General features: G+C 49.5%; 1 protein-coding gene across 3 annotated transcripts; it reads left to right on the forward strand.

The window, feature by feature from the left end:
- The first annotated feature begins 14,370 nt into the window (after positions 1 to 14,370).
- On the forward strand, positions 14,371 to 107,351 carry NAB1 (NGFI-A binding protein 1). Of its 3 annotated transcripts, none has more exons than XM_063932761.1 (7): positions 14,371 to 14,739; positions 50,367 to 51,194; positions 60,539 to 60,672; positions 74,577 to 74,628; positions 93,931 to 94,050; positions 94,786 to 94,936; positions 106,690 to 107,351. In XM_063932761.1, the coding sequence occupies exons 2-7, from the start codon at positions 50,382 to 50,384 to the stop codon at positions 106,782 to 106,784; spliced, it is 1,365 nt and encodes a 454-aa protein (XP_063788831.1). In that variant the 5' UTR covers positions 14,371 to 14,739; positions 50,367 to 50,381; the 3' UTR covers positions 106,785 to 107,351. The 3 variants fall into 3 exon arrangements, with proteins under 3 accessions (XP_063788831.1, XP_063788833.1, XP_063788832.1); XM_063932763.1 differs by having other exon boundaries at positions 106,693 to 107,351; XM_063932762.1 differs by lacking the exon at positions 14,371 to 14,739 and adding an exon at positions 25,310 to 25,377.
- The last annotated feature ends 36,828 nt before the right edge of the window (positions 107,352 to 144,179 follow it).

Genomic DNA, 144,179 nt, shown 5'->3' on the forward strand with positions numbered 1-144,179 from the left:
TCTACCGAATGGGATCGCTTTGTAAGAAACCACCATTTTTCACAGGACCCTTGTGCAATGATGCACTGATACTTTTCCTGGTTTTAGGAGGTTCCTGACTAGCTCGGATAACTCCCTGGCCTTCTTCTCCGGGAGAAAACATCCTTTTCTGGACTGTGTCCAGAATCATTCCTAGGAACATTAGACGTGTCGTCGGAAAAAGCTGCGATTTTGGAATATTTAGAATCCACTCGTGCTGTCGTAGAACTACTTGAGATAGTGCTACTCCGACCGCCAACTGTTCTCTGGACCTTGCCCTTATCAGGAAAGCGTCCATATTTCTTTTAGGAAGAATCATCATTTCGGCCATTACCATGGTAAAGACCCGGGGTGCCGTGGACAATCCAATCGGCAGCGTCTGAACTGATAGTGACAGTTCTGTACCACGAACCTGAGATACCCTTGGTGAGAAGGGCAAAATTTGGACATGTAGGTAAGCGTCCCTGATATCCAGTGACACCATATCGTCCTGGTTCGCTATCACTGCTCTGAGTGACTCCATCTTGATTTGAACCCTTGTATGTAATTGTTCAAATCTTTTAGATCTCACCGAGCCGTTTGGCTTCAGTACCACAATATAGTGTGGAATAATACCCCTTCCCTTGTTGTAGGAGGGGTACTTTGATTATCACCTGCTGGGAATACAGCCTGTGAATTTTTTCCCAATACTGCCTCCCTGTCGGAGGGAGACGTTAGTAAAGCAGACTTCAGGAACTTGTGAGGGGAAGACGTCTCGAATTTCCAATGTACACCTGGGATACTACGTGTAGGATCCAGGAGTCCACTTGCGAGTGAGCCCACTGCGTGCTGAAACTCTTGAGATGACCCCCCACCGCACCTGAGTCCGCTTGTATGGCCCCAGCGTCATGCTGCGGACTTGGCAGAAGCTGTGGAGGACTTCTGTTCCTGGGAATGGGCTGCCTGCTGCAGTCTTCTTCCCTTTCCTCTAACCCTGGGCAGATATGACTGGCCTTTTGCCCGCCTGCCTTTATGGGTACGAAAGGACTGAGACTGAAAAGACTGTGTCCTTTTCTGCTGAGATGTGACTTGGGGTAACAAAAGTGGATTTTCCAGCTGTTGCCATGGCCACCAGGTCCGATGGACCGCCCCTTTATACGGCAATACTTCCATGTGCCGTCTGGAATCTGCATCACCTGACCACTGTCATGTCTATAAACATCGTCTGGCAGATATGGACATCACATCTACTCTTGATGCCAGAATGCAAATATCCCTCTGCGCATCTCGCATATATAGAAATGCATCCTTAAAATGCTCTATAGTCAATAAAATATTGTTCCTGTCAAGGGTATCAATATTTTCAGTCAGGAAATCCGACCAAGCCCCCCCAGCGCTGCACATCCAGGCTGAGGCGATTGCTGGTCGTAGTATAACACCAGTATGTGTGTATATACTTTTTAGGATATTTTTCAGCTTCCTATCAGCTGGCTCTTTGAGGGCGGCCGTATCTGGAGACGGTAACGCCACTTGTTTTTATAAGCGTGTGAGCGCCTTATCCACCCTAAGGTGTGTTTCCCAACTCGCCCTCACTTCTGGCGGGAAAGGGTATACCTCCAATAATTTTCTATCGGAGGAAACCCACGTATCATCACACACTTTAATTTATCTGATTCAGGAAAAACTACAAGTAGATTATTCCCACCCTACATAATACCCTTATTTGTGGTACTTGTAGTATCAGAAATATGTAACACCTCCTTCATTGCCCTTAACATGTAACGTGTGGCCCTAAAGGAAAATACGTTTGTTTCTTCACCGTCGACACTGAAGTCAGTGTCCGTGTCTGTGTCTGTGTCGACCAACTGAGGTAAATGGGCGTTTTTACAAGCCCCTGACGGTGTCTGAGACGCCTGGACAGGTACTAATTTGTTTGCCGGCCGTCTCATGTCGTCAACCGACCTTGCATCGTGTTGACATTATCACGTAATTCCTAAATAAGCCATCCATTCCGGTGTCGACTCCCTAGAGAGTGACATCACCAATACAGGCAATTTGCTCCGCCTCCTCACCAACATCGTCCTCCTACATGTCGACACACAGCACACACACAGGGAATGCTCTGATAGAGGACAGGACCCCACTAGCCCTTTGGGGAGACAGAGGGAGAGTTTGCCAGCACACACCAAAAACGCTATAATTATACAGGGACAACCCCTTATACAAGTGTTTTCCCTTATAGCATTTTCACATATGTAATCATATCGCCAAATAAGTGCCCCCCCTCTCTGTTTTAACCCTGTTTCTGTAGTGCAGTGCAGGGGAGAGCCTGGGAGCCTTCCTCACAGCAGAGCTGAGCAGGAAAATGGCGCCGTGTGCTGAGGAGAATAGGCCCCGCCCCCTAAAACGGCGGGCTCTTCTCCCGGAGTTTGTGAGATCTGGCAGGGGTTAAATACATCCATATAGCCTCAAGGGCTATATGTGATGTATTTTAGCCATAAAAAAGGTATAATACATTGCTGCCCAGGGCGCCCCCCCCAGCGCCCTGCACCCTCAGTGACCGCTGGTACGAAGTGTGCTGACAACAATGGCGCACAGCTGCAGTGCTGTGCGCTACCTTATGAAGACTGAAAGTCTTCTGCCGCCTGTTTCTGGACCTCTTCAACTTCGGCATCTGCAAGGGGGGTCGGCGGCACGGCTCCGGGACGAACCCCAGGGTGAGACCTGTGTTCCGACTCCCTCTGGAGCTAATGGTGTCCAGTAGCCTAAGAAGCAAATCCATCCTGCACGCAGGTGAGTTTACTTCTCTCCCCTAAGTCCCTCGTAGCAGTGAGCCTGTTGCCAGCAGGACTCACTGAAAATAAAAAACCTAACTTAAACTTTTATTCTAAGCAGCTCAGGAGAGCCACCTAGATTGCACCCTTCTCAGCCGGGCACAAAAATCTAACTGAGGCTTGGAGGAGGGTCATAGGGGGAGGAGCCAGTGCACACCACCTGATCCTAAAGCTTTTATTATTGTGCCGTCTCCTGCGGAGCCGCTAAACCCCATGGTCCTGACGGAGTCCCCAGCATCCACTTAGGACGTTAGAGAAATGGCATTTGGTTTCCCCAGCACCCTGAATGATAACAGTAACCAGATATAAATCCCACATAATAATAGAATTCAGAGATCTTCGTTACACATATTTGCGCAAATGTGTGGTTAAGCCCCAAAGCCGCATCAAGGTGTCTCTGTATATTTGGGGTCCCTAGCGCTATATCTAGGTGCAGGGTGTGGCACTCCAAAACACCAGCATAAGCCAGAAAGCCCAGCGTAGCATACCAGTGAAAAAAACTATAGTGTTAATATATTAGTATTTAGGAAGCCAAAGCTATAGAGAGGGTGATACAAACATGAAATGTAATTAAAATAGAGAAATAGTGTTAAAAAATTAATAAGTGAAAAGTGTTAATAGAATGAAAAGGTATGCCACACTAAATCCATCCAGCTCAGTGAGTCAAGAGGCACCACACCTCACACCTCCATTACCCCAATCTGGGTCTAATATTAACCAGCAAGGAGCCACGTGATAATGGCTCCTTACTACAATATGTCTAAGCTAAGAGCTACCTACCTTGGTGCAACCCCATAATGCTCCATGTGGCATGTCAGGGCCTGCACCTCCTGCTAATGCAGGAACCTCTCTGCCTCTCATAACAGACATATGTATTGGTAGATGCTCAATTAGCTTAGTGATATCATTCAGTGATATCATCCCTTAAAAGGTAGTACCTCCAGGGTTTTTCTAGAATCCAGATCCACGGACCAGGATCTCAGCCACAATATCCGGCGGGCCAGGACTGACGTAGTAGAAGCCTTGGCTGCTAGAATACCGGCATCAGAAGCCGCCTCTTTAATATAGTGAGAAGCTGTGACAATATATGACAAGCACTGTCTAGCATGGTCAGAAGAGATTTCAGCTTCCAACTCTTGGGCCCACGCTTCAATAGCTTCTGCAGCCCATGCCGCTGCAATAGTGGGCCTTTGCGCAGCACCGGTGAGGATGTAAATCGCTTTTAGACAACCCTCCACACGTTTATCCGTAGGCTCTTTCAGAGACGTGACGGTAGTGACCGGTAGAGCTGAGAAAACCACCATCCTTGCCCCATGCGAGTCCATTGGAGGAGGCGTCTCCCGATTTTTTGACAGCTTTGGCGCGAGGGGATAGCGAGCCAGCATCTTCTTGTGAGGCACAAACTTCTTCCCTGGATTTTCCCAGGATTCCTGAAGTATATCCACCAGGTGATCAGAATGAGGTAAAACTTGTTTAACCACCTTCTGACGCTTGAACCTATCTGGTTTCTTAGGAGGGACGGATGGCTCGGGATCATCCGTAATCTGTAGAATTAACTTAATAGCCTCCAAAAGATCAGGAACATCCACTTGTGAACTACCCTCCCCATCAGCAGTATCTGTGTCAGAATCTGTGGGGTCAGTGTAAGCGCCATCTTCATCAGACAAGGTGTCAGTGACAGCAGTGGATTGTGAGGAGGTAAGAGCTCGCTTAGAGGACCCCTTGGTCTTAGGCGAGCGAGGGTCAGACTTTTTAGTAGTCAAAGACTGGTTTAATTTCTTCAATTGAGCAGTCAAGTTATCTGCCCACGGCGGGCTAGCCGCGGGGACCACATACGGTTGAACCGGCATAGGAGGTCCCATAGGGGGCGTTAGTTTAGTAACTAGCGTATTCAGAAGTGTGGAGAAAGTAGCCCACGGTGGGTCATTATGGACCCCCGTTGCCACAGTCCTACTGGGGGGCAAAGAGCCCCCAGAACCAGAGCCCTCAGCTGCTATATTATCCTCATAGGGATCTGTGGCGTCAGCAACACCGGTAGTGTGTTCAGCCCCAGAACCGCTACCCTCAGAAGCAGACATGATATAACTTGCAATAACACAGTACAATTGTCAGCAGCACAATACCTCTTGCCCAAACCCCCGGCAAGTGTAGTCGGCACAAGTATGGATATAGGAGAGATATGGTGACTAAAATCGCAGAAAAAAATACAATTACAGTATATCTTGTGAATATCCTATATTACAGTGTTATAAACCTGACGCACCAAGCCCCCTCAGGTTATAGAATATAGGACTAGCAAGTTGAGTGAGAGACACAAAATGAAATTCACACAGCAAGCTAATGCACACACATTGAGTCACAGTTGTACAATGCAGAGGTTATTACAAACAATAATACTGCACTGGACTAGCTTATATATAGCTATGTAGTGAATAGATATAACACTGCACAGTAAAAAATAAGATTTTAATACCTACCGGTAAATCCTTTTCTCTTAGTCCGTAGAGGATGCTGGGGATGCTTCAAGAACCATGGGGTATAGACGGGATCCGCAGGAGACATGGGCACTTTAAGACTTTAAAAGGGGTGTGAACTGACTCCTCCCTCTATGCCCCTCCTCCAGACTCCAGTTATAGAAACTGTGCCCAGGGAGACGGACATTTCGAGGAAAAGGATTTATTTAATTTTTAAACTAAGGTGAGATACATACCAGCTCACACCTCAAACACGCCATGGCAGTCAACAACAACGCATGCAACGGCATGACTAACATCAGCCACAGACTGACTGAACTCAACACAAGATGTGCGTAACTATAACCAATAACTGCAGATACAGCCCGCACTGGGACGGGTGCCCAGCATCCTCTACGGACTAAGAGAAAAGGATTTACCGGTAGGTATTAAAATCCTATTTTATCATATGTCCTAGAGGATGCTGGGGATGCTTCAAGAAACATGGGGTTTATACCAAAGCTCTAGAACGGGCGGGAGAGTGTGGATGACTCTGCAGCACCGATTGACCAAACAAGAGGTCCTTCTCAGCCAGGGTATCAAACTTGTAAAACTTCGCAAAAGGGTTTGATCCCGACCAAGTAGCAGCTCGGCAAAGCTGTAATGCCGAGACCCTCGGGCAGCCGCCCAGGATGAGCTCACCTTTCTGGTAGAATGGGCCTTCACAGATTTCGGTAACGCCAATCCTGCCGTAGAATGAGCTTGCTGAATCGTATTACAGATCCAGCGTGCAATAGTCTGCTTGGAAGCAGGAGCACCAATCTTGTTGGGAGCCCACAAGACAAACAGAGCCTCAGTTTTCCTAATTTGAGCCATTCTGGCGACATAGATTTTCAAAGCTCTGACCACATCGAGAGACTTCGATTCCGCCAAGGCGTCAGTAGCCACTGGCACCACAATAGGCTGGTTTACGTGAAACGATGAAACCACTTTTGGCAGAAATTGCTGATGAGTTCTCAACTCCGCTCTATCAGCATGGAAGATTAAATAGGGGCTTTTGTGAGACAAAGCCGTCAATTCAGATACCCACCTTGCGGATGCCAAGGCCAACAACATGACTACTTTCCAAGTAAGGAATTTTAACTCAACCTTACGCAAAGGTTCAAACCAATGAGATTGCAGGAACTGCAACACCACATTAAGATCCCATGGTGCCACTGGGGGCACAAAGGGAGGTTGGATGTGTAGCACGCCTTTCACGAAGGTCTGAACTTCTGGAAGGGAGGCCAATTCTTTCTGAAAGAAAATTGATAAGGCCGAAATTTGTACTTTAATTGAGCCCAACTTTAGGCCCGCATCCACACCTGCTTGCAAAACATGGAGCAAACACCCCAGCTGAAATTCCTCCATAGGAGCCTTCTTGGATTCACACAAAGACACATATTTCCTCCAAATACGGTGGTAATGCTTTCTTTCTACTTCCTTTCTAGCCTGAAGTAGTGTGGGAATGACTTCACTGGGAATACTCTTTCGGGCTAGGATTTGGCGTTCAACCGCCATGCCATCAAACGCAGCCGCGGTAAGTCTTGATACACGCACGGCCCTTGCTGTAACAGGTCCTCTCCTAGATGAAGAGGCCAGGGATCTTCTATGAGTAATTCTTGAAGATCGGGATACCAGGTCCTCCTTGGCCAGTCTGGAACAATGAGTATCACCTGAACCCTTGTTCTTCTTATGATCCGTATCACCATTGGAATGAGTGGAAGTGGAGGGAACACATAGACCAACTGAAACACCCACGGTGTCACTAGCGCGTCCACCGCTATTGCTTGAGGGTCCCTCGACCTGGAACAATATCTCTGAAGTTTCTTGTTGAGGCGAGACGTCATCATGTCTATTTGAAGAATTCCCCAATGACTTGTCACTTCTGCAAAGACCTCTTGATGAAGACCCCACTCTCCTGGATAGAGATCGTGTCTGCTGCTGACAGAGCGCCTGCATGAGTTTCCGCCCAGCGAAGAACTTTTGTTGCCTCCGCCATCGCCGCTCTGCTCTTTGTTCCGCCCTGGCGGTTTATGTACGCCACTGCTGTTATGTTGTCTGACTGAATCAAGACGGGCAAACCGCGAAGAAGATATTCCACTTGCCGAAGGCTGTTGTAAATGGCCCTTAATTCCAGAATGTTTATGTGCAGACAAGCTTCCTGGCTTGACCATTTTCCCTGGAAATTTTTCCCCTGTGTGACTGCTCCCCAGCCTCGGAGACTTGCATCTGTGGTCACCAGGATCCAAACCTGAATCCCGAACCTGCGTCCCTCTAGGAGGTGAAAACGATGCAGCCACCACAGGAGAGAGATTCTGGTCCTGGAAGATAGGATTATTCTCCAGTGCATGTGCAGGTGAGACCCGGACCACTTGTCCAACAGGTCCCACTGAAACACTCTGGCATGGAACCTGCCAAACTGAATGGCCTTGTAGGCCGCTTCCATCTTCCCCAGCAACCGAGTGCATTGAAGGATCGACACTCTTGCCGGTTTCAGAATCTGTTTTACCATGTTCTGTATTTCCAGAGCCTTTTCCACTGGAAGAAAAACTCTGTAATTCTGTATCCAGAATCATACCCAAGAACGACAGCCGTGTTGTCGGAAGCAACTGTGATTTTGGCAAGTTTAGGAGCGAACCATGTTGTTGCAGAATTGTCAGGGAGTGCGTAACGTTTTTCAGTAATTGCTCCTTGGATCTCGCCTTTATCAGGAGATCGTCCAAGTACGGGATAATTGTGACTCCCTGCTTGCGCAGGAGAACCATCATTTCCGCCATCACCTTGGTGAAAATCCTCGGAGCCGTGGACAGACCAAACGGCAACGTCTGAAATTGGTAATGACAATCCTGAACAGCAAACCTCAGATAAGCTTGATGTGGAGGATATATGGGGACGTGTAAGTAGGCATCCTTTATGCCTTTATGTCGACCAACACCATAAAATCCCCCTCCTCCAGACTGGAGATCACTGCTCGGAGAGATTCCATCTTGAATTTTTATTTTTTTAGATAGAAATTTGAATGATTTTAGGTTCAGAATCGGTCTGACCGAGCCATCCGACTTCGGGACCACGAACAGGCTCGAATAAAAGCCTTCCCCCTGTTGTGACGGGGTGTACCGTGACAATGACCTGATTTTGACACAGCTTTAGTATTGCAGCGCATACTACCTCCCTTTCTGGAAGAGAAGCTGGCAAGGCCGATTTGAAAAATCGGTGAGGGGGCACGTCTTGAAACTCCAATTTGTATCCTTGGGCTACTATTTCTAATACCACAAAAACTAGAAACAAATAATTCCAGCGCGTCACCACCACCTAACTCATACAATTTGGGTCGTATGTGCTGAAATAAGCAGCTCTCAACTTGACAGTACTGGCCTGTCCACATACAAAACAGCACAAAGGATAATAATAGATTATCAGAGAGCGCATATAACTGTATAGCTCAGTTTTATTGCATATATATAAAAAATAAAATAAACACATGTACATATAAAAATAGAATAAACAATCAATTAAAAAGTTCCCCCCGCTGCAGCGGATTAGATATAAATAGACACTAGTGCTATGTCCAAATTTGTAGAGCTTGATGTGACTTTATTCTCAATTAGAAAGTCCCGAACAGTATACAGTCCGATTTAAGAACAATTATAGTGCCTGCTGCTTTAATTCAGCTATAAGCCTTCTCAACATGCTAATAGAGATCTCTTTGTATATCAAATAGCCGCCGGCTATCCACTGCCTTTAATTGATGCCGCTGAACGGCCAAGTGCTTTGAGTATTTATGCTCCGGTATCTGTGTCAAAAGGACTTTTTTCGTCCACTCTCACTGTGCTAATAGGCCATATTTGCAAGAATGTCCACTTTATACTCACAGCCAGGAGGATCCTCTGACGAAACTGCACATTGACATTTGCGGAGAAACGCGTAAGGACTGGGGTTTATTCTACATTGATGTCCCTCCCGCTACCAGCGGTCTACGGTCAAGCAATATCTCTTGGTGCTATTGTCCGTTTGGAAGCTGACTGGCTTTAGAGATCCTCCGATGTACTCCGCAATAAAGAAAGGCGCTTCCTCTCGACTGTGACTGAGACCGACAACGGGGGCCGTCCACGGATAACAAACGGATATACTCCTGGCTGTGAGTATAAAGTGGACATTCTTGCAAATATGGCCTATTAGCACAGTGAGAGTGGACGAAAAAAGTCCTTTTGACACAGATACCGGAGCATAAATACTCAAAGCACTTGGCCGTTCAGCGGCATCAATTAAAGGCAGTGGATAGCCGGCGGCTATTTGATATATAAAGAGATCTCTATTAGCATGTTGAGAATGCTTATAGCTGAATTAAAGCAGCAGGCACTATAATTGTTCTTAAATCGGACTGTATACTGTTCGGGACTTTCTAATTGAGAATAAAGTCACATCAAGCTCTACAAATTTGGACATAGCACTAGTGTCTATTTATATCTAATCCGCTGCAGCGGGGGGAACTTTTTAATTGATTGTTTATTCTATTTTTATATGTACATGTGTTTATTTTATTTTTTAATATATATGCAATAAAACTGAGCTATACAGTTATATGCGCTCTCTGATGATCTATTATTATCCTTTGTGCTATTTCTAATACCCAAGGATCCAGGGCCGAGCGAACCCAGACCTGACTGAAGAGTCGGAGACGTGCCCCCACCGGTGCGGACTCCCGCAGAGGAGCCCCAGCGTCATGCGGTGGATTTGGCAGAAGCCGGGGAGGACTTCTGTTCTTGGGAACTTGCCACAGCCTGTGACCTTTTTACCCTTCCTCTTCCTCTCGTAGCAAGGAAGGAAGACCCTCGTCCTTTTTTGTATTTATTGGGCCGAAAGGACTGCATCTGATAGTGGGGCGTTTTCTTTTGTTGTGCAGGAACAATGACTTACCCGCGGTAGCCGTAGATACCAGGTCAGCGAGGCCGTCACCAAACAAGACCCTACCGTTAAACGGCAGAGACTCCATAGTCTTCTTAGAGTCAGTATCAGCATTCCATTGATGAATCCACAATGCCCTCCTAGCCGAGACTGCCATGGCATTGGCCCTTGATCCCAAAAGGCCAATATCCCTCGCAGCTTCCTTTTAGATAGGCTGCAGCATCCCTGATATGACCCAGTGTCAAAAGCACGCTATCCCTGTCCAGGGAATCTATATCAGATGACAAGTTATCTGCCCACTTTTCTATAGCGCTACTCACCCATGCCGATGCAACGGCAGGCCTGAGCAGCATACCTGTAGTGACAAAAATGGATTTCAATGTATTTTCCTGCTTACAATCCGCAGGATCCTTCAGGGCTGCCGTGTCAGGAGTCGGAAGCGCCACCTTTTTGGACAGACGCGATAGAGCTTTGTCCACCGTGGGGGTTGACTCCCACTTTTCACTGTCCCCAGAGGGGAACGGATATGCTACCGGAATTCTCCTGGGAACCTGTAACTTCTTGTCAGGATTTTCCCGCCCTTTTAAAAAGAGTGTTCAGTTCATGAGAGGGAGGAAATGTCACCTCAGGTTTCTGTCCTTTAAACATGCAGACCCTAGTATCAGGAACAGCAGGGTCCTCCGTGATATGTAATACGTCTTATCGCCACAATCATGTACTGAATGCTCTTAGCCAGTTTAGGATTCAATCTGGCATCATTATAGTCGACACTGGAATCAGAATCCGTGTCGGTATCTTTATCAGCTATTTGGGTAAATGAACGCTTCTGAGACCCCAAGGGGTTCTGAACTTGTGACAATGCATCCTCCATGGATTTCCTCCATGTCTGGTTCTGAGACTCAGATTTATTTAATCTCTTAGTCAACCGAGCCACATTTGCATTCAAAACACTCAACATATTTACCCAATCAGCCGTCGGCGGTGCTGACACAGTCACTCCCTCAGTCTTTTCTGTCCCCACTCCAGCCTCCTCCTGGGAAGAGCACTCAGCCTCAGACATGTCGACACACGCATACCGACACCCACAACACACTGGGCTATAGGGGACAGACCCACAGCAAAGCCTGTTAGAGAAACACAGAGGGAGTTCTGCCAGCTCACAACCAGCGCCTATCCCGGTTCTGAAGCGTGTAATATACTGCCCAGACCTGTTAGCGCTTTTAATATCAATAAAATAGCACCAAATCAACTGTGCCCCCCCGTTTTGCACCCTGTTACTTGTACAGCAGTGTGGGAGGCCAGGCTCAGCGTCTCTGCAGCTGTAAAGAGGAAATGGCGCTGGTTAGAGCTGTGAGGGCTAAGCCACACCCCCTTAATGGCGCGCTTCAGTCCCGCTTATTTTTATATATTTATACTGGCGGAGGTCTGTATTTAGTGCCCAGGCGCTGTATACTTTTATGCCAGTCGCTATTGAGGTTTTATGCTACCCAGGGCGCCCCCCTGCGCCCTGCAGTGCCTCTGTGTATGTGGGAGCGTGGCGCGCAGCCGCTGTGCGGTACCTCAAAGCCTTCACTGAAATCTTCTGCCGTCACTGAAATTTTCTGATCTTCTGCTACTCACGCGGCTTCTGACTTCTGGCTCTGCAAGGGGGGTGACGGCGCGGCTCCGGGAACGAGCAGCTAGGCGTACCTAGCGATCAGATCCTCTGGAGCTAATGGTGTCCAGTAGCCTAAAAAGCAGAGCCTTGAAACTCACAGAAGTAGGTCTGCTTCTCTCCCCTCAGTCCCACGATGCAGGGAGCCTGTTGCCAGCAGGTCTCCCTGAAAATAATAAACCTAACAAAGTCTTTTTTTCTGAGAAACTCTGGAGAGCTCCTCAGTGTGCATTCAGTCTCACTGGGCACAGAATGTCAGAATCTAACTGGAGTCTGGAGGAGGGGCATAGAGGGAGGAGCCAGTTCACACCCCTTTTAAAGTCTTAAAGTGCCCATGTCTCCTGCGGATCCCGTCTATACCCCATGGTTCTTGAAGCATCCCCAGCATCCTCTAGGACGTATGAGAAAACTGGATGTATATCACAGGGCACTTGTACCAGAGAACTAAATGCACTTTTTCTTAACTATCACTGTCCAAATGACATGTAGAATACTTCAGTGTCTTGTAAAGTCACAGCACTGACATCCAGACGCTTTACAAAGGAGGATTTGCCCAAGCAGTCCCAGGAACAGTGTAGCTGAGAGAAATGGCGCCCAAACACTGATTGGGAGTGAGGGAGAGACAGATATGCAGCTCCAGGGCGGGAACATTTACCTTAAATGGCGCCATTGGGCTGGGGGAGGGGCCACAGGTCTAAGCCTTATCCCCTCTGCTGGCTTAACCACCTGGTACTGAGGGACGATATAAATAGGTGTATGAGAGAAAACCTGACCTGTACCCTTGCCCTGGTGGCCTAGTGGGGTTGCCTGTGTGTCCACCGCCAGCGGCCCGCCTCCCACCGGCCGCGCCGGATTGCGATACAGCGTGGGTCCGCGAACGGGACCCACTTACCACCTCCCAAAGCACGGCCACGCGATCCCGGAGAGCCCCAGCCGTGTGTGTCTAACTGGCAGAAAACTGGAGCCTCCTGCAACCAGGGCACGGGAGTGTACAGCGCCGCAGGGGAGAGCTGGAGCTGCAGCAGTGAATGTCTCCTGACATCTACACACCGCTGCTGCCCTTGTAGCCTTCGCTGTTTTTTTTCACAAAAAGCTCTTCTTAGGGCTGCCTGGAACAGCCCCTCTGTTATGTGCCTGCTATCTGCAGCGCCAACTACAAAACTGAGCACCTGTGCAGGCAGGCGGGGTTATAGAGGAGGCGGCGCTATGCATCTTGGAAACAGTCAAAGCTTTTGAGCCTGTTGGTGCCTCGGATCAAGATCCTACTCTACACCCCAATGTCTATCCTTGTGGAGCCCAGTGTACCCCGCAGCAGAAAAATCCGATCGCAGACGTTCGCAAGGCGCTTGATAGGAGGAAGCCATTTGTGGGTGGCAACTGACCGTTTACTGGGAGTGTCAGGAAAAATGCAGCCATGTCCAAGCGTATTCAGGGTGGGTGTGTGACGTCAGCTCCGGCCCCGATCAGCCTCTTCTCATCGCACTGGAGGAGTAAGTCCTGGGCTGCGCAGAGATCGCACAAAGTGGATATTAGCAGCTCAGCGTATACATAGGATCGCACACTTACACAGCGAATTTACACTCCCCCTTGGGTGGCGACTATCTGATCGCAGGGCAGCAAAATTAGCAGCCCAGCGATCAGATCTGAATGACCCCCACAGAATTTTCACCATTGGGCGAGAAATTAGGGACCTTACAAACATTTGCTATGGGGCCCACAGACGTCTAGTTACGCCTCTGACTCATAAGGGGTCATTTTGACCTGATCGCTCGCTAATTTTTGCAGCACTGCGATCAGATAGTCGCCGCCCATAGGGGAGTGTATTTTCGCTTTGCAAGTGTGCGATCGCATGTGCAACCGAGCGGTACAAAAAAGCTTTTTGCAGTTTCTGAGTAGGTCTGAACTTACTCAGCCGCTGCGATCACATCAGCCTGTCCGGGCCCGGAATTGACGTCAGACACCCACCCTGCTGACGCTTTGACACGCCTGCGTTTTTCCAACCACTCCCAGAAAACGGTAAGTTGCCACCAACAAACACCTTCTTCCTGTCAATCACATTACGATCGGCTGTGCGAATGGATTCTTCGTTAAATCCATCGCCCAGCCCCGATCCGCTTTATACCCGTACGACGCGCCTGCGCCTTGCGATGCATATGTATGCGCAGCTCTGACCTGATCGCAGTGCTGCAAAAAAAAATCTAGCGAGCGAGCAGGTCTGAATGACCCCCATAGAACATTGCTGCGCGCTACTTTCTGCAGATTGTATTATATTTTTCTGTAATGATTATTCCACAGAGATGAGGAGCCCTGAGTGTGTACACTCACCCACCACCCACAGTCTCCAGGAAAGCCCCTGTGACTTTCCACGCCCTGGGGGTGAGTTGACTTCCAGCTGAGCATGTGAGAAGATAATTGGATATATTATTATTAATCCCTTACACAGGGTCTCCTGATCCCAGCCTGTCCCCCCCTCCCCCACCTCTCTGTGGGACAATGTGGTGTTTGGTGCTCAGCGCACCAGCAGCCACCCACGCCCAGGCAGCAGCAGTAGCAGCCTCCCACGCCAGGAACTGCGTCACGGTCCTGAGTGGGAAGCAGAGAGAGAGGGAGATAGCTGTCAGTGTGGCAGGAGCGGACTCTCCCATGTCAGGCCGGAGGGGAGGGGGAGGAGAGGCGGTGGTGTGAGCCGGGGAGACTCCCCCTCCCAGCCCGGGGCCGCGCTGCTGCTGCTGCTACTGACTGATGGACTGAGAGGGAGGAGAGGAGGCGCCGCCCACTGCACGCACGGGGCTGCTGCTGCTGCTGCGGGACACCGGGACATCAGCCTCTGGCTCTCTCCTGAGGAGGCGGTGAGGTGAGGGGGACGTGACTGGCGCGGGGGGTACAGTGACAGGAGGAGGGGGGGTACAGTGACAGGAGGGGGGCAACACTACTGAAAGTTCACGCCAAGTGTGTGACAAACTAGTATTGTGATAGCATTGTATCTAGTAGAAGTGTAATGGGAGGTCACACACACACTGTCTCACTCTGACACACACTCCTAGCAGTTACTCACACACACTCTGTCTCAGTGTGACACACTTATAGCAGTTACATATATATATATATATACACACACACACACACACACATAGCAGTTACATACACTCTCTCTCGCTGTGACACTCACAGTTACAGGTTGATAGAAGATGTGCAGCAGCACTGGGGGGAATCTGGCAGATACTGATTTAATTCATCTCTGAAAGGTGTCGGTGCTGCTGCCTGTCACTGACTGCTGCCCCACACTCACACCCACACACACCCACACACTCTCTCACACACCCACACACTCTCTCACACACCCACACATATCCTCTCACATACACCCACTCCCACATATCCTCTCACATACACCCACTCCCACATATCCTCTCACATACACCCACTCCCACATATCCTCTCACATACACCCACTCCCACATATCCTCTCACATACACCCACTCCCACATATCCTCTCACATACACCCACTCCCACATATCCTCTCACATACACCCACTCCCACATATCCTCTCACATACACCCACTCCCACATATCCTCTCACATACACCCACTCTCTCATATCCTCTCACATACACCCACTCTCTCATATCCTCTCACATACACCCACTCCCACATATCCTCTCACATACACCCACTCTCTCATATCCTCTCACATACACCCACTCTCTCATATCCTCTCACATACACCCACTCCCACATATCCTCTCACATACACCCACTCCCACATATCCTCTCACATACACCCACTCCCACATATCCTCTCACATACACCCACTCTCTCATATCCTCTCACATACACCCACTCCCACATATCCTCTCACATACACCCACTCCCACATATCCTCTCACATACACCCACTCCCACATATCCTCTCACATACACCCACTCCCACATATCCTCTCACATACACCCACTCTCTCATATCCTCTCACATACACCCACTCCCACATATCCTCTCACATACACCCACTCCCACATATCCTCTCACATACACCCACTCCCACATATCCTCTCACATACACCTACTCCCACATATCCTCTCACATACACCCACTCTCTCATATCCTCTCACATACACCCACTCCCACATATCCTCTCACATACACCCACTCTCTCATATCCTCTCACATACACCCACTCCCACATATCCTCTCACATACACCCACTCCCACATATCCTCTCACATACACCCACTCCCACATATCCTCTCACATACACCCACTCCCACATATCCTCTCACATACACCCACTCTCTCATATCCTCTCACATACACCCACTCCCACATATCCTCTCACATACACCCACTCTCTCATATCCTCTCACATACACCCACTCCCACATATCCTCTCACATACACCCACTCTCTCATATCCTCTCACATACACCCACTCTCTCATATCCTCTCACATACACCCACTCCCACATATCCTCTCACATACACCCACTCCCACATATCCTCTCACATACACCCACTCCCACATATCCTCTCACATACACCCACTCTCTCATATCCTCTCACATACACCCACTCCCACATATCCTCTCACATACACCCACTCCCACATATCCTCTCACATACACCCACTCCCACATATCCTCTCACATACACCCACTCCCACATATCCTCTCACATACACCCACTCTCTCATATCCTCTCACATACACCCACTCCCACATATCCTCTCACATACACCCACTCCCACATATCCTCTCACATACACCCACTCCCACATATCCTCTCACATACACCCACTCCCACATATCCTCTCACATACACCCACTCCCACATATCCTCTCACATACACCCACTCCCACATATCCTCTCACATACACCCACTCCCACATATCCTCTCACATACACCCACTCTCTCATATCCTCTCACATACACCCACTCCCACATATCCTCTCACATACACCCACTCCCACATATCCTCTCACATACACCCACTCCCACATATCCTCTCACATACACCCACTCCCACATATCCTCTCACATACACCCACTCCCACATATCCTCTCACATACACCCACTCTCTCATATCCTCTCACATACACCCACTCTCTCATATCCTCTCACATACACCCTCTCTCTCATATCCTCTCACATACACCCTCTCTCACACTCATACCCTCTCACATACACCCTCTCACACTCATACCCTCTCACTCACTCCCTCTCTCACACTCACACCCTCTCTCTCTCACACTCACTCACACCCTCTCTCAGTCTCTCTCACACAAACTAGCACCCTCTCTCACACTCACTCACACCCTCTCTCACACACACACTCACACCCTCTCTCACACACACACTCACACCCTCTCTCACACACACTAGAACCCTCTCATACACACTCACCTCTCTCACACCGTCTCTCTCTCACACACCCTCTGTCTCTCACACCATCTCACACTCTCTCTCACACACACGCACACTAGAACCCTCTCATACACAGTCACCTCTCTCACACCGTCTCTCTCACACACCCTCTGTCTCTCACACCATCTCACACCCTCTGTCTCTCACACCATCTCACACCCTCTCTCTGTCACACTCGCTCACATCCACTCACACCCTCTGTCTCTCACACACACACACACACACACACACACACACACACACACACACAAACACACACACACTTTCTCTCTCTCTCTCTCTCTCTCTCTCTCTCTCTCTCTCTCTCTCTCTCTCTCTCACCCTGGGCCTAATTTAGAGTTTGATTGCAGCAGCAAATAGCAGTTGGACAAAACCATGTGCAGTGCAGGGGGGGGAGGCAGATGTAACATGTGCAGAGAGAGTTAGATTTGGGCGGGGCGTGTTCAAACCGAAATCTAAATTGCAGTGTAACAATAAAGAAGCCAGTATTTACCCTGCACAGAAACAATATAACCCACCCAAATCTAACTCTCTCTGCACATGTTACATCTGCCCCCCTGCAGTGCACATGGTTTTGCCCAACTGCTAACAAATTTCCTGCTGCGATCAACTCTGAATTACCCCCCCCCTCACACACACTATCTTACACACCACTCACTCCCTCTCTCTCTCTCTCTCTCTCTCTCTCTATCACTCACTCTTTCTGCAACACACTCACACCCTCTGTGTCTCTCTCACACGCTCTCTCTTACACACATACACACTCACTCACAAACCTTATCTCTCACTCACACACACACATACTCACACAGACCTTATCTCTCACCCTCTCTCTCTCGCGCGCACCCTCTTTAATGCACCCTCTCTCTCTCCCACGCACCCTCTCTTTAACGCACCCTCTCTGTCTTGCACTCTCTCCCCCCCCTCCTCACGCACACCCTCTCTTCCTCCCTCTCTCTCCTGCCATAATTTGGGTGACTTTCTCTAGCAGGGGCAGTTGAAGAGCGACACTCCAGTAGCTGTGATGCTTCACATCCCAGCACACACTAGCAGCACAGCTATGGCAGGGCATGCTGGGCTGTGCAGTTCCACACCAGTATCACACGTTGCCTATTCTGCTTTATACAATGTATTGCTGCTGTGTGTAAATATTTGTCAATTATTTTTATAATCAAAAGTGTCATACAAATGTTCTCGGCCGCTGTGCAATTAAGGGAGAGATTAATCAAATCTTGAGGAGAGATAAAGTACTAAGCAGTCAGCTTCTGTCATGTTGCACGCTGTGCTAGAAAAATGATGGTTAAACTTTATCTCCAAGATTTGGTAAATCTCCCCCTCTTTATTATTTTTTTTTTTTGTGTATTCTGTTTTATTGAGATTTCCAAATAAACAACGGAACCTATACAGACGTTCCGTCGCCTGAGATCAATTCTGTGAACGGAGCGATGGACGTGCAGCGTGTGATTGGTCGGAGCGATGGACGTGCAGCGTGTGATTGGTCGGAGCGATGGACGTGCAGCGTGTGATTGGTCGGAGCGATGGACGTGCAGCGTGTGATTGGTCGGAGCGATGGACGTGCAGCGTGTGATTGGTCGGAGCGATGGACGTGCAGCGTGTGATTGGTCGGAGCGATGGACGTGCAGCGTGTGATTGGTCGGAGCGATGGACGTGCAGCGTGTGATTGGTCGGAGCGATGGACGTGCAGCGTGTGATTGGTCGGAGAGATGGAAGTGCATCGTGTGATTGGTCGGAGCGATGGACGTGCAGCGTGTGATTGGTCGGAGCGATGGACGTGCAGCGTGTGATTGGTCGGAGCGATGGACGTGCAGCGTGTGATTGGTCGGAGCGATGGACGTGCAGCGTGTGATTCGTCGGAGAGATGGGCGTGCAGCGTGTGATTCGTCGGAGAGATGGGCGTGCAGCGTGTGATTGGTCGGAGAGATGGACGTGCACCGTGTGATTGGTCGGAGAGATGGACATACAGTGAGAGCTGCCTTTTCATCTACGGTAAGTCAGTAATTTCTGTCCCCTTCGTCCCTGGCAGGTTTCCCACTGGGCATTGGCTGCGGGATTGCCCTGGTGCACCAGGCTGGTTAAAACCCAGGTCTCTGGTGCAAACTGGTACAGAGCTGCTGGAATACTGCAGGTGTTGCCTCTATGGGTCCATCAGCCCAGGCTGGCTGGAAATTGCAGTTTAACCCTAGTGCTGTTTGTCCACAAGCATTTAAAAACAAAATGTATTATTATTTCTCTGACGTCCTAGTGGATGCTGGGACTCCGTAAGGACCATGGGGAATAGCGGCTCCGCAGGAGACAGGGCACAAAATAAAAGCTTAAGGATCAGGTGGTGTGCACTGGCTCCTCCCCCTATGACCCTCCTCCAAGCCTCAGTTAGATTTTTGTGCCCGGCCGAGAAGGGTGCAATCTAGGTGGCTCTCCTGAGCTGCTTAGAATAAAAGTTTAGTTAGGTTTTTTTATTTTCAGTGAGTCCTGCTGGCAACAGGCTCACTGCATCGTGGGACTAAGGGGAGAAGAAACGGACTCACCTGAGTGCAGAGTGGATCCGGTTTCTTAGGCTACTGGACACTAGCTCCAGAGGGACGATCACAGGTTCAGCCTGGATGGGTCACCGGAGCCGCGCCGCCGTCCCCCTTACAGAGCCAGAAGAGACGAAGAGGTCCGGTGAAATCGGCGGCAGAAGACATCCTGTCTTCAGACTAAGGTAGCGCACAGCACCGCAGCTGTGCGCCATTGCTCTCAGCACACTTCACACTCCGGTCACTGAGGGTGCAGGGCGCTTGGGGGGGAGCGCCCTGAGACGCAATATAACAGAATACCATTAGGTGGCAAAACAGAATACATCACATATAGCTCCTGGGCTATATGGATGTATTTTAATCCCCTGCCATTTTACACAAAAAAGCGGGAGATAAGGACGTCGTGAAGGGGCGGAGCCTATCTCCTCAGCACACAAGCGCCATTTTCCCTCACAGCTCCGCTGGAAGGACGGCTCCCTGACTCTCCCCTGCAGTCCTGCTTCAGAATCAGGGTAAAAAAGAGAAGGGGGGGGCACGTTTGGCAGCAAATAAATATATTAACAGCAGCTATAAGGGAGTAACACTTATATAAGGTTATCCCTGTATATATATATAGCGCTGGGTGTGTGCTGGCAGACTCTCCCTCTGTCTCTCCAAAGGGCTAAGTGGGGTCCTGTCCTCTATCAGAGCATTCCCGGTGTGTGTGCTGTGTGTCGGTACGCGTGTGTCGACATGTATGAGGAGGAAAATGATGTGGAGGCGGAACAGTTGCCTGTGTTGGTGATGTCACCCCCTAGGGAGTCGACACCTGACTGGATGATTGTATTTAAACAATTAAGTGATAATGTCAGCAATTTGCAAAAAACTGTTGACGACATGAGACAGCCGGCAAATCAATTAGTGCCTGTCCAGACGTCTCAAACACCGTCAGGGGCGCTAAAACGCCCGTTACCTCAGTGGGTCGACACAGACCCTGACACAGATACTGAGTCTAGTGTCGATGGTGACGAGACAAACGTAATGTCCAGTAGGGCCACACGTTACATGATCACGGCAATGAAAGAGGCATTGAACCTTTCTGACACTACAAGTACCACAAAGAAGGGTATTATGTGGGGTGAGAAAAAACTACCAATATTTTTTCCTGAGTCAGAGGAAATAAATGAGGTGTGTGAAAAAGCGTGGGTTTCCCCCGATAAAAAACAGCTAATTTCTAAAAAATTATTAGCATTATATCCTTTCCCGCCAGAGGTTAGGGCGCGTTGGGAAACACCCCCTAGGGTAGATAAGGCGCTCACACGTTTATCAAAACAAGTAGCGTTACCGTCTCCTGATACGGCTACCCTCAAAGAACCAGCTGATAGAAGGCTGGAAAATATCCTAAAAAGTATATACACACATACTGGTGTTATACTGCGACCAGCAATCGCCTCAGCCTGGATGTGCAGTGCTGGAGTCGCATGGTCGGATTCCCTGACCGAGAATATTGATACCCTGGATAGGGACAATATTTTGTTAACTATAGAACATTTAAAGGATGCATTACTATATATGCGTGATGCACAGAGGGATATTTGCACCCTGGCATCTAGAGTAAGTGCTATGTCCATCTCTGCCAGAAGAGCGTTATGGACGCGACAGTGGTCAGGGGATGCGGATTCCAAACGGCACATGGAAGTATTGCCGTATAAAGGGGAGGAGTTATTTGGGGCTGGTCTATCGGACCTGGTGGCCACGGCAACGGCTGGAAAATCCACCTTTTTACCCCAGGTCACTCCACATCAGCAGAAAAAGACACCGTCTTTTCAAACTCAGTCCTTTCGTTCCCATAAGTACAAGCGAGCAAAAGACCACTCCTTTCTGCCCCGGGGCAGAGGAAGAGGAAAAAGACTGCACCATGCAGCCGCTTCCCAGGAGCAGAAGCCCTCCCCTGCTTCTGCCAAGTCTTCAGCATGACGCTGGGGCTTTACAAGCAGACTCAGATATGGTGGGGGCCCGTCTCAAGAATTTCAACGCGCAGTGGGCTCACTCGCAAGTGGATCCCTGGATTCTACAGGTAGTATCGCAGGGGTACAAACTGGAATTCGAGGCGTTTCCCCCTCATCGGTTCCTGAAGTCTGCTTTACCAAAGTCTCCCTCCGACAGGGAGGCAGTTTTGGAAGCCATTCACAAGCTGTATTCCCAGCAGGTGATAATCAAGGTACCCCTCCTGCAACAGGGAAAGGGGTATTATTCCACGCTGTTTGTGGTACCGAAGCCGGACGGCTCGGTGAGACCAATTTTAAATCTGAAATCCTTGAACACTTACATAAAAAGGTTCAAATTCAAGATGGAGTCACTCAGAGCAGTGATAGCGAACCTGGAAGAAGGGGACTATATGGTGTCTCTGGACATCAAAGATGCTTATCTCCACGTCCCAATATACCCTTCTCACCAAGGGTACCTCAGGTTTGTAGTACAAAACTGTCATTATCAGTTTCAGACGCTGCCGTTTGGATTGTCCACGGCACCTCGGGTCTTTACCAAGGTAATGGCCGAAATGATGATTCTTCTACGAAGAAAAGGCATTTTAATTATCCCTTACTTGGACGATCTCCTGATAAGGGCAAGATCCAGGGAACAGTTAGAAGTCGGAGTAGCACTATCTCAGGTAGTGTTACGTCAGCACGGGTGGATTCTAAATATTCCAAAATCGCAGCTGATTCCAACGACACGTCTACTGTTCCTAGGAATGATTCTGGACACAGTCCAGAAGAAGGTGTTTCTCCCGGAGGAGAAGGCCAGGGAGTTATCCGAGCTAGTCAGGAACCTCCTAAAACCAGGACAGGTCTCAGTGCATCAGTGCACGAGGGTCCTGGGAAAAATGGTGGCTTCTTACGAAGCGATTCCATTCGGAAGATTCCATGCAAGAACGTTTCAGTGGGATCTACTGGACAAATGGTCCGGATCGCATCTGCAGATGCATCAGCGGATAACCCTGTCGCCAAGGACAAGGGTGTCTCTCCTGTGGTGGCTGCAGAGTGCTCATCTACTAGAGGGCCGCAGATTTGGCATTCAGGATTGGATCCTGGTAACCACGGATGCCAGCCTGAGAGGCTGGGGAGCAGTCACACAGGGAAGGAATTTCCAGGGCTTGTGGTCAAGCATGGAAACATCTCTTCATATAAACATTCTGGAACTAAGGGCCATTTACAATGCCCTAAGTCAAGCAAAACCTCTGCTTCAGGGTCAGGCGGTGTTGATCCAATCGGACAACATCACGTCAGTCGCCCACGTAAACAGACAGGGCGGCACGAGAAGCAGGAGGGCAATGGCAGAAGCTGCAAGGATTCTTCGCTGGGCGGAAAATCATGTGATAGCACTGTCAGCAGTGTTCATTCCGGGAGTGGACAACTGGGAAGCAGACTTCCTCAGCAGACACGACCTTCACCCGGGAGAGTGGGGACTTCACCCAGAAGTCTTCCACCTGATTGTAAACCGTTGGGAAAAACCAAAGGTGGACATGATGGCGTCACGTCTAAACAAAAAACTGGACAGATATTGCGCCAGGTCAAGGGACCCTCAGGCAATAGCAGTGGACGCTCTGGTAACGCCGTGGGTGTACCAGTCAGTGTATGTGTTCCCTCCTCTGCCTCTCATACCAAAAGTACTGAGAATCATAAGAAGGAGAGGAGTAAGAACTATACTCGTGGTTCCGGATTGGCCAAGAAGGACTTGGTACCCGGAACTTCAAGAGATGCTCACGGACGAACCGTGGCCTCTACCTCTAAGAAAGGACCTGCTACTGCAGGGGCCTTGTCTGTTCCAAGACTTACCGCGGCTGCGTTTGACGGCATGGCGGTTGAACGCCGGATCCTGAGGGAAAAAGGCATTCCAGAAGAAGTCATCCCTACTCTGGTCAAAGCCAGGAAGGACGTAACCGCAAAACATTATCACCGCATTTGGCGTAAATATGTTGCGTGGTGTGAGGCCAAGAAGGCCCCTACAGAGGAATTTCAACTGGGTCGTTTCCTTCATTTCCTGCAAACAGGACTGTCTATGGGCCTAAAATTGGGGTCCATTAAGGTTCAAATTTCGGCCCTGTCGATTTTCTTCCAGAAAGAACTGGCTTCAGTACCTGAAGTTCAGACTTTTGTAAAAGGGGTGCTGCACATACAGCCTCCTTTTGTGCCTCCAGTGGCACCTTGGGATCTCAATGTTGTGTTGAGTTTTCTAAAGTCACATTGGTTTGAACCACTTTCCACTGTGGACTTAAAATATCTCACATGGAAGGTGTCGATGCTGTTAGCCTTGGCTTCAGCCAGGCGTGTGTCAGAATTGGCGGCTTTATCATATAAAAGCCCTTACTTAATTTTTCATTCTGACAGGGCGGAATTGAGGACTCGTCCTCAATTTCTACCTAAGGTGGTTTCTGCATTTCACATGAACCAACCTATTGTGGTACCTGCGGCTACCAGGGACTTAGAGGACTCTAAGTTGCTTGACGTTGTCAGGGCCTTGAAAATATATGTTTCCAGGACGGCTGGAGTCAGAAAATCTGACTCGCTGTTTATCCTGTATGCACCCAACAAGCTGGGTGCTCCTGCTTCAAAGCAGACGATTGCTCGTTGGATTTGTAGTACAATTCAGCTTGCACATTCTGTGGCAGGATTGCCACAACCAAAATCAGTAAAAGCCCATTCCACAAGGAAAGTGGGCTCATCTTGGGCGGCTGCCCGAGGGGTCTCGGCTTTACAACTTTGCCGAGCAGCTACTTGGTCAGGGGCAAACACGTTTGCTAAATTCTACAAATTTGATACCCTGGCTGAGGAGGACCTGGAGTTCTCTCATTCGGTGCTGCAGAGTCATCCGCACTCTCCCGCCCGTTTGGGAGCTTTGGTATAATCCCCATGGTCCTTACGGAGTCCCAGCATCCACTAGGACGTCAGAGAAAATAAGATTTTACTTACCGATAAATCTATTTCTCGTAGTCCGTAGTGGATGCTGGGCGCCCATCCCTAGTGCGGATTGTCTGCAATACTTGTATATAGTTATTGTTACAAAAATTCGGGTTATTATTGTTGTGAGCCATCTTTTCAGAGGCTCCTTTGCGTTTATCATACTGTTAACTGGGTTCAGATCACGAGTTGTACGGTGTGATTGGTGTGGCTGGTATGAGTCTTACCCGGGATTCAATATCCTTCCTTATTATGTACGCTCGTCCGGGCACAGTGTCCTAACTGAGGCTTGGAGGAGGGTCATAGGGGGAGGAGCCAGTGCACACCACCTGATCCTTAAGCTTTTATTTTGTGCCCTGTCTCCTGCGGAGCCGCTATTCCCCATGGTCCTTACGGAGTCCCAGCATCCACTACGGACTACGAGAAATAGATTTATCGGTAAGTAAAATCTTATTTTCTTTTACTAGGAGGTGGAGCTTGCTTCTAGTTCAGCCAGCGGGTCATACGATAATCTGTGGAATGTATGGGGGTGGAAGGATTTATGCCAAATTAGCTTTTGGGAAGAAATGTCAGGCCGGTCTGATGAAAAAAGGTGCGTGGAACCAACTTGATGACCATTTTAGTTGGTCAGGTAATTCTTCAGTTGCACGAAAAGCGGTTCCATGTGTGGCCGGCATTAGGCATCGGACTTTGGCCCTCATTCCGAGTTGTTCGCTCGGTATTTTTCATCGCATCGCAATGAAAATCCGCTTAGTACGCATGCGCAATGTTCGCACTGCGACTGCGCCAAGTAACTTTGCTATGTAGAAAGTAATTTTACTCACGGCTTTTTCATCGCTCCGGCGATCGTAATGTGATTGACAGGAAATGGGTGTTACTGGGCGGAAACACGGCGTTTCAGGGGCGTGTGGCTGAAAACGCTACCGTTTCCGGAAAAAACGCAGGAGTGGCCGGAGAAACGGTGGGAGTGCCTGGGCGAACGCTGGGTGTGTTTGTGACGTCAAACAGGAACGACAAGCACTGAACTGATCGCACAGGCAGAGTAAGTCTGGAGCTACTCTGAAACTGCTAAGTAGTTAGTAATCGCAATATTGCGAATACATCGGTCGCAATTTTAAGAAGCTAAGATTCACTCCCAGTAGGCGGCGGCTTAGCGTGTGTAACTCTGCTAAATTCGCCTTGCGACCGATCAACTCGGAATGAGGGCCTTTATCTGCACTTTGGGGGTCATTCCGAGTTGTTCGCTCGCAAGCTGCTTTTAGCAGCATTGCACACGCTAAGCCGCCGCCTACTGGGAGTGAATCTTAGCTTCTCAAAATTGCGAACGAAAGATTCGCAATATTGCGAAAAAGACTTCTCTGTGCAGTTTCTGAGTAGCTCGAGTCTTACTCTGCCAGTGCGATCAGTTCAGTGCTTGTCGTTCCTGGTTTGACGTCACAAACACACCCAGCGTTCGCCCAGACACTCCTCCGTTTCTTCAGCCACTCCCGCGTTTTTCCCAGAAACGGTAGCGTTTTTTCACACACTCCCATAAAACGGCCAGTTTCCGCCCAGAAACACCCACTTCCTGTCAATCACATTACGATCACCAGAACGAAGAAAAAACCTCGTAATGCCGTGAGTAAAATACCTAACTGCATAGCAAATTTACTTGGCGCAGTCGCACTGCGGACATTGCGCATGCGCATTAGCGACTATTCGCTCCATTGCGACAAAAAAATAACGAGCGAACAACTCGGAATGACCCCCCTTGTGTAGGTTCCTGTGGCTCTCCAGCTGCCGTGGGAAAGAAAGTGGCACTCTACCCAGCACGTTGGCTTTAAAGTTATAGGGCCTTATTCAGGCGTGTTAGAAAACCATAAGAGCACACTAAAGGGCAAACCCATGCTGCACTGCGGGTGGGGAAGGTGTAACATGTGAAGAGAGAGTTAGATTTGGGTGGGGTGTGTTCAAACTAATCTAAATTACAGTGTAATAATAAAGCAGCCAGTATTTACCCTGCATAGAAACAATATAACCCACCCAAATCTAACTCTCTCTGCACATGTTACATCTGCCTCACCTGCAGTGCACATGGGGGGTCATTCCGAGTTGTTCGCTCGGTAAATTTCTTCGCATCACAGCGATTTTCCGCTTAGTGCGCATGCGCAATGTCCGCACTGCGACTGCGCCAAGTAAATTTGCTATTCAGTTAGGAATTTTACTCACGGCTTTTTCATCGTTCAGGCGATCGTAATGTGATTGACAGGAAGTGGGTGTTTCTGGGCGGAAACAGGCCGTTTTATGGGTGTGTGTGAAAAAACGCTACCGTTTCTGGGAAAAACGCGGGAGTGGCTGGAGAAACGGAGGAGTGTCTGGGCGAACGCTGGGTGTGTTTGTGACGTCAAACCAGGAACGACAAGCACTGAGCTGATCGCAGATGCCGAGTAAGTCTCGAGTTACTCAGAAACTGCACAGAGATGTCTTATCGCAATATTGCGAATCTTTCGTTCGCAATTTTAAGAAGCTAAGATTCACTCCCAGTAGGCGGCGGCTTAGCATGTGCAAAGCTGCTAAAAGCAGCTTGCGAGCGAACAACTCGGAATGACCCCCATGGTGTTGCCCATTAGTGAACCTGAATAACCCCACGTTAGAAGATTTTTGTTTCTTCTGTAAATAACAGGTTAAGCACCTATTTAACCTTCCACTTGATGGTCTTGTTCTTGACCGTCCTAATGCAAATCATTATCTCATTTTAAATACCTCTCCGGATGGCAAACAAGAGGGACAGTGTCACAGTGCATAGACAGGCTCCATATAAAGTTGAATACATTTTACAGAAAGAAAAAAAAAAAAGCAGCAGACATAAAATGAGTTTCAAAAAGCCACACCTATGGTGATTGGAACTCTATTGTCTGTGGAAGAAAATCTATATCTTTATATTATACTGTAGCGTTGTTTTGGGAGGGAAGCTTCTTGTTTGTTCTCTATATTTAGTTTTTTTTACATGAGCGCTAACCGGGTAGCAGTTTCTAGCGGAGATTGTTTTCCACCCTTATTATTATTATTATTATTATTATTATTATTATACTATAATTTATCAAAAACAATTGCAAGGTCTGTTCTCATGATCATTGTCAGAACGTACCTTGTACCAGGAGCCCAGGCCAAAAATAGGTATACCTTCTGACAGGTGTATCTGTGACTGTCTTGATCCCTACATCAGTAGAACACACAATACATAAGTACTGTGTGTGTGTGTGTGTGTGTGTGTGTGTGTGTGTGTGTGTACATGAGCAGTACTGAAATGTTTATTTTATGCAGAAAAATACCCTTTCCCCCAAGGCTACATGAAGCCCATGGTCTGGTTGCCGGACACAGGCTCAGGCTTTCAGCATGTCAAGTGAAGGCACAGGGAAAGATCTTGCATTGTACAGAGCTCAGAGAGGCCTTCCAAAGCCTCTCTGCTCACCTTATTATCAGCCCAGCGACTGTGGTTCCCGTGGTAGTTTATGACACTGCACAGATTTATAAATTGTTCATAGCGGTTTGTAGAAAGAAAAAGAAAAATAGATGTTATCAAGATTCTTACAGCCTAGTCATTTTTCTTTTTAATGTGGGTCTGCTGCTCTCATTACATAAAGAAACACTAGTTTCAAATATTATATACCGTGATACTTATTCCTACACCACGGAGAGCAGAGCGTTTCCGTGTCAGTGGTGTATGACTCTTACCCTCATGATTACTTTTTTTTTTTTTTTTTTAGGTCTAGCATAAAATAATATTTTGTAATATATGTGATGCTAAAACTAATATTTGATGACCTTCAGGTGTCCAGGTAAACATGTTCCTGGATTAAGCATTGTACCCACACAGACTGAGAGCACCTTGTGGGGCAGTAAGTTTCCTGTATCCGGGCTCTGAGTGACGGGATGTATTGTGGCCTTGTATTCACCGTCCATGTGGGTGGGCTACGTGAAGGCTGATCCAGTCATTGGGTGGTCAAGGTGAATGGACGGATCCCGGTGGTTCTTAGTCACAATGGTTGCTGTCCCCACGTACTGTATACAGAAGTAAAGCATGGGGTGTGCTCAGGTTCTCAAACCACTTGTGTCAGAGAAGTAATCACATAGGATTTGCTTTTCATTGTTTCTTATGGCTTTGATACAAGTTCATTAGGTGTATATGAAGTTGAGTGCATAACTAGTCTTTGGCTTTTGTGTGTGTGAGTAGATATACAGCAGATCAATATAGGATGGTGTGTGTATAGGTGGTCATTCCGAGTTGCGGTGCAGTGCGCACGCGCGTCGTACTATTACAACGAACGATGTAGTTTTACACAGGGTCTAGTGAAGCTTTTCAGTCGCACAGGCAGCCGCAGAGTGATTGACATGAAGTGGGCGTTTCTGGGTGGCAACTGACCGTTTTCAGGGAGTGTTCGGAAAAATGCAGGCGTGCCAGAAAAAACGCAGGCGTGGCTGCGCGAACGCAGGGCGTGTTTGTGACGTCAAATCCGGAACTGAATGGTCTGAAGAGATCGCAAGCGCTGAGTAGGTCTGGAGTTACTCTGAAACTGCACAAAATGTTTTTGTAGCCGCTCTGCGATCCTTTCGTTTGCACTTCTGCTAAGCTAAAATACACTCCCAGTGGGCGGCGGCTTAGCATTTGCACTGCTGCTAAAAACTGCTAGCGAGCGATCAAATCGGAATGACCCCCATAGAGCAGTGGTTCCCCTTTTTTTGTGAATCACGGCACCCTAGAGTATGAATTTTTTTCATAGCACCGCTTGTCAAATTTTTTTTATTGAAATATTTAGAAAAAGAAAAACAAAATGTAAATGAAGTCTTTTGTGTTTATATCGTCGTCATTACGGTCAGATATGTGGTAAGCAGGCTTGGTGCTGCGGTGTTCGGCGTTAGGGTGGCCAATCCTGGGATCGAGATCAGCGGGATCCTGGGATTTAGGCCTAAAATTGTCCAGGATTGGAGCTTCCAATTCCGGGGATTTCGGGATTAGAAAGCCCCCTTGTCTTTCAATGCCAGGCAGCGTTGAGCGTCTTCAGGAGGCTCAGACGCTGGCCGGCTCCTTCCGCCCAGTTCCCCCTGCCCACGGCTGTGTGCGCAACGTGACGTGAAGTCAGAGGTCACGCTGCGCAGTCTGATGCCAGCCACTCACGCTGCCCGGACCGTACTCCGCCACACTCCGCCTGCAGCAAGTAAACCTGCCCGAGTAGTTCTGTGGGCTAGGCGGGTCCAGGAAGAGGGGAAGTGGGACTCTGAAGGTTTTAATTTTAAAATCTTCAACCCATTCCTAGGTATCCCGGGATTATTCATTTTTCAATCCCGATACCTGGAATTGAAAAAAAGGCCCGGGATTGGCCTCCCTGTTTGGCGCCCCCTACAAAACTATAAATGTGTGTCCTCCCTCTCTTCCATACATAATAAAGGAACATTAAAAAGGGGTGTGGCCTCACAATAGTACCCCCCAATTCAAATTACGTCACACAGTAGCACAATCTTATTGACATTACACCGCACATAGGGGCTAATTCAGACCTGATCGATCGATCGCTAGCAGTTTTTTTGCAGTCCTTTGTTCGCATAGTCGCCGCCTACAGGGGAGTGTATTTTAGCTGTGCAAGTGTACAAACATGTGTAGCAGAGGGGATCCGGTCTGAAGATCGACAGTGTCTAGGTCGACAATGTTTAGGTCGACCACTATAGGTCGACAGTCACTAGGTCGACATGGATGGATGGTCGACAGGGTTTCTAGGTCGACATGTGCTAGGTCGACAGGTCTAAAGGTCGACATGAGTTTTTCACATTTTTTTTCTTTTTTTGATTTTTTTCATACTTAACGATCCACGTGGACTACGATTGGAACGGTAAAGTGTGCCGAGCGAAGCGGTAGCGGAGCGAAGGCACCATGCCCGAAGCATGGCGAGCGAACGCGGTGCACTAATTTGGGATCCCGGTCACTCTACGAAGAAAACGACACAAAAAAAAAAAAAATCCTCATGTCGACTTTTAGACCTGTCGACCTAGCACATGTCGACCTAGAAACCCTGTCGACCTTCCATCCATGTCGACCTATAGTGGTCGACCTAAACATTGTCGACCTAGACACTGTCGATTTGATGAACCACATCCGTAGCAGAGCTGTACAAACAGATCTTGTGCAGTCTCTGCGCAGCCCAGGACTTACTCAGCCGCTGCGATGATATCAGCCTGTCTGAGACTGGAATTGACGTCAGACACCCGCCCTGCAAACGCGTGGACACGCCTGCGTTTTTCCAAACACTCCCAGAAAACGGTCAGTTGCCACCCACAAACGTCTTCTTCCTGTCAATCTCCTTGCGATCGGCTGTGCAAATGGATACTTTGCACAAACTCATTGCTGAACGGCGATCCACTTTGTACCCGTGTGACGCGCCTGCGCATTGCGGTGCATGCGCAGTTTAGACTTGATCGCCCACTGTACGAAAACGCAGACTAGCGATCAGGTCTGAATTAGGCCCATAGTGCCCCTGATTCATATTGCACCACATGGCAGTGTACCTTGTTTACAGTACAAACTGCATTTTATGGTTTTAAAAGTCTCAAACTTTTTTCTTTTTAATATGTCGCTGAGAAACATGCCAGCGCCAGGACCTGCTCACCGGAAAGTGATCCATAAGAGGTAGTTTGGTTATGAGTCCAGCAATTTATATTGTTGTGGAAGGGGGGGCAAAATGTAAGTGCCCTCCTAGATGAGCAGGGTTGTTCTGAGAAGATTTCAGGTTGGCAGTGCCACAGTTGGGCACATTGGTCTTGTTGGTTTTCTGATACATCTGCCTTTTTAGCTGTCTACCAGTTGGCGTTCTGGAATGGTAAGAGCATGACATTTCTGATTTCTCTTACGTCCAAGAGGATGCTGGGGACTCCGTAAGGACCATGGGGTATAGACGGACTCCGCAGGAGACATGGGCACTATAAAGAACTTTTAGTATGGGTTTGCACTGGCTCCTCCCTCTATGCCCCTCCTCCAGACCCCAGTTAGATCATGTACCCAGAGGAGACTGGATGCACTACAGGGGAGCTCTACTGAGTTTCTCTGAAAAAGAATTTTGTTAGGTTTTTTATTTTCAGGGAGCACTGCTGGCAACAGGCTCCCTGCATCGTGGGACTGAGGAGAGAGAAGCAGACCTACTTAAGTGATAGGCTCTGCTTCTTAGGCTACTGGACACCATTAGCTCCAGAGGGAGTTGGAACGCAGGTCTCACCCCGCCGTTCGTCCCAGAGCCGTGCCGCCGTCCTCCTCGCAGAGCCGGAAGATAGAAGCCGGGTGAGTATAAGAAGAAAAGAAGACTTCAAGGCGGCAGAAGACTTCAGATCTTCTCTGAGGTACCGCGCAGCCATTGCTCCCACACACAACACACACTGCAGGCACTGATGGGTGCAGGACGCAGGGGGGGCGCCCTGGGCAGCAATATAAACCTCTAATCTGGCATTTAGGAATATATGGGCTGCGGAGGCAGTAATTATATAAATCCCCCGCCAGTTTAAACAATTGAGCGGGACCGAAGCCCGCCACTGGAGGGGGGCGGAGCTTGGTCCCTCAGCACTAACCAGCGCCATTTTCTCCACAGAGCACTGCAGAGAAGCTGGCTCCCCGGACTCTCCCCTGCTGAACACGGTGACAGAGGGCTGAAAAGAGGGGGGGGGGCACTTGTAAGTCGCAGTGAGTGTATTACACAGTAATTATATATGTAAAAGCGCTATATTATCTGGAAAACTGTTTCCAGTGTCAGTTGGCGCTGGGTGTGTGCTGGCATACTCTCTCTCTGTCTCTCCAAAGGGCCTTATTGGGGAACTGTCTCCTTATAGATATATCCCTGTGTGGGGGGGGGTGTCGGTACGAGTGTGTCGGCATGTCTGAAGTGGAAGGCTCATCTAAGGAGGAGGGGGAGCAGATGATTGTGGTGTCTCCGTCGGCAACGCCGACTCATGATTGGTTGGACATGTGGAATGTTTTAAATGCAAATGTGACCTTATTACGTAAGAGAATGGACAAAGCAGAGTCCAGGGAAAAAGCAGGGAGTCAATCCATGGCTTTGACTGTGTCACAAGGCCCTTCAGGGTCTCAAAAACGTCCCCTATCCCAAGTAGCAGACACTGATACCGACACGGATTCTGACTCCAGTGTCGACTACGATGATGCAAGGTTACACCCAAGGGTGACCCAAAAGTATTCATTATATGATTATGGCAATAAAAGATGTTTGGCATATCACAGATGACCCCTCTGTCCCTGACACGAGGGTGCGCATGTATAAGGAAAAGAAACCTGAGGTAACCTTTCCCCCATTTCATGAACTGAACGAGTTGTTTGAAAAAGCTTGGGAAACTCCATACAAAAAACTGCAGATTCCCAAGAGGATTCTTATGGCGTATCCTTTCTCTGCACAGGACAGGGTACGGTGGGAATCCTCGCCCAGGGTGGACAAGGCTTTAACGCATCTGTCCAAAAAGGTGGCGCTACCGTCTCCAGACACGGCAGCCCTCAAGGATCCTGCTGATCGCAGACAGGAGACTACCTTAAAATCTATTTATACGCATACGGGTGCTTTACTCAGTCCGGCAATAGCATCGGCATGGGTATGTAGCGCAGTTGCGGCTTGGACAGATACCTTGTCCGCTGACATTGGTACCCTAGACAGGGATAACATTTTATTGACCTTAGGTCATATTAAAGACGCAGTCTTATATATGAGAGACGCTCAGAGAGACGTTGGGCTGCTAGGTTCGAGAGCCAACGCCATGGCGATTTCTGCCAGGCGAGCCCTGTGGACCCGCCAATGGACGGGTGATGCCGACTCAAAGAAGCATATGGAGGTTTTACCTTACAAGGGTGAAGTTTTATTTGGGGATGGTCTCGCGGACCTGGTTTCCACAGCTACCGCGGGTAAATCTACCTTTTTGCCTTTTGTTCCCCCACAGCAAAAGAAAACTCCACAATATCAGATGCAGTCCTTTCGGTCGCATAAGTCCAGAAGAGGTCGGGGCTCCTCCTTCCTCGCCAGAGGTAAGGGTAGAGGAAAGAGAACACCTGCTTCGGCTAGTTCCCAGGAGCAGAAGTCCTCCCCGGCTTCTGCTAAATCTACCGCATGACGCTGGGGCTCCACTGAGGGAGTCCGCACCGGTGGGGGCACGTCTTCGACTCTTCAGCCAGGTCTGGGTTCTTTCAGACGTGGATCCCTTGGGCGATGGAAATTGTATCCCAAGGCTACAAACTGGAATTCGAAGAGGTGCCCCCTCGACGATTTTTCAAGTCGGCCTTGCCAGCTTCTCCCCCGGAGAGGGAAGTAGTGTTAACTGCAATTCAAAAGCTGTATCAACAGCAAGTGATTGTCAAGGTTCCCCTGGTCCAACAGGTGAAAGGGTACTATTCAACCCTATTTGGGAAAAGAAAAAGTAGGGGAAGAACCACAAGAGGGTCGTCCTCTAAAGAAGGCTTACTTTGTGGCGCACTCTTTTTTTCAACATGAATTGTGATTGTTACTGAATTAAAACTTAACGTTTATTATAGATATTAAAATAGTATGAGCAATAAGACACAAACAACATAAATTGATCTGAAAAGAGACCTTTAAATATCCAAAGTCACTGTGTATCTACACATGCAACAAATAAAGTCAGTGTTCATAATACAACTAACCTTTTAATAGGAATTTCTGACACACCATGATATAAAGAAAGAACAAAAGTGAAAATATCTGTTATTATTTTAAATTAATAAATGGGTAATTGCAAATTAAAGGAGATCTCTCCCACAAGATGATTAGATCTCACACCAAGGATATACCCAGTTAGTGGCGACTACCTGCAATAGTAGCGTGCATAACTTTAAATTAAATAATTAAATCTCTACTATTGCAGGTAGTCGCCACTAACTGGGTATATCCTTGGTGTGAGATCTAATCATCTTGTGGGAGAGATCTCCCTTAATTTGCAATTACCCATTTAAATTGACTATGGTCAAGCCAGGAGGCTTGTCTACATTGTACATCAACGTGCTGGAATTGAGGGCCATATACAACGGCCTACGACAAGCGGAGAATCTTCTTCGCGACCTACCCGTTCTGATTCAATCAGACAACGTCACAGCCGTGGCTCATGTAAACCACCAAGGCGGGACAAGGAGCAGAGTGGCAATGGCGGAAGCCACCAGGATTCTTCGCTGGGTGGAAAATCACGTAAGCGTTCTGTCAGCGGTCTTCATTCCGGGAGTGGACAACTGGGAAGCAGACTTCCTCAGCAGACACGATCTCCATCCAGGAGAGTGGGGACTTCATCAAGAAGTCTTTGCAGAGATAACAAGTCTTTGGGGACTTCCTCAAATAGACATGATGGCGTCACGCCTCAACAAGAAGCTTCGGAGGTATTGTGCCAGGTCCCGGGACCCTCAGGCAGTAGCAGTAGACGCTCTGGTGACACCATGGGTGTTTCAGTCGTTCTATGTGTTCCCTCCTCTTCCTCTCATCTCAAAAATATTGAGAATCATAAGACAAAAAAGAGGGCAGACAATACTCATTGTTCCAGATTGGCCGCGGAGGGCCTGGTATTCAGATCTTCAGGAGATGCTCACAGAAGATCCATGGCCTCTTCCTCTCAGGGAGGACCTGTTGCAGCAGGGGCCCTGCGTATTCCAAGACTTACCGCGGTTACGTTTGACGGCATGGCGGTTGAACGCCGAATCCTAGCTGGGAAAAGTATTCCGGAGGAAGTCATCCCTACTCTGATAAAGGCTCGGAAGGAGGTGACGGCGAAACATTATCACCGTATCTGGAGGAAGTATGTATCTTGGTGTGAAGCCAAGAATGCTCCTACGGAAGATTTCCATCTGGGCCGTTTTCTCCACTTTCTACAGACAGGAGTGGATATGGGCCTGAAGTTAGGCTCCATTAAGGTACAGATTTCGGCCTTATCTATATTCTTTCAGAAGGAATTGGCTTCTCTCCCAGAAGTCCAGACTTTTGTGAAGGGAGTGCTGCACATCCAGCCTCCTTTTGTGCCCGCAGTGGCACCATGGGACCTTAACGTGGTGAACATTGCGCATGCGCAGTTTGCGACTAATCGCTCCGTAGCGAAAAAAAATAACGTGCGAACAACTCGGAATGAGGGCCAGTATGAGGAAAGGATTTTGTTAATCTAAGGGCAAGATTCATACCAGCCCACACCAACCACACCGTATAACCTGGAATATACGCCACCAGTTAACAGTATGAACAAAACAGTATCGGTCAACTAGGACTAGGAGAAAAAGATTTACTGGTAGGTTTAAAATCTTATTTTCTCTTACGTCCTAGAGCAGGGGTGGGCAATTATTTCAGCTGAGGGGCCACTTGACATTTCCTGTCAGTATCCGAGGGCCACATACAAAATAGCAGCTCCCCCCACTTGCCAAAAATATAGGGACATGGCTTCATGTGGAAGGGGTGTGGGCAAAAAATAATACAGATTCATATTAGGCTGCACAATAGTCTCCATTATTCAAATTGCGCCACACAGCGCCACTTACACACATTACACCAGGTAGAGCCCCTTTTACACAGTATGGAAGGTAGAGCCCCTTTTACACATTACAGCAGGTAGAGCCCCCTTTTACACATTAACATTTTATTTAGGATAATTATTGTGCAGCAAGCAAATTATTCAGTGTCTTATGGCCCCTGGGGAAAGGTGTGACACGGTGACAGAACACGGGGAGGGGGGGTGACAGTGACAGAACACGGGGTGTGTGACACGGTGACAGAACACGGTGGGGGTGACACGGTGACAGAACACGGGGAGGGGGGGTGACAGTGACAGAACACGGGGTGTGTGACACGGTGACAGAACACGGGGGGGTGACACAGTGACAGAACACGGGGAGGGGGGGTGACAGTGACAGAACACGGGGTGTGTGACACGGTGACAGAACACGGTGGGGGTGACACGGTAACAGAACACGGGGTGTGTGACACAGTGACAGAACACGGGGGGGGGTGTCACGGTGACAGAACACGGGGGGGGGTGACACGGTGACAGAACACGGGGGGGGGTGGCACGATGACAGAACACGGGGGGGGGGTGACACAGTGACAGAACACGGGGTGTGTGACACGGTGACAGAACACGGGGGGGGGGGACACGGTGACAGAACACGGTGACAGAACACGGGGGGTGACACGGTGACAGAACACGGGGGGGTGACAGAACACGGGGGGTGACACGGTGACAGAACACAGGGGGTGTGACACGGTGACAGAACACAGGGGGGTGACACAGTGACAGAACACAGGGGGGTGACACAGTGACAGAACACGGGGAGGGGTGACAGAACACGGGGTGTGTGACACGGTGACAGAACACGGTGGGGGTGACACGGTGACAGAACACGGGGTGTGTGACACGGTGACCGAACACGGTGGGGGTGACACGGTGACAGAACACGGGGGGGTGACACGGTGACAGAACACGGGGGTTGTGACACAGTGACAGAACACGGGGGTTGTGACACAGTGACAGAACACGGGGTGTGTGACACGGTGACAGAACACGGTGGGGGTGACATGTGACAGAACACGGGGGGGGTGACACGGTGACAGAACACGGGGGGTGTGACACGGTGACAGAAAACGGGGGAGTGACACGGTGACAGAACACGGGGGGGTGACACAGTGACAGAACACGGGGAGGGGGGTGACGGTGACAGAACACGGGGTGTGTGACACGGTGACAGAAAACGGGGGGGGGTGACACGGTGACAGAACACGGGGGGGGTGACACAGTGACAGAACACGGGGAGGGGGGGTGACAGTGACAGAACACGGGGTGTGTGACAGGGTGACAGAACACGGTGGGGGTGACAGAACACGGGGTGTGTGACACGGTGACAGAACACGGTGGGGGTGACACGGTGACAGAAAACAGGGGGGGTGACACTGTGACAGAACACGGGGGGGTGACACAGTGACAGAACACGGGGAGGGGGGTTGACTGACAGAACACGGGGTGTGTGACACGGTGACAGAACACGGTGGGGGTGACACGGTGACAGAACACGGGGTGTGTGACACGGTGACAGAACACGGGGGGGTGACACGGTGACAGAACACGGGGGGTGTGACACGGTGACAGAACACAGGGGGTGTGACACGGTAACTGAAAACGGGGGAGTGACACGGTGACAGAACACGGGGGGGGGGTGACACAGTGACAGAACACGGGGAGGGGGGGGTGACAGTGACAGAACACGGGGTGTGTGACAGGGTGACAGAACACGGTGGGGGTGACAGAACACGGGGTGTGTGACACGGTGACAGAACACGGTGGGGGTGACACGGTGACAGAAAACAGGGGGGGGGGGTGACACTGTGACAGAACACGGGGGGGTGACACAGTGACAGAACACGGGGAGGGGCGGTGACAGTGACAGAACACGGGGTGTGTGACACTGTGACAGAACACGGTGGGGGTGACACGGTGACAGAACACGGGGTGTGTGACACGGTGACAGAACACGGTGGGGGTGACACGGTGACAGAACACGGGGTGTGTGACACAGTGACAGAACACGGGGGGGTGACACGGTGACAGAACACGGGGCGTGTGACACGGTGACAGAACACGGGGGGGTGACACGGTGACAGAACATGGGGGGGGTGACACGGTGACAGAACACAGGGGGTGTGACACGGTGACAGAACACAGGGGGTGTGACACGGTGACAGAAAACGGGGGTGTGACACGGTGACAGAACACGGGGGGGGGGGGGTGACACAGTGACAGAACACGGGGAGGGGGGTGACAGTGACAAAACACGGGGTGTGTGACACGGTGACAGAGAACGGGGGGTGTGACACGGTGACAGAGAACGGGGGGGGTGACACGGTGACAGAACACGGGGGGGGAGTGACACAGTGACAGAACACGGGGAGGGGGGGTGACAGTGACAGAACACGGGGTGTGTGACAGGGTGACAGAACACGGTGTGTGTGACACGGTGACAGAACACGGTGGGGGTGACAGAACACGGGGTGTGTGACACAGTGACAGAACACGGTGGGGGTGACACGGTGACAGAAAACGGGGGGGGGTGACACGGTGACAGAACACGGGGGGGTGACACAGTGACAGAACACAGGGAGGGGGGGTGACAGTGACAGAACACGGGGTGTGTGACAGGGTGACAGAACACGGTGGGGGTGACACGGTGACGGAGCACGGGGTGTGTGACACGGTGACAGAACACGGTGGGGGTGACACGGTGACAGAACACGGGGTGTGTGACGCGGTGACAGAACACGGTGGGGGTGACACGGTGACAACACGGGGTGTGTGACACGGTGACAGAACACGGGGGGGTGACACACAGTGACAGAACACGGTGGGTGTGACATGGTGACAGAACACGGGAGGGGTTGGTACAGCGAGAGCTAAAGATCTCTCTCCCAAACCTAAAAACAGACTGACGCCACTGCCCGCACACACAAATATACGCACACTATCACACACACACACACACCTTTCTTTCGGCAGCTTGGAGGTACTGCAGCTCAGAGCAATGACAAGCAGCTCAGCCGTTCGGGCCGCTTGTCATTGCTCGCTGGTGGGAGGCAGTGGGCCGGACAGGATCGGTTTGCGGGCCGCATCCGGCCCGCGGGCCGTATTTTGCCCACCCCTATCCTAGAGGATGCTGGGGTCCACATTAGTACCATGGGGTATAGATGGGTCCACCAGGAGCCATTGGCACTTTAAGAGTTTGAGAGTGTGGACTGGCTCCTCCCTCTATGCCCCTCCTACCAGACTCAATTTAGAAAATGTGCCCGGAGGAGCCGGTCACAGCTAGGGGAGCTCTACAGAGCTTCTCTGGTAAAACTTTGTTTCAGGGTTTTTTTATTTTACAGGGAGGCTGCTGGCAACAGCCTCCCTGCAGCGAGGGACTAAGGGGGGGAGTAGTGTCCGCCCTGCGGGGTCTGAGCCACTATCTCCGCTGACCGGACACTGAGCTCCTGAGGGGATAGATCACTACCCGCCACAGGGGACCGCTCGCCCCAGCAGCATGCCGCCACCCCCTTACAGAGCTGAAGATTGTGGCGAGTGAGTCACCGACCCCCCTAGCAAGCGGGGGGCCGGTGTGAAGATGGGGGCAGCAGGGATTGAAGCGCAGTATTAACTGCGCTCCTAGGAAGGCTCAGCGGTGAGGGGCGCCCTGGGCCAGCGCTTACCCCCTATACTGGTCCAGAAGCCTGTCGGGGTCCGCGGATCTCAGCCAGCAGTAAATCCTCAGGCCAGTATAATCCATGGTGAGCGGGAAGACAGCGCCATTTTGGGGGCGGAGCTTCTCCTCAGAGAGGACACAGCAGCGTTTCAGCGCCACTTCATGAAAACAAGCTGGCATATTTATACGGAATACCGTTTGATCGTGCGTAGCTGTGTGTTGCATTTCCCCTGCATTATTTTGACGGCAGACTGCTTTGCTGTGATTATCAACTTTACTATAAATGTATTTTGCAGCCCCGTGCTTTGCCTTGTTGGCATTTGGGGTCATTGCATTCCGATTTCGAGTTCCGTATTTTTTTCTGTGCATGGTTAACACAAACCATACCTTGCTTTTCATTCTTGCAAAATAACATTGGTTTCTTTGTAACGTAAGACTAGAATGCGCAGTAGCTTCTGGTAAGTGGCAAAGAAACTGAAAACTACTTTTTATTTTTCATTCATTTTGGAAAAACCATTGGAAAGAAAAGACTGTCCCTTCTGTGTTGCTGCACAGCTTCTAACAATGAAAAGCCTTGTTGTTGCCTATAGCAACCTATCAGATTTTCGCTATCCTCTCTCTATTGCATTCTAGTAACTGATAGACAGAATTTAATTGGTTGCTACCACTGCAAAAACCAATGTAGAATCTTATAAAGGCTAAATGCAGATTTGTGATAAAAAATTCTATATTTGCACACACAGAATGTTACTGAGTGTTGTCGCTTTGTGTGTGTGATAGTTTTGTTAAATGTGTTTTCTCTGACGTCCTAAGTGGATGCTGGGACTCCGTAAGGACCATGGGGAATAGCGGCTCCGCAGGAGACTGGGCACAACTAAAAGAAAGCTTTAGACTAACTGGTGTGCACTGGCTCCTCCCACTATGACCCTCCTCCAGACTTCAGTTAGAATCTTGTGCCCGGCTGAGCTGGATGCACACTAGGGGCTCTCCTGAGCTCCTAGAAAGAAAGTATATTTTAGGTTTTTTATTTTACAGTGAGATCTGCTGGCATAGCGCACAGCACTGCAGCTGTGCGCCATTGCTCCTCATGCACACCTCACACTCCGGTCACTGATGGGTGCAGGGCGCTGGGGGGGGGGGGGGGGCGCCCTGAGGGCAATATAATACACCTTGGCTGGCAAATCTACACCATATATAGTCAGGAAGGCTATAGAGGTGTAAAAATACCCCTGCCAGAATTCCAGAAAAAGCGGGAGAAGTCTGCCGGAAAAGGGGCGGGGCCATCTCCCTCAGCACACTGGCGCCATTTTTCCCTCACAGCTCCGCTGGAAGGACGCTCCCTGGCTCTCCCCTGCAGTGTCAAGCTACATAAGGGTAAAAAATAGAGGGGGGGCACTAAATTTAGGCGCAGTATATATATATAATATAAGCAGCTATAAGGGAAAAAACACTCATTTATAGTGGGATCCCTGTGTTATATAGCGCTCTGGTGTGTGCTGGCATACTCTCTCTCTGTCTCCCCAAAGGGCTTTGTGGGGTCCTGTCCTCTGTCAGAGCATTTCCTGTGTGTATGCGGTGTGTCGGTACGGCTATGTCGACATGTTTGATGAGGAGGCTTATGTGGAGGCGGAGCAGATGCCGATAAATGTGATGTCACCCCCTGCGGGGTCGACACCTGAGTGGATGGTTCTGTGGAAGGAATTACGCGACAGTGTCGACTCCCTGCATAAAAGGTTTGACGACATACCAAATATGGGACAGCCGGCTTCTCAGCCTGTGCCTGCCCAGGCATCTCAAAAGCCATCAGGGGCTCTAAAACGCCCGCTACCTCAGATGGCAGACACAGATGTCGACACGGATACTGACTCCAGTGTCGACGACGATGAGACTAATGTATCTTCCAATAGGGCCACACGTTATATGATTGAGGCAATGAAAAATGTGTTGCATATTTCTGATGTTACCCCGGGTACCACAAAAAAGGGTATTATGTTTGGAGAGAAAAAACTACCAGCTGTTTTTCCTCCATCTGAGGAATTAAATGAAGTGTGTGAAGAAGCGTGGGCTTCCCCCGATAAGAAACTGGTAATTTCTAAGAGGTTACTAATGGCGTACCCTTTCCCGCCAGAGGATAGGTCACGTTGGGAAACATCCCCTAGGGTGGATAAAGCGCTCACACGCTTGTCAAAGAAGGTGGCACTACCGTCTCCGGATACGGCCGCCCTGAAGGAATCTGCTAATAGAAAGCAGGAGGCTATCCTGAAGTCTATATATACACACACAGGTGTTATACTGAGACCAGCTATTGCTTCAGCATGGATGTGCAGTGCTGCAGCTGCGTGGTCAGATTCCCTGCCGGGAAATATTGATACCCTAGACAGGGACACTATATTGCTAACCGTAGAGCATATTAAAGACGCACTCTTATACATGAGGGATGCACAGAGGGATATTTGCCGGCTGGCATCTAAAATAAGTGCAATGTCCATTTCTGCCAGGAGCGGGTTATGGACTCGGCAGTGGACAGGAGATGCAGATTCTAAAAGGCACATGGAAGTTTTGCCTTATAAGGGTGAGGAGTTGTTCGGGGATGGTCTCTCGGACCTCGTTTCCACAGCAACAGCTGGGAAGTCTACATTTTTACCCCATGTTCCCTCACAGCCAAAGAAAGCACCGTATTATCAGGTACAGTCCTTTCGGCCCAATAAGGGCAAGCGGGTTAAAGGCGCGTCCTTTCTGCCCAGAGGCAGAGGTAGAGGGAAAAAGCTGCAGCATACAGCCAGTTCCCAGGAGCAAAAGTCCTCCCCCGCTTCCTCTAAGTCAACAGCATGACGCTGGGGCTCCACAGGCGGAGCCAGGTACGGTGGGGGCCCGTCTCAAAAATTTCAGCGATCAGTGGGCTCGCTCACGGATGGATCCCTGGATCTTTCAAGTAGTATCTCAGGGGTACAAGCTGGAATTCGAGACGTCTCCCCCCCCCCCCCCCCCCCGCCGTTTCCTCAAATCTGCCTTGCCAACAACTCCCTCAGGCAGAGAGGCAGTGTTAGAGGCAATTCACAAGCTGTATTCCCAGCAGGTGATAGTAAAGGTGCCCCTACTTCAACAAGGACGTGGTTACTATTCCACAATGTTTGTGGTACCGAAACCGGACGGTTCGGTGAGACCCATTTTAAATTTGAAATCCTTGAACACATATATAAAAAAATTCAAGTTCAAGATGGAATCGCTCAGGGCGGTTATTGCAAGCCTGGACGAGGGGGATTACATGGTATCACTGGACATCAAGGATGCTTACCTGCATGTCCCCATTTACCATCCTCACCAGGAGTACCTCAGATTTGTGGTACAGGATTGTCATTACCAATTCCAGACGTTGCCGTTCGGTCTATCCACGGCTCCGAGGGTCTTTACCAAGGTAATGGCCGAAATGATGATACTCCTTCGAAAGAAGGGAGTTTTAATTATCCCGTACTTGGACGATCTCCTGATAAAGGCGAGGTCCAGGGAGCAGTTGTTGGTCGGGGTAGCACTATCTCGGGAGGTGCTACAACAGCACGGCTGGATTCTAAATATTCCAAAGTCACAGCTGGTCCCTACGACACGTCTACTGTTCCTGGGGATGGTTCTGGACACAGAACAGAAAAAAGTGTTTCTCCCGGAGGAGAAGGCCAAGGAGCTGTCATCTCTAGTCAGAGGCCTCCTAAAACCGAAACAGGTGTCGGTGCATTACTGCATGCGGATCCTGGGAAAGATGGTAGCTTCCTACGAAGTGATTCCATTTGGCAGGTTCCATGCAAGAACCTTTCAGTGGGACCTGTTGGACAAGTGGTCCGGATCGCATCTTCAGATGCATCGGCTGATAACCCTGTCTCCAAGGACCAGGGTGTCTCTGCTGTGGTGGCTGCAGAGTGCTCATCTTCAAGAGGGCCGCAGATTCGGCATACAGGACTGGGTCCTGGTGACCACGGATGCCAGCCTTCGAGGCTGGGGGGCAGTCGCACAGGGAAGAAACTTCCAAGGACTATGGTCAAGTCAGGAGACTTCCCTGCACATAAATATTCTGGAGCTGAGGGCCATTTACAATGCCCTAAGTCAGGCAAAACCCCTGCTTCAAAACCATCCGGTACTGATCCAGTCAGACAACATCACGGCGGTCGCCCATGTAAACCGACAGGGCGGCACGAGAAGCAGGACGGCGATGGCAGAAGCCACAAGGATTCTCCGATGGGCGGAAAATCACGTGTTAGCACTGTCAGCAGTGTTCATTCCGGGAGTGGACAACTGGGAAGCAGACTTCCTCAGCAGGCACGACCTCCACCCGGGAGAGTGGGGACTTCATCCAGAAGTCTTCCAACTGATTGTAAACCGTTGGGAAAGGCCACAGGTGGACATGATGGCGTCCCGCCTAAACAAAAAGCTAGAAAGATATTGCGCCAGGTCAAGAGACCCGCAGGCGATAGCTGTGGACGCTCTAGTGACACCGTGGGTGTACTGGTCGGTTTAGGTGTTCCCTCCTCTTCCTCTCATACCAAAGGTACTGAGGATAATAAGGAGAAGAGGAGTAAGAACTATACTCATTGTTCCGGATTGGGCAAGAAGAGCTTGGTACCCGGAACTTCAAGAAATGATGTCAGAGGACCCATGGCCTCTGCCGCTCAGACAGGACCTGCTGCAGCAGGGGCCCTGTCTGTTCCAAGACTTACCGCGGCTGCGTTTGACGGCATGGCGGTTGAACACCGGATCCTGAAGGAAAAGGGCATTCCGGAGGAAGTCATTCCTACGCTGATTAAAGCTAGGAAAGAAGTAACCGCAAACCATTATCACCGCATATGGCGAAAATATGTTGCGTGGTGTGAGGCCAGGAAGGCCCCAACGGAAGAATTTCAGCTGGGCCGTTTCCTGCACTTCCTACAGTCAGGGGTGACTATGGGCCTAAAATTGGGTTCCATTAAGGTCCAGATTTCGGCTCTATCGATTTTCTTCCAGAGAGAACTGGCTTCACTACCTGAAGTTCAAACTTTTGTTAAGGGAGTGCTGCATATTCAGCCCCCTTTTGTGCCTCCAGTGGCACCTTGGGATCTCAACGTGGTGTTGGATTTCCTAAAGTCACATTGGTTTGAGCCACTTAAAACCGTGGAATTGAAGTATCTCACGTGGAAAGTGGTCATGTTGTTGGCCTTGGCTTCGGCCAGGCGTGTATCAGAATTGGCGGCTTTGTCATGTAAAAGCCCTTATCTGATTTTCCATATGGATAGGGCAGAATTGAGGACTCGTCCCCAATTTCTCCCTAAGGTGGTATCAGCCTTTCATCTGAACCAACCTATCGTGGTGCCTGCGGCTACTAAAGACTTGGAGGCTTCCAAGTTGTTGGACGTAGTCAGGGCCCTGAAAATTTATGTTTCCAGGACAGCTGGAGTCAGAAAGACTGACTCGCTATTTATCCTGTATGCGCCCAACAAGTTGGGTGCACCTGCTTCAAAGCAGACTATTGCTCGCTGGGTCTGTAGTACGATTCAGCTTGCACATTCTGCGGCTGGACTGCCGCATCCTAAATCAGTGAAAGCCCATTCCACGAGGAAGGTGGGCTCTTCTTGGGCGGCTGCCCGAGGGGTCTCGGCTCTACAACTTTGCCGAGCAGCTACTTGGTCGGGGTCAAACACATTTGCTAAATTCTACAAGTTTGACACCCTGGCTGAGGAGGACCTAGAGTTTGCCCATTCGGTGCTGCAGAGTCATCCGCACTCTCCCGCCCGTTTGGGAGCTTTGGTATAATCCCCATGGTCCTTACGGAGTCCCAGCATCCACTTAGGACGTCAGAGAAAATAAGAATTTACTCACCGGTAATTCTATTTCTCGTAGTCCGTAGTGGATGCTGGGCGCCCATCCCAAGTGCGGATTGTCTGCAATACTTGTATATAGTTATTGTTTAACTAAAGGGTTATTGTTGAGCCATCTGTTGAGAGGCTCAGTTGTTATCATACTGTTAACTGGGTATTGTATCACGAGTTATACGGTGTGATTGGTGTGGCTGGTATGAGTCTTACCCAGGATTCAAAATCCTTCCTTATTGTGTCAGCTCTTCCGGGCACAGTATCCTAACTGAAGTCTGGAGGAGGGTCATAGTGGGAGGAGCCAGTGCACACCAGTTAGTCTAAAGCTTTCTTTTAGTTGTGCCCAGTCTCCTGCGGAGCCGCTATACCCCATGGTCCTTACGGAGTCCCAGCATCCACTACGGACTACGAGAAATAGAATTACCGGTGAGTAAATTCTTATTTTATTTTCCCTTCGGAATCTGTATCTCTTGCATTGTGATATTGTGGGAACCCCGGGCAATCTGCTGCACTGGGAACATCATAGACCGTACGGTGTGTTATTTATGTGGAGGCTAGAAATACAATTATGTTACTAGTGTTTGTTATAGAAATAATATATATAATTAGCTGGAGGCCCTTAGATCCCGGGAATTTTCTGTTCATTTGGAAGAGGAAGCCAGGAATCCGTTCTGTAACAGTGATCCCTGTAATCTTCACTTCTGTTCTTCAATTCTAGAACCCATTTAGTGCCTGCGATACCGTACAACAATGGGAGGCATACATCTGAAGCCCACCGGGTGATGAAACGTTTTTAGTGGAGGTTATAATTAGTACACTCTGTATCAAGCACCAGATAATGTTCCAAAAATCTGATAGATTAAGGAAAACGGGAGTGTGTACAATATAGGTAAATCCACATATGAGGGGTCTCTCTGAAGGTGCACCCTAAATAATAGTCTTAAAGGAACAGGAGAAAAGGGGTGTGGGACTCAAGGTCGACACCTAACATAGGTCGACATGAACAAAAGGTGGACATAAGTTTTTATTATTATTTTGGTGTCGTTTTCTCTGTAACATGACCAGGAACCCTAATTAGTGTACCGCGTCCCCTCGCATACTTCAGGCAAGGTGTGAAAATATGAAAAACTCATGTTGACCTTTTTCCACGTCGACCTATTTCAGGCGTCGACCTAAGGCATGTCGACCGATTGGTGTCGACCTAAGTAGTGTCAACCTTTTTTGGTGTCAACCCGGAGTCCAGATACCGTGGAAAAGAACTCTCTTTTGTGGGGGAACTCCGCTTATGTTTTTGTTTCATGTAGTTACAAGATCACAAAACAAAATCAGCAAAAAGTCTCAATGTGAAAAAAACAATTAGTGGGCACACTTTCTGGGTACCCATTAGTTATTGCGCTTGTCGCACCCAATCAGACTGTGTTTAGCCACGTAAAACAGCTAAACCCGTCTGAAGTCCTGGTTAGGCCGCCTAAACGGGAGGGTGTCGGGGTCCTGGAGCTTGGGGTGCCAGCGGTCAGAATACTGTCTGACCTTATTCAATTTTATCGGAAATTTATTGGAGACCAATCTATTGATGTGTCTCCTTTTAGACAACTACGGGGACCTGATCGGTGTTGTGCGAATTGGCCAGGCGGGCGATTATCGAATGACTGCGCATGCGTACGGATCGTAGGACACACGCACGAGACCAAACTGCAAAATAATTCAGCGTCTTTTTTAATCGCTAGGCGTATATAAGGTGATTGACAGGAAGAGGACGTTTGTGGGTGGTAACTGGTCGTTTTCTGGGAGTGCCGGGAAAAACGAAGGCGTACCCAACCGTTTTCTGGGCGGGTGTGTGACATCAGCTCCGACCCCGATCGGCCTGTGTGTATCGCACTGTAGGAGTAAGTCCCGGGCTGCGCACAGACTGGAGAAATCATTTGATGGTGAGTGAGTTGCGAACGGATTTGCAGCTGGCCGGCGCTCGCACAGATTTCCGCACGGCGTACGCAGACTTGCCCGGGGCGGGTATTCACTCTGTCTGGGCGGTGACTATCCGATCGCAAACCTCTGCAAATTCACAGAGGAGCAATCAGGTCTGAATCAGGCCCTATAAACTATACTTCTATCCCAGGGGATATTAGGGGAGCAGCTTTATTTGTTTGTACCTCTGGAGCAGGGTAATTATATAACCCTCCTATATATAATATATGAGGTGTCAGCTACCTTATGCGTCTCCTGCTTTGTGTCCTCCTTTGTGGACATCTGACAGCATTCTCTCCCTGGTCCTAGTGACCTCCTACCCTTCATTGGTGGCTCTGGCTGCATCCCGTTACAGTCTGTCTCATGAACGTGCCAGCCTGTGCGTTGTCACCTTGCGGTCCTGACTGCAGTGTGTTCTTGTTAAAGGTGTGATTCTGCTGTGTAATCATGTGGCAGGTGAATGAGTGATGGAGTCGTACAGGACACTAATCCCTTTCCCCTATCTCCCAGCCATGGTGCCACTCCTTACTACAGTACATCCCTATGATGTACAATGAGTCAGAGAGAGCCTCGTCTACTGTTCATTCTGTGTTACTTACTAAGGGTTACTTCTAAGTGTGCAAATAGTACACACTGCGCTAAGTATTTGCGCTGCAGGCGACGCACGCAGAGTGTACGTTAGGGTGTAGGAGAACTGAGCCTGTAACAGTCCGCCCAGTCAATGCTTAGCTATGTATTGTATACCCTGCTGTCCCTCCAACACTACAGTATATTGCTGTTATCACACTGGTTATGTAAAGTATTGTAACAACATTTCAACTAAACCACCATTATTGTGTTCAGTCAACCAGACAATCGTCATCGTCACAAAAGTCTAGACGTCTAGGTATTGCGACAGGCGGTCGTAAGCTGAGCAGACTATTGACAGGGGCTCGTTGGGGATGTCTTCTTATATCTGGTGGCGACTAACCTACAACATAAAATATGTATGTGTATATATATCAATGTATACATCCGGCACTCGGTATGAAAAAAGCATATGCCTGGGTGCCTTCCTTAGATTAATTCAGGTAGCATGCCTTTCCCACCTGTGGCTCAGGTATATCTGGAAAGGACAGAGGCGGCACTCCAAGGACTTTGAAAAATAATTTATGTGCAAAGCATAGCAAATCAAAAAGTGTACAAACAATCAAAAAGACATGGAGGTCTTACAACGTTTCAAGGCAGCAAGCCTTTTCTTCAGGTAAGGTGACCCATGTAGAGTGTGTAGTGAAAAGCAGCGAAAACCATATGTGTGTATATATATATATATATATATATATATATATATATATATATATATATATATATATATATATATATATACAAACAGAAAGTTCAGTTTTACTTCTGTTGGTATATATATATATATATATATATATATATATATATAAAATATGCCCACATGAAGAAAACGAGTGAAAGTGCTACATATATTTAGCGTCAGACATCATCATGGGCTCCTGTGACCCCCTTCTCGTGGGCTTTCAGGGGCCCATCTCCTCCCTGTGGCCCCACTCTCCTCCTTGTGGGTTTCCTGTGCCACCACCTCTTCCTGTAAGGCCTTGTGTGGCCCCTCCTCCACCTCTCAGGTCTCTCTGTGTCTTTGCCCTCTGAACCGCACATTAATATTTATTATCATTAGTAGTTGTAGCTATAGTGTAAATGCCTGTTGTGTCTATAACGAGCAGGATCGTCACACGTCCCTCGTATTTGCAATTCAATGAAGCGTTTAAACAATCGCAGTCCTGATTGGCTGTCTGAGGTCATGAGGGCTGCGCTTGTCAATGTATCACCCCAATACGCCTCTGCGGATGGCCAAAATCCCTGCTGAGCGTTCATTTCTATGACGCGTATTTACGGCACGTACAATAAGAGAGGTTCTTCCTTTTCGTGCCGTTGTAAGCATGCATGCAAACATTTGCAGATCAAAGCTAACTTATATACAGTAATCGGACAATTCAGATATTACCCTCCCCTATAGAATGTGAGCGCTCATGAGCAGGGCCCTCTGCCCTCATGGGCTATACCTTCTCTTGCTGAGACTATCTTCTACTCCATACTCCCTATGGCAGCACCTAATACTCGGTTTCTGCTACCATGATGCTTCTTTCACCATGTATTTGTCGGGTGGTATTCATGTGACCACCGGTCAGCTGACCGACAGTCACATGACCTCCTCCACCAGCCCGACGGGTCACTATCCCGATGGTCGGCATGCCGACCAACAGGGACTATTTCCACTCGTGGGTGTCCACGACACCCATAGAGTGGGAATAGAACCCGTGGTGACCGCAGGTCGCCACCAAGCCCGCAAGGGGCTGGCTGCACTCGCCCCTCCCCGCCGGGATCCGGCGTCGGTAAGCTGACCGCCGGTCAGCCGTACTACACCCGTGTTTGTCCTACGCTGTCCTGTACTGTAAGTCGCTGTTTTGCTCATTGGTTTATGTGCTTTGTAAGGCGCTGCAGAACCCTTGTGGCGCCATATAAATGAAGGATAATAATCTGTTGTTTTTATTCCAGGTTCACTGATCGGTCATGGCGTCTTCGTTACCCAGGACGCTGGGGGAACTCCAACTTTATAGGATATTACAAAGAGCCAACCTGCTCTCTTACTTTGATGCCTTCATACAGCAGGGGGGTGATGACGTTCAGCAGCTGTGCGAAGCCGGAGAAGAGGAGTTCTTGGAGATAATGGCACTGGTTGGGATGGCCAGCAAGCCTCTCCATGTTAGGAGACTGCAGAAGGCGCTGAGAGATTGGGTCACCAACCCTGGCGTGTTTAACCAGCCGCTAACATCCTTACCAGTCAGCAGCATTCCAATCTATAAGCTTCCAGAATCCTCCTCCTCGTTATTGGGACTAAGCTCCAGCAGCTACGAAAGGAACAGTACCGCCAGGGAACCGCACTTGAAGATCCCGAAGTGTGCAGCCACGACGTGCGTGCAGAGCGCAGGGAAGTCGGAAGGCGCGGGGAATTCTCCGCTGCAGTTTAGCAGCGAGGGGAGGCACTGGCCGAGTCACCACACTACAGACAGTGAACACAGCCTGTCCCCTGCGGACCTCGGCTCCCCGGCATCGCCGAGAGACACCAACGAGACCTTGGACGCCGCGGCTGCGCTCTCCGTAGCCGAATGCGTTGAGAGGATGCTACTTTCGTTGCCAAAGAGTGACTTGGGTGAGGTCAGGGAAATGCTGAAGAACAACAAGAAGTTGGCAAAGATGGTCGGGCACATATTTGAAATGGCGGACAAGGATCCGCGCAAAGAAGAGGAGGTCCGCAAGTACAGTGCGATCTACGGCAGGTTTGACTCTAAGAGGAAGGATGGAAATCACTTGACTCTACATGAGGTAAGGATATAATGCATTAGGAGCCTCAAGAGTAACGTTGGTATCTATGAATACTATATGTCCTATTTCTCTAACGTCCTAGTGGATGCTGGGGACTCCGTAAGGACCATGGGGAATAGACGGGTTCCGCAGGAGACAGGGCACTTTAAGAAAGAATTTGGATACTGGTGTGCTCTGGCTCCTCCCTCTATGTCCCTCCTCCAGACCTCGGTTTGAATCTGTGCCCGGACGAGCTGGGTGCTACTTAGTGAGCTCTCCTGAGCTTGCTAAAAAGAAAGTATTTTGTTAGGTTTTTTATTTTCAGAGAGATCTGCTGGCAACAGACTCCCTGCATCGTGGGACAGAGGGGAGAGAAGCAGCCCTACTCACCGAAGATAGGTCCTGCTTCTTAGGCTACTGGACACCATTAGCTCCAGATGGATCGTACACAGGATCGCACCCTTGGTCGTCCGATCCCGGAGCCGCGCCGCCGTCCCCCTCGCAGAGCCAGAAGTCAGAAGCCGGTGTCTGAAGCAAGAAGACGTCGAAATCGGCGGCAGAAGACTTCAGTCTTCATATGAGGTAGCGCACAGCACTGCAGCTGTGCGCCATTGCTCCCACACTAACCCACGCACTCCGGTCACTGTAGGGTGTAGGGCGCAGGGGGGGGCGCCCTGGGCAGCAATTAAGAACCTCTTGGCACTGTATATATGCATGGGCCCCCGCCATATTTTTACACAGGAACGCGGGACAGAAGCCCGCCGCTGAGGGGGCGGGGCTTCTTCCTCCACTCACCAGCGCCATTTTCCTTCCACAGCTCCGCTGAGAGGAAGCTCCCCAGGCTCTCCCCTGCAGAATCACGGTAGAAGAGGGTAAAAAGAGAGGGGGGGCACATAAATTTGGTGCAAAAACAGTATATACAGCAGCTACTGGGTTAACACTAAGTTACTGTGTGATTCCTGGGTCATATAGCGCTGGGGTGTGTGCTGGCATACTCTCTCTCTGTCTCTCCAAAAGGCCTTGTGGGGGAACTGTCTTCAGATGAGCATTCCCTGAGTGTGTGGTGTGTCGGTACGCTTGTGTCGGCATGTTTGACGAGGAAGGCTATGTGGAAACAGAGCGGGAACAAATGAATGTGGGGTCGCCACCGACTGCGCCGACACCCGATTGGATGGATATGTGGAAGGTTTTAAACGATAATGTTAATTCCTTGCATAAAAGGTTGGATAAAGCTGAAGCCTTGGGGCAGTCAGGGTCTCAACCCATGCCTGATCCTATGTCGCAGAGGCCGTCAGGGTCTCAGAAGCGCCCACTATCCCAAATTGTTGACACCGATATCGACACGGATTCTGACTCCAGTGTCGATGGCGATGATGCAAAGTTACAGCCTAAAATGGCTAAAGCCATCCGCTACATGATTATAGCAATGAAGGATGTATTGCACATATCAGAGGTAAACCCTGTCCCTGACAAGAGGGTTTATATGTATGGGGAAAAAAGGCAAGAGGTGACCTTTCCCCCTTCACATGAGTTAAATGAGTTATGTGAAAAGGCTTGGGAATCTTCAGATAGGAAACTGCAGATTTCCAAACGGATGCTTATGGCGTATCCCTTCCCGCCAACGGACAGGCTACGCTGGGAAGCCTCCTCTAGGGTGGACAAAGCTCTAACACGCTTATCCAAGAAGGTAGCCCTGCCGTCACAGGATACGGCCACCCTAAAGGATGCTGCTGATAGAAAGCAGGAGGGTATCCTGAAGTCCATTTATACACATTCAGGTACCTTACTAAGGCCGGCGATTGCGTCGGCCTGGATGTGTAGTGCGGTAGCAGCATGGACAGATACCTTATCTGAGGAACTTGATACCTTGGATAAGGATACTATATTACTCACCCTGGGGCATATAAAAGACGCTGTCCTATATATGAGAGATGCTCAAAGAGACATTAGCCTACTGGGCTCTAGAATAAATGCTATGTCGATTTCTGCCAGAAGGGTCCTGTGGACTCTGCAAAGGACAGGCGATGCCGACTCAAAAAGGCACATGGAGGTTTTACCTTACAAGGGTGAGGAATTGTTTGGGGACGGTCTCTCGGACCTGGTCTCCACAGCTACGGCTGGAAAGTCAAATTTTTTGCCATATGTTTCCTCACAGCCTAAGAAAGCACTGTATTACCAAATGCAGTCCTTTCGATCACAAAAAGGCAAGAAAGTCCGAGGTGCGTCCTTTCTTGCCAGAGGCAGGGGTAGAGGAAAGAAGCTGCACAATACAGCTAGTTCCCAGGAACAGAAGTCCTCCCCGGCTTCCACTAAATCCACCGCATGACGCTGGGGCTCCACAGGCGAAGCTAGGCCCGGTGGGGGCGCGTCTCCGAAATTTCAGCCACAAGTGGGTTCACTCCCAGGTGGATCCCTGGGCTATAGAGATTGTGTCTCAGGGATACAAGCTGGAATTCGAAGAGATGCCCCCCCACCGTTACCTCAAATCGGCCCTGCCAGCTTCCCCCTTAGAGAGGGAAATAGTGTTAGCTGCAATTCACAAATTGTATCTTCAGCAGGTGGTGGTAAAGGTTCCCCTCCTTCAACAGGGAAGGGGTTACTATTCGACCATGTTTGTGGTACCGAAACCGGACGGTTCGGTCAGACCCATGTTGAAATTAAAAATCCCTGAACATATACCTGAAAAGGTTCAAGTTCAAGATGGAATCGCTCAGAGCGGTCATCGCAAGTCTGGAAGGGGGGGATTTTATGGTGTCTCTGGACATAAAGGATGCATACCTTCATGTCCCCATTTATCCACCTCATCAGGCGTACCTCAGATTTGTGGTACAGGATTGTCATTACCAATTCCAGACGTTGCCGTTTGGTCTCTCCACGGCACCGAGAATATTTACCAAGGTAATGGCGGAAATGATGGTGCTCCTGCGAAAGCAAGGGGTCACAATTATCCCATACTTGAACGATCTACTCATAAAGGCGAGGTCCAGAGAGCAGTTGCTGATCAGCGTAGCACGCTCTCGGGAAGTGTTACATCAGCACGGCTGGATTCTGAATATTCCAAAGTCGCAGCTGATTCCTACGACGCGTCTGCCCTTCCTGGGTGTGATTCTGGACACAGTCCAGAAGAAGGTTTTTCTCCCGACGGAGAAGGTTCAGGAACTCATGATACTGGTCAGAGACCTCTTAAAACCAAAACAGGTGTCAGTGCATCACTGCACGCGAGTCCTGGGAAAGATGGTGGCATCGTACGAGGCCAGTCCCTTTGGCAGGTTCCATGCGAGGACTTTTCAATAGGATCTGTTGGACAAGTGGTCCGGATCACATCTACAGATACATCGGCTGATCACCCTGTCCCCCAGGGCCAGGGTGTCTTTGCTGTGGTGGCTGCAGAGTGCTCACCTTCTCGAAGGCCGCAGATTCGACATTCAGGACTGGGTCCTGGTGACCACGGATGCAAGCCTCCGAGGGTGGGGGGCAGTCACACAGGGAAGAAATTTCCAAGGGGTGTGGTCAAGTCAGGAGACTTGCCTTCACATCAATATCCTGGAACTAAGGGCCATATACAACGCCCTTAGTCAAGCGGAGAACCTGCTTCGCGACCAATCGGTGCTCATCCAGTCAGACAACATCACCGCAGTGGCTCATGTAAACCGCCAAGGCGGCACAAGGAGCAGGGTGGCGATGGCGGAAGCCACCAGAACTCTTCGCTGGGCGGAGAATCACGTAAGAGCACTGTCAGCAGTGTTCATTCCGGGAGTGGACAACTGGGAAGCAGACTTCCTCAGCAGGCACGACCTTCACCCGGGAGAGTGGGGACTTCATCGGGAAGTCTTCACGCAGATTGCAAGTCGGTGGGAACTGCCACAAGTAGACATGATGGCATCCCGCCTCAACAAAAAGCTACAGAGGTATTGCGCCAGGTCAAGAGACCCTCAGGTGATAGCTGTGAACGCCCTGGTGACACCGTGGGTGTTCCAGTCGGTCTATGTGTTTCCTCCTCTTCCTCTCATACCCAAGGTGCTGAGAATCATAAGAAGAAGAGGAGTGAGAACAATACTCATTGTTCCGGATTGGCCAAGAAGGACTTGGTATCCAGAACTGCAAGAAATGCTCACAGAGGACCCATGGCCTCTGCCTCTAAGACAGGACTTGTTGCAACAGGGGCCCTGTCTGTTCCAAGACTTACCGCGGCTGCGTTTGACGGCATGGCGGTTGAACGCCGGATCCTAGCAGAAAAAGGCATTCCGGATGAGGTTATCCCTACGCTGATAAAGGCTAGGAAGGATGTGACGGCTAAACATTATCACCGTATATGGCGAAAATATGTTGCTTGGTGTGAGGCCAGGAATGCCCCTACGGAGGAATTCAAGCTGGGCCGTTTCCTTCACTTCCTACAGTCGGGAGTGACTTTGGGCCTAAAATTGGGTTCCATTAAGGTCCAGATTTCGGCCCTATCCATTTTCTTTCAAAAAGAACTGGCTTCTCTTCCTGAAGTTCAGACGTTTGTAAAGGGAGTGCTGCATATTCAGCCCCCTTTTGTGCCTCCGGTGGCACCTTGGGATCTTAATGTGGTGTTGAGTTTCCTGAAGTCACACTGGTTTGAGCCACTTAAAACCGTGGAGTTAAAATTTCTCACGTGGAAGGTGGTCATGCTATTAGCCTTGGCTTCGGCTAGGCGTGTGTCAGAATTAGCGGCTTTGTCACATAAAAGCCCCTATCTGGTTTTCCATATGGACAGGGCAGAATTGCGGACCCGTCCACAATTTCTGCCAAAAGTGGTGTCATCTTTTCATATGAACCAAACTATTGTGGTGCCTGTGGCTACTTGTGACTTGGAGGATTCCGAGTTACTAGATGTGGTCAGGGCTTTGAAGGTTTATGTAGCCAGAACGGCTGGAGTCAGGAAAACTGAGTCACTGTTTATCCTGTATGCACCCAACAAGCTGGGTGCTCCTGCTTCAAAGCAAACTATTGCTCGCTGGATCTGTAACACGATTCAGCAGGCTCATTCTGCGGCTGGATTGCCGCTACCAAAATCAGTGAAAGCCCATTCCACAAGGAAGGTGGGCTCTTCTTGGGCGGCTGCCCGAGGCGTCTCGGCATTACAACTTTGCCGAGCGGCTACTTGGTCAGGTTCCAACACTTTTGCAAAGTTCTACAAGTTTGATACCCTGGCTCAGGAGGACCTATTGTTTGCTCAATCGGTGCTGCAGAGTCATCCGCACTCTCCCGCCCGTTTGGGAGCTTTGGTATAATCCCCATGGTCCTTACAGAGTCCCCAGCATCCACTAGGACGTTAGAGAAAATAAGATTTTACTTACCGGTAAATCTATTTCTCGTAGTCCGTATTGGATGCTGGGCGCCCATCCCAAGTGCGGACTTCTTCTGCAATACTTGTATATAGTTATTGCTTACATAAGGGTTATGTTTGGTTGCATCAGGGTTGATCTAATGCTCCGTTGTTGTTCATACTGTTAACTGGGTAAGTTTATCACAAGTTATACGGTGTGATTGGTGTGGCTGGTATGAGTCTTGCCCTGGATTCCAAAATCCTTTCCTTGTACTGTCAGCTCTTCCGGGCACAGTTTCTCTAACTGAGGTCTGGAGGAGGGACATAGAGGGAGGAGCCAGAGCACACCAGTATCCAAATTCTTTCTTAAAGTGCCCTGTCTCCTGCGGAGCCCGTCTATTCCCCATGGTCCTTACGGAGTCCCCAGCATCCACTACGGACTACGAGAAATAAATTTACCGGTTAGTAAAATCTTATTTTTCTAATAATGTATACGGAAGCGTCGCTCCCTCCTGCACGGAGTTCTGGCCGTCTTGGGGACTGGATTATGGAAGAATAAGAGTCATCTTCTATCACTGAGTAGAGTCTCCTGTAGCCACTCGGACTCTTCAGAATAAAGAGGAGGCCAGGTTGCAGTTGTACGTATTGCTCGGGTAAGGGGGCCTCCGTCGATGATGTGGTCGAGACCAAATGCTGAATCTACTCTACGTTCTCCTGTAGGATAAGCTTAATAGCAATATTTTCTCGCAGTACATGCTGTTTTTCCCCCAATTTGCCTCTAAAATCAAATCTTATATAATTTATTTCTAACTTATTTGTATACAGGTTGAGTATCCCTTATCCAAAATGCTTGGGACCAGAAGTATTTTGGATATCGGATTTTTCCGTATTTTGGAATAATTGCATACCATAATGAGATATCATGGCGATGGGACCTAAGTCTAAGCACAGAATGCATTTATGTATCATATACACCTGATACACACAGCCTGAAGGTCATTTTAGCCAATATTTGTAATAACATTGTGCATTAAACAAAGTGTGTGTACATTGAGCCATCAGAAAACAAATGTTTCACTATCTCACTCTCAAAAAATTCCGTATTTCGGAATATTTGGATATAGGATACTCAACCTGTATTGGAAACTTCAGCTTATAGATGTCCAGTTAGCGTGAAGTTGCAAATCCCCATTCCCTGGCCGCTGTTCTATTGAAAACAAGTGTATTCATTTTAATTTGGCTCTTTTCATTAATAGTTCCAAAAGTTAAAAAAACAAAAACAAACCCATAGGCCAAAGAGACACCTAATCAGGGACAGATGTTACAGGTGTATACGTCAGAGTCTGGGGTTCAAACATCAGCACAGAACAGTCTGGTAAGTCAGGGGCAACTTAAACCGGTAGAATTGGCAAAACTAGATTCACCCACAAGTTGCACAGGGCCGACCAAACCTCTACGGGGGGGAACACAAACGCTGCTCATCCGCCTGGGGTCGTATTGCAAATCCAGAGTTTACCAAGGCAAGGTAGTATACCTGAGGATAGCTGCTCGTCTGGTATACATAAACCGCTCACTGATAGAATACATTATGAAAAGAGTATTATTATTATTATTATTAAAATCATAATTTATTCATAAGGTGCCACAAAGTCCCTGCAAAACATATCCGAATTCCGGATCATGCGTACAATATGTGACAGCTAGCCATGGTGTACAGTACAGAGCAAACTAAGAGTGTCACAGTGGCACCACGCGGTTGGTGGGAGACCAGGGCGTACCAGACAATGGCCTAATTCAGACCTGATCACAACAGCAGGGGAGGGGCGGCAGAAGTAACGTGCAGAGATAATTAGATTTGGGTGGGGTGCGGTCAAACTGAAATCTAAATTGCAGTGTAAAAATAAAGCAGCCAGTATTTACCCTGCACAGAAACAATATAACCCACCCAAATCTAACTCTCTCTGCACATGTTACATCTGCCCCACCTGCAGTGCACATGGTTTTGCCCATTAGAGGAAGATTTTGCTTTTGCGATCAGGTCTGAATTAGGCCCAATATACTGACTATTACAAATAGGCGGCGGATGAGTGGGTGCAATTTTAAGTAAATAGCGTGGCATATAGGACATGGCAGGCAGACGTGGATCATACCAGTTATGCAGGATAAGCGGGAAGGGGGCAGCTTGAGCTCAGCGTAACACCAGACAGGTGAGGAAGATGGAGAGCGGTAGACGTGGGACATAAGGTAGAGAACCCAACGCATGAGAGCTTACAGGGAGGGGGTAGTAACACTCAATAGGCAGAATGGGGACAGGTGGGGCCTGGATGGTGCTGGGGCCCAGATTAACAGCATGGGGGGGGGGGGGAATGGTAAAGGCATCAGGATTTAGTCCTTTTAGGTGGGAGAAGGCCAGGCAGATGGCCTGAAACAGCAGGGAGCATGGTATATGAGCAGAGTAGGAGCCAACGTGACCAGGCTGTGTGAGTATAGCTGCTGAGGTAGATGAGGAGGCATACGTGACGTGTGTTGGAGATCGTTGACCGAGCAGGGCAGGGAGGTGAGAGGTTGACCCTACCTGGTAGTCTAGGTGACCAGGAATGCATATGTGGGCGACTCTGTAAACTAGAACCAAATAAACCAGGTGGTGGTGAATGCCCGAGTTCTGTTTGTCGCTGAGGGAGTAATCATCCATCATAGACATACCGAAGTCTACGTGATGGAACTAATCTGACATTGGGCCTGATTCTGATTTAAGGGTCTATTTACTAAGCTTTGGATGGAGGTAATGTGGACGGAGATAAAGTACCAGCCAATCAGCTCCTAACTGCCGTGTCACAGGCTGGGTTTGAAAAATGACAGGAGCTGATTGGCTGGTACTTTATCTCCATAAATAGACTCCTTAGTTACTTTGCACCTGGGCAAATTCACATTGCACTGCAGGTGGGGCTGATGTAACGTGTGCAGAGGGTTGTGTCTGCCTCAGATCTACATTAAAGCTGCCCAGCACGTGTGGACAACATGCAGAAGCTGCCACTATTTACCCTTCAACAAAAATGTGTTTGCCCCCCCTGGCTGTGAAGGGTGGCGTGTCCTGGCGCAGAGTTACTTGCCTCCATCCCACCTCAGAATCGGGGCACTTTGACAGGAATCAGGGCTGTATTGCCCAGGTGGTGAAGGAGTGATTTGTCCTTTCATTCTCTTCTATTGTGTGGAAAGGGAACCTACGTGGGAACTACACCTCCAGCAGAGCCGGGAGATGGAGGGGGAGTGTGTTAGTATTTTATGATGAATTTCAGCCATTGGGGTGCTGTGGGGGCAGACGTTGGTGAGTTGGTACAGCTTGTCCCACGGCATAGTCTGGAGGGTTCCTTTTCACTCTCTCTATGCCTCTGTGGTGTTTGGATAAACCCGTCCTCTAGGATGAGTTAGCAAATTGCAGAAATAGTGCTTTGGGGATGCTAGTGTTCATTCTAGCACCCTGCACCTTTCAAAACACATGCAGTTCCTCTTTCCTGCCTGTGACGTCGCTCTCTGCTCTGGTGCTTCTTAGCACATTCTGGTCTGCATTTTAGTGCTGAAATACAGAGCAGAGTGTTCTGAGAAGCACCAGGGCAGAGAGTGACACCCCTGGCAGGAAAGAGGAACTGCACTTGTTTTGAAAGGTGCAGGGTGCTAGAATGAACACTAGACGCGGTGCATGCAGAGACTCTTGAGGGAGATGGATTTCTGCCGATTACCTGAAGGCTGTGGTTCCCAAACTTTCTTGAATCACGGCCCCTTTTATTTCCAGGGCACCCCTAGGCCAAGAGATTGTTGTTGAGATTCTTCTTGACTTATGTTCTGGGTGCGAAGCTGTTAGCGCGCTTGGTAACACCGCAACTAACCGACTTTCTACTTGCAGCATCAAGAGGCTGCAAGCAGAACTCGCTAGTTGTGGGCTTACCACGCAACCGACTGAAAAGATCTGGGAACTTCAACGCCACGCTGGGAAGGGAATTCTCCCCCCCCCCCATTGAAACTTTTATTTATTTTTTAATCTATTTAATCCATTTTTTTTTTTTTTTCCCTGATCTAGCTAACTGTGAATGAAGCTGCGGCTCAGCTTTGCATGAAGGACATCGCACTACTGACCCGGCGTGACGAACTCTTCACACTGGCGCGGCAGATCTCCCGGGAAGTTACCTACAAATATACCTACAGAACTACCAAGTAAGACGCGTTTAGATTCCTATTATTTATATGAAGCCGGCCGGTACACATCACTTTGCTGACCAGATTACAACACGGGGAAGAAGGTACAATACAGGGAAACTAAAGTCCATTTGGAAACAGTTGAAGATTCGTAGGAAAGACGAATCATTAGTTTAATGAAAACAGACCTAAGTGCTTCACACAATCCCGCTGCATACTGTATATAGTAACTTTACCATGTCCCTTGTGATGTAACCTGCGTTCTGTTAGAGAAACGCGTAAAAGACAGGTGCAGCTTGTGACGGCTGAGACCTGAGTTTCATATTCCGTGTCCGCATCTGCCCTGCGATATTTGCACCCATGTACTGATCCCTGGGCACTGTGACATTGGCTCATTGCTGTGCGTCTAGTTGTATTTCATCTGCTAACTACCATTATTTATACAGCCCTATAGCTGTACCCCCCGCGTCACGGGGCAATACCAGCTGCCGTAATAGGCACAGAATCCGGGCTTGTTATTCCAGTGCCGGGCACATCCAAGTACTTCCGGAGACTCCACCGTTGACCGTCACACATTGAATTAGACCATAGAGTACATAGTCGTTCTTGGAGGTATTCCAGCAGCCGCTGGTCTGACTTGGCAGGCAGAGAGCGGCTATTTGGCACGACTTGGGCAGCAGCATATGAGGATACGTCTGTATTCTCTACATCAGTCGTCCAATGCTACAGTGTGGGCCTGGTTCAGAGTTGAGCACAAGTCCGTCTGTAGAAAAATCCCGTTACTTTTACCAGATTGCGCCTCCGATTGCGACTGAGAGGATGTTACAGAGAGCCGGTGGGGTGCTCCCATGTAAGGTATGTGTTCCGCTGGCAGGGTGCAATGAATGGGATCCGGTCTGAAGATCGACAGTGTCTAGGTCGACAATGTTTAGGTCGACCACTATAGGTCGACAGTCACTAGGTCGACATGGATGGAAGGTCGACAGGGTTTCTAGGTCGACATGTGCTAGGTCGACAGGTCTAAAGGTCGACATGAGTTTTTCACATTTTTTTTCTTTTTTTGAATTTTTTCATACTTAACGATCCACGTGGACTACGATTGGAACGGTAAAGTGTGCCGAGCGAAGGCACCATGCCCGAAGCATGGCGAGCAAAGCGAGCCATGCGAGGGGACGCGGTGCACTAATTTGGGATCCCGGTCACTCTACGAAGAAAACGACACAAAAAAAAAATCCTCATGTCGACCTTTAGACCTGTCGACCTAGCACATGTCGACCTAGAAACCCTGTCGACCTTCCGTCCATGTCGACCTAGTGACTGTCGACCTATAGTGGTCGACCTAAACATTGTCGACCTAGACACTGTCGATTTGATGAACCACACCCGCAGTGAATATGCTGGCTGTCAGGATCCCGGCAAGCGGAATACCAATTCAGGAATTCCGATACCTGTTGGAATCTCGACGCCGGTACTCTAGAAGGGACAGGAGACCGACGCTGGAATCCCAACAGCCAGCATCCCGACCGCTGGAACCGCCGACGGGTTGGGTTTAGGAATTGCAGGGAGGAGGGGGGGGGGTTCAGTTTAGGCTGTGGGTATAGGGGGGTTAAAATTAGGCTGAAGGGGGGATGGGGGGGTAGGTACAGGTTTGGCTGCAGGGGAGGGAGGTTTAGGTTTAGACAGCGGGTATAGGGGGTTAGGTTTCGGCTGCAGGGAGGGGGTAGGTAAGGGTTAGGCTGCGGGGAGGGAGGGCTAGGCCCCTCCCGGGCGAATTTAGGGTCAGGCTGCGAGGAGGGAGGGCTAGGTGTAGACAGCGGGTATAGGGGGGTTAGGATTAGGCTGCAGGGGGAGGGGAGGTAGGTAAGGTTAGGCTGCAGGGAGGGAGGGTTAGGCCCCTCCTGGGGGAGGTTAGTGCCAGGCTGCAGAGGAGGGAGGGTTAGGTTTAGACAGCGGGTATCGGGGGGGTTAGGTTTAGGTACCTCCTGGGTGTGGTTAGGGTCAGGCACTAAAGGAGGAGGTTAGGTTTAGGCTGTGGGACCAGAAGGTTAGGGGGTAGGGGGATTTCTTACATCAGGATCCCAGCGTCGGTATTATGAATAACGGGAGTGCCAGCAATTGATACTGGTTCCCCGTTGGCGGAATTACAGGCTTTCCCTACATGAGCGTATGCCTCTCCTGCACCAAGTATGGGCTGTGCAGATGCGTTCTCATGGTGATGCCTACTTTCCCCAGCCTATGGCCGGAGAGACAGAAATGTAAGGCCGGAACCGAATTCCGACACCTGTGATACTGTTTTCTCTAATTTATGTACATTCACATCTGGCAGATGCTGTATTTAGAATGGAGAAATAGTAGATACTAATTCTTTTACGTCCTAGAGGATGCTGGGGACTCCAAAAGGACCATGGGGTATAGACGGGATCCGCAGGAGACATGGGCACTTTAAGACTTTAAATGGGTGTGAACTGGCTCCTCCCTCTATGCCTCTCCTCCAGACCTTAGTTATATCCTGTGCCCAGAGAGACTGGACACTCACAGGGGAGCTCTACTGAGTTTCTCTGTAAAAAAGACTTTTTGTTAGGTTTTTTGTGTTCAGGGAACACTGCTGGCAACAGGCTCCCTGCAGCGTGGGACTGAGGGGAGAGAAGTCAGACCTACTTCTGTGAGTTCAAAGGCTCTGCTTCTTAGGCTACTGGACACCATTAGCTCCAGAGGGTCCGATCACTTGGTGCGCCTAGCTGTTCGTTCCCGGAGCCGCGCCGTCACCCCCCTCACAGAGCCAGAAGTTAGAAGCCGGATGAGTATTAAGAAGACAGGAAGACCTCAGTGACGGCAGAAGACTTCAGTACGGAGGTACCGCGCAGCGGTAGCGCTGCGCGCCATGCTCCCACACACATACGGCGGCACTTGCAGGGTGCAGGGGGGGCGCCCTGAGCAGCATGATTACTGAAGTTTTTAGAATAAAACTGGCAAAAATATATATATTGGAAGTGCCTAGGCACTAGATATAGCCCCTGCCAGTATAAATAATTTGAATTTGAGCGGGACTACATCGCGCCGGTGAGGGGGCGTGGCTTAGCCCTCACAGCTTACCAGTGCCATTTTCTCTTCACATGAGGCAGAGACGCTGGCCCGGACCTCCACACTCCTGCACAAGTAACAGGGTGCAAAACGGGGGAGGGGGGGGGGGCACAGTAAATTGGTGCTATTATCACTTGATAAACACAGCGCAAACAGGTCTGAGGCAGTGTGTATTTGGTCTCAGTACCGGGATAGGCGCTGGGGTGTGTCTCTAACAGGCTTTCTGTGGGTCTGTCCCCTATAGCCAGTGTGTTGGTGCGTGTCGGTACGTGTATATCGACATGTCTGAGGCTGAGCGCTCCTCCCCGGAGGAGGTTACAGTGGGGGCGGATAAGGCGCTGGGAGTGACTCTGTCGGCACCGCCGACTGCTGATTGGGTGGATTTGTTGAGTACGTTGAATGCAAATGTGGCGTTATTGACTAAAAGGCTGGATAAATCTGATTCTCAGACCCAAACATGTAGGAAATCCATGGAGGACGCCTTGTCTCAGGTCCAGACCCCCTCAGGGTCACAAAAGCGTTAATTTACCCAGATGGCTGATACTGATACCGACACGGACTCTGACTCCAGTGTCGACTATAGTGAGGCCAGTTAAAATCCGACACTGGTTAAGAGTATTCAGTACATGATTGTGGCAATTAAAGACGGTTTACATATTACAGAAGTGCCTACTGTTCCTGATACAAGGGTTTGTTTGTATAAGGGTAAAAAACCTGAGGTGACGTTTCCCCCCTCTCATGAGCTGAACACTCTTTGTGAAAAAGCTTGGGAATCTCCTGACAAAAGGTGGCAGATTCCCAAGAGAATTTTAATGGCATATCCTTTACCCTCTGAGGACAGGGAAAAGTGGGAGTCATCTCCCAATGTGGACAAGGCTCTATCAAGACTGTCCAAAAAGGTGGCGCTTCCGTCTCCTGACACGGCTGCCCTAAAGGACCCTGCGGATTGTAAGCAGGAAACTACCTTAAAATCCATTTATGTTACTACGGGTGCGCTGCTCAGACCTGCAGTGGCGTCGGCATGGGTGAGTAGCGCTATTGGTAAGTGGGCAGATAACTTGGCATCTGACATGGATACCCTGGATAGGGATAGCATTCTTTTGACTCTCGGTTATATCAGGGACGTTGCAGCTTACCTAAAGGATGCGGCGAGGGATATTGGTCTCTTGGGATCAAGGGCCAATGCCATGGCAGTCTCGGCCAGGAGAGCACTGTGGATTCATCAATGGAATGCTGATGCCGACTCTAAGAAAGCTATGGAGGCTCTCCCGTAGAAAGGTGGTGTCTTGTTTGGTGACGGCCTCGCTGATCTGGTGTCTACGGCTACCACGGGTAAGTCATCATTTCTTCCTTATGTCCCTGCACAACAGAAAAAGACGCCTCACTATCAGATGCAGTCCTTTCGGCCCAATAAATACAAAAAAGGACGAGGGTCGTCCTTCCTTGGCTCTAAAGGTAGAGGAAGGGGAAAAAGGTCGCCTGCTGTGCCAGGTTCCCAGGAGCAGAAGTCCTCCCCGACTTCTGCCAAGTCCACCGCATGACGCTGGGGCTCCTCTACGGGAGTCCGTACCGGTGGGGGCACGTCTCCGGCTCTTCAGTCAGGTCTGGTTTCACTCGGGCCTGGATCCTTGGGTGTTGGAAATAGTGTCCCAAGGGTACAAACTGGAGTTTCAAGACGTGCCCCCCCACCGATTTTTCAAATCAGCCTTGCCAGTTTCTCTGCCAGAAAGGGAAGTAGTGTGCGCTGCGATACAAAAGCTGTGTCACCAGCGTGTCATTGTCACGGTACCCCCGTCTCAACGGGGAGAAGGGTTTTATTCGAGCCTGTTTGTCGTACCAAAGCCGGATGGCTCGGTCAGACCGATCCTGAACCTAAAATCCCTCAATCTATATTTGAAAAGTTTCAAGTTCAAGATGGAGTCTCTTCGAGCGGTGATCTCCAGTCTGGAAGGGGGGGATTTTATGGCGTCAGTCGACATAAAAGATGCCTACTTACATGTCCCAATATATCCTCCACATCAAGCTTTCCTGAGGTTTGCTGTTCAGGATTGTCATTACCAATTTCAGACGTTGCCGTTTGGTCTTTTCACGGCTCCGAGGGTCTTCACCAAAGTAATGGCGGAAATGATGGTGCTCCTACGCAAGCAGGGTGTCACAATTATCCCGTACTTGGACGATCTCCTGATAAAGGCGAGATCAAAAGAGCCGTTGCTGAAAAACGTTGCGCTCTCCCTGACAGTTCTGCAACAACATGGTTGGATCCTAAATTTGCCAAAATTACAGTTGATGCCAACGACACGGCTGTCTTTCTTGGGCATGATCCTGGACACGGTACTGCAGAGAGTATTTCTCTCAGCGGAAAAAGCTCTGGAAATCCAGAACATGGTCAAGGAGATACTGAAACCGGCAAGTGTGTCGATTCATCAATGCACTCGAGTGCTGGGGAAGATGGTTGCAGCCTACTCAGCCATTCCATTTGGCAGGTTTCATGCCCGGGTGTTTCAGTGGGACCTGTTGGACAAGTGGTCCGGGTCTCACCTGCACATGCACCGGAAACTAAGCCTATCTTCCAGGACCAGAATATCTCTCCTGTGGTGGCTTCAAAGTTCTCACCTCCAAGAGGGACGCAGGTTCGGGATCCAGGATTGGGTCCTGGTGACCACGGATGCAAGCCTCCGGGGTTGGGGAGTGGTCACACAGGGAAAAAATTTCCAGGGAAAATGGTCAAGCCAGGAAGCTTGTCTGCACATAAACGTTCTGGAATTAAGAGCCATCTACAATGGCCTTCTACAAGCGGAACACTTTCTTCGAGGTCTACCTGTCCTGATTCAGTCAGACAACGTAACAGCAGTGGCGTACATAAACCGCCAGGGTGGAACAAAGAGCAGAGCGCCGATGGCGGAGGCCACAAAAGTTCTCCGCTGGGCGGAAACACATGTAAGCGCTCTGTCAGCGGTCTTCCTTCCGGGCGTGGATAACTGGGAAGCAGATTTCCTCAGCAGACACGATCTCCATCCGGGAGAGTGGGGTCTTCATCAAGAGGTTTTTGCAGAAGTGACAAGTCGTTGGGGAATTCCTCAAATAGACATGATGGCGTCTCGCCTCAACAAGAAGCTTCAGATATATTGTTCCAGGTCGAGGGACCCTCAAGCCAGTGCAGTGGACGCCCTGGTAACTCCGTGGGTGTTTCAGTCGGTATATGTGTTCCCTCCACTTCCACTCATTCCAAAAGTGATAAGGATCATAAGAAGAACAAGGGTTCAGGCGATACTCATTGTTCCAGATTGGCCACGGAGGGCCTGGTATCCGGATCTTCAGGAATTGCTCATAGGAGATCCCTGGCCTCTTCCTCTGAGAGAGGATCTGTTACTGCAGGGGCCGTGCGTGTGCCAGGACTTACCGCGGTTGCGTTTGACGGCGTGGAAGTTGAACGCCAAATCCTAGCTCGAAAGGGTATTCCCGGGGAAGTCATCCCCACTCTGCTTAAGGCTAGAAAGGAGGTTACGGCGAAGCATTATCACCGTATTTGGAGAAAGTATGTGTCTTGGTGTGAATCCAAGAAGGCTCCTACGGAAGAGTTTCAGCTGGGTCATTTCCTCCATTTTTTGCAGGCAGGTGTGGATGTAGGCCTAAAATTAGGCTCCATTAAAGTTTCGGCCTTATCTATTTTCTTTCAAAGAGAACTGGCCGCCCTTCCAGAGGTTCAGACTTTCGTGAAGGGAGTACTGCACATCCAACCTCCGTTTGTGCCACCTGTGGCACCGTGGGATCTTGACGTGGTGTTGCAATTTCTTATGTCAAATTGGTTTGAACCTTTGCGAAAGGTTGAGTTGAAATTTCTCACTTGGAAAGTGGTCATGCTTTTGGCCTTGGCGTCCGCAAGGCGGGTGTCGGAATTAGCGGCTTTGTCTCACAAGAGCCCCTATTTGATCTTCCATGTGGATAGAGCGGAATTGAGAACTCGTCAACAATTTCTGCCAAAGGTGGTTTCTTCGTTTCACATAAACCAACCTATTGTGGTACCTGTGGCTACAGAAGCCTTGGCTGATTCAAAGTCTCTCGATGTAGTCAGGGCTTTAAAAATTTATGTCGCCAGAACGGCTCAGATTAGGAAATCAGAGGCTCCGTTTGTCCTATATGCTCCCAACAAAATTGGGACTCCTGCTTCCAAGCAGACTATTGCCCGCTGTATCTGTAATACGATTCGGCATGCTCATTCTACGGCTGGATTGCCGTTACCGAAGTCAGTGAAGGCCCATTCTACCAGGAAGGTGGGCTCATCTTGGGCGGCTGCCCGAGGAGTCTCGGCACTTCAACTTTGCCGAGCAGCTACTTGGTCGGGTTCAAACACTTTTGCTAAGTTCTACACGTTTGATACCCTGGCTGATGAGGACCTCATGTTTTCTCAATCGGTGCTGCAGAGTCGTCCGCACTCTCCCGCCCGGTCTGGAGCTTTGGTATAAACCCCATGGTCCTTTTGGAGTCCCCTAGCATCCTCTAGGACGTAAGAGAAAATAGGATTTTAATACCTGCCGGTAAATCCTTTTCTCCTAGTCCGTAGAGGATGCTGGGCGCCCATCCCTGTGCGGACTGTTTTTGCAGTAGTGTTGATAGTTATTGCGTCTGTTACACAGAGGTTATGTATCGGTTATGTTCAGCCGGTTGCTGTTTTTGGTTCATGCTGTTAACTGGTATTGCTTAAAAGCCATGTTGTACGGTGTGTTGTGGTGTGAGCTGGTATGTATCTCACCCTTGGTTAACAAACAAATCCTTTTCCTCGAAATGTCCGTCTCCCTGGGCACAGTTCCTATAACTGAGGTCTGGAGGAGGGGCATAGAGGGAGGAGCCAGTTCACACCCATTTAAAGTCTTAAAGTGCCCATGTCTCCTGCGGATCCCGTCTATACCCCATGGTCCTTTTGGAGTCCCCAGCATCCTCTACGGACTAGGAGAAAAGGATTTACCGGTAGGTATTAAAATCCTATTTTTCTCTAACGTCCTAAGTGGATGCTGGGGACTCCGTCAGGACCATGGGGAATAGCGGCTCCGCAGGAGACAGGGCACAAAAAGTAAGCTTTTAGGATCACATGGTGTGTACTGGCTCCTCTCCCTATGACCCTCCTCCAAGCCTCAGTTAGGTTTTTGTGCCCGTCCGAGCAGGGTGCAATCTAGGTGGCTCTCCTAAAGAGCTGCTTAGAAAAAGTTTTTTAGGTTTTTTATTTTCAGTGAGTCCTGCTGGCAACAGGCTCACTGCATCGAGGGACTTAGGGGAGAGAATTTCAACTCACCTGCGTGCAGGATGGATTGGATTCTTAGGCTACTGGACACCATTAGCTCCAGAGGGAGTCGGAACACAGGTCTCACCCTGGGGTTCGTCCCGGAGCCGCGCCGCCGACCCCCCTTACAGATGCTGAAGATTGAAGGTCCGGAAACAGGCGGCAGAAGGCTCTTCAGTCTTCATGAAGGTAGCGCACAGCACTGCAGCTGTGCGCCATTGTTGTCACACACTTCACACCAGACGGTCACGGAGGGTGCAGGGCGCTGCTGGGGGCGCCCTGGGCAGCAATATATAATACCTTTTATGGCAAAAGAATACATCACATATAGCCATTAAGGCTATATGTATGTATTTAACCCATGCCAAATGTCTAAAACTCCGGGAGAAAAGCCCGCCGGAATAGGGGGCGGGGCTTATTCTCCTCAGCACACAGCGCCATTTTCCTGCTCAGCTCCGCTGTGAGGAAGGCTCCCAGGACTCTCCCCTGCACTGCACTACAGAAACAGGGTAAAACAGAGAGGGGGGGCATATTTTGGCGATATTTTTATATATTTAAGCGGCTATAAGGAACAACACTTATATAGGGTTGTTCCCATATATATTATAGCGCTTGGGTGTGTGCTGGCAAACTCTCCCTCTGTCTCCCCAAAGGGCTAGTGGGGTCCTGTCTTCGATAAGAGCATTCCCTGTGTGTCTGCTGTGTGTCGGTACGTGTGTGTCGACATGTATGAGGACGATGTTGGCGTGGAGGCAGAGCAATTGCCGATAATGGTGATGTCACCCCCCAGGGAGTCGACACCGGAATGGATGGCTTTGTTTATGGAATTACGTGATAATGTCAGCACATTACAAAAATCAGTTGACGACATGAGACGGCCGGCAAACCTGTTAGTACCTGCCCAGGCGTCTCAGACACCGTCAGGGGCTGTAAAGCGCCCTTTACCTCAGTCGGTCGACACAGACCCAGACACAGACACCGAATCTAGTGATGAAACAAACGTATTTTCAAGTAGGGCCACACGTTATATGATCACGGCAATGAAGGAGGCTTTGCATATCTCTGATACTACAAGTACCACAAAAAGGGGTATTATGTGGGGGGTGAAAAAACTACCTGTAGTTTTTCCTGAATCAGAGGAATTAAATGATGTATGTGATGAAGCGTGGGTTAACCCAGATAGAAAAATGCTAATTTCAAAAAAGTTATTAGCATTATACCCTTTCCCGCCAGAGGTTAGGGCGCGCTGGGAAACACCCCCTAGGGTGGATAAGGCGCTCACACGCTTATCGAAACAAGTGGCGTTACCGTCTCCTGATACGGCCGCCCTCAAGGATCCAGCTGATAGGAGGCTGGAAACTACCCTGAAAAGTATATACACTCATACTGGTGTTATACTGCGACCAGCCATCGCCTCAGCCTGGATGTGCAGTGCTGGGGTCGTCTGGTTGGATTCCCTGACTGAAAATATTGATACCCTGGATAGGGACAGTATTTTATTGACTATAGAGCAATTAAAGGATGCTTTCCTTTATATGCGAGATGCGCAGAGAGATATTCGAGAGTAAATGCGATGTCCATATCTGCCAGAAGGAGTTTATGGACGCGACAGTGGTCAGGTGATGCGGATTCCAAACGACATATGGAAGTATTGCCGTATAAAGGGGAGGAATTATTTGGCGTCGGTCTATCGGATCTGGTGGCTACGGCAACTGCCGGAAAATCCACTTTTTTACCTCAGACCCCCTCCCAACAGAAAAAGACACCGTCTTTTCAGCCGCAGTCCTTTCGTTCCTATAAGAACAAGCGAACAAAAGGACAGTCATATCTGCCTCGGGGCAGAGGAAGGGGTAAGAGAGGGCAGCAAGCAGCCCCTGCCCAGGAACAGAAGCCCTCCCAGGGTTCTGCAAAGCCCTCAGCATGACGCTGGGGCCTTACAAGCGGACTCAGGAACGGTGGGGGGTCGACTCAAGAATTTCAGCGCACAGTGGGCTTGCTCACAGGTGGACCCCTGGATTCTACAGGTAGTATCTCAGGGTTACAGGTTGGAATTCGAGAAGTCTCCCCCTCGCCGGTTCCTAAAGTCTGCTTTGCCAACGTCTCCCTCGGACAGGGCGACGGTATTGGAAGCCATTCACAAGCTGTTTGCTCAGCAGGTGATAGTCAAGGTACCCCTCCTACAACAGGGAAAGGGGTATTACTCCACGCTATTTGTGGTACCGAAGCCGGACGGCTCGGTAAGACCTATTCTAAATCTCAAATCTTTGAACCTGTACATACAAAAATTCAAGTTCAAGATGGAGTCACTCAGAGCAGTGATAGCGAATCTGGAAGAAGGGGACTTTATGGTGTCCCTGGACATAAAGGACGCTTACCTGCATGTCCCAATTTGCCCTTCACATCAAGGGTACCTCAGGTTCGTGGTGCAAAACTGTCATTATCAGTTTCAGACGCTGCCGTTTGGATTGTCCACGGCACCTCGGGTCTTTACCAAGGTAATGGCCGAAATGATGATCCTTCTACGAAGAAGAGGCGTATTAATTATCCCTTACTTGGACGATCTCCTGATAAGGGCAAGATCCAGAGAACAGCTGAAAGACGGAGTAGCACTAACCCAACTAGTGCTGCAACAACACGGGTGGATTCTGAATTTTCCAAAATCTCAGTTGACCCCGACGACACGTCTGCTGTTCCCGGGAATGATTCTGGACACGGTTCAGAAAAAGGTGTTTCTTCCGGAGGAGAAAGCCAGGGAGTTATCCGAACTTGTCAGGAACCTCCTAAAACCAGGGACAGTGTCTGTGCATCAATGCACAAGAGTCCTGGGAAAGATGGTGGCTTCTTACGAAGCGATTCCATTCGGCAGATTCCACGCACGAACTTTTCAGTGGGATCTGCTGGACAAATGGTCCGGATCACATCTGCAGATGCATCAGCGGATAACCTTATCGCCACGGACAAGGGTGTCTCTTCTGTGGTGGTTGCAGAGTGCTCATCTGTTAGAGGGCCGCAGATTCGGCATACAGGACTGGGTCCTGGTGACCACGGATGCCAGTCTGAGAGGCTGGGGAGCGGTCACACAAGGAAGAAACTTCCAGGGAGTATGGTCAAGCCTGGAGATGTCTCTTCACATAAATATACTGGAGCTAAGAGCGATTTACAATGCTCTAAGTCTGGCAAAACCCCTGCTTCAGGGTCAGCCGGTGTTGATCCAGTCGGACAACATCACGGCAGTCGCCCACGTAAACAGACAGGGCGGCACAAGAAGCAGGACAGCAATGGCAGAAGCTGCAAGGATTCTTCGCTGGGCGGAAGATCATGTGATAGCACTGTCAGCAGTATTCATTCCGGGAGTGGACAACTGGGAAGCAGACTTCCTCAGCAGACACGATCTACACCCGGGAGAGTGGGGACTTCATCCAGAAGTCTTCCACATGATTGTGAACCGTTGGGAAAAACCAATGGTGGATATGATGGCGTCCCGCCTCAACAAAAAACTGGACAGGTATTGCGCCAGGTCAAGAGATCCTCAGGCAATAGCTGTGGACGCTCTGGTAACACCGTGGGTGTTCCAGTCAGTGTATGTGTTCCCTCCTCTGCCTCTCATACCAAAAGTACTGAGAATTATACGGCAAAAGGGAGTAAGAACGATACTAGTGGCTCCGGATTGGCCAAGAAGAACTTGGTACCCGGAACTTCAAGAGATGCTCACGGAGGATCCGTGACCTCTACCTCTAAGACGGGACCTGCTTCAGCAGGGACCGTGTCTATTCCAAGACTTACCGCGGCTGCGTTTGACGGCATGGCGGTTGAACGCCTAATTCTAAAGGAAAAAGGCATTCCAGAAGAGGTCATTCCTACACTGGTAAAGGCCAGGAAGGAGGTGACTGCACAACATTATCACCGCATTTGGAGGAAATATGTTGCGTGGTGTGAGGCCAGGAAGGCCCCCACGGAGGAATTTCAACTGGGTCGATTCCTACATTTCCTGCAAACAGGATTGTCTATGGGCCTCAAATTGGGGTCCATTAAGGTTCAAATTTCGTCCCTGTCGATTTTCTTCCAGAAAGAATTGGCTTCAGTTCCTGAAGTCCAGACTTTTGTAAAAGGAGTACTACATATACAGCCCCCGGTTGTGCCCCCAGTGGCACCGTGGGATCTTAATGTAGTTTTGGATTTTCTAAAATCCCATTGGTTTGAGCCGCTCAAATCGGTGGAGATGAAGTATCTTACATGGAAAGTAACCATGCTACTGGCCCTGGCTTCAGCCAGGAGAGTATCAGAATTGGCGGCTTTATCATATAAGAGCCCATATCTGATTTTCCATACGGACAGGGCAGAACTGCGGACGCGTCCTCATTTTCTGCCTAAGGTGGTGTCAGCGTTTCACCTGAACCAGCCTATTGTGGTGCCTGCGGCTACTAACGAGTTGGAGGATTCCAAGTTGTTGGACGTGGTCCGGGCATTGAAAATATATATTTCAAGAACGGCTGGAGTCAGAAAGTCTGACTCACTGCTTATATTGTATGCACCCAACAAGATGGGTGCTCCTGCTTCTAAGCAGACGATTGCTCGTTGGATTTGTAGCACAATTCAACTTGCACATTCTGTGGCAGGCTTGCCACAACCTAAATCTGTCAAGGCCCATTCCACAAGGAAAGTGGGCTCATCCTGGGCGGCCGCCCGGGGAGTCTCGGCATTACAACTCTGCCGAGCTGCTACTTGGTCAGGGGCAAACACGTTTGCAAAATTCTACAAATTTGATACCCTGGCTGAGGAGGACCTTGAGTTCTCTCATTCGGTGCTGCAGAGTCATCCGCACTCTCCCGCCCGTTTGGGAGCTTTGGTATAATCCCCATGGTCCTGACGGAGTCCCCAGCATCCACTTAGGACGTTAGAGAAAATAAGAATTTACTTACCGATAATTCTATTTCTCGTTGTCCGTAGTGGATGCTGGGCGCCCATCCCAAGTGCGGATTGTCTGCAATACTTGTACATAGTTATTGTTACAAAAAAATCGGGTTGTTATTTGTTGTGAGCCGTCTGTTCAGAGGCTCCTACGTTTGTCATACTGTTAACTGGGTTCAGATCACAAGTTATACGGTGTGATTGGTGTGGCTGGTATGAGTCTTACCCGGGGTTCAATATCCTTCCTTATTGTGTACGCTCGTCCGGGCACAGTACCTAACTGAGGCTTGGAGGAGGGTCATAGGGGGAGGAGCCAGTACACACCATGTGATCCTAAAAGCTTACTTTTTGTGCCCTGTCTCCTGCGGAGCCGCTATTCCCCATGGTCCTGACGGAGTCCCCAGCATCCACTACGGACTACGAGAAATAGAATTATCGGTAAGTAAATTCTTATTTTTTTTTTGTATATTGGATAGAAGATCTTTTTTGCCCCTTTATGATGGCATCTGCACGGATAGATATATATACATAGTGCGTGATATTCATGTATGAACGTTGCTTTCTTTTCTGCAGCTTTTTTAATTGCCTAAAATATATTTCTTCTGAGAGGCGAGAACCCTGAAAGCGAACATTTTGTAATTATCCTTCTCTATTCCAGGTCTAAATGTGAGGACCGAGATGAGCTGTTGCCAAAAAGAATTAAAATTGAGGTAATGTGACCTATTTATCCGTCTGGTAGATAGAATGCGGTGGAGAGGCGCAGGGTATAAGTCAGGCATGTCCAAACTGCGGCCCTCCAGCTGTTGAGAAACTACAGATCCCAGCATGCTCTGACACAGCTTTAGCATTCACTGACAGCAAAACTGTGTTAGGGCATGCTGGGATATGTAGTTTCACAACAGCTGGAGGGCCGCAGTTTGGACACGCCTGGTATAAGTGATACAGTATCCCGCAATGTGTGCACAGGTTCCTGTCTCCCGCAGCACCTTCATCTCCTGAAATACTCTGTTGCTGTGAATGTTTCAATGATCTCATTGGCTGCAAGGTATTTTTCTCTAACGTCCTAAGTGGATGCTGGGGACTCCGTAAGGACCATGGGGAATAGCGGCTCCGCAGGAGACTGGGCACATCTAAAGAAAGCTTTAGGACTATCTGGTGTGCACTGGCTCCTCCCCCTATGACCCTCCTCCAAGCCTCAGTTAGATCTTTGTGCCCGAACGAGAAGGGTGCACACTAGGGGCTCTCCTGAGCTTCTTAGTGAAAGTTTTAGTTTAGGTTTTTTATTTTCAGTGAGACCTGCTGGCAACAGGCTCACTGCATCGAGGGACTAAGGGGAGAAGAAGCGAACTCACCTGCGTGCAGAGTGGATTGGGCTTCTTAGGCTACTGGACATTAGCTCCAGAGGGACGATCACAGGCCCAGCCTGGATGGGTCCCAGAGCCGCGCCGCCGGCCCCCTTACAGAGCCAGAAGGCAGAAGAGGTCCGGAAAATCGGCGGCAGAAGACGTCCTGTCTTCAACAAGGTAGCGCACAGCACTGCAGCTGTGCGCCATTGCTCTCAGCACACTTCACACTCCGGTCACTGAGGGTGCAGGGCGCTGGGGGGGGCGCCCTGAGACGCAATAAAAAAACACCTTGGATGGCAAAAAATGCATCACATATAGCTCCTGGGCTATATGGATGCATTTAACCCCTGCCAGAATACATAAAAAAACGGGAGATAAGGCCGCCGATAAGGGGGCGGAGCCTATCTCCTCAGCACACTGGCGCCATTTTCCCTCACAGCTCCGTTGGAGGGAAGCTCCCTGTCTCTCCCCTGCAGTCACTACACTACAGAAAGGGTTAAAAAAGAGAGGGGGGGCACAAATTACGCGCAGTATTAAAGATACAGCAGCTATAAGGGGAAAAACACTTATATAAGGTTATCCCTGTATATATATAGCGCTCTGGTGTGTGCTGGCAAACTCTCCCTCTGTCTCCCCAAAGGGCTAGTGGGGTCCTGTCCTCTATCAGAGCATTCCCTGTGTGTGTGCTGTATGTCGGTACGTTTGTGTCGACATGTATGAGGAGAAAAATGATGTGGAGACGGAGCAGATTGCCTGTAATAGTGATGTCACCCCCTAGGGGGTCGACACCTGAGTGGATGAACTGTTGGAAGGAATTACGTGACAGTGTCAGCTCTGTATAAAAGACAGTGGTTGACATGAGACAGCCGGCTACTCAGCTTGGGCCTGTCCAGACGTCTCATAGGCCGTCAGGGGCTCTAAAGCGCCCGTTACCTCAGATGGCAGATATAGACGCCGACACGGATACTGACTCCAGTGTCGACGGTGAAGAGACAAATGTGACTTCCAGTAGGGCCACACGTTACATGATTGAGGCAATGAAAAATGTTTTTCACATTTCTGATAATACGAGTACCACCAAAAAGGGGTATTATGTTCGGTGAGGAAAAACTACCTGTAGTTTTCCTGAATCTGAGAAATTAAATGAGGTGTGTGATGATGCGTGGTTTTCCCCCGATAACAACTGATAATTTCTAAAATGTTATTGGCATTATATCCTTTCCCGCCAGAGGTTAGGGTGCGTTGGGAAACACCCCCTAGGGTGGATAAAGCGCTCACACGCTTGTAAGGGCTCTACCCTCTCCTGAGATGGCCGCCCTTAAGGATCCTGCTGATAGAAAGCAGGAGGGTATCCTAAAATGTATTTACACACATACTGGTGTTATACTGCGACCAGCAATCGCCTCAGCCTGGATGTGCAGTGCTGGGTTGGCGTGGTCGGATTCCCTGACTAAAAATATTGATACCCTAGATAGGGACAGTATATTTTTGCCTATAGAGCATTTAAAAGATGCATTTCTATATATGCGTGATACACAGCGGAATATTTGCCGACTGGCATCAAGTCTAAGTGCGTTGTCCATTTCTACCAGTAGAAGGTTATGGACACGTCAGTGGTCAGGTGATGCGTATTCCAAACGGCATTTGGAAGTATTGCCTTATTAAAGGGAGGAGTTATTTGGGGTCGGTCTTTCAGACCTGGTGGCCACGGCAACAGCTGGGAAATCCACGTTTGTACCCCAGGTCGCCTCTCAACATGAGAAGACGCCGTATTATCAGGCGCAGTCTTTTCGTGGACAAGCGGGCAAAAGGTTCCTCATTTCTGCCCCGTGACAGAGGGAGAGGAAAAGGGCTGCAGAAATCAGCCAGTTCCCAGGAACAGAAACCCTCTCCCGCCTCTGCCAAGCCCTCAGTATGACGCTGGGGCTTTACAAGCAGAATCAGGCACGGTGGGGGGCCCGTCTCAATGAATTTCAGCGCGCAGTGGGCTCACTCGCAAGTAGACCCCTGGATCCTTCAGGTGATATCTCAGGGGTACAAATTAGAATTCGAGACGTCTCCCCCTCGCCGTTTCCTAAAGTCGGCTTTACCGATGTCTCCTTCTGACAGGGAGACAGTTTTGGAAGCCATTCACAAGCTGTATTCCCAGCAGGTGATAATCAAGGTACCCCTCCTGCAACAGGGAACGGGGTATTATTCCACACTGTTGTGGTACCGAAGCCGGACGGCTCGGTGAGACCGATTCTAAATCTAAAATCTTTGAACACTTACATACAGAGGTTCAAATTCAAGATTGAGTCACTCAGAGCAGTGATTGCGAACCTGGAAGAAGGGGACTACATGATGTCTCGGGACATCGAGGATGCTTACCTTCATGTCAAAATTTACCCTTCTCATCAAGGGTACCTCAGGTTTATGGTACAGAACTGTCACTATCAGTTCAGACGCTGCCATATGGATGGTCCACGGCACCCCGGGTCTTTACCAAGGTAATGGCCGAAATGATGATATTCCTTCGAAGGAAGGGAATTTTAGTTATCCCTTACTTGGACGATTCCCTGATAAGGGTAAGATCCAGGGAACAGTTGGAGGTCGGTGTAGCACTATCTCAGGTAGTGTTGCGGCAGCACGATTGGATTCTCAATATTCCAAAATCGCAGCTGGTTCCGACGACTTGTCTTCTGTTCCTAGGGATGATCCTGGACACAGTCCAGAAAAAGGTGTTTCTCCCGGAGGAGAAAGCCAGGGAGTTATCCGAGCTAGTCAGGAACCTCCTAAAACCGAGCCAAGTCTCAGTGCATCAATGCACAAGGGTTCTGGGTAAAATGGTGGCTTCCTACGAAGCAATCCCATTCGTCAGATTCCACGCAAGAACTTTCCAGTGGGACCTGCTGGACAAATGGTCCGGGTCGCATCTTCAGATGCATCAGCGGATAACCCTGTCACCAAGGACAAGGGTGTCCCTCCTGTGGTGGTTGCAGAGTGCTCATCTTCTAGAGGGCCGCAGATTCGGCATTCAGGACTGGGTCCTGGTGACCACGGATGCCAGCCTGCGAGGCTGGGGAGCAGTCACACAGGGAAGGAATATCCAGGGCTTATGGTCAAGCCTGGAGACATCACTTCACATAAATATCCTAAAGCTAAGGGCCATTTACAATGCTCTAAGCTTAGCAAGACCTCTGCTTCAAGGTCAGCCGGTGTTGATCCAGTCGGACAACATCACGGCAGTCACCCACGTAAACAGACAGGGTGGCACAAGAAGCAGGAGGGCAATGGCAGAAGCTGCAAGGATTCTTCGCTGGGCGGAAAATCATGTGATAGCACTGTCAGCAGTATTCATTCCGGGAGTGGACAACTGGGAAGCAGACTTCCTCAGCACGACCTCCACCCGGGAGAGTGGGGACTTCACCCAGAAGTCGTCCACATGATTATAAACCGTTGGGAAAAACTCGACAGGTATTGCGCCAGGTCAAGGGACCCTCAGGCAATAGCTGTAGACGCTCTGGTAACACCGTGGGTGTACCAGTCAGTGTATGTGTTCCCTCCTCTGCCTCTCATACCCAAGGTACTGAGATTGATAAGATGGAGAGGAGTAAGCACTATATTCGTGGCTCCGGATTGGCCAAGAAGGACTTGGTAACCGGAACTTCAAGAGATGCTCACGGAGGATCCGTGGCCTCTACCTCTAAGAAGGGACCTGCTCCAGCAAGGACCCTGTCTGTTCCAAGACTTACCGCGGCTGCGTTTGACGGCATGGCGGTTGAACGCCGGATCCTGAAGGAAAAAAGGCATTCCGGATGAAGTCATCCCTATCCTGATCAAAGCCAGGAAGGATGTAACCGCAAAACATTATCACCGCATTTGGCGAAAATATGTTGCGTGGTGCGAGGCCAGTAAGGCCCGACGGAGGAAATTCAACTGGGTCGATTCCTACATTTCCTACAAACAGGAGTGTCTATGAGCCTGAAATTGGGGTCCATTAAGGTTCAAATTTCGGCCCTGTCAATTTTCTTCCAAAAAGAACTAGCTTCAGTCCCTGAAGTTCAGACGTTTGTAAAAGGGGTACTGCATATACAGCCTCCTTTTGTGCCTCCAGTGGCACTTTGGGATCTCAATGTAGTTTTTGGGTTCCAAAAGTCACATTGGTTTGAACCACTTAAACCTGTGGAGTTAAAATATCTCACATGGAAAGTGGTCATGCTGTTGGCCCTGGCCTGGGCCAGGCGCGTGTCAGAATTGGCGGCTTTATCCTGTAAAAGCCCTTATCTGATTTTCCATTCGGACAGGGCGGAATTGAGGACTCGTCCTCAGTTTCTCCCTAAGGTGGTTTCAGCGTTTCACCTGAACCAACCTATTGTGGTGCCTGCGGCTACTAGGGACTTGGAGGACTCCAAGTTGCTAGACGTTGTCAGGGCCCTGAAAAAATATGTTTCCAGGACGGCTGGAGTCAGGAAAACTGACTCGCTGTTTATCCTGTATGCACCCAACAAGCTGGGTGCTCCTGCTTCTAAGCAGACTATTGCTCGTTGGATTTGTAGTACAATTCAGCTTGCACATTCTGTGGCAGGCCTGCCACAGCCAAAAATCTGTAAATGCCCACTCCACAAGGAAGGCGGGCTCATCTTGGGCGGCTGCCCGAGGGGTCTCGGCTTTACAACTTTGCCGAGCAGCTACTTGGTCAGGAGCAAATACGTTTGTAAAATTCTACAAAAGTGATACCCTGGCTGAGGAGGACCTGGAGTTCTCTCATTTGGTGCTGCAGAGTCATCCGCACTCTCCCGCCCGTTTGGGAGCTTTGGTATAATCCCCATGGTCCTTACGGAGTCCCCAGCATCCACTTAGGACGTTAGAGAAAATAAGAATTTACTTACCGATAATTCTATTTCTCGTAGTCCGTAGTGGATGCTGGGCGCCCATCCCAAGTGCGGATTGTCTGCAATACTGGTACATAGTTATTGTTACCAAAAAATCGGGTTATTGCTGTAGTGAGCCATCTTTTCTAGAGGCTCCTCTGTTATCATGCTGTTAACTGGGTTTAGATCACAAGTTATACGGTGTGATTGGTGTGGCTGGTATGAGTCTTACCCGGGATTCAAGATCCTTCCTTATTGTGTACGCTCGTCCGGGCACAGTATCCTAACTGAGGCTTGGAGGAGGGTCATAGGGGGAGGAGCCAGTGCACACCAGATAGTCCTAAAGCTTTCTTTAGATGTGCCCAGTCTCCTGCGGAGCCGCTATTCCCCATGGTCCTTACGGAGTCCCCAGCATCCACTACGGACTACGAGAAATAGAATTATCGGTAAGTAAATTCTTATTTATTTATTTTTTAATCTCCCCGTCATCAAAACAGGAACTTATAGGAGCTGGTGACTAACAAAGAGATTCTAAGACCTTAAGCAGATATGAATGGTTAAATGGCATGGAGAGGGGGGTTCAGTGACCATCCGGCCATCTGCAAACGTGGGAAAGATGTCACATGTTTTCTGTGTGTTTGCTCGGCTGGTTCTACCATTTAGATGGGTTATCCAGCAGACTAGTAGTGTAAGTCAATGTGGCTACTGATTCCACAACTATCTGCTGGGAACCTTGCGCCAACGTACATCAGGGGCATTCAACATGCACCCTCCCCCCCCCCCCACCCTAGCTTCTGCGGTACTACACAGCCAAGCATGCCCTAATAGCAAAACTGGCAGGGCATGCTGGGATGTGTAGTTCCACAGCTGCTGGAGGACCACATGTAGAATACCCCTGCTGTATATAATCTTCTATATAAGCTCCAGTTTTACATGTTAAATAACACATTATGAGGCATAGTCAATTGCAGGTGACACTTTAATAAACCGCAACTGCTGGGCTTTTCCTATTCCGTTGCCTGAGGGAAATTCAGCCACGGTAATTCTGCAGCCCCAGACCATGTACAGAGTCAGGGAAAATCCCTATTTTAAGTTAAAAAAAATGTTGTGACCAGCATCAGAACCCACTGGAAACCCCTTTGACTTATTAAGCAATTGGTAGTTTTCAATCAGCCTAATTCGTCCAATAATTACATGTCATTATCAGTGGGGGGGGGGGAAATAGCCTCAAATGACGTCAAAATAAACATCTAAAGGTCAAAATGCTTTTCTTTGGGATCATAATAAACATAAATAAGATTTTACTCACCGGTAAATCTATTTCTCGTAGTCCGTAGTGGATGCTGGGACTCCGTAAGGACCATGGGGAATAGCGGCTCCGCAGGAGACTGGGCACAACTAAAGAAAGCTTTAGAACTACCTGGTGTGCACTGGCTCCTCCCACTATGATCCTCCTCCAGACCTCAGTTAGGATACTGTGCCCGGAAGAGCTGACACAATAAGGAAGGATTTTGAATCCCGGGCAAGACTCATACCAGCCACACCAATCACACCGTATAACTCGTGATACTATACCCAGTTAACAGTATGAAATATAACTGAGCCTCTCAACAGATGGCTCAACAATAACCCTTTAGTTAGGCAATAACTATATACAAGTATTGCAGACAATCCGCACTTGGGATGGGCGCCCAACATCCACTACGGACTACGAGAAATAGATTTACCGGTGAGTAAAATCTTATTTTCTCTGACGTCCTAAGTGGATGCTGGGACTCCGTAAGGACCATGGGGATTATACCAAAGCTCCCAAACGGGCGGGAGAGTGCGGATGACTCTGCAGCACCGAATGAGCAAACTCTAGGTCCTCCTCAGCCAGGGTATCAAACTTGTAGACTCTTGCAAAAGTGTTTGAACCCGACCAAGTAACAGCTCGGCAAATTTGTAAAGCCGAGACCCCTCGGGCAGCCGCCCAAGAAGAGCCCACTTTCCTCGTGGAATGGGCTTTTACAGATTTAGGGTGCGGCAGTCCAGCCGCAGAATGTGCAAGTTGAATCGTGCTACAGATCCAGCGAGCAATAGTCTGCTTAGAAGCAGGAGCACCCAGCTTGTTGGGTGCATACAGGATAAATAGCGAGTCCGTTTTCCTGACTCCAGCCGTCCTGGAAACATATACTTTTCAGGGCCCTGACTACGTCCAGTAACTTGGAATCCTCCAAGTCCCAAGTAGCCGCAGGCACCACAATAGGTTGGTTCACATGAAAAACTGATACCACCTTAGGAAGGAATTGGGAACGAGTCCTCAATTCCGCCTTATCCATATAAAATACAGATAAGGGCTTTTGCATGACAAAGCCGCCAATTCTGATACACGCCTGGCCGACGCCAAGGCCCACAGCATGACCACTTTCCACGTGAGGTATTGTAGCTCCACGGATTTAAGTGGCTCAACCCAATGCGACTTCAGGGAATCCAACACCACGTTGAGATCCCACGGTGCCACTGGAGGCACAAACGGGGGCTGACTATGCAGCACTCCCTTAACAAAAGTCTGAACTTCAGGCAGTGAAGCCAGTTCTATTTTGGAAGAAAATCGATAGAGCCGAAATCTGGACCTTAATGGAACCCAATTTTAGGCCCATAGTCACCTCTGACAGTAGGAAGTGCAGAAATCGACCTAGCTGAAATTCCTCCTTTGGGACCATCCTGGCCTCGCAGCACGCAACATATTTCCGCCATATGTGGTGATAATGGTTTGCGTTCACTTCTTTCCTAGCTTTAATTAGCGTAGGGATAACTTCCTCCGGAATGCCCTTTTCCTTCAGGATCCGGCGTTCAACCGCCATGCCGTCAAACGCAGCCGCGGTACGTCTTGGAACAGACAGGCCCCCTGCTGCAGCAGGTCCTGTCTGAGCGGCAGAGGCCATGGGTCCTCTGAGATCATTTCTTGGAGTTCTGGGTACCAAGTTCTTCTTGGCCAATCCGGAACAATGAGTATAGTTCTTACTCCTCTCCTTCTTATTATTCTCATTACCCTGGGTAAGAGAGGCAGAGAAGGGAACACATACACCGACTGGTACACCCACGGTGTTACCAGAGCGTCCACAGCTATCGCCTGAGGGTCCCTTGACCTGGCGCTATATCTTTGTAGCTTTTTGTTGAGGCGGGACGCCATCATGTCCACCTGTGGCCTTTCCCAACGGTGTACAATCATTTGGAAGACTTCTGGATGAAGTCCCCACTCTCCCGGGTGGAGGTCGTGTCTGCTGAGAAAGTCTGCTTCTCAGTTGTCCACTCCGGGAATGAACACTGCTGACAGTGCTAACACATGATTTTCCGCCCATCGGAGAATCCTTGTGGCTTCTGCCATCGCCATCCTGCTTCTTGTGCCGCCCTGTCGGTTTACATGAGCGACCGCCGTGATGTTGTCTGACTGGATCAGCACCGGCCGGTGTTGAAGCAGGGGTCTAGCCTGACTTAGGGCATTGTAAATGGCCCTTAGTTCCAGAACATTTATGTGTAGGGAAGTCTCCTGACTTTTCCATAGGCCTTGGAAGTTTCTTCCCTGTGTGACTGCCCCCCAGCCTCGAAGGCTGGCATCTGTGGTCACCAGGACCCAGTCCTGTATGCCGAATCTGCGGCCCCCTAGAAGATGAGCACTCTGCAGCCACCACAACAGCGACACCGTGGCCCTTGGAGACAGGGTTATCCGCCGATGCATCTGAAGATGCGACCCGGACCACTTGTCCCACAGATCCCACTGGAAGATCCTTGCATGGGACCTGGCGAATGGAATTTCTTCGTAAGAAGCTACCATCTTTCTCAGGGCTCGCGTGCATTGATGCACCGACACCTGTATTTGTATTAGGAGGTCTCTGTCTAGAGATGACAACTCCTTGGACTTCTCCTCCGGGAGAAACCCTTTTTATCCTGTTCTGTGTCCAGAACCATACCCAGGAACAGTAGACGCGTCGTAGGAACCAGCTGCGACTTTGGAATATTCAGAATCCAGCCGTGCTGTTGTAGCACTTCCCGAGATAGTGCTACTCCGACGAACAACTGCTCCCTGGACCTCGCCTTTAAAAGGAGATCGTCCAAGTACGGTATAATTATTTCGGCCATTACCTTGGTAAATACCCTCGGTGCCGGGGACAGACCAACGGCAACGTCTGGAATTGATAATGACAATCCTGTACCACAATTTTGAGGTACTCCTGGTGAAGAGGGTAAATAGGGACATGCAGGTAAGCATCCTTGATGTCCAGTGATACCCTGAAATTCTCCAGGCTTGCAATAATCGCCCTGAGCGATTCCATTTTGAACTTGAACCTTCGTATATAAGTGTTCAAGGATTTCAATTTTAGAATGGGTCTCACCGAACCGTCTGGTTTCGGTACCACAACATTTTGGAATAGTAACCCCGGCCTTGTTGAAGGAGGGGAACCTTGATTTCACCTGCTGGAAGTACAGCTTGTGAATTGCCGCCAGTACTACCTTTCTCCGAGGGCAGCTGGCAAGGCTGATGTGAGGTAACGGCGAGGGGGAGTCGCCTCGAACTCCAGCCTGTATCCCTGTGATACTACTTGCAGAACCTAGGGATCCACCTGTGGGCAAGCCCACTGGTCCCTGAAGTTCCCGAGACGCGCCCCCACCGCACCTGTCTCCACCCGTGGAGCCCCAGCGTCATGCGGTGGACTCAGAGGAAGCGGGGGAAGATTTTTGATCCTGGGAACTGGCTGTCTGGTGCAGCTTTTTCCTTCTTCCCTTGTCTCTGTGCAGAAAGGAAGCGCCTTTGACCCGCTTGCTTTTCTGAAGCCGAAAGGACTGTACCTGAAAATACGGTGCTTTCTTAGGCTGTGAGGAAACCTGAGGTAAAAAATTTTCTTCCCAGCTGTTGCTGTGGATACGAGGTCCCAGAGACCATCCCCAAACAATTCCTCACCCTTATAAGGCAGAATCTCCATGTGCCTTTTAAAGGCAGCATCACCTGTCCACTGCCGGGTCTCTAATACCCTCCTGGCAGAATGGACATTGCATTAATTCTGGATGCCAGCCGGCAAATATCCCTCTGTGCATCCTTCATATATAAGACGACGTCTTTAATATGCTCTATGTTAGCAAAATATTATCCCTGTCTAGGGTATTAATATTATCTGACAGGGTATCAGACCACGCTGCAGCAGCACTATTTATGCTGAGGCAATTGCAGGTCTCAGTATAGAACCTGAGTGTGTATATACAGACTTCAGGATAGCCTCCTGCTTTTTATCAGCAGGCTCCTTCAAGGTGGCCGTATCCTAAGACGGCAGTGCCACCTTTTTTGACAAACGTGTGGGCGCCTTATCCACCCTAGGGGATATCTCCCAACGTGACCTATCCTCTGGCGGGAAAGGGTACGCCATCAGTAACTTTTTAGAAATTACCAGTTTCTTATCGGGGGAACCCACGCTTCTTTACACACTTCATTCACTCATCTGATGGGGGAACAAAACACTGGCTGCTTTTTCTCCCCAAAAATAAAACCCCTTTTATGTGGTACTTGGGTTCATGTCAGAAATGTGTAACACATTTATCATTGCCGAGATCATGTAACGGATGTTCCTAGTGGATTGTGTATATATCTCAACCTTGTCGACACTGGAGTCAGACTCCGTGTCGACATCTGTGTCTGCCATCTGAGGTAATGGGCGTTTTTTGAGCCCCTGATAGCCTTTGAGACGCCTGGGCAGGCGCGGGCTGAGAAGCCGGCTGTCCCACAGCTGTTACGTCATCCAGCCTTTTATGTAAGGAGTTGACATTGTCGGTTAATACCTTCCACCTATCCATCCACTCTGGTGTCGGCCCCACAGGGGGCGACATCCCATTTATCGGCCTCTGCTCCGCCTCCACGTAACCTTCCTCATCCAACATGTCGACACAGCCGTACCGACACACCGCACACACACAGGGAATGCTCTGACTGAGGACAGGACCCCACAAAGTCCTTTGGGGAGACAGAGAGAGAGTATGCCAGCACACACCAGAGCGCTATATAATGCAGGGATTAACACTATAACTGAGTGATTTTTCCCCCAATAGCTGCTTGTATACACATATTTTGCCTAAATTTAGTGCCCCCCCTCTCTTTTTAACCCTTTGAGCCTGAAAACTACAGGGGAGAGCCTGGGGAGCTATCTTCCAGCTGCACTGTGAAGATAAAATGGTGCCAGTGTGCTGAGGGAGATAGCCCCGCCCCTTTTTCGGCTGACTTTTCTCCCGCTTTTTCATGGATTCTGGCAGGGGTAATTTATCACATATATAGCCCTGGGACTATATATTGTGATGATTTGCTAGCCAAGGTGTATTATATTGCCCTCAGGGCACCCCCCCCCCCCAGCGCCCTGCACCCATCAGTGACCGGAGTGTGAGGTGTGCATGAGGAGCAATGGCGCACAGCTGCAGTGCTGTGCGCTACCTTGTTGAAGACAGAAGTCTTCTGCCGCCGATTTTCCGGAACACTTCTTGCTTCTGGCTCTGTAAGGGGGCCGGCTCCGGGAACGAACACCAAGGTCGGGTCCTGCGGTCGATCCCTCTGGAGCTAATGGTGTCCAGTAGCCTAAGAAGCCCAAACTACCACCAGTTAGGTAGGTTCGCTTCTTCTCCCCTTAGTCCCTCGCTGCAGTGAGTTTGTTGCCAGCAGATCTCACTGTAAAATAAAAAACCTAAAATATACTTTCTTTCTAGGAGCTCAGGAGAGCCCCTAGTGTGCATCCAGCTCAGCCGGGCACAAGATTCTAACTGAGGTCTGGAGGAGGGTCATAGTGGGAGGAGCCAGTGCACACCAGGTAGTCCTAAAGCTTTCTTTAGTTGTGCCCAGTCTCCTGCGGAGCCGCTATTCCCCATGGTCCTTACGGAGTCCCAGCATCCACTTAGGACGTCAGAGAAATTATTGCGACCCAATATTTAATAAAAAATAAAAAACATTTCTGGGTGCGCTGTTCTACAATATATATATTTTTTTTATAAATTCCTGCAGGTTTTGTCTGCAAAAAGTTTGTGAATCTTCTTTTTTTTTTTTTTTTTTTCTAAATTGAATACCAACCAATAGCAACTGGGAGCACACATACCCGCATTAATTTTTGCACCCTATGGATTATTCTGCTTTGTTGCTGCATTCTTATCAGTGTCGGCCGTCATACACCTATAACTAAAGGTAACCAGGGTGTGGTGTCTCTCTATTGTGTTTACAACAGGTATGGACCTTGCACTGGGAGATTAGAGATTGGCTATTATCACTGCATCTACATATATACAGATCCATACAATGAGTACATTAATAGAGTTCTCAAATTGACATATAGGTATAATAAAGCTATAAGTAATTCATATGGATATAGGCAGTGAGGCCCTGTCCTGTATGTAGTAACTGGACTAAGCACTATTATAATGCTGCTTGCATTGAAAGCCACTTTTAGGCCTGCTTGAATGTGTCGGCTATCTAGTATGCCGGCCACTGGTATTGGGCTAAACTGGAAGATGCTATACTGGTCTGGGGTTTGCCAGAATACTGGTGCCTCATTGACCCCATCCAAGGCGAAGGAGAAAGCCCATTGGTCCTTGCGATCCGTCACAGTTACTCCTACTCTATGGACCCATTGCTGGTCCTGTCTTCCATCTTCCATAATCCTGCTGCTGAGTTCCGGCCTCTGGTGCCCCAGCACAGCCCTTTTTTCCTGCTTCTCATACTCCAGGGTGATGCTCTCACTTCTGGCTCCCTGATTGTCTCTTTCCAGCCAATCTTCATGCCTGAGCTCCTGCAAGATGTCCGCAGATAACCACGGTGGACCTTTAACAAAGGACTTTATCACTGGAGATTAGATTACCGGTGTCACGCTCCGTGGTTTCCTGCAGATCTGCAAGCTCAGCACTGACTGACACTGGCGGTGTAGCCCGGCCAGCCCTCTGTCTACATAGTCCCGCTACCAGCAGTAATGGGAGCTGCTGCACCTCGGGGTCAGGCTGGGTTTTGTAGGTTTGGTCCCCCCCGGGGAGATCCAGAGCTTTCAGAGACATTATTTAAGCATGTAGGGAAAGATGAAACCTTTGAGAGAGATAAAGCATCAGACAATCAGCATCTGTTATTTTTCAAACACAACCTGTAACATGGCAGTTAGGAGCTGATTGGCTGGTACTTTATCTCTCTCCACTTTCTCTAAGGTTTGATACACCTCCCCCATAGTGGGTTATTTGAAGGAGAGAGGGTTCTATATTACCATACCCACTGCACAGCTCTCCTTAGCCAGGGGACATGAAGTGATAGAAGGTATCCAGACCACGTTATGTGGGAAAATGCTCATATTCCATTAACTGTGGAAATGAGACGCAACAACGATGGGGCGAGGTGACCCCTCATTTCACCGCAGGATTGATCTCTGGATGAGTACTGGATGCAGAGAAGGTTACTAAATAATAGGGTACCTTGTTCAGGGATATAGGGCCCAACGCTGATGTGCGTTTTTGCAGAGGTCTGCGATTAGATAGCCGCCGTCCACAGAGAGTGAAAACCCGCCCCGTGCAAGTGTGAATGCATGTGTACGCCGTGCAAAAACATCACCAGACATCGGACAGCTGCAAATCCATTCACAACTCACCATCAAATGATTTCTCCAGTCTGTGCGCAGGCCAGGACTTACTCCTACAGTGCGATACAGACAGGCCGATCGGGGCTGGAGCTGACGTCACACACCCGCCCTGACAACACTTGGAAACGCCTGTGTTTTTCCTGATTTGGCGTCTTGTGAGAGAGATGTGGCCCTCGCGCCATCAGCCAAGCAGTCCGAGCCGGTTATCTTCTCCCCGGGATCTCTGTAGGATAAAACCCCACAGATAAAGCCAGTCTAATCCTGTCTTATACCAGTAAAGGCCACTGGGGGTAACAAACTGGCGATTGTCAGACTGTGCCCACCCTGCAGTGTAGCTCTGGCCCCCGGGGTACTGGCGTTATGTGCAGGCAGTGGCTGGCATTGATAACTGCTGCACTCCAGGCAGGAGCTGAACTTACTAAGGAGTTATTCACATTGGGGTGGAAATGCAACCGCACGCTTCCAGTTCTCCACGGTTACCGAGAAGCACACAGGCAGTAGTGGGCTAGAGTCATTCTTAGTACATACAGTACTGTTCCTTAATAGGTAGCATCAGTTATTCCATATATTTGTAACCCACCCCCAGTGGATCCCAACAAGAGAGGGGGATTTAATTCACTATGTGCCTCCACCTAGTTGTGGAGAGGCCAATGAGGCACCACTTGCATGACGGTTGTGGACTCTGTTTTGATCTGCTTTAGCAATCGAGGAAGCAGCGGAAATGGTGGAAATAGATACACGAGGCTGTTTGGCCACGCTATTGGGAGAGCATCTACTGTCACTGCCTTTGGATCTCTTGTTCTGGACACATACGTGGGTGTCTGATGATTTTGGCGAGATGCCATTAGATCCATCCCACCGCTGGACTAACTTCTGGATGTAAGGCCTGTTCTCCTGGATGAAAATCCTGATGACTGAGAGAATCTGCTTTCCAGTTGTCCACTCCTGGAATGAAACCTCCAATAATATCACTTGGTGATGCTCGGCCCTATTGAGGATTCGAGCAACTTCTCGCATGGCCATGCGACTTCGAGTTCCTCCTTGCTTAAGTTTGTTGATGTATGCGACTGCCGTCACATTGTCTGACTGAACCTAAACAGTCTGAGACTGGAGTATGTGAACTAACTGTTGCAGAGCGTTGTAAATTGCCCTGAGTTCCAGGACATTTATTGACAGTAATCTTTCTAGGTCTGACCATATACCCTGAAGCTGACAATGTAGGACTACTGCTCCCCAACCTCTGAGACTGCTGTCCGTCGTTAGAATTATTCAATTCCAGAATCCAAACCTTTTTCCCCCGCGTTGAGATTTTGTATTTTGAGCCACCAGAGTAGAGATATTCTGGCCCTTGGAGACAACCGCACTGTCTGATAAATTTGTAGATGCGAGCCTGACCACTGTGCAAGAAGAACTACCAGAAAAAGACTTGAGTGAAATCTTCCGAACTGGAGTGTTTCGAAGGATGCCCCCATCTTTCCAAACAGTCGAATGCACAAGTGCACCGAGACTGTCCGTGGTGTGAGCACTAACTGTACCAGATGACGAATACTTTGTGTTTTCTACACTGGCAGGTAAATTCATTGATCTACCGTATCCAGAATCATTCCTAGAAATTAAATCTGTGGAGACGGAAACAGGCTTGATTTTTTTGAAGTTGACAATCCGGCCGTGCTGAACTAGTACATTGTACGTCAGTAAGGCATTTTGAAGGAGTATTTGTTGAGACGAAGCCTTGATGAGAAGGTTGTCTAAATACGGAGCTATTATCACTGCCAGAGGCCTGAGATGAACAATCATCACAGACATCACTTTTGTGAATACCCGAGGCGCTGATGAGAAGCCAAACGGTAGTGCCTGAAATTGATAATGGATTTGTTGTACTGCAAACCTTAAGTACGCCTGATGCGGTTCTGACCGCAGGGATTCCATTTTGAAACTGTAGTAATTGACGTACTGATTGAGCCCCTTTTAGGGTCAATATCTGTCTGACCGAGCCATCCGGCTTTAGTACTACCAAAAAAAATTGGAATAAAACTCTTGACCTTGTTGGTGTACTGTTACCTGAATCAAGACTGCTGAATCTACGAGAGACTGAATAGCGGTCTGCAGAACTACCTACTTGTCTGCTGACACAGGCAGACCTGTCTTGATAAACCGCATTGATTATATCCCATGGAACTCTATTTTGTAACCTCTGGACACTAAATTGCGGATCCACCCACGTTTGAAGGTGTGCTCCCACAAATGAAGATCTGAGATGGGCTGACAACGGTTAGTGGTTTGTTGAAAACCACGGTTTGTACCACGTTTACTCTGTACGGATGTTCCTCGGGCATGGCTTTGAAAGAACTGAGGTGTAGAAGATCTGAACGCTGGTCCAGCGTACTTCCTTTTAGTAACTGGTGCGGGCAATAGTAGTAAAACAGATCCCCAAACCCCCCCCCCCCCCCCCCCGTAGCTCGAGAAAGCCATCTGTCCTATTCATGACCAAATAAAACATCGCCAGTATAAGGCAACGCCTCTATTCCTCGTTGTGACTTAGCCTCTGCCTGCCAAGAACGCAACCAAAGCACCCATCGGGCCACAATTGTTGAAGCTGAAATCCGAGAACTAACTTGTCCAACATCCATAGAAGCCGTACCTAAATACTCAGCCGATTCACAAATGTGACCCGTAAGAAGTATAAGCTGGTCTGAGGAAAGACCCTGTTATAGGCCCTGCCTAAGCTGTTTCACCTATGCAACCACAGCCTTGTTAACCCAACTCCAACTAAAGCAGGTCTAAGCAACACCCCTACTGCTTTATACATGGACTTTAGCATAGCTTTTAGCTTACGCTCTGACTGGTCTTTAAGCGTAGTTGCAGCTGGGACTAGAATAGGTAACTTCTTTGAAAGTTTCGACATTGAGGAATCCACTGGTGGTGAAGTTTCCCATTTAGTTGTCATAGACTGCGGGTAGGGGTAGTTAGACCGAAACAACTTTGGCATAGTAAAACGTTTACCAGGATTTTTCCATGCTTCCGTCAACTGCTTATTAAGAGAATCTGAATAAGGAAAACACACAGTCGCCCTTTGTCTCTTAACAACAAAACCTCATTTTTTTGACAGGGGCTCCTCTGTTTCAGTGAAATCTAGCACCTGGCGTACCACTGTGATGAGATCATCAATGCCTGGGCTTCAGTGACCTCAATATCTGACTCCTGGCCCAATTCTGAGATACAAGATCTGGCATTGAATCGTCAAAGCGTAAAATTGTGGAATACAATTCTAGAAATATCCTGAGCCCACTCTGGCTGCTCAGACTACATTGACCTTGGCTGAGACTTTGGTGCCTCACGATCTTTGCGTGCCGCGGACAACTCTGACGCCAAATCATCATCGCCCAAAGAGGAGGATCAGGGCAGAGGTCCTTATTTGGACCCATATTTGCAAGGCACACTGTGCAAGTGGAAGTTCCGTCACGTAACACAATATCACAGTTATCGCAGACAAGCTGCTTTTTAGATTTTTAATTAGCTTATGATGCACACAGACAGACAGTATACACAACAGTAATACAGTGAACACAAATTTTTCATGACTCAGTAAAAAAACAAACAATTAAAGTGTGTATTAGACCGAGTGCATTGCACTGTAGTACACACTAAAGGCCCATATAGACGGGCCGATGCGGGAGAGATGTGTGCTGAGCGAACCGCTCAGCACACATCTCCTGCCGCTCAGCACAACGCGATCTTTGCTGAGCGTGCGGGGGGAGAGCCAATCTAGCAGCAGTGCGGGGCTGCGCATTGCTATCGCTGTAGGGGGTACACACGGAGTGATAATGCTCAAATTCTAAGCAATCTAGTCAGATTGCTTAGAATATCGCTCCGTGAGTACCCCCTTTAGTCTGTGTTTCACAAAAAAAAACCCTGCTAACACCTCTGCCCCCTCTAGTGGCTGAGTGTTGTAGGACCGCCCCAAAATTTCTGCTGGGGTTTTTTTGCTTTTTTTCTTATAAACAACATATATACTGTAGTAGCAAACAGGACTTTACGAATGTACAGAAGGCACTCCCCATCGTAGGCTTCATAGCCTGCTTTGCCCCTTATAGCCATGGCTTGTGAGGGAAATCATGCAGCCTTAGCGCACTGGGCTATTCTTCCCCCCCCCCCCCCCCCCCCCCCCAAACCGCTGGTCGAGTGAGGAATCAGGGAGCAGTGACGGGCATTGGCGGATCTGGGGAGCGGTGGCAGGAGCTGGGCAGCGGATCATCACCTGGGAGCTGTGAGCGCCAGAAGCCTCGCTAGTGAATGTCTCTCCCCCCCAGCAGCCATGTGTGAGCTGACCGCGGTGGGGATTTGGTAAGCGGGGACGGAGACAAGCGGCGGCGGTGATAGGGCCATTCTCCTCCATATGTGGGGAGCGGTGGACGGGTGACTTAGCCTCGCAGCGCGTACTGTTAAAAATCTCCCCACACATCCGGGGCAGTGGCAGCGTGAGCTGACCGTCCGCTTACTGCAGTGGTGGTGATAGCGCCATGTGGGGAGCGACTTTACAATTAAAAACTCCCACACCCCCGGAGTGGCGGCAGCATGAGCTGACCGCCACTATAGACAGCCCAGTAACACTGACACACAGAGCGGTGGAAGCGTGAGCTGACTGCCCGCTAAGTACCTTTTCTGGGGTCTGGAGCACCGACGGGTCTTCTCTCCAAGCTCTGTCCTGCACCCTCAGCCAAGGCTGAAATAGGCTTATGCTTATGAAGGTCTATGGCGGTGCTTCTCTCCAAGCGCCGACAAGCCTTTGCTGCCTGTAGCAGCACACACAGACCCGGACCCAAGCTTCTTAATAAGCTGGGAAGGGCTGTGGTTAAAAAAAAAAAATACATTTAAATAAAAGTCTGGAGTTCAGTCTAGAACGTGCTATCCCTGTGGAGGCACAAAAAACACTGGGGCATCTTGGGAGTATGGAGGCGAAGGAGGGATACACATTTAAATGTTTCAATGTTCCTATCCCTGTTATAGCACCGTCCATATCCCAAGAGTACTCCAGTGACCCCTAGTGGATGAAAAAGAAAGAACATTGTTAATATTAAGACATTTGAATAAGTTTTATAAAGAAAATACTTTTTCCCCTTGCTATTCCATATAATAATTGCAGCGAGTACGGTGGGTCTCTCCTTAACTAGCGATGTATTATTTTGCCACAGGACGGCTTTGGAGATTGCCAGGAGATACTACTCGTACTGCACCAGCAACTGGAGTCTCTAAAAGAGCAGCTTACCATCGCCAAAGCCAACGGGGAGGAGTCATCCGTACAGAGTCTGCAGGTGAGATCATATTGATTCTATAACCGGTATTTATATACCATGCGCTTATTGCGCAGCAGTTATACACCCCTGTATGCTACACACACAACTGATGGCGGAGGTGACTGGTAATCGTGGTAGACAGCTATGTGCATAGGATTAGCGATCACTTGCTGTCCCGTTAATGCTTTGCATGAAACATTTATCATAATTGCGGGGCAGAGAACAATATAAGGCGGGTAGGAGAGGATTACGTTATAGAGAGTCAGGTAGGTGGTATATTCCAGCTTTACCACCCGTACGTCTTCCTTATCCTGGCTATCTTTCCTATAACGTTACATTAGGGTGAGAGAGTTGAGCAAATTTTTTTTTTTTTGCAACCGCACATGGGTAAACATTCCTAAAAATTGCGGTTTATGTGTCCCATGGTGTGTACGCACAAAGGGGCACTTGCAGTTATACCCCAGGGGGTTCTGGGGGTGACAGGGAGGTGTCTAACCAGCTGTCATCTGTGTGGCTGCTGCATAATACATTCCTATGTGACTCTCCACCATCACGCAGGTGAGAGCTGAGGGCAGACTCCGCACTGTAGGAAAGAGGCTGCAATAGGATAAGGCCAGACTACGGTTCCGGGGATTACAGGAAAACTTGCGGCATTCATTACAAATATTCCCACTGTATATATGTGTAATACATTTATATCCAGTTACTTTCACACCTAATAGTAATATGTAACCTCAGCCTCTTGTATTCTAGGGTGAAATAGAAAAAGTGGTGGCGAAACAGATGGAGGTATTCCGGAGCTCAGGGTATGAGGTTTTGCATAGTCCCCAGAAAGTTCATGTAAAGCAGAATGCAGAGGAGAGTGACCCCCCAGCCATGGCGTCTGAGAGCTCCAATGGGCAAGGTAATAGCAGACGGGTGTCTGTGTATGGCGTGGTACCGTTAGAGTGCAGTATAGACAGGTGGCGTCACATAGCACCAGATCACATGCCACTATATGCTGACGTAAGTTTCTAATAATACCTGTACTTTACACTCCCTTCCCGCTGTTCTCCGTGTTTTATCTCTAAATATAGGATTCTTTTTATTTGTTATAAGTACTAATGCTGCTATTAATATTATAATAATACATTAAATGCTTTTAATTACGCAAAACAGTCACTAAGATTATTCATCTTTCTAGTTTAGCATTTGGCTGTACAACTAGCTCAACTGGTTTTCTCAGAGTTCCGGCTGTGATTGTCACTCCTCCTGGACTTGTATATGATGGGTCACATTCTGCAGCATGACGTAGCGCGCGTATCTCAGCGATACACCTGCAGCATGACGCAGCGCGCCTATCTCAGCGATACACCTGCAGCATGACGTAGCGCGCCTATCTCCGCGATACACCTGCAGCATGACGTAGCGCGCCTATCTCAGCGATACACCTGCAGCATGACGTAGCGCGCCTATCTCAGCGATACACCTGCAGCATGACGTAGCGCGCCTATCTCAGCGATACACCTGCAGCATGACGTAGCGCGCCTATCTCAGCGATACACCTGCAGCATGACGTAGCGCGCTTTTCTCAGCGATACACCTGCAGCATGACGTAGCGCGCTTTTCTCAGCGATACACATGCTGCATGACTTAGCACGCCTATCTCAGCGATACACCTGCAGCATGACGTATTGCGCTTATCTCAGCGATACACCTGCAGCATGACTTAGCACGCCTATCTCAGCGATACACCTGCAGCATGACGTATTGCGCTTATCTCAGCGATACACCTGCAGCATGACGTATTGCGCTTATCTCAGCGATACACCTGCAGCATGACGTATTGCGCTTATCTCAGCGATACACCTGCAGCATGACGTAGCGCGCTTATCTCAGCGATACACCTGCAGCATGACGTATTGCGCTTATCTCAGCGATACACCTGCAGCATGACATAGCGCGCTTATCTCAGCGATACACCTGCAGCATGACGTAGCGCGCTTATCTGAACGATACACCTACAGCATGACGTATTGCGCTTATCTCAGCGATACACCTGCAGCATGACATAGCGCGCTTATCTCAGCGATACACCTGCAGCATGACGTAGCGCGCTTATCTGAACGATACACCTACAGCATGACGTATTGCGCTTATCTCAGCGATACACCTGCAGCATGACATAGCGCGCTTATCTCAGCGATACACCTACAGCATGACGTAGCGCGCTTATCTCAGCGATACACCTGCAGCATGACGTATTGCGCTTATCTCAGCGATACACCTGCAGCATGACGTAGCTCGCTTATCTCAGCGATACACCTGCAGCATGACGTAGCGCGCTTATCTCAGCGATACACCTGCAGCATGACGTAGCGCGCTTATCTCAGCGATACACCTGCAGCATGACGTAGCGCGCTTATCTCAGCGATACACCTGCAGCATGACGTAGCGCGCATATCTCAGCGATACACCTGCAGCATGACGTAGCGCGCTTATCTCGGAGATACACCTGCAGCATGACGTAGCGCGCTTATCTCAGAGATACCTGCAGCATGACGTAGCGCGCTTTTCTCAGCGATATACCTGCAGCATGACGTAGCACGCTTATCTCAGAGATACACCTGCAGCATGACGTAGCACGCTTATCTCAGATACACCTGCAGCATGACGTAGCGCGCTTATCTCAGAGATACACCTACAGAATGACGTAGCGCGCCTTTCTCAGAGAAAGCCTTCTTTCTCTAACGTCCTAGAGGATGCTGGGGACTCCGCAGGAGACATGGGCACTTTAAGAAAGAATTTAGTTCCTGGTGTGCACTGGCTCCTCCCTCTATGCCCCTCCTCCAGACCTCAGTTTGAATCTGTGCCCGGACGAGCTGGGTGCTGTTCAGTGAGCTCTCCTGAGCTTGCTGTGAGAAAGTATTTTGTTAGGTTTTTTATTTTCAGGGAGATCTGCTGGCAACAGACTCCCTGCATCGTGGGACTGAGGGGAGAGAAGCAGCCCTACTCTCTGAAGCTAGGTCCTGCTTCTTAGGCTACTGAACACCATTAGCTCCAGAGGGATTGGTATGCAGGATCTCACCCTCGCCGTCTGTCCCAGAGCCGCGCCGCCGCCCCCCTCGCAGAGCCGGAAGACAGAAGCCGGGTGAGTATGAGAAGCAAAGAAGACTTCACAGGCGGCAGAAGACTTCGTGATCTTCACTAGAGGTAACGCACAGCGCTGCAGCTGTGGGCCATTGCTCCAAACACCTCACATACTCCGTTCACTGTAAGGGCGCAGGGGGTGCGCCCTGGGCAGCATTTGGGACCTCATATTGGCAAAAGACCACATATATACAGCTGGGCACTGTATATATGTATGAGCCCCCGCCAAAAATTACAATTTAAGCGGGACAGAAGCCCGCCGCTGAGGGGGCGGGGCTTCTCCCTCAGCACTCACCAGCGCCATTTTTTCTCCACAGCACCGCTGAGAGGAAGCTCCCCAGGCTCTCCCCTGCTGATACACGGTAGAAGAGGGTTGAAAAGAGAGGGGGGGCACATAATTAGGCGCAAAAAAGATATAAACAGCAGCTACTGGGTTAACATTAAGTTACTGTGTTATTCCTGGGATATATAGCGCTGGGGTGTGTGCTGGCATACTCTCTCTCTGTCTCTCCAAAGGGCCTCGTGGGGGAACTGTCTTCAGAAAGGACATTCCCTGTGTGTGGGGTGTGTCGGTACTCTTGTGTCGACATGTCTGATGAGGAAGGCTATGTGGGAGAGGAGCGGGAGCAAATGAATGTGGTGTCTCCGCCGACAGCGCTGACACCTGATTGGATGGATATGTGGTAGGTTTTAAATGATAATGTTAATTCCTTGCATAAAAGATTTTACAAGGCTGATGCATTGGGACAGTCAGGGTCTCAACCCGTGCCTGATCCTATGTCGCAGGGACCGTCAGGGTCTCATAAGCGCCCACTATCCCAAATTGTTGACACAGATACCGACATGGATTCTGACTCCAGTGTCGATTACGATGATGCAAAGTTACAGCCAAAATTGGCTAAATTCATCCGATATATGATTATAGCAATTAAGGATGTTTTGCACATCACAGAGGAAACCCCTGTCCCTGACAAGAGGGTGCATATGTATAAGGGAAAGAAGCCTGAGGTAACCTTTCCCCCCTCACACGAACTGAATGAGTTATGTGGAAAGGCTTGGGAATCTCCAGATAAAAAACTGCAGATTTCCAAACGGATTCTTATGGCGTATCCTTTCCCGCCAACGGACAGGTTACGATGGGAATCCTCCCCTAGGGTGGACAAAGCTTTAACACGCTTATCCAAGAAGGTAGCCCTGCCGTCACAGGATACGGCTACCCTCAAAGATGCTGCTGACCGCAAACAGGAGTTTACCCTGAAGTCCATTTATACACATTCAGGTACCTTACTAAGACCGGCAATTGCGTCGGACTGGGTGTGTAGTGCTGTAGCGGCATGGACGGATACCTTGTCTGAGGAAATGGATACCCTAGATAAGGATACTATATTATTGACCCTGGGGCATATTAAAGACGCTGTCCTATATATGAGAGATGCTCAAAGAGACATTAGTCTACTGGGTTCTAGAATAAACGCTATGTCGATTTCTGCCAGAAGGGTCCTGTGGACTCGGCAATGGACAGGTGATGCTGACTCAAAAAGGCATATGGAGGTTTTACCTTACAGGGGTGAGGAATTGTTCGGGGAGGGTCTCTCGGACCTGGTCTGCACAGCTACAGCTGGAAAGTCAAATGTTTTGCCTTATATTCCCTCACAGCCTAAGAGAGCACCGCATTATCAAATGCAGTCCTTTCGATCACAAAGAAACAAGAAAGTCCGAGGTGTGTCCTTTCTTGCCAGAGGTAGAGGCAGAGGAAAGAAGCTGCACAACACAGCTAGTTCCCAGGAACAGAAGTCCTCCCCGGCCTCTACAAAATCCACCGCATGACGCTGGGGCTCCACTGGCGGAGCTAGGCCCGGTGGGGGCACGTCTTTGAAATTTCAGCCACATGTGGGTTCACTCCCAGGTGGATCCCTGGGCAATAGAAATTGTGTCTCAGGGTTACAAACTGGAATTCGAAGAGATGCCTCCTCAACGATATTTCAAATCGGCCCTACCAGCTTCCCCCCAAGAGAGGAAAATAGTGTTAAATGCAATACAAAAATTGTATCTTCAACAGGTGGTGGTCAAGGTTCCCCTCCTTCAACAGGGAAGGGGTTATTATTCGACCATGTTTGTAGTCCCGAAACCGGACGGTTCGGTCAGACCCATATTGAATTTAAAATCCCTGAACCTATACCTGAAAAGGTTCAAGTTCAAGAAAGCAAGGTGTCACAATTATCCCGTACTTGGACGATCTCCTCATAAAAGCGAGATCAAGAGAGCAGTTGCTGAACAGCGTATCACTTTCACTGGAAGTGTTACGGCAACACGGCTGGATTCTCAATATTCCAAAGTCGCAGTTGGTTCCTACGACTCGTCTGCCTTTCTTGGGCATGATTCTGGACACAGACCAGAAAAGGGTTTATCTCCCGATAGAAAAAGCCCGGGAACTCATGACCCTGGTCAGGAACCTATTGAAACCAAAACAGGTGTCAGTGCATCACTGCACTCGAGTCCTGGGAAAGATGGTGGCATCATATGAGGCCATTCCCTTCGGCAGGTTCCATGCGAGTACTTTCCAATGGGACTTACTGGACAAGTGGTCCGGGTCAAATCTTCAGATGCATCGGTTGATCACCCTGTCCACCAGGGCCAGGGTGTCACTTCTGTGGTGGCTGCAGAGTGCTCACCTTCTCGAGGGCCACAGATTCGGCATTCAGGACTGGGTCCTGGTGACCACGGACGCAAGCCTCCGACGTTGGGGAGCAGTCACACAGGGAAGAAATTTCCAGGGTCTTTGGTCAAGTCAAGAGACTTGTCTTCACATCAACATCCTGGAGCTAAGGGCCATATACAACGCCCTGCGTCAAGCGGAGACCTTGCTTCGCGACCAACCGGTTCTGATCCAGTCAGACAACATCACCGCAGTGGCTCATGTAAACCGCCAAGGCGGCACAAGGAGCTGAGCGGCGATGGCGGAAGCCGCCAGAATTCTTCACTGGGCGGAGAATCATGTAAGCGCACTGTCAGCAGTGTTCATTCCGGGAGTGGACAACTGGGAAGCAGACTTCCTCAGCAGACACGACCTACACCCGGGAGAGTGGGGACTTCATCACAAAGTCTTCGCACAGATTACAGGTCGGTGGGAACTGCCACAGGTGGACATGATGGCATCCCGCCTCAACAAAAAGCTACAGAGGTATTGTGCCAGGTCAAGAGACCCGCAGGCAGTAGCTGTAGACGCCCTGGTGACACCGTGGGTGTTCCAGTCGGTCTATGTATTTCCACCTCTTCCTCTCATACCCAAGGTGCTGAGGATAATAAGAAAAAAAGGAGTGAGACCAATCCTCATTGTTCCAGATTGGCCACGAAGGACTTGGTATCCAGAGCTGCAAGAAATGCTCACAGAAGACCCGTGGCCTCTTCCTCTAAGACAGGACCTGTTGCAACAGGGGCCCTGTCTGTTCCAAGACTTACCGAGGCTGCGTTTGACGGCATGGCGGTTGAACGCCGGATCTTAGCAGAGAAAGGCATTCCGGATGAGGTCATTCCTACGCTGATAAAGGCTAGGAAGGACACCGTATTTGGCAAAAAGAGTTGGCTTCTCTACCAGAAGTTCAGACGTTTGTAAAAGGAGTGCTGCATATTCAGCCTCCTTTTGTGCCTCCGGTGGCACCTTGGGATCTTAACGTGGTGTTAAGTTTCCTAAAGTCACACTGGTTTGAACCACTTAAAACGGTGGAGTTAAAATATCTCACGTGGAAGGTGGTCATGTTATTAGCCTTGGCTTCGGCTAGGCGTGTGTCAGAATTAGCGGCTTTGTCACATAAAAGCCCCTATCTGGTTTTCCATATGGATAGAGCGGAATTGCGGACCCGTCCACAATTTCTGCCAAAAGTGGTATCTTCTTTTCATATGAACCAACCTATTGTGGTGCCCGTGGCTACACGTGACTTGGAGGATTCCGAGTGACTTGATGTAGTCAGGGCTTTGAAAATTTACGTGGCCAGAACGGCTAGAGTCCGGAAAACGGAGTCACTGTTTGTCCGGTATGCATCCAACAAGATTGGTGCTCCTGCTTCAAAGCAAACTATTGCTCGCTGGATCTGTAACACGATTCAGCAAGCGCATTCTACGGCTGGCTTGCCGTTACCAAAATCGGTCAAGGCCCATTCCACTAGGAAGGTGGGCTCTTCTTGGGGGGCTGCCCGGGGGGGTCTTAGCACTACAGCTGTGTCGAGCTGCTACTTGGTTGGGTTCAAACACTTTTGCAAAATTCTATAAGTTTGATACCCTGGCTGAGGAGGACCTTGTGTTTGCTCAATCGGTGCTGCAGAGTCATCCGCACTCTCCCGCCCGTTTGGGAGCTTTGTTATAATCCCCATGGTCCTTACGGAGTCCCCAGCATCCTCTAGGACGTTAGAGAAAATAAGGTTTTACTTACCGGTAAATCTATTTCTCGTAGTCCGTAGAGGATGCTGGGCGCCCGTCCCAAGTGCGGACTTCTTCTGCAATACTTGTATATAGTTATTGCTTCAATAAGGGTTACGTTATTGTTGCATTGGGCATGAACTGATGCTATGTTATTTGTCATACTGTTAACTGGGTTGTTATCACAAGTTTAACGGTGTGATTGGTGTGACTGGTATGAATCTTGCCCTGGATTACCAAAATCCTTTCCTTGTACGGTCAGTCTCCTCTGGGCACAGTTTCTCTAACTGAGGCTTGGAGGAGGGTCATAGGGGGAGGAGCCAGTGCACACCACCTGATCCTAAAGCTTTTATTATTGTGCCCTGTCTCCTGCGGAGCCGCTATATCCCCATGGTCCTTACGGAGTCCCCAGCATCCTCTACGGACTAGGAGAAATAGATTTACCGGTAAGTAAAATCTTATTATCAGGCCAGGTTGCAGTAACCGATGCTATGACAGGGGTCTCCAATGCGGTGAGCTTGGTCCTTTGTCTCATAGCCCCCCTTTTCTGCAGCTGCCATTGCACCTAATATCTATAGCGCTTTCCAAGTCTGTTACATGAACCAATGTTCTGTTCTCTTTGCAACTAATACAAACTCTTACTATCCGGTGCTAAGTAACAGTAGGTACAGTAACCTTATCAGTGCCTTTCTTAATGCAGGCGAGAAGGCACTGTACCTACGATTGTCACATGATCAGTGTCTGCCGCAGCACACTGCATCCGACAGAGACCAGACTGTGGGCAAGCCACTGAGCAATGAATTTGGCAGCCTGTACTCCAGCAGCGAGACAAGCGTGCCGGCGTCAGGTAACCACCTGCTCTTACTGTGTTACAGATGCTGCTACAAACTAAATATTAACATTTACAGGGAGAATTTGTTTTATTTTATATAGGCAAATTAGATATCGTCTTCTAATTCCATTTTTTTCATTCTTGAACCGTAGTTGCGTGATTTCTTTACGCGCAATGTAAACAAGCAGCGTACAGTAGCAGTTTCACCAGTTTTAGGCTGCGGTTTTAGGCCATGGTTAGGGTTAAGCTGCAGTGAGTTTTAGGCCACGGTTAGTTGTAGGCTGCAGTTAGGGTTAGGCTGTGGATAGGGTTAGGCTGCGGTTAAGGTTAGGTCACAGTTAAGGTTAGGCTTTGATTAGGGTTAGGCTGCGGTTACAGTTTGGCTGTAGTTAGGGTTAGGCCACGGTTAAGGTTAGGCTGTGATTAGGGTTAGGCTGTGGTTATGATTACGTCATGTTTAGGGTTAAGCTGCAGTGAGTTTTAGGCTAGGGTTAGGCTGCGGTTAGGGTTAGTCTACAGTGAGTTTTAGGCCACGAATAGGGTTAGGCTGCAGTTTTGGTTAGGCCATGTTTAGGGTTAGGTTGCAGTTACAGTTAGGGATAGGCTGCAGTTAAGGTTAGGTCACAGTTAAGGTTAGGCTGTGATTAGGGTTAGGCTGCGGTTACAGTTTGGCTGTACTTAGGTTAAGGTTAAGCTGTGATTTGGGTTAGGCTGCAGTTAGGATTAGGTCATGTTTCAGGTTAGGTCGCGGTTAAGGTTAGGCTGTGATTAGGGTTAGGCTGCGGTTACAGTTTGGCTGTAGTTAGGTTAAGGTCAAGCTGTGATTTGGGTTAGGCTGCAGTTAGGATTAGGTCATGTTTCAGGCAGGGCCGTTTCTTGGGGCAGGCGAGCAGTGCAACCGCACTGGGCGCCCGCCGCGGCACTAACTGTGGCTTCCTGCTTCCCCCTCCTATTTCTCCCCGAGTAACCCGCTCGTGTGGCGGAGTTTCACGGAATGATGCGTTTGCGTCGTTACGTCACGACGCAATCCCGTCACTCCGCGAAACTCCCCCCCCCCCCCCCGAGCGGAGTACAGAGGGGGATCCAAGTTAGGAAGAGGGAAAGGCCGGCGCGAGGAGCGACTGGTGAGGCGGGCCGAAGAGCAGTAATCGCCTCTGTAAGTATTCTCTCTCTCTCTCTCTCTCTCTCTCTCTCTCTCTCAATGTGTAAAGTGGGGACACCTGCCGTAATGTGTGAAATGGGGACTCTTGCCTGCCGTAGTGTGGGGATATAATGTATCAAGGGCATTGCAGTGTGTGGTATAATATGGTGCAGGGGGCATTACTGTGTGGGGCTTAATATGGTAGAATTTTTTTTTTCCTGTGGTGGTCGTGATCTATTGGAGCAGGGTCAAAAACTGGATTGTGAGGTAGTCTTTTCAGATGAGGCCATGCCCATTTAAATGAGGCCACACCCATTTAGATGAGACCACGCCCCTTGCCGGGTGCGTGCGCAAGTTTTTTTTTAATCTAGGTGTGTGTGTGGGGACGACGACATTTTTTAATGTCATGGGGGGGCGCATTTTTAAATCTCGCACTGGGAGCCAAATTGGCTAGAAACAGCCCTGGTTTCAGGTTAGGTCGCGGTTAAGGTTAGGCTGTGATTAGGGTTAGGTTGCAGTTAGGATTAGGTCATGTTTCGGGTTAGGTCGCGATTAGGGTTAGGCCACGGTTAAGGTTAGGCTGCGGTTATGGTTAGGTCATGTTTAGGGTTAGGTTACGGGTAGCGATAGGCTGCGGCTACGGTTAAGCCACGGTCCTACTTACCTTGGCACTGCAAATCAGCATGGTCGACAGTCTGTATTACCCAGTTTTACTATTATGGTGCAGTGTGAGCTGGAAAGGATGTGAGGAAACAAATAGAAACCTGAGCACCACACTCAGTGTCAGGCTGGGGCTACTAAGGGGACTTTGTGTTACATAATATCGGGATAGAGGCGTCATTGTATCCCTGTATAACTGGCACATACTGTACACTGTGAGCAGGATGGCAGAGTGCCTGAATATAAAGGCCAGGCAAAGGCTGGTCGTCCTCCCAGTAACCAATATATACAGTTATATCATCAATATATGAATGCTGAACGCTGATCTCCCATGTCACCAGCTGGGTTCTCATTGCACCAGTAGACTCTCTTCCATGTCCCCTCTAGTGACTCTCTGTGGAGGTCACCAGCCAGCCGCCGGCACCCAGACCATTAGTGATGTCCAGGACCAGACTCTGCAGAGCGTCCAGATCTAGCAGTCAGCAGTACTGCAGCAGCTGGTCAGCCGCCCGGTGCATGAAGTCACCTAAACAGACCAGGAAGATGACAGGGGAATGGTACAAGCAGACGTAGCTGTGGTTACATTGAGGCCTCTACGTCATCATGCCCATATGGCCGATACAGCTAGATGTGGCAGTAGGTGCTTCCTACCTACGTTATGGTATCTCTAGGGAATGCTGGAGGTGCCAGGTGCTGAGGGCACTGATCCCCTTTGTATGGATAAGAGAGCACCGCTTTTTGACATCAGTGCTGGCCAGACTCCCCAGGGGCCACAGTGTCCACAGGGCGGGTGAGACCTTTCCCTGGTCCGGTACTAGAGAGGTGGCCTGGCCACACCTGCTTGTAAATCCGTTCACTCAGACTAGTGTATGTGGCAGAAGCCAAAGGTTGTCCTAGCTCTGCATCTATGGCTTCCCCGGGACCCCCGCCAGATCCCCCAAGCAAGCCCAGGCCCATCAGTACCGTAAGGGGCTCTTCACGACATTCAGACAATGGCATCTGTTAGTAGGGAGCTGGCGATCGCCATTTCATTACATGACTTTACCAATGGTCTCCCTGCCTTTCTTACCAGAAGTGGTCTATTGGGTATTAATTACTTCTGTGATTGATCCAGTGAAGATAATCAAATTGCCATTTAAGAAGTTATGGATTGAATGATAACCTGGCCGCCGACTGGCTGATCTACGCAGCGACTCTTCATACAGATAGGTGTAAAGGGAAGAAAGTGCGCAGATTTGTGTTTCCTTCTGCACCTTCTATCATCAAATTCATTCAATCCACAAAATCTTTCCTGTATTATGTATCCCCATGTGGCCCTTATGTAACAGCCTGCGAGGTGTATCCCTTATGTGACAGCCTGCGAGGTGTATCCCTTATGTGACAGCCTGCGGGGTGTATCCCTTATGTAACAGCCTGCAAGGTGTATCCCTTATGTAGCAGCCTGCGAGGTGTATCCCTTATGTAACAGCTTGCGGGGTGTATCCCTTATGTAGCAGCCTGCGGGGTGTATCCCTTATGTAGCACCCTTCGGGGTGTATCCCTTATGTAGCAGCCTGTGGGGTGTATCCTTTATGTAGCAGCCTGCGGGGTGTATCCCTTATGTAACAGCCTGCGAGGTGTATCCCTTATGTAACAGCCTGCGAGGTGTATCCCTTATGTAGCAGCCTGTGGGGTGTATCACTGTTGTAACAGCCTGCTAGGTGTATCCCTTATGTAACAGCCTGCGCGGTGTATCCCTTATGTAACAGCCTGCGAGGTTTATCCCTTATGTAGCAGCCTGTGGGGTGTATCGCTGATGTAACAGCCTGCGAGATGTATCCCTTATGTAACAGCCTGCGAGGTGTATCCCTTATGTAGCAGCCTGCGAGGTGTATCCCTTATGTAGCAGCCTGCGAGGTGTATCCCTTATGTGACAGCCTGCGAGGTGTATCCCTTATGTAGCAGCCTGCGAGGTGTATCGCTGATGTAACAGCCTGCGAGGTGTATCCCTTATGTAGCAGCCTGCGAGGTGTATCGCTGATGTAACAGCCTGCAGGGTGTATCTCTTATGTAACAGCCTGCGAGGTGTATCCCTTATGTAACAGCCTGCGAGGTGTATCCCTTATGTAACAGCCTGCGAGGTGTATCCCTTGTGTAACAGCCTGCGAGGTGTATCCCTTGTGTAACAGCCTGCGAGGTGTATCCCTTGTGTAACAGCCTGCGAGGTGCAGGAACTGGCGCAATTCTTCCCTCCTCCCCCCTTTTCCCTTAGATTTAAAGCAGCAATCATTTAGAAGGTAAAACCCGGCAGGCTATGACAGAAGGGGCAGATGTATTAAGCATCTGTGCTTCTCTGCTGTATAATAATGTATTTGATACCTTTTGGATTCCAGTTATACGAGTGTGATAGTGTGATTGTGTCTTACTCACAATGCGCGCACAGCTGGCTACGCAGAGATGATGCTGACATGTGATAGTAATTGGTACCTTTGTTCCGCTCCAGCAGACAGTCCTATGACGCTTAAAGATTACTCACAAGCAGCCTTAAGCAATACAGAGAGAAGAATCATCAAGCTGGAGCCGGAAGATAGAAGATAGCTGGGGAGACGATCCGCTCAGCGATTTCCTGGAAGTTCTCTCCCGCAGCGAGCGAGCCTTAAGCCTCTACCACGGTTGCCTCATCACTGTAGTCCTGTACTGATTTCCAAGCCAAAGCCTAAAGACCAGTGTGACTGGTAAAATAAGAGACGCAAGACTGCGCTGGGACACATTCCTCTCCTGCGCACATAATGACGCCTCCCACTCTGACTATTTAAAAATGTAAAATATTTTAGTTTTTTAAACACGTGTAAGTTACATGCGGTGCAGGTGACAGGGCGTGTATCCGCTGTAAGTTACAAGCAGCGCAGGTGACGGGGCCTGTGTCCGCTATTAGTTACAAGTAGTGCAGGTGACGGGGCGTGTGTCGGCTGTAAGTTGCGGCGCAGGTGACAGGGCATGTATCCGCTGTAAGTTACAAGCAGCGCAGGTGACGGGGCGTGTGTCCGCTGTAAGTTACACATGGCGCAGGTGACGTGGCGTGTATACGCTGTAAGTTATACGCGGCGCAGGTGACAGGGCGTGTATCCACTGTAATATATGTTACTATAAATACTGTTACTGGAATATGTGTCTGTGTTACCGCTATAGACATCATTATTATTCATTATTAGATGGAAAGGGGACCACATTACAGCGGTACCTGGATGATAGATCGACAGTGTATTTGTTTTGGTCAACGGGTACAGAAGATCGACATGGCAATGGTCGACGCATTTTTTGGGGGGGGATTCTTTTTCACGTTTTCTCAACATTTGCTTGGTTTACTCCACGCGGGCATCTATTGGGAATAGTAACCTGCTTGAAGCGTGGTGAGCGACAGAGCCGACAAGGGTAGACCGCTGTACTGATGGTGGTCATAAAACATGTCATCTATTCTCATGTCGACCTTTTCTGCCTGTCGACACTTGTACCAGCCGTATAGCAGGAGCAGTTACTCCGTCTGAGTATGGCCTCCCGTGTAAGCGGTTCAGTATCTTTGTATGCATCCTTTGTAGGCCACACCCCTGCATGGGCTTAGCCACCCCCTGTTACTTCGCAGGAAAGCCCACTAGAATTCACAGTCCCTGCGTCTCTGAGCGTTAACAGTCGGGATGCTTACTCTGTGCGACCGGGACACGTGCGCAGACTGCGTGCGGCATCAACACTGCGGCTGATTCAGAGTTAGCCCCATAGATCAGTGTTTCTCAAACCTGTTCCTGATGGAATTCTGACAGTGCATGTTTTCCAGATCACCTAGCTGAAGCATTACTCCTGAGGATACCTGTTAGAGTGCCGTGAGGGCCGAGGCTGAGAAACAATGACATAGACAATAGAAAGCGAATGAATAGTTGGTGATAAATAAATGTCCATGTGATACTGGGCTCTGGTAATGTGGGCCGGCAGCTATCCAGCCCATTCTGTGTGATTGCCCTTGTCCAGGCAGCTAGTCATTTGGGCACAAGTCTGCAGGGATTGTCTGACTTGTGACCTCATGTGACCCCAGCAAGTGACTTGTGACCTCACGTACCCCCAACAGGTGACTTGTGACCTCATGTGCCCCCAGCAGGTGAATTGTGACCTCATGTACCCCCAGCAGGTGACTTGTGGCCTCATGTACACCCAACAGGTGACTTGTGGCTTCATTTACCCCCAACAGGTGACTTGTGGCCTCATGTACCCCCAACAGGTGACTTGTGACCTCATGTGCCCCAACAGGTCATGTGTTGTGGATGTCTTTTATCGTGCCCAATTAAGTTAATCTATTTTGGTGGGTCAGTAATTATCCTACTTCCACAGAAAAAAAAATCCTGAAAACATGACCTGCTGGCAGGGGAGGATCGACCCAACTGAATTTACCAAGCTGCAGCAGCACATCATACCGCTCCCTGTCTCATTGACTCGTCTCACAGAGGGGCAAGCTGGGATCACCTTGTTCTGTACAAGGTAGAAGGGGAGCTCCCGATGCTTCTGCCCCATTCCTCTGCTGGTTGTTGGGGCTCTCTGCGGGGCTGAGATGTGGTCAAGCTGCTTCCTTGCAGCGCCCTCTGCTGGCTGGCGGTCTACAAGACAGCGTAGTTTGAGTGTAGGTTGGGCCGGCCCTGCCTGTGTTGGAAATACTTGAGGTTTGGAACAACTGGTCTGCAGTATTTAAGTTTGTGTCAGTCTATAATTGAATGTGGAGGCGGTGTAACAGATATCATAAAAACAACTCTGCTATGTAATAACATTCCCCACAGAAGTCAGCATAAATGACTTTCCTGGAGCCTCAGGTGCATCTTCTCCTACAGGCGGATTATCAGCCCAGCACTGGAACGTTGCCTGAAGGCCTCCACCTGATAGAAATGTAACAGATTTGGGGGCAATGAAGTAAGTTCCAAGATTACGTAACCAGTGCGAGTTTGGCAAGCCGCCGCTGAATGTAAAGGGTGATCAGTTATAAGGCAAAACCATCCCTGTCACTCACTGCCACTGTTACATTAAATGCCAAAATCTATTCCATATCCCCCTCGTCACTAATTGTGCCAAAATAATTACAGCCGAACGTGGTATTGTATTATAGGTGAAAGGGAAAAGATTGGCAATGTAAGAGCAGCCATCTTAACAAACCACCTGTAAATACGGGAAGGGGGGTATTGTGGTTGGGGGCTGCGTCAGGGCCGGGTCCGCTTGCTGTCTCGCAGTGTTCCAAATAAAACTTATGTGACTCAATAACCATTCACCCCAGCAACAGTACACTGCAGAAAGTAAGAGACTGTCAGCTCATGGGGCAAATGCTAGTCTGTGCAGCCATTGTTCAGAAGGTGCATACGATTGCAGGAACTGGTTAATGTAGGACGGTATATGGAGGAATTAGGGAGTGTAGTGCGGTATATGGAGGAATTGGGGAGTGTAGCGCGGTATATGGAGGTATTGGGTAGTGTAGCGCGGTATATGGAGGAATTGGGGAGTATAGTGCGGTATATGGAGGAATTGGGGAGTGTAGCGCGGTATATGGAGTAATTGGGGAGTGTAGCGCGGTATATGGAGAAACTGGTTAGTGTAGCGCGGTATATGGAGGAATTGGGGAGTGTAGCGCGGTATATGGAGGAATTGGCGAGTGTAGCGCGGTATATGGAGAAATTGCGGAGTGTAGAGCGGTATATAGAGGAATTGGGAAGTGCAGTGCGGTATATGGAGGAATTGGGGAGTGTAGCGCGGTATATGGAGGAATTGGGGAGTGTAGAGCGGTATATGGAGGAATTGGGGAGTGTAGCGCGGTATATGGAGAAACTGGTTAGTGTAGCGCGGTATATGGAGGAATTGGGGAGTGTAGCGCGGTATATGGAGGAATTGGCGAGTGTAGCGCGGTATATGGAGAAATTGCGGAGTGTAGAGCGGTATATAGAGGAATTGGGAAGTGCAGTGCGGTATATGGAGGAATTGGGGAGTGTAGCGCGGTATATGGAGGAATTGGGGAGTGTAGAGCGGTATATGGAGGAATTGGGGAGTGTAGCGCGGTATATGGAGGAATTGGGGAGTGTAGCGCGGTATATGGAGAAATTGGGGAGTGTAGCGCGGTATATGGAGAAATTGGGGAGTGTAGCGCGGTATATGGAGGAATTGGGGAGTGTAGCGCGGTATATGGAGTAATTGGGGAGTGTAGCGCGGTATATGGAGAAACTGGTTAGTGTAGCGCGGTATATGGAGGAATTGGCGAGTGTAGCGCGGTATATGGAGGAATTGGCGAGTGTAGCGCGGTATATGGAGAAATTGCGGAGTGTAGAGCGGTATATAGAGGAATTGGGAAGTGCAGTGCGGTATATGGAGGAATTGGGGAGTGTAGCGCGGTATATGGAGGAATTGGGGAGTGTAGCGCGGTATATGGAGGAATTGGGGAGTGTAGAGCGGTATATGGAGGAATTGGGGAGTGTAGCGGGGTATATGGAGGAATTGGGGAGTGTAGCGCGGTATATGGAGGAATTGGGGAGTGTAGCGCGGTATATGGAGGTATTGGGGAGTGTAGCACGGTATATGGAGGAATTGGGGGGTGTAGCGGGGTATATGGAGGAATTGGGGAGTGTAGCGGGGTATATGGAGGAATTGGGGAGTGTAGCGGGGTATATGGAGGAATTGGGGAGTGTAGCGGGGCATATGGAGGAATTGGGGAGTGTAGCGCGGCATATGGAGGAATTGGGGAGTGTAGCGCGGCATATGGAGGAATTGGGGAGTGTAGCGCGGCATATGGAGGTATTGGGGAGTGTAGCGCGGTATATAGAAGAATTGGTGAGTGTATTGCAGTATATGGGAGGAATTGGGGAGTGTAGTGCGGTATATGGAGGAAATGCCCACGTAGTGCGGTATATGGCAGATTTGCCTTATAGTATATCTATTGCCCCGGCCTCTGCAGCCACCAGGATCACACACATTTAGGCCCAGATTTATGAAGACTAATACCAGAGGGTATTTGGGATCTTATTTACCAGCAAATGCAATGTCCGTACAGAGAGCTAATGGACCCTATGCAGATGTGCAGCGCCATGTTGTATAAGCGCGTCATGTGTATTTATAGCACACATGCTTAGACTGTGAACACGTACATTGTACTACACCATCAATAGCAGCACTGCCTCTCGTAACACAGAGTCCTAGGTGTGCGATGCAGCTCAGTCTGCGTGTGGCAGAAGCGTGCGTCTCCTTTGCGCACGTGCACGGAACAGAAATGCTTTTTATGCTCGCGTCCTTCTCCACCTGAGCCCCTTACCACTTCATGTCTCGCCCATTCCCTTCCTGTGTCATGTGATGTAACTGTAGCAATGTAAGACTGTGGGCCTGCCTCCGAGTCACACGCAGCAGCGTCTATTGGCCGTTGCCCGTCTGGAACTTTATGCAAATTCAGCAACAACGTCCTCCCCGGTGTACAGCCATGCGGCCGAACGTACAAGGACTGAGATGCCCACTGTCAGTGCCCGCAGTAATACCGACTGGTGCTTCGTTACCAGTCGGTAAACTTGCAGCAGCCCTATGGCGGGTGTGGTCTCTCCAGCTGACAAAGGCCTCCTATGCCTGCGGCTGTGTGGGTGGGACTGCAGCCACTTGCACTGACACCCCCCCGACATTCCCATAACACACCCACTGACACGCCCACTGGCACGCGTTCCGACATTCCCATAACACGCCCACTGACACTCCCCCAGCACTTCCATAACAAGCCCACTGACACTCCCATAACACCCCCCCGACACTCCCATAACATGCCCACTGACACTCCCGTGACACGCCCTGACACTCCCATAACACACTCACTGACACGTCCCTGATATTCCCATAACACGCCAACTGATGCCCCTGACACTCCCATGAGACGCACCCGACACTCCCATAACACGCCCACTGACACTCCCGTGACACTCCCATAACACACTCACTGACACGTCCCTGATATTCCCATAACACGCCAACTGATGCCCCTGACACTCCCATGAGACGCACCCGACACTCCCATAACACGCCCACTGAATATATGTGTGCACTACTAGCCGCCTTCCAGTCACACCCATCACTTTGCTGCCACATTTCTGGCACCATCTGACCCAATCGCAGCAGCACCTCTGTGTAACGCATGCGCCATTGGGGCTTTCAGGAACGTTTCGCACATGAGCAGCTGGAAATAATCGCCTAACTACAGGAACATAGTCATTGTGCGCAGCTCGGGACTAGGCCCTTTGTCACTAATCCTGTATGTAATAACGTCCTTCTCACGCTGCTGTGTGGCTGTAGCGTTGTCTCCCCCGGCGTTGTACACCGCTCTAGTTACTGTCACAGTCTGCCTAATATGTGGCGGTGTAGCCAGTACTCATTACTATGATGAAATAAGTTCCTTTGGTACATTGTAGGGTATAATGTCATTCCTGGCATATACAAAGTGCGCGTGTCCTGTATAAGATGAAGCGCATACCCACCCTGAGAGTGCAGAGTTACATCCTTATTATATATGGTTTAATCTGATGTGCTGCGGAGATTAGTACTGTCTGGGCCTGCAGGAACTACAATGGATTGCAGAGCTCACGGCTTTATTCCAAATCATCAGGGACAAAGGGAGAAAGTAAATAAAAGGGTTTGGTCTTGTTGCTGAAGGCTTTACACTCCATTGTATGTGGTTTATGTGTTTGGTTCCGCTACATGCAATACAGGGAAGGGTAATCGTATTAGTTGTCTCTTGTCATATGTATTTAACTACCTACAACACAAATTCCCCACAGGTATTCCACTCTGTCTCGAAGTAACGGTGTCCTACTATAACCTGCGGGTCTGACCCACTGCCACAACTCGCTGATCAAGTCTGCTTCCTGCTGGGGCAGTTTGGTCAGCGAGTGACATTGATGCAGCTCACCGGCCTATCGATAACGGGTGCACAGGGGACCCTCTGTATGCCCTGCACCCTCTAATTGTGAGTAAGAATATGCTTAGCTCCCCCCTTGCTGGTTGAGGGCCCTATGAAATGCCCCGGCCCTCGGTTAGTCTTCATCAGCGAGTGGAGGCTGGGGCAGAGTGGCAGGCTCTGGGTTTGTGCCACCTGTTGGCAGGGTGTGGACTGGTGCTGGTGACCCAGCCGTTTCCTCCAGCAGCTGGTTAGGGCCACTGTATCGCTGTTAGTAAAAGGACACCAAACAGCAATTCCCCAGTCACATCGGCCGATCAGCAGGGTTATATCACACCTGATGGGACGTGTGTGGCTATATGTGCCGTCCTTTACATGGTGATTCAAAAACCCCACAAATTTTATACAAATTTTAAAGCTTCATTAAAACGTGAAAATACAATAAAACCGTTTTGCAACCAAAGTCGTCATTTAAAAATAAGAGATGGTACAAACTGTATAATCCAATGTCTGATGAGACACGTACCCTTGTACACCAGAAATGTATGTGACATATGCGTGTGTGTGTGTGTGTGTGTGTGTGTGTGTGTGTGTGTGTGTGTTGTGTAATTACATGTGCTGCAGGCCTGTTGTGTGTAGCGGTGTGTAGTTGTGAAGTCTTGCTAACACCACCTATGCCATGACTGCAGATTGCAGTGTGTTGTATATATGTTATATTCAGAAGAATGTACAGCTGATGTATAGATGGGACTCATTTCTCAGATGCATGATCAAGTCCTTCGCATTTAGTATAACAAATTATTTTATTCATCATAAATGTGGGAAACGCAGCTTCTAGCTGCTGTACAATAATCCATGTCAGAGACTATACTGACCTCTACATATATGTATCACATTAATATGAATAGTGGAGCAGGAGTATAGTCTAACCCAGGGCTGTCTGACTCATGAGCCATCATTACTGCACCAAATAGTTATTACATGTTGTCTCTGCTCACCCCAAGAATAAGAGGTATAGATGCTTATACTAAGTGTAATATGTCATTACACAATGTGTATACTGATCTGTGTTGTTACTGAAACAGTTTCCCTTAAGTGGTGTCTGATAAGATGAGAACCGGAGAAGGAGGAATCACACTTCAGAGACGGACACGTTACCATCCCGTAAAACTGTAAGTGCCGCTGAATGTAGGGAGGAGCAGACAGTGTGTATCACACTTCAGAGACGGACACGTTACCATCCCGTAAGAGCCGCTGAGTGTAGGGAGGAGCAGACAGTGTGTATCGCACTTCAGAGACGGACACGTTACCATCCCGTAAGACTAAGTGCCGCTGACTGTAGGGAGGAGCAGACAGTGTGTATCACACTTCAGAGACGGACACGTTACCATCCCGTAAGCCGCTGAGTGTAGGGAGGAGCAGACAGTGTATCACTTCAGAGACGGACACGTTACCATCCCGTAAGACTGTAAGTGCCGCTGAATGTAGGGAGGAGCAGACAGTGTGTATCGCACTTCAGAGACGGACACGTTACCATCCCGTAAGACTGTAAGTGCCGCTGAGTGTAGGGAGGAGCAGACAGTGTGTATCGCACTTCAGAGACGGACACGTTACCATCCCGTAAAACTGTAAGTGCCGCTGAATGTAGGGAGGAGCAGTGTGTATCACACTTCAGAGACGGACACGTTACCATCCCGTAAGACTGTAAGTGCCGCTGAGTGTAGGGAGAAGCAGACAGTGTGTATCACACTTCAGAGACGGACACGTTACCATCCCGTAAGACTGTAAGTGCTGCTGAATGTAGGGAGGAGCAGACAGTGTGTATCACACTTCAGAGACGGACACGTTACCATCCCGTAAGACTGTAGTGCCGCTGAGTGTAGGGAGGAGCAGACAGTGTATCGCACTTCAGAGACGGACACGTTACCATCCTGTAAGACTGTAAGTGCTGCTGAATGTAGGGAGGAGCAGACAGTGTGTGTCGCACTTCAGAGACAGACACGTTACCATCCCGTAAGACTGTAAGTGCCGCTGAATGTAGGGAGGAGCAGTGTGTATCACACTTCAGAGACGGACACGTTACCATCCCGTAAGAGCCGCTGAGTGTAGGGAGGAGCAGACAGTGTATCACTTCAGAGATGGACACGTTACCATCCCGTAAGACTGTAAGTGCCGCTGAATGTAGGGAGGAGCAGACAGTGTGTATCGCACTTCAGAGACGGACACGTTACAATCCCGTTAGACTGTAAGTGCCGCTGAGTGTAGGGAGGAGCAGACAGTGTGTATCGCACTTCAGAGACGGACACGTTACCATCCCGTAAGACTGTAAGTGCCGCTGAAAGTAGGGAGGAGCAGACAGTGTGTATCACACTTCAGAGACGGACACGTTACCATCCCGTAAGACTGTAAGTGCAGCTGAATTTAGGGAGGAGCAGACAGTGTATCACACTTCAGAGACGGACACTTTACTATCGCGTAAGACTGTAAGTGCCGCTGAATGTAGGGAGGAGCAGACAGTGTTTATCGCACTTCAGAGACAGACACGTTACCATCCCGTAAGACTGTAAGTGCCGCTGAATGTAGGGAGGAGCAGTGTGTATCACACTTCAGAGACGGACACGTTACCATCCCGTAAGAGCCGCTGAGTGTAGGGAGGAGCAGACAGTGTATCACTTCAGAGATGGACACGTTACCATACCGTAAGACTGTAAGTGCCGCTGAGTGTAGGGAGGAGCAGACAGTGTGCATCGCACTTCAGAGACGGACACGTTACCATCCTGTAAGACTGTAAGTGCCGCTGAATGTAGGGAGGAGCAGACAGTGTTTATCGCACTTCAGAGACAGACACGTTACCATCCCGTAAGACTGTAAGTGCCGCTGAATGTAGGGAGGAGCAGTGTGTATCACACTTCAGAGACGGACACGTTACCATCCCGTAAGAGCCGCTGAGTGTAGGGAGGAGCAGACAGTGTATCACTTCAGAGATGGACACGTTACCATCCCGTAAGACTGTAAGTGCCGCTGAATGTAGGGAGGAGCAGACAGTGTGTATCACACTTCAGAGACGGACACGTTACCATCCCGTAAGCCGCTGAGTGTAGGGAGGAGCAGACAGTGTATCACTTCAGAGACGGACACGTTACCATCCCGTAAGACTGTAAGTGCAGCTGAATTTAGGGAGGAGCAGACAGTGTATCACACTTCAGAGACGGGCACGTTACTATCCCGTAATACTGTAAGTGCTGCTGAATGTAGGGAGGAGCAGACAGTGTATATCGCACTTCAGAGACGGACACGTTACCATCCTGTAAGACTGTAAGTGCCGCTGAATGTAGGGAGGAGCAGTGTGTATCACACTTCAGAGACGGACATGTTACCATCCCGTAAGACTGTAAGTGCTGCTGAATGTAGGGAGGAGCAGACAGTGTATCACACTTCAGAGACGGACACGTTACCATCCCGTAAGACTGTAAGTGCCGCTGTATGTAGGGAGGAGCAGACAGTGTGTATCACACTTCAGAGACGGACACGTTACCATCCCGTAAGACTGTAAGTGCCGCTGAATGTAGGGAGGAGCAGACAGTGTATCACACTTCAGAGACGGACACGTTACCATCCCGTAAGACTGTAAGTGCCGCTGAATGTAGGGAGGAGCAGTGTGTATCACACTTCAGAGACGGACACGTTACCATCCCGTAAGAGCCGCTGAGTGTAGGGAGGAGCAGACAGTGTATCACTTCAGAGATGGACACGTTACCATCCCGTAAGACTGTAAGTGCCGCTGAATGTAGGGAGGAGCAGACAGTGTGTATCGCACTTCAGAGACGGACACGTTACAATCCCGTTAGACTGTAAGTGCCGCTGAGTGTAGGGAGGAGCAGACAGTGTGTATCGCACTTCAGAGACGGACACGTTACCATCCCGTAAGACTGTAAGTGCCGCTGAAAGTAGGGAGGAGCAGACAGTGTGTATCACACTTCAGAGACGGACACGTTACCATCCCGTAAGACTGTAAGTGCAGCTGAATTTAGGGAGGAGCAGACAGTGTATCACACTTCAGAGACGGACACTTTACTATCGCGTAAGACTGTAAGTGCCGCTGAATGTAGGGAGGAGCAGACAGTGTTTATCGCACTTCAGAGACAGACACGTTACCATCCCGTAAGACTGTAAGTGCCGCTGAATGTAGGGAGGAGCAGTGTGTATCACACTTCAGAGACGGACACGTTACCATCCCGTAAGAGCCGCTGAGTGTAGGGAGGAGCAGACAGTGTATCACTTCAGAGATGGACACGTTACCATCCCGTAAGACTGTAAGTGCCGCTGAATGTAGGGAGGAGCAGACAGTGTGTATCACACTTCAGAGACGGACACGTTACCATCCCGTAAGCCGCTGAGTGTAGGGAGGAGCAGACAGTGTATCACTTCAGAGACGGACACGTTACCATCCCGTAAGACTGTAAGTGCAGCTGAATTTAGGGAGGAGCAGACAGTGTATCACACTTCAGAGACGGGCACGTTACTATCCCGTAATACTGTAAGTGCTGCTGAATGTAGGGAGGAGCAGACAGTGTATATCGCACTTCAGAGACGGACACGTTACCATCCTGTAAGACTGTAAGTGCCGCTGAATGTAGGGAGGAGCAGTGTGTATCACACTTCAGAGACGGACATGTTACCATCCCGTAAGACTGTAAGTGCTGCTGAATGTAGGGAGGAGCAGACAGTGTATCACACTTCAGAGACGGACACGTTACCATCCCGTAAGACTGTAAGTGCCGCTGTATGTAGGGAGGAGCAGACAGTGTGTATCACACTTCAGAGACGGACACGTTACCATCCCGTAAGACTGTAAGTGCCGCTGAGTGTAGGGAGGAGCAGACAGTGTATCGCACTTCAGAGACGGACACGTTACCATCCTGTAAGACTGTAAGTGCTGCTGAATGTAGGGAGGAGCAGACAGTGTGTGTCGCACTTCAGAGACAGACACGTTACCATCCCGTAAGACTGTAAGTGCCGCTGAGTGTAGGGAGGAGCAGACAGTGTATCGCACTTCAGAGACAGACACGTTACCATCCCGTAAGACTGTAAGTGCCGCTGAATGTAGGGAGGAGCAGTGTGTATCACACTTCAGAGACGGACACGTTACCATCCCGTAAGAGCCGCTGAGTGTAGGGAGGAGCAGACAGTGTATCACTTCAGAGATGGACACGTTACCATACCGTAAGACTGTAAGTGCCGCTGAGTGTAGGGAGGAGCAGACAGTGTGTATCGCACTTCAGAGACGGACACGTTACCATCCTGTAAGACTGTAAGTGCCGCTGAGTGTAGGGAGGAGCAGACAGTGTGTATCGCACTTCAGAGACGGACACGTTACCATCCCGTAAGACTGTAAGTGCCGCTGAGTGTAGGGAGGAGCAGACCGTGTGTATCGCACTTCAGAGACGGACACGTTACCATCCCGTAAGACTGTAAGTGCCGCTGAATGTAGGGAGGAGCAGACAGTGTATCACACTTCAGAGACGGACACGTTACTATCCCGTAATACTGTAAGTGCTGCTGAATGTAGGGAGGAGCAGACAGTGTGTATCGCACTTCAGAGACGGACACGTTACCATCCTGTAAGACTGTAAGTCCCGCTGAATGTAGGGAGGAGCAGACAGTGTGTATCACACTTCAGAAACGGACACGTTACCACCCCGTAAGACTGTAAGTGACGCTGAATGTAGGGAGGAGCAGACAGTGTGTATCACACTTCAGAGATGGACACGTTACCATCCTGTAAGACTGTAAGTGCCGCTGAATGTAGGGAGGAGCAGTGTGTATCACACTTCAGAGACGGACACGTTACCATCCCGTAAGACTGTAAGTGCTGCTGAATGTAGGGAGGAGCAGACAGTGTGTATCACACTTCAGAGACGGACACGTTACCATCCCGTAAGACTGCAAGTGCTGCTGAATGTAGGGAATAACAGACAGTGTGTATCACACTTCAGAGACGGACACGTTACCATCCCGTAAGACTGTAAGTGCCGCTGAATGTAGGGAGGAGCAGACAGTGTGTATCGCACTTCAGAGACAGACACGTTACCATCCCGTAAGACTGTAAGTGCCGCTGAATGTAGGGAGGAGCAGTGTGTATCACACTTCAGAGACGGACACGTTACCATCCCGTAAGAGCCGCTGAGTGTAGGGAGGAGCAGACAGTGTATCACTTCAGCGATGGACACGTTACCATCCCGTAAGACTGTAAGTGCCGCTGAATGTAGGGAGGAGCAGACAGTGTGTATCGCACTTCAGAGACGGACACGTTACCATCCCGTAAGACTGTAAGTGCCACTGAGTGTAGGGAGGAGCAGACAGTGTGTATCGCACTTCAGAGACGGACACGTTACCATCCCGTAAGACTGTAAGTGCCGCTGAGTGTAGGGAGGAGCAGACAGTGTGTATCGCACTTCAGAGACGGACACGTTACCATCCCGTAAGACTGTAAGTGCCGCTGAGTGTAGGGAGGAGCAGACAGTGTGTATCACACTTCAGAGACGGACACGTTACCATCCCGTAAGACTGTAAGTGCCGCTGAGTGTAGGGAGGAGCAGACAGTGTGTATCGCACTTCAGAGACGGACACGTTACCATCCCGTAAGACTGTAAGTGCCGCTGAGTGTAGGGAGGAGCAGACAGTGTGTATCACACTTCAGAGACGGACACGTTACCATCCCGTAAGACTGTAAGTGCCGCTGAATGTAGGGAGGAGCAGACAGTGTGTATCACACTTCAGAGACGGACACGTTACCACCCCGTAAGACTGTAAGTGACGCTGAATGTAGGGAGGAGCAGACAGTGTGTATCACACTTCAGAGACGGACACGTTACCATCCCGTAAGACTGTAAGTGCCGCTGAATGTAGGGAGGAGCAGACAGTGTGTATCGCACTTCAGAGACGGACACGTTACCATCCCGTAAGACTAAGTGCCGCTGAATGTAGGGAGGAGCAGACTGTGTGAATCGCACTTCAGAGACGGACACGTTACCATCCCGTAAGCCGCTGAGTGTAGGGAGGAGCAGACAGTGTATCACTTCAGAGACGGACACGTTACCATCCCGTAAGACTGTAAGTGCAGCTGAATTTAGGGAGGAGCAGACAGTGTATCACACTTCAGAGACGGGCACGTTACTATCCCGTAATACTGTAAGTGCTGCTGAATGTAGGGAGGAGCAGACAGTGTATATCGCACTTCAGAGACGGACACGTTACCATCCTGTGAGACTGTAAGTGCCGCTGAATGTAGGGAGGAGCAGTGTGTATCACACTTCAGAGACGGACATGTTACCATCCCGTAAGACTGTAAGTGCTGCTGAATGTAGGGAGGAGCAGACAGTGTATCACACTTCAGAGACGGACACGTTACCATCCCGTAAGACTGTAAGTGCCGCTGTATGTAGGGAGGAGCAGACAGTGTGTATCACACTTCAGAGACGGACACGTTACCATCCCGTAAGACTGTAAGTGCCGCTGAATGTAGGGAGGAGCAGACAGTGTATCACACTTCAGAGACGGACACGTTACCATCCCGTAAGACTGTAAGTGCCGCTGAATGTAGGGAGGAGCAGTGTGTATCACACTTCAGAGACGGACACGTTACCATCCCGTAAGAGCCGCTGAGTGTAGGGAGGAGCAGACAGTGTATCACTTCAGAGATGGACACGTTACCATACCGTAAGACTGTAAGTGCCGCTGAGTGTAGGGAGGAGCAGACAGTGTGTATCGCACTTCAGAGACGGACACGTTACCATCCTGTAAGACTGTAAGTGCCGCTGAGTGTAGGGAGGAGCAGACAGTGTGTATCGCACTTCAGAGACGGACACGTTACCATCCCGTAAGACTGTAAGTGCCGCTGAGTGTAGGGAGGAGCAGACAGTGTGTATCGCACTTCAGAGACGGACACGTTACCATCCCGTAAGACTGTAAGTGCCGCTGAATGTAGGCAGGAGCAGTGTGTATCACACTTCAGAGACGGACACGTTACCATCCCGTAAGACTGTAAGTGCTGCTGAATGTAGGGAGGAGCAGACAGTGTGTATCACACTTCAGAGACGGACACGTTACCATCCCGTAAGACTGCAAGTGCTGCTGAATGTAGGGAATAACAGACAGTGTGTATCACACTTCAGAGACGGACACGTTACCATCCCGTAAGACTGTAAGTGCCGCTGAATGTAGGGAGGAGCAGTGTGTATCACACTTCAGAGACGGACACGTTACCATCCCGTAAGAGCCGCTGAGTGTAGGGAGGAGCAGACAGTGTATCACTTCAGAGATGGACACGTTACCATCCCGTAAGACTGTAAGTGCCGCTGAATGTAGGGAGGAGCAGACAGTGTGTATCACACTTCAGAGACGGACACGTTACCATCCCGTAAGACTGCAAGTGCTGCTGAATGTAGGGAATAACAGACAGTGTGTATCACACTTCAGAGACGGACACGTTACCATCCCGTAAGACTGTAAGTGCCGCTGAATGTAGGGAGGAGCAGTGTGTATCACACTTCAGAGACGGACACGTTACCATCCCGTAAGAGCCGCTGAGTGTAGGGAGGAGCAGACAGTGTATCACTTCAGAGATGGACACGTTACCATCCCGTAAGACTGTAAGTGCCGCTGAATGTAGGGAGGAGCAGACAGTGTGTATCGCACTTCAGAGACGGACACGTTACCATCCCGTAAGACTGTAAGTGCCGCTGAGTGTAGGGAGGAGCAGACAGTGTGTATCGCACTTCAGAGACGGACACGTTACCATCCCGTAAGACTGTAAGTGCCGCTGAGTGTAGGGAGGAGCAGACAGTGTGTATCGCACTTCAGAGACGGACACGTTACCATCCCGTAAGACTGTAAGTGCCGCTGAGTGTAGGGAGGAGCAGACAGTGTGTATCACACTTCAGAGACGGACACGTTACCATCCCGTAAGACTGTAAGTGCCGCTGAGTGTAGGGAGGAGCAGACAGTGTGTATCGCACTTCAGAGACGGACACGTTACCATCCCGTAAGACTGTAAGTGCCGCTGAATGTAGGGAGGAGCAGACAGTGTGTATCGCACTTCAGAGACGGACACGTTACCATCCCGTAAGACTAAGTGCCGCTGAATGTAGGGAGGAGCAGACTGTGTGAATCGCACTTCAGAGACGGACACGTTACCATCTGCTGAATGTATGGAAGAGCAGGCAGTGTGTATCGCACTTCAGAGACGGACACGTTACCATCCCGTAAGACTGTAAGTGCCGCTGAATGTAGGGAAGAGCAAACAGTGTGTATAACTTCAGAGACGGACACGTTACCATCCTGTAAGACTGTAAGTGCCGCTGAATGTAGGGTAGAGCAGACAGTGTGTATCACTTCAGAGACGGACACGTTACCATCATGTAAGACTGTAAGTGCTGCTGAATGTAGGGAGGAGCAGACAGTGTATCGCACTTCAGAGACGGACACGTTACCATCCAGTAAGACTGTAAGTGCTGCTGAATGTAGGGAAGAGCAGACAGTGTGTATCACACTTCAGAGATTGACACGTTACCATCCCGTAAGACTGTAAGTGCCGCTGAATGTAGGGAGGAGCAGAAAGTGTGTAGAGGACATGTTACCATCCTGTAAGACTGTAAGTGCCGCTGAATGTAGGGAGGAGCAGACAGTGTGTATCGCACTTCAGAGATGGACACGTTACCATCCCGTAAGACTGTAAGTGCCACTGAATGTATGGAAGAGCAAACAGTGTGTATCGCACTTCAGAGACGGACACGTTACCATCCCGTAAGACTGTAAGTGCTGCTGAATGTAGGGAGGAGCAGTGTGTATCACACTTCAGAGACGGACACGTTACCATCCTGTAAGACTGTAAGTGACGCTGAGTGTAGGGAGGAGCAGACAGTGTGTATCGCACTTCAGAGACGGACACGTTACCATCCCGTAAGACTGTAAGTGCTGCTGAATGTATGGAAGAGCAGACAGTGTGTATCACACTTCAGAGACGGACACGTTACCATCCTGTAAGACTGTAAGTGACGCTGAGTGTAGGGAGGAGCAGACAGTGTGTATCGCACTTCAGAGACGGACACGTTACCATCCCGTAAGACTGTTAGTGCTGCTGAATGTAGGGAGGAGCAGACAGTGTGTATCACACTTCAGAGACGGACACGTTACCATCCCGTAAGACTGTTAGTGCTGCTGAATGTAGGGAGGAGCAGACAGTGTGTATCACACTTCAGAGACGGACACGTTACCATCCCGTAAGACTGTAAGTGACGCTGAATGTAGGGAGGAGCAGACAGTGTGTATCACACTTCAGAGATGGACACGTTACCATCCCGTAAGACTGTAAGTGACGCTGAATGTAGGGAGGAGCAGACAGTGTGTATCACACTTCAGAGACGGACACGTTACCATCCCGTAAGACTGTTAGTGCTGCTGAATGTAGGGAGGAGCAGACAGTGTGTATCACACTTCAGAGACGGACATGTTACCATCCCATAAGACTGTTAGTGCTGCTGAATGTAGGGAGGAGCTTCACTCCCCCCGTCACCCGGCTCCATTGAAGTGCAGGCAAATATGGACGAGATCGTCCATATTGACATGCATGTACAGCCGACGGGTCACCAGCGATGAACGAGCGCAGGGCCGCGCATCGTTCATCGCTGGTGCCTCCAAACTCAAAGATATGAACAGTATCTCGTTCATTAATAAACGAGATCGTTCATATCTTTGAGAATAATCGCCCAGTGTGTAGGGCCTATTACATGAACAACAAGCAGTGAGGGGCAGTTCTGTGGGAGAAGTCACCTTGCTAGTCACAGAGGTCTGAGGAGAATGGCCAGACTGGTTCATGTTGTCAGGAGACTGCCGGTGACTGAAATAACCATGTGTTAGGACAGTGGTACGCAGAACAGAACAGCACTGGATTGTGTTAAGAAAACAAATTTTCTCTTACGTCCGAGAGGATGCTGGGGTCCGTATTAGTACCATGGGGTATAGACGGGTCCACCAGGAGCTATTGGCACTTTAAGAGTTTAACAGTGTGGGCTGGCTCCTCCCTCTATGCCCCTCCTACCAGACTCAGTTTCGAAAATGTGCCGGGAGGAGCCGGTCACAGCTAGGGGAGCTCTACAGAGCTTCTTTAGTAAAGTTTTTATTTTAGAGTTTTTATTTTACAGGGAGGCATCGAGGGACTGAGGGGGGGAGCAGTGTCCGCCTTGCGGGGTCTGAGCCACTTACTCACTGACTGGGCACTGAGCTCCAGAGGGGATAGATCGCTCCCCGCCGCAGGGGAACGCTCACCCTAGCAGCATGCCGCCACCCCCTTACAGAGCTGAAGTGTAGCGAGTGAGTCATCGGTTCCCTAACAAGCAGGGAACCGTTGTGAAGATGGCGGCTACAGGGTAGGAGCGCAGTACTAACTGCGCTCCGGGGGGGGCTCAGCGGTACATGGTGCGGCGCTGTGAGGGGCACCCTGAGCCGGCGCCTTAACCCTACAATGACCAGAAAGCCTGTCGGTATCCGCGGATCTCAGCCAGCACAAAATCCTCAGGCCAGTATAATCTTGGAAGAGCGGGAAGACAGCGCCATTAAGGGGGCGGAGCTTCTCCTCAGAGCGGAGCCAGCAGCGTTTAGCACCATTTTCCTGCCTGCAGACACACTGCCAGTAGAAGCACAGTCCCTCCAGAGCACCTCCAGATATCTGTACGGTACCAGGGGGCTGTAGAAGGGAGGGGAGGCTGTGTATAGAATGTGTCACCTATTAAGGGACACAGTCAGCGCTGGTTAATGGTCTCCCTATACCTGTATAGCGCTGTGTGTGGGTTGGCTCCAATCTCTGTGTCTCCCTGCCATTCTTGGGGGGGGGGGGGGGGGGGGGACGACTCTTTCTGCCCTGTACCCTGTGTGTATGTGGGGTGTACAAGCAAACATGTCTAGAGACTCTGTCTCATATGCTGCAGAGGATATATCTTCTCAGGAAGATCCCATCCCATGTAATCAGGATTGCACTGTTGTAGCGCAGATCCCAGCTAGAGAACCAGAGTGGTTAACCTCTCTTAGGGGGCTATTTCTCAGATTTCTGAATGGGTTGCAAGGACTGAGCATGCAACTCAGGTATTGCAGTCCTCTATGGCAGTATGGTCTGATACTGCTCCCTCGGGGCCCCCTGCGGTACATTCTCACAAACGTGCTCTTGCCAAGATTATGCAGGATGACATGGTTACCGATTCTGACACAGCAGACGTTGATGGGGATGTGTCGAGGGGGACGGCATCACTTGCTAAGGGGGTGCAGTTGATGATTGAGGCCATGCGGGATGTGTTGCATATTTCTGACACTTCTCCTGAGCAGGTTGAGGAGGCCTTTTTCACAGACAGTAAGAAAGCCCCTCTCGACTTCCGGCTCTGGCGGGAAAGACTGCATGTTAGAGCAGCTCCTCTAAGGCCGCAGCATCTCCACCCGCTCTCACCCGCCTCTGGGTGCCACCAGCCAGGCCACTGCCACCTCCGCCGAGGGAACACTCCCCGCTGTACATGGAGAGGTTTCTCACCTTCTCCATGCCCCGCAAACAGCAGCAGCGCCAACGAGTCAGACGAAGCCGCGGATCCAAAATGGCAGCTGCGGCTTCCTTCTCAACGTCCCCCTCCGCTTCCAGCGTTACCTCCAGCCCTCCCTCTCCTCTGGCCGCAGCTGCTTGTCCCCCTGCAGGCACTGAAGCCCCTTCTGACCCTCCTCTGGCCAGCTACACAGATATTGTGAGGGCTATAAAGTCCACCATGGCCCCCCTTGTGCAAGAACAGGCTGCATCCTTTAAACAAGCATTGCAGGAAACAAATGCTAATATCCTGCAGCTCACTTATAGAGTGCACACTACTGAGGTTACCCTGGGGGAGACTTTTCAAGACGTTTTCACTTTTAGAACAGCGTTATGAGGTTCTGCATAAACAACACCTCCAAATCCTGGATAAAGTGGACAGTTTGGAAAACAGGTCTAGGAGAAATAACCTCTGTATAGTGGGTCTGCCTGAGATTCTTAAAGGGGAATCGCTCACCCAATTCTTAACCACCTCTCTGCTGGACCTGCTTGATATGGCTGACTCCTGCTCTGATTTGGTTGTGGAACGGGCGCACCGCCTCGGCCCCACCCGTGCCGACACAAACTCACGCCCGCGGGTCACCATCTTTCACTGCGTTAACTTCCTGCACAGTGAGATCATTTGGCAGGCCTCTAGAAAGAAGTGACCTCTGATGTAGGACTCCCATAAGCTTCTGATTTTCTAGGACTATTCGTCCGAAGTCACAAGGGCCGTAAGGCGTTCTCTGCGGTTTGCGCGGATCTGGTAAAATCTGGCTGTCGCTTTGCCCTCATGTTTCCTGCTCGTCTGCGGCTCTTCGTTGGAGATTCCACTGTGGACTTCTCCACTCCTGATGATGCTACGCAGTATTTACGTGAGGAGGCTTCCGCGAAGGGAACTTCTGATTCTCCAGTCCGATTCCGCCCGTACTCCTGCGACTGATCCCCAGTCTGGTGACACCCTGTCATTTTGTGCCTTATGCATCCTGCTATTTCTGTGATGTTGCCGGGAAGTTTTCCCTGGCTTTCATAAGATGATATTGTATTATAGCCTTGTTTATTTTTATATATATGTATTTTATTGGTTCGTTCTCTTAGGGTTGCTTTTACTGCCATTCTAGTACTGTCTTTGAATGTTCTAGCCTGTGTTAATCCTTACCTCCCCCCTCCCTTTTTTTTTTTACCTTGCCTTCGCTGGTGGTGTATGGCGGTCCACTGATTTAGATTTACCACAAGCCGTCTTCACCATTTCTTTTTTGTTTTCTTTTACTGTACGCTGCAATTCTGATTAATGAAGGCGCTGCTTTCTTAATAGCTGTGGCCCTATGGGCATTAGTTCTGATAGGTTTCCTTATTATTGTTCTTATGTGATTTCTATGTTTAGGAAGTCTGGTTTCTATCTCTTTTTTTTCTACTTATCTCTACTTCTTCTGTGATTCTTTTTCACTCTTCTCTTCTTTCTTCTCCCCTTACCCTTCCCTTTTTCTCCTTTATGAGGACCCCTAGCCGGGTTATATGTTTGCTGCCTAATCTCTAACCCCCCCTCCCTCCCCGCTTTTTCTCTTTCTACTATTGTAAGATGGCTCCTTTAACTTTTGATTCGTGGAATGTGGGTGGGATTCACTCTCCTGCTAAGAGGACCAAGCTTTTTACATACGTACGCAAGAAAGCTATTGATGTCATTTTGCTTCAGGAAACGCATTTGATGCCGCCGGAAATGTTAAAATTAAATGTCATGGGATATTCTGCCTTGTCGGCAGCCTCCTTCACGTCTATAAAACGTGGAGTAGTCACATTGGTTCAGAAACGGCTCACCCCTACCCTCCATTCCTTTATTAGCGACTCTTTGGGCCGCTATGTAATATCTGAGGTTACCTTAGCTAATATTAAGTATGTTCTTTGCAACCTTTATGCCCCAAACACCTACTCCAAACGTTTTATACAATGTATTGTGGCCAAACTTGCTTCTTTCAGCGACTCCACAGTTTTAAGTGGGGGTGATTTTAATTTGGAAGCTTCCCTTACCATGGACCGTCCCTCACGCCACTCCCGCCCTCTCCCCTCCTTAGGGGTCCCGCAATTGGCGTCCTCACTCCGCTTGACTGATGTTTGGAGAACTTTCCACCCCACGGACAAGGAATATACTTGTTTGTCTGCGGCTCACGCCACCCTGTCACGTATAGATTATTTTCTATTGTCTACTGACGCTTTATCTAAGGTGGTTGACTCAGTTATAGAACCCATTGGTCTGTCGGATCATGCTCTGATTTGGGTCACGATTGCTTCTCCAGCAATTGCTTCTGACTGTGGCTCCTACAGACCGTGGCGTTTTCCGTCCTACCTGACCAATTCTGTTGCCTTCCGGGATATGTTGATAACGGGACGGCGTGACTTTGCAGACAATAACGTGACGCATGTTGACTCACCGCAGCTCTTCTGGCGAACTGCCAAATCAGTATTGCGGGGGAATATCATCGCTTATGTTTCCAAACACAGAAAAGATACGGCTCAATTATATCAACAGGCTCAGTCTGATCTCACTTTAGCTTTTCAAAATTTTAAGTCTCACCCCTCGGTCCTGTCTAGAGGCAATTATCAGAAAGCTAAGTGTCACTTTGAGGGAGTCTTAGATCAGTTGGCGGTAAAACATGATTTTAGGAAAAAATCTTTGTTTTATAGACACGGGAATAAATCAGGGAGACTTTTATCTAACCTGCTCCGCACTTATGATTCTCCCTCCTCTATTCCCTCCCTGAAAAACAGAGATGGAGTCCAGCTGTAAAAGGGTGGGGACACTGTTGCCCTGCTGGGTTCTTACTATGAAGCGCTTTACTCTCACCCATCTATCCCTTAAGGAGGAGTTCTAGTCATCAACCGCGTTTCCCTCTCTTTCCCCCGACCAACAGGCCTCCCTTTATAGCCCCGATCTCTGCTGAGGAACTCCGTCAAGCTATCAAAAAATTGAAGCCCCTTAAATCCCCTGGTCCTGACGGTTTCACTGGCGAGTTTTATAAGCTTCTTGAATCTGAAATTGGCCCTTCCTTACTTTCGGTGTATAATACTCTTTTATTAGACAGTTCTGTTCCTCGTTATTTTAATTCGGCTATTATTAAAGTTTTGCCCAAACCTGGTCGTGACCCTGAGGACACGGCTTCTTATAGGCCTATTTCCCTGTTAGATGTCGTTGTGGTACAAGACAGGGCTGTCCCATGTCGCCCCTCTTGTTTGCATTGGCTTTAGAGCCTTTGGCCACAGCCTTGAGGGGTTTGCAGAGCTTCAGGGGGATTCATATTGGTGCGGTTGAACTCAAGCTTTCCTTGTTTGTGGACAACCTGTTGTTGTTTGTCTTCGATCCCTGCACTTCCCTCTGTGCAATCTTGCACCATTTTTGGCTTGTTCGCTGGGTACAAAATAAATGTTCACAAATCGGAACTTATGCCCCTAGGCATTTCCGACTCCTCCCTTTCTCATCAAGCCATATATTCACAGTTCCGTATATCGCCTCGTCAATTTAAATATTTAGGTATCCAGATCCCTTCTTCCCTCTCTGAATTGAACTTTGCACCAGTTATCTCTCAGATTTCACGATTACCGACTTAACTGGATGCTTTTGACGCTTTCTCTGTTTGGACGCATAGCTTGTGATTTTTCCTAAACGCTCTTATCCTATCCAAATGCTGCTCATCTCCCTCTCTAAATCTGATATTGCGATTTGTACCCGTTTATTTACCAAATTCGTGTGGCGTGGGGGACGTTCTCGGATTGCGGCCTCTTAACTACAAGTCCCCAGGTGTGAGGGCGGTGCGGGGCTTCCTGATATTGGGATATTTACTAGAGCTGTATTTTTCCGATACATTAGTGATTGGCTTCTGACACGGGATACTTATACCCATTCCCCTTCTGAGCTGGCCATGTTCTTCCAATACTTGTCGCCAGCCCTGCTTCATTCCCCTAAGGGAGCTATTCCCCCCCATATTTTTCATAACATACTTTTCCGTGATATTTACTTGGCTTGGTGCTCCGTTTGCTCTAAACCAGTTGTTCTCAAACTCGGTCCTCAGGACCCCACACGGTTCACGTTTTCCATGTCACCCAGCAGCTGCACTGTACATCACCAGCTGTCACATTTCAAAAATGTACAGGTGACCTGCAAAACATGAACCGTGTGGGGTCCTGAGGACCGAGTTTGAGAACCTGTGCTCTAAACTGTCGAGACCTTTTTCGGCTTCTCACTACGCCCCTTTTTGTGGTAATCCATCTTTCCCTCTGGGAATGGACAACTCACTTTTTAAACTGGGGAATGAAAAAGACATATCTAAGATCAAGGACGTGTTTGACCCAGGAGGGGTTATCTTGACTTTCCAGGCTCTACAATGTAAGGCCCAATTACCCCACTCACAGTTTTTTATGTATTTGCAAGCAGCGCACTTTGCACGTACCAGCATGGCCCAGATCCCTACTGCGGTTAACCAGGACCCTATACATAAACTGATGTCTCTATTACTGTTACATCCCTACAAAACTAAGTATGTCTGCTCTGAATTATTATCGCTGTCCAGGGACAAGTTGTGGTCCCGCACTGTCTCTGCATGGCAATCTGATATCCCTTCGATTTCTAATCCACAACATCTACTCCGCTATTATGATAAAACTGTAAAGCATTTGTGTTGTTCTTGGCTGCAAGAGGTCTATTTTAAGTGTATATATCGAGCATACATATCACAAGCTCGCAGACGGTATATGGTTGCTGGGGAATCTGGTTTCTGCCTCAAATGTAGACGCCATAATGCCACATTTTTCCATAATTTTTGGTCATGTCCTAAAATCCGTAAATTCTGGGAGAAGATGATGCGTTTTATTAACTCCATTGTGCATCTTCGTTTGCCTAGCGACCCTCTTGCCATGTTATGTGCAGATTTTTCAGAATGGGACTTGGGCCCGGAATCTGCACGCCTTTTTCCCCTCCTTGCCGTGATTGTTACAGTGGTGAACAAGGTGATACTATGTAACTGGACTTCCCAGGCCCCCCATTTCGTAGAAGCTGTTAAAGCCCTGCTATTGCAAATTTTATATTTTGACAGACAAGCGGTTCTCCCAGCTACGGAGCCTGGAGTCATGCGATTTTACAACAACTGGGGCATCTACATTGAGACTTTAGACCAACTTACTCAAACAAAGATTTTAAAGGTTTTCAACACCACCTCTTGGTTTTTATATCGCCAGATTACTTGATCTATGGTTTATGTTTTTGGTTGGTCGATGGCTGCCTGCATCAACTGAACGCAGTACCATCAGGACTCCTCGCTATACCCCTCCCCCTCATCTATTCTTCTTTTTCTTTTCTCCTCCTTCTTTTTTTCTCTTTTTTTTTAATCTGTATCTGGGGCAATTTGTGGATTTTGATCCCCTTTTATACTCTCAAACAGTAAAAGAGTTTTAAGGATCTGCTTATTTTCATATGGCAAATATACTTTTTCTCTATTGTACCTTGCATACCGATAAGTCATGGTTGTGGAGAGTAGAGGTTATTACTCTGTGCCTTTTCTTAAAGTGTTTTATTTGTGCTATGCCCTTTTATGCCTCCCATGCTTTTTATTACTTTCTGTATTTGAAAAATTGTGAAAATCTAATAAACAGATTTTGAAAAAAAAAAAAAAAAGCCCTCTCACCTTCCCGGCATCTACGGAATTAAATGCTATATTTGAAAACGCCTCGGAAAACCCGGAGAAAAAAATCCAGATCCCCTTAAGGGTTCTGGTTGCTTTTCCCTTCCAGGAAGATGATAGGAAAAAAAAAATGGGAGTCCCCACCTAGAGTTGACGCCTCTGTCTCAAGGTTGTCAAAACAGGTGGTTTTACCAGTCCCGGGATCTACCGCGTTGAAAGACCTGGCAGATCGCAAAGTGGATGCTACGCTAGCCTCAAATCCATATACACGGCTTCAGGGGCTATACTGCGGCCTACTATTGCCTGTGCATGGATTTCAAAAGCTATAGCAAAGTGGTCAATCACTCTGCAGGAGGACTTGACTACGATGGATAAAGGTGACGTTGATTTATTTTTACGTAACATACAGGAGATATGTGCCCTCCTACACCCATAGCGCATGGAAATATGCGTCCTTCAACTCCTTAAGTTCTTGGAAATATGCGCCCTCCTACGCCTTTAGCGCCTGCAAATATGCGTCCTACTCCTTTAGCTCATGAAAATATGCGCCCTCCTACGCGTTTAGAGCATGGGAATATGCGCCCTCCTACGCCTTTAGCTCATGAAAATATGTGTCCTCCTACTCCTTTGGCTCAAGGAAATATGCATCCTCCTAAGCCTTTAACTCCAGGAAATATGCGCCCTCCTACGCCTTTAGCGCCTGGAAATATGTGCCCTCCTACTCCTTTAGCTCATGGAAGTATGCGCCCTCCTACGTCTTTAGCGCCTGGAAATATGCGCCCTCCTACGTCTTTAGCGCCTGGAAATATGCGTCCTCCTACTCCTTTAGCTCATGGAAGTATGCGCCCTCCTACGTCTTTAGCGCCTGGAAATATGCGTCCTCCTACTCCTTTAGCTCATGGAAGTATGCACCCTCTTACGCCTTTAGCTCATGAAAATAGGCGCTCTCCTAATCTTTAAGTTTAGAGAAATATGCGCGCTCTTACTCCTTTAGCTCATAGGAATGTGCGCCCTCCTACTCCTTTAGCGCCTGGTAATATGCACCCTCCTACACCTTTAGCTGCTGGAACTATGCACCCTCCTACGCCTTTAGCTCATAGAAATATACGCCCTCCTACGCCTTTAGCTCCTGGAAATATGCGCCCTCCTACACTTTTAGCACATGGAAATAATCTCCTCCTGCAAAATGAAGGCTTGATTTTCATTTTGGCGAAAGTTAAATGAGGCCCATAGAGTAGACGTCACATCATTATAATGGTTGTGATATCTGCGAGGAGATTACGGGTACACATCTCTACAGATGTAATGTGCAGCCCTGCATGGAGAACATAATCTGCATACGAGACCCTGAAATATGTCTGCTGCAATTACTTATCCTGCACATATGTTAGAAGTGCTCAGAGCAGACCTCGTTCTGGTGGATTTCATGCAATTCAGGCTCCATTGTGATTACAAGTGTACTAAACAAATAACTTCACCTCACTACTGTCACTGACTGATAACACCTCACTACTGTCACTGACTGATAACACCTCACTGCTCTCACTGGCTGATAACACCTCACTACTGTCACTGACTGATAACACCTCACTACTGTCACTGACTGATAACTCCTCACTACTGTCACTGACTGATAACACCTCACTACTGTCACTGACTGATAACACCTCACTGCTCTCACTGGCTGATAACACCTCACTACTGTCATTGACTGATAACACCTCACTGCTCTCACTGGCTGATAACACCTCACTACTGTCACTGACTGATAACACCTCACTACTGTCACTGACTGATAACACCTCACTACTGTCACTGACTGATAACTCCTCACTACAGTCACTGACTGATAACACCTCACTACTGTCACTGGCTGATAACACCTCACTACTGTCACTGACTGATAACACCTCACTAGTGTCACTGACTGATAACACCTCACTACTGTCACTGACTGATAACTCCTCACTACAGTCACTGACTGATAACTCCTCACTACAGTCACTGACTGATAACACCTCACTACTCTCACTGGCTGATAACACCTCACTTCTGTTACTGACTGATAACACCTCACTAGTGTCACTGACTGATAATACCTCACTACTCTCACTTGCTGATAACACCTCACTACTGTTACTGACTGATAACACCTCACTAGTGTCACTGACTGATAACACCTCACTACTGTCACTGGCTGATAACACCTCACTACTGTCACTGACTGATAACACCTCACTAGTGTCACTGCGTTCACATGCAGCAGCCGCACCCATAGGGCCTGCGCACACGTAGCTGCTATAATGCGCGTGCGCGACCCTTCACCCAGAAGGATGTGATTGCTATGTGATTGAAAGGCGGCGACGCGGCATTGGGGGAGAGGACATCGGGAAACGCAGGCGTGTCATGGATGTTTTGGGGACAGGTCTATGATGTCACCTGCATTTCCTGCTTATGGAAACATGGCGGCGGTACCCCTGTCTACGCAGCCAGGCAGCACAAGCAGGGGTCGGCCTCTAATCGATGCGTTCACAATTAAATTGCGAGCACATCGCAGTTTGGCGCCACTCATACTGGGCGGTCTTGCCCTATGCTGGGCGGCCTTGCCCTATGCTGGGCGGTCCTGCCCTATGCCGGGCGGTCCTGCCCTATGCCGGGCGGCCCTGCCCTATGCCGGGCGGCCCTGCCCTATGCCGGGCGACCCTGCCCTATGCCGGGCGACCCTGCCCTATGCCGGGCGGCCTTGCCCTATGCCGGGCGGCCTTGCCCTATGCCGGGCGGCCTTGCCCTATGCCGGGCGGTCTTGCCCTATGCCGGGCGGCCATGCCCTATGCTGGGCGGTCTTGCCCTATCCTGAGCGGCCCCCAGCATGTAAGTCTATGGTTGCAGATTTTGCTGCAGGTGAAAATATTCTGTCTCTGTCCCCTCGCATGTCCCACATACCAGCCAGTGATGTATTGCCGTTGTCCCAGCAGAAATATGCCCTGATATAGCAGCGCCGGTACCTGGCTCCCGGCAGCGTCGTGCGTCTGCTATAATGAAGACGCAATACTGCCTGAAAAAAGAGCCGGGAGATGGCAAAAGGCTTCAAGATTTTGAGAGATGGAGGCGAGGGGTCCGTGGCAGGGGTACAGGGGTTGGCACTGTAATGAAAAACTACAGACAGGAGAGGAGGGGGGACAATTAAAAAACCCACACAAGTGGGAGCACTTTCCGGTTGCTGGAATAGGGCGGAGATCACCTTAGATGGCCATTGTGGGTGACGGAACGGGGCACAGACCATATTAGATAGCTATTTTGTGTACCGGAACGGGGTACAGGACATACAGACCACATTACACAGCGATTCCGGGTGCCGGACCAGGCAGCAGATAACCGTAGATAGCATTCCGGGAGCCAGAATGGAGTGCAGTCCACCTTAGGTAGCCATTCCGGGTACCGGAACTGGACGCAAACCACCTTAGATAGCCGTTCCGGGTGCCGGAACGGGATGCAGACAACATTAGATAGCTATTTTGTGTACCGGAACGGGGTGCAGGACATCCAGACCACATTACACAACCATTCCGGGTGCCAGACCAGGCAGCAGATCACCAAATATAGAATTCCGGGTGCCGGAATGGGGAGCAGTCCACCTTAGATAGCCGTTCCTGGTGCCGGAACGGGACGCAGACTACATTAGATAGCTATTTTGTGTACCGGAACAAGGTACAGGCCATCCAGACCACATAACACAGCCATTCCGGGTGCCGGACCAGGCAGCAGATCACCGTAGATAGCATTCCGGGTGCAAGAATGGAGTGCAGTCCACCCTAGATAGCCATTCCGGGTACCGGAACTGGACGCAAACCACCTTAGATAGCCGTTCCGGGTGCCGGAACGGGATGTAGACAACATTAGATAGCTATTTTGTGTACCGGAACGGGGTGCAGGACATCCAGACCACATTACACAACCATTCCGGATGCCAGACCAGGCAGCAGATCACCAAATATAGAATTCCGGGTGCCGGAATGGGGAGCAGTCCCCCTTAGATAGCCGTTCCTGGTGCCGGAACAGGACGCAGACCACATTAGATAGCTATTTTGTGTATCAGAACGAGGTGCAGGACATCTAGACCATATTACACAGCCATTCCGGGTGCCGGACCAGGCAGCAGATTACCAAAGATAGCATTCCAGGTGCTGGAATGGGGAGCAGTCCACCTTAGATAGCCGTTCCGTATGCCGGAACGGGACGCAGACCACATTAGATAGCTATTTCGTGTACCAGAACGGGGTGCAGGACATCCAGACCACATTACACAGCCATTTCGGGTGCTGGACCAGGCAGCAGATCACCATAGATAGCATTCCGGGTGCCGGAACGGAGCACAGACCACCTTAGATAGCCGTTCCAGGTGCCAGAACGGGACGCAGACCACATTAGATAGCTGTTTTGTATACTGGAACAGGGTGCAGGACATCCAGTCCACATTACACAGCCATTCCGGGTGCCAGACAGGCAGCAGATCACTGTAGATAGCATTCCGGGTGCCGGAACGGAGCGCAGACCACCTTAGATAGCCGTTCCGGGTACCGGAACTGGACGCAGACCACATTATATAGCTATTTTGTGTACCGGAACGGGGTGCATGACATCCAGACCACATTACACAGCCATTCCGGGTGCCAGACAGGCAGCAGATCACTGTAGATAGCATTCCGGGTGCCGGAACGGAGCGCAGACCACCTTAGATAGCCGTTCCGGGTACCGGAACTGGACGCAGACCACATTAGATAGCTATTTTGTGTACCGGAACGGGGTGCAGGACATCCAGACCACATTACACAGCCATTCCGGGTGCCGGACCAGGCAGCAGATCACCGTAGATAGCATTCCGGGTGCCGGAACGGAGCGCAGTCCTCCTTAGCCGTTCCGGATGATGGAACGGGACGCAGACCACATTAGATAAAGTGTTTCGTGTACCGAACGGGGTGCAGGACATCCAGACCACATTACACAGCCATTCCAGGTGCTGGACCAAGCAGCAGATCACCACAGACAGCATTTAAACATGGAGGAGAGAAGATCATCCAGGTAACGGCCGATCCTCCTGTAAAAGAACATCACAAGGAACAGAGTTAATGGTATAATATCCAGAAGAGTCACCACATTTTGTACACAAGGTGACCCTAAATCCACAGATCACCCTCCCTAGGACATAAATGCTTGGGTGGAGGCACCTGTCATACTGTAGTATACTCATAGTAACATTGATAGATGTAATACGGGTTACACAGGGATAACAGTACATGTGTGGAATGTATATATACCTATATGTATACCAATGTATAGGAGACGGTGATTTATAGGCCTAATTCCCAAATAGATGCAAAGATGTGAAAATTAATCTGCAAACCATTGAGAACTATTTTATTACTTTTTCTACCAGCTGAGCTTTAGTTAAAAACAAAACCCTGAATGTGTCACGACCCCCATTTATCCCCGCCTGTATCCCACACTGTAATCATGTCTCAGGAGCTGCTACAGCAGCTGACCATGAATGGTGATGATGTCACAGACACAGGAATCCGAGCGCTTGGTTCAGAATCTTCACTTCTCAGTACGAGTTGACGGAGTGAGGTAGGTTTTATTTCAGCTCCCTCATTTCTGTTATTTTCAGACTCTTTTCCTGTCCTAAACTATTTTCTGTTATCGCCAAAGTCTTTTTAACACAACCCTGCTATTCAGCAAAGGGTTAACGGAGAAAGTAATGGAATTATATTCTCCATTCATACCCATCTGGCTGAATATCACACAGTAGGGATCACTCCATTCACCTCTACTGTGGTTTAACGTTTTATGTAATTCAGCAAGCATAAAAACGTTATTCTTCCTGAAAAATCCCTACTTTATATAACGCCATTTCAGAATGTCCTTATATAAGGAAGGATTTAATTTTGATGTAAATATTCCCATCAGCCCCTGCAGCATTATTATACTCTGTCCTCTTCTCTCATCTTCTCTGTACTGCGGTATGTTCAGCTCTATCTCACTGACAGGGGCACAGCCAGAACTTTGTGGGCCCCATAGCAATATTTTGAAGGGGCCCCATCGCAATGCTTCTAGAGAGACACTTTTCTGCAGCAGTTGTTAATTTTATGCCCTATAATGTCCTAGTTCATTCTCTGACCCATATCAGAGCCTTATTTAATGTTATACCCCATAGTAGCGCCCTAGTTTTTTTTATGAATCGTAGTAGTGATTAAGTTCACCCTATGTCACATTTCAGAGCTGCTAATACACATTATGCCACACAGTACCCACAATTCACATTATTATATATAGTTCTCCCCGTTCATATTGTGCCTCATTACAGAGCCCCAGTTCATATTATATATCATTAAATTGCCCTCCAGTTCATTTTATACCACACTACAATGAGTAGGTCCAGCGGCATACCTAGATATATTGCAGGCCCCAAGCAAAAGGTTTGAAAGGAACCCTATGTACCACCCAATGGCGAAAAATAAGATTTTACTTACCGATAAATCTATTTCTCGTAGTCCGTAGTGGATGCTGGGGACTCCGTCAGGACCATGGGATTAGTGGCTCCGCAGGAGACAGGGCACAAAAATAAAGCTTTAGGATCAGGTGGTGTGCACTGGCTCCTCCCCCTATGACCCTCCTCCAAGCCTCAGTTAGGATACTGTGCCCGGACGAGCGTACACAATAAGGAAGGATTTTGAATCCCGGGTAAGACTCATACCAGCCACACCAATCACACCGTACAACTTGTGATCTGAACCCAGTTAACAGTATGACAAACGTAGGAGCCTCTGAACAGACGGCTCACAACAATAACAACCCGATTTTTTTGTAACAATAACTATGTACAAGTATTTGCAGACAATCCGCACTTGGGATGGGCGCCCAGCATCCACTACGGACTACGAGAAATAGATTTATCGGTAAGTAAAATCTTATTTTCTCTGACGTCCTAGTGGATGCTGGGGACTCCGTCAGGACCATGGGGATTATACCAAAGCTCCCAAACGGGCGGGAGAGTGCGGATGACTCTGCAGCACCGAATGAGAGAACTCCAGGTCCTCCTTAGCCAGGGTATCAAATTTGTAGAATTTTACAAACGTGTTCTCCCCCGACCACGTAGCTGCTCGGCAGAGTTGTAATGCCGAGACCCCTCGGGCAGCCGCCCAGGATGAGCCCACCTTCCTTGTGGAATGGGCCTTGACAGATTTAGGCTGTGGCAGGCCTGCCACAGAATGTGCAAGTTGAATTGTGCTACAAATCCAACGAGCAATCGTCTGCTTAGAAGCAGGAGCACCCAGCTTGTTGGGTGCATACAGTATAAACAGCGAGTCAGATTTTCTGACTCCAGCCGTCCTTGAAATATATATTTTCAATGCCCTGACAACGTCCAGCAACTTGGAATCCTCCAAATCGCTAGTAGCCGCAGGCACCACAATAGGCTGGTTCAGGTGAAACGCTGACACCACCTTAGGCAGAAACTGAGGACGCGTCCGCAGTTCTGCCCTGTCCGAATGGAAAATCAGATATGGGCTTTTATACGATAAAGCCGCCAATTCTGACACTCTCCTGGCTGAAGCCAGGGCCAGTAGCATGGTTACTTTCCATGTAAGATATTTCAAATCCACCGATTTGAGTGGCTCAAACCAATGGGATTTGAGAAAATCCAAAACTACATTAAGGTCCCACGGAGCCACTGGGGGCACAACCGGGGGCTGTATATGTAGTACTCCTTTTACAAAAGTCTGGACTTCAGGAACTGAAGCCAATTCTTTCTGGAAGAAAATCGACAGGGCCGAAATTTGAACCTTAATGGACCCCAATTTGAGGCCCATAGACAATCCTGTTTGCAGGAAATGTAGGAATCGACCCAATTGAAATTCCTCCGTGGGGGCCTTCCTGGCCTCACACCACGCAACATATTTTCTCCAAATGCGGTGATAATGTTGTGCAGTCACCTCCTTCCTGGCTTTTACCAGTGTAGGAATGACCTCTTCCGGAATGCCTTTTTCCCTTAGAATTCGGCGTTCAACCGCCATGCCGTCAAACGCAGCCGCGGTAAGTCTTGGAATAGACACGGTCCCTGCTGAAGCAGGTCCCGTCTTAGAGGTAGAGGCCACGGATCTTCCGTGAGCATCTCCTGAAGTTCCGGGTACCAAGTTCTTCTTGGCCAATCCGGAGCCACGAGTATAGTTCTTACTCCCCTTTGCCGTATAATTCTCAGTACTTTTGGTATGAGAGGCAGAGGAGGAAACACATACACTGACTGGAACACCCACGGTGTTACCAGAGCGTCCACAGCTATTGCCTGAGGGTCTCTTGACCTGGCGCAATACCTGTCCAGTTTTTTGTTGAGGCGAGACGCCATCATATCCACCTTTGGTTTTTCCCAACGGTTCACAATCATGTGGAAGACTTCTGGATGAAGTCCCCACTCTCCCGGGTGTAGAACGTGTCTGCTGAGGAAGTCTGCTTCCCAGTTGTCCACTCCCGGAATGAACACTGCTGACAGTGCTATCACATGATCTTCCGCCCAGCGAAGAATCCTTGCAGCTTCTGCCATTGCTCTCCTGCTTCTTGTGCCGCCCTGTCTGTTTACGTGGGCGACTGCCGTGATGTTGTCCGACTGGATCAACACCGGCTGACCCTGAAGCAGGGGTTTTGCCAGGCTTAGAGCATTGTAAATCGCTCTTAGCTCCAGTATATTTATGTGAAGAGACATCTCCAGGCTTGACCATACTCCCTGGAAGTTTCTTCCCTGTGTGACCGCTCCCCAGCCTCTCAGACTGGCATCCGTGGTCACCAGGACCCAGTCCTGTATGCCGAATCTGCGGCCCTCTAACAGATGAGCACTCTGCAACCACCACAGAAGAGACACCCTTGTCCGTGGCGATAAGGTTATCCGCTGATGCATCTGCAGATGCGATCCGGACCATTTGTCCAGCAGATCCCACTGAAAAGTTTGTGCGTGGAATCTGCCGAATGGAATCGCTTTGTAAGAAGCCACCATCTTTCCCAGGACTCTTGTGCATTGATGCACAGACACTTTCCCTGGTTTTAGGAGGTTCCTGACAAGTTCGGATAACTCCCTGGCTTTCTCCTCCGGAAGAAACACCTTTTTCTGAACCGTGTCCAGAATCATTCCCAGGAACAGCAGACGTGTCGTCGGGGTCAATTGAGATTTTGGAAAATTCAGAATCCACCCGTGCTGTTGCAGCACTACTTGGGTTAGTGCTACTACGTCCCCCAGCTGTTCCCTGGACCTTGCCCTTATCAGGAGATCGTCCAAGTAAGGGATAATTAATACGCCTTTTCTTCGCAGAAGAAACATCATTTCGGCCATTACCTTGGTAAAGACCCGAGGTGCCGTGGACAATCCAAACGGCAGCGTCTGAAACTGATAATGACAGTTTTGCACCACGAACCTGAGGTACCCTTGATGTGAAGGGCAAATTGGGACATGCAGGTAAGCATCCTTGATGTCCAGGGACACCATAAAGTCCCCTTCTTCCAGATTCGCTATCACTGCTCTGAGTGACTCCATCTTGAACTTGAATTTTTGTATGTACAGGTTCAAAGATTTCAGATTTAGAATAGGTCTTACCGAGCCGTCCGGCTTCGGTACCACAAATAGTGTGGAATAATACCCCTTTCCCTGTTGTAGGAGGGGTACCTTGACTATCACCTGCTGAGAATACAGCTTGTGAATGGCTTCCAATACCGTCGCCCTGTCTGAGGGAGACGTTGGCAGAGCAGACTTTAGGAACCGGCGAGGGGGAGACTTCTCGAATTCCAACCTGTAACCCTGAGATACTATCTGCAGGATCCAGGGGTCCACCTGTGAGTGAGCCCACTGTGCGCTGAAATTCTTGAGTCGACCCCCCACCGCCCCTGAGTCCGCTTGTAAAGCCCCAACGTCATGCTGAGGGCTTTGCAGAAGCCGGGGGGGGGGGCTTCTGCTCCTGGGAAGAAGCTGCTTGGTGCACTCTCTTACCCTTTCCTTTGCCTCGGGGCAAATATGACTGTCCTTTCGCCCGCTTGTTCCTATAGGAACGAAAGGACTGCGGCTGAAAAGACGGTGTCTTTTTCTGTTGGGAGGGGACCTGAGGTAAAAAGGTGGATTTCCCGGCTGTTGCCGTGGCCACCAAATCCGATAGACCGACCCCAAATAATTCCTCCCCTTTATACGGCAATACTTCCATATGCCGTTTGGAATCCGCATCACCTGACCATTGTCGCGTCCATAAACTTCTTCTGGCAGATATGGACATCGCACTTACTCTCGATGCCAGAGTGCAAATATCCCTCTGAGCATCTCGCATATAAAGAAAAGCATCCTTTAATTGCTCTAAAGTCAATAAAATACTGTCCCTATCTAGGGTATCAATATTTTCAGTCAGGGAATCCGACCAAACCACCCCAGCACTGCACATCCATGCAGAGGCGATGGCTGGTCGCAGTATAACACCAGTATGAGTGTATATACTTTTCAGGGTAGTTTCCAGCCTCCTATCCGCTGGATCCTTGAGGGCGGCCGTTTCAGGAGACGGTAACGCCACTTGTTTTGATAAGCGTGTGAGCGCCTTATCCACCCTAGGGGGTGTTTCCCAGCGCGCCCTAACCTCTGGCGGGAAAGGATATAATGCCAATAACTTCTTTGAAATTAGCAGTTTTCTATCGGGGTTAACCCACGCTTCATCACACACTTCATTCAATTCGTCTGATTCAGGAAAAACTACAGGTAGTTTTTTCAGACCCCACATAATACCCTTTTTTGTGGTACATGCAGTATCAGAGATATGCAAAGCCTCCTTCATTGCCGTGATCATATAACGTGTGGCCCTACTGGAAAATACGTTTGTTTCTTCACCGTCGACACTAGATTCGGTGTCCGTGTCTGGGTCTGTGTCGACCGACTGAGGTAAAGGGCGTTTTACAGCCCCTGACGGTGTCTGAGACGCCTGTACAGGTACTAACTGGTTTGCCGGCCGTCTCATGTCGTCAACTGATTTTTGTAATGTGCTGACATTATCACGTAATTCCATAAACAAAGCCATCCATTCCGGTGTCGACTCCCTAGGGGGTGACATCACCATTACCGGCAATTGCTCCGCCTCCACACCAACATCGTCCTCATACATGTCGACACACACGTACCGACACACCGCAGACACACAGGGAATGCTCTTATCGAAGACAGGACCCCACTAGCCCTTTGGGGAGACAGAGGGAGAGTTTGCCAGCACACAACCAAGCGCTATAAATATATAGGAACAACCCTATAGAAGTGTTGTCTCCCTTACAGCAGCTTAATATATCAAAAAACGCCAAAAAAGTGCCCCCCCCCTCTCTGTTTTACCCTGTTTCTGTAGTGCAGTGCAGGGGAGAGTCCTGGGAGCCTTCCTCGCAGCGGAGCTGAGCAGGAAAATGGCGCTGTGTGCTGAGGAGATAGGCCCCGCCCCCTATTTCGGCGGGCTCTTCTCCGGTGTTTGTGAGACCTGGCAGGGGTTAAATACATCCATATAGCCCCAGGGGCTATATGTGATGTATTTTTTAGCCAGAACAAGGTATTCTCATTGCTGCCCAGGGCGCCCCCCGCAGCGCCCTGCACCCTCCGTGACCGCTGGTGTGAAGTGTGTGACAACAATGGCGCACAGCTGCAGTGCTGTGCGCTACCTCATGAAGACTGAAAAGTCTTCTGCCGCCGGTTTCTGGACCTCTTCACTTTTCGGCATCTGCAAGGGGGTCGGCGGCGCGGCTCCGGGACCGGACTCCATGGCTGGGCCTGTGTTCGATCCCTCTGGAGCTAATGGTGTCCAGTAGCCTAAGAAGCCAATCCATCCTGCACGCAGGTGAGTTCACTTCTTCTCCCCTAAGTCCCTCGTTGCAGTGAGCCTGTTGCCAGCAGGACTCACTGTAAAATAAAAAACCTAAAAACTTTTTCTAAGCAGCTCTTTAGGAGAGCCACCTAGATTGCACCCTGCTCGGACGGGCACAAAAACCTAACTGAGGCTTGGAGGAGGGTCATAGGGGGAGGAGCCAGTGCACACCACCTGATCCTAAAGCTTTATTTTTGTGCCCTGTCTCCTGCGGAGCCGCTAATCCCATGGTCCTGACGGAGTCCCCAGCATCCACTAGGACGTCAGAGAAAATGTATATAACACATGTAACTGTGACAGGGAAGGTGGCCCCTCTCAGCTCTGGGCCCCATAGCAGCTGCACTCCCTGCACCTATGGTAGCTACACCCTGTATAAAACACATGTAACTGTGACAGGGAAGGTGGCCACATAGCAGCTGCACTCCCTGCACCTATGGTAGCTACACCCTGTATATAACATGTAACTGTGACAGGGAAGGTGGCCCCTCTCAGCTCTGGGCCCCATAGCAGCTGCACTGCCTGCACCTATGGTAGCTACACCCTGTATATATATAACACATGTAACTGTGACAGGGAAGGTGGCCCCTCTCAGCTCTGGAACCCATAGCAGCTGCACTGCCTGCACCTATGGTAGCTACACCCTGTATATAACACATGTAACTGTGACAGGGTAGGTGGCCCCTCTCAGCTCTGGCCCCATAGCAGCTGCACTGCCTGCACCTATGGTAGCTACACCCTGTATATAACACATGTAACTGTGACAGGGAAGGTGGCCCCTCTCAGCTCTGGCCCCATAGCAGCTGCACTGCCTGCACCTATGGTAGCTACACCCTGTATATAACGCATGTAACTGTGACAGGGAAGGTGGCCCCTCTCAGCTCT

This window comes from Pseudophryne corroboree, chromosome 7 (genome assembly GCF_028390025.1).
Source record: "Pseudophryne corroboree isolate aPseCor3 chromosome 7, aPseCor3.hap2, whole genome shotgun sequence".
Lineage (NCBI taxonomy): Eukaryota > Metazoa > Chordata > Amphibia > Anura > Myobatrachidae > Pseudophryne > Pseudophryne corroboree.

What these genes read in the sequence shown, in the direction of transcription:
- NAB1 (XM_063932761.1), top strand. Translation starts at nt 50,382, where the DNA reads ATGGCGTCTTCGTTACCCAGGACGCTGGGGGAACTCCAACTTTATAGG. An exon ending in ATCACTTGACTCTACATGAG is followed by an intron (nt 51,195 to 60,538) that starts GTAAGGATATAA and finishes TCCCTGATCTAG; the next exon opens with CTAACTGTGAATGAAGCTGC. An exon ending in CAAAAAGAATTAAAATTGAG is followed by an intron (nt 74,629 to 93,930) that starts GTAATGTGACCT and finishes ATTTTGCCACAG; the next exon opens with GACGGCTTTGGAGATTGCCA.